Source organism: Canis lupus, chromosome 5, assembly GCF_011100685.1.
Source record: "Canis lupus familiaris isolate Mischka breed German Shepherd chromosome 5, alternate assembly UU_Cfam_GSD_1.0, whole genome shotgun sequence".
NCBI lineage: Eukaryota > Metazoa > Chordata > Mammalia > Carnivora > Canidae > Canis > Canis lupus.
Genome location: NC_049226.1, coordinates 31,052,874 through 31,185,313, shown reverse-complemented (window position 1 = coordinate 31,185,313; position 132,440 = coordinate 31,052,874). Strand labels below are relative to the sequence as shown.

The 132,440-nt window shown below is 53.0% G+C and overlaps 3 long non-coding RNA genes across 13 annotated transcripts; 2 read left to right on the top strand and 1 right to left on the bottom strand.

Annotated features, from left to right (window-relative positions):
• The first annotated feature begins 23,536 nt into the window (after positions 1-23,536).
• LOC102156440 lies at positions 23,537-30,230 on the top strand. 5 transcript variants are annotated; one of them, XR_005359428.1, is made up of 6 exons: positions 23,537-23,817; positions 25,277-25,359; positions 25,873-26,161; positions 26,866-27,005; positions 27,233-28,284; positions 28,493-30,230. It is a non-coding gene; the product is annotated as an uncharacterized LOC102156440 (long non-coding RNA). The 5 variants fall into 5 exon arrangements; XR_005359430.1 differs by adding an exon at positions 24,106-24,162 and having other exon boundaries at positions 27,233-30,230; XR_005359426.1 differs by having other exon boundaries at positions 27,233-30,230.
• Positions 30,231-34,061: 3,831 nt separating this feature from the next.
• Positions 34,062-37,357, top strand: LOC119871837. Its single transcript, XR_005359432.1, has 3 exons — positions 34,062-34,181; positions 36,639-36,991; positions 37,281-37,357. It is a non-coding gene; the product is annotated as an uncharacterized LOC119871837 (long non-coding RNA).
• Positions 36,411-103,534, bottom strand: LOC102156228. 7 transcript variants are annotated; one of them, XR_005359420.1, is made up of 7 exons: positions 103,406-103,534; positions 96,525-96,641; positions 77,520-77,656; positions 77,125-77,243; positions 76,124-76,252; positions 39,177-39,362; positions 36,411-38,851 (listed from the first exon to the last, which is right to left on the bottom strand). It is a non-coding gene; the product is annotated as an uncharacterized LOC102156228 (long non-coding RNA). The 7 variants fall into 7 exon arrangements; XR_005359424.1 differs by having other exon boundaries at positions 76,124-76,216; XR_005359421.1 differs by lacking the exons at positions 36,411-38,851; positions 39,177-39,362 and adding exons at positions 73,792-74,869; positions 78,158-78,263.
• Positions 103,535-132,440: the final 28,906 nt, after the last annotated feature.

The window sequence follows — 132,440 nt, the reverse complement described above, 5'->3', positions numbered from 1 at the left end:
CGTGATTCCCCGTGGCTGGGTCCACAGGCCCATTCTAGCTGGGGCCACACTGGCCTGTTGGAACAAGCACTGCTCTGCACACACATCTGTATACGAGCGCTTCTATGTCTGTGGGATGGACCCCCAAAGGTAAACGCGGGCTCAAGGGTAGCTGGTGTTCTAATCTTGATGGACACCGGTGGCCTCATCTCCAAAAAGCCTGTAGTAATTCACATCCTCACCAGGACATACGAAACGCCACTTTCCCCGCATCTTCGTGGACCTCGGGACTTCTTAATCTTCTCAAGTTTCCTGATCCAGTGGCCCCGATCTGAGAGGCACCTTCGTGGGTGAGTCGAGGCGTCCGGCAAGGTGACCCCCAAGCACCGTCTTGCTCGAGTGTCCCTGCTTCTCCAGGTGTCTGCTCGCAGAGCCCACCTGTTAGAGCTGTGCCTTTAGCCCCCTTCCCCAGCCGCCCGTGAACCCCCGAGATGTCAGGAGCAGCGGCAGAAACCAAGACATCCAGGGCCAGGAGGAAAGAAAGCCGAACGCCATCCAGAAGATCATCTTGCCAGCATTGCTCAGCTTGTAAAATCCGTGTGGGCCAAGTCCCTGCAATTTCATCCAGAACAAATAATAAAAAGCAGTGTGTAATATTTCCAAGATGAGCATATTCATAGTAAATATTTTAAGATCAATGGCTGCACAAAATGCATTTCCTGGGAGTTTCACTAAAACGGCTTTGTATTAAAACCACCATTTCAATAAATATTCATGGAGAGATTCATTGATGTGTTTTACCACTTACAGAGAAAATTTCAAAGGTCCTGGAAGAAACAATGTAGGATGCATGTGTTACCCTCTTGGGGGAGGAGCGGTGGAAGCCGCGTGAACCCTCCAGGGCGGGAGTCGTGCTTCCCACACCCTGTGCGGCCAGCCTGGGGCAGAGCCCACTGGTGAGAAGGGCTGCAGGGGCAGGGGTGGCAGGAGGCAGGGGCAGGTGTGCCCAGCCTCTTTGGGCTCCGAAGCCCCCCGCCCCCCAGCTCCCCTTGGTGAGCACCTGCTGCATGCCCCGCGGTGCACCCCAAACAGTCATACGGTCCCACCAACTCCTCACTGGACCAACCAGTGTGTTCCCCCACTCACAGGGATGCCGCACCTTGGGGAAGCAGGCAGTTTGTCCCCATGTCACAGGGCCTGTGGCTCCCTCCTTCCCTCTGCTTCCCCTGTGAGTCCTCGGGGTCTCTAGGAGCCACTGGAGCTGTGAGGACAGAGGAAGCCTCCCACGGGGCCAAATGCCACCTGCCCCACCTCCCCGCCTCGCCGTCCCTGCGAAGCCTGACTTGGCTGCCTGCTCTGGACATGAGGCCTCCCAAGCTCCCGTGACATCACCCCTCCTGGCCCCTTTTCCTGTGGCAGGAAGCAAACACACAGGCAGAGCATTGAAAACCTGGCCGCTTATTCCTGCCAACTTTCTTAGTCTCGGGTAAACGTATTTATTTTTATAATGGCAACTTGTACCCTTGGCACAGATTGGATCCCACTGCTCCCTTATTCAAGACGCTGGAATCACTCACCACAGCCAATAGAATGACACCCAGGTGCTCCACTTGGCTTGGCATTCGAGGCTCTCTAAGGCTATCTGTAATCTGGCCACACAACTGTCCTCTTCACGGCCGCCATCCTCAATCTGCTCGGCCACTCTAGACGGTTGGCCATGCATGCTCTTCCACCCTCCTGGGACGCCCTTCTTGCCCCTCGCTGACTCTTAACATTTTCACCATCTTAGACGGCCAGCCTAGAAGCAGCCGCCTCCCCGCTCAGCCTCCTCTGCTCTCCCAGGCAGAACCGGTAAGCGTGTCCTCCGTCCACATCAGGTGCTGCTTACCACCGCGGGCCCCCTGTACCTGCCTTTGCTGGACCGGGAGCCTCTGCGGTGCAGGTGCCTGACGCTTGGTTTAATGATGAGGATTCTAGTGCCCTAAGGGCAGCTGAGAGCTACAGGGCTTTAAGATGCGATTGCTCAGGGTTCCTTGGAGCCGCCTCCGAGGCCCATCTAACAGATGAGCAAGTGGGCTTCTGAGAGGCTGGGTGGGTGGTGGCATTGGGATTGGAACCTACTCCTGGGCCAACAGCTCTGACCCACTGGCTTCATGAGGTACTCCTTAAACGTTTGTGGAATGAATATTCAAACACATTAATGAGCAAATGAGCAACAAGAGAGAAAAATCACACAAATACAGAAAAACAATCCACTCACTGATTAAAGGAATAAAGGATGACCTAGAATCCACGCAATGAGGCCCCTCATTTCTTCCCACTCGGGAAAATCCCCAACACACTTAATGGCAGGAGCCACGCCAGCATACGTGACTCCAGGATACTGACAAGGATGACAAGGATGTCCCATCCTTCTGGGTCCAGGACCACGATGGTCCCGGGAGGACAGAAATGGGGGAGCACCTAGGCCCGTGGGATGGGGAGCTCTGATGTGTTCTCGGCCCCACAGGAGCCTCCAGGAAAAGCTGTGTCAGAGAGCAGTGCCGGCAGGAAGTGCTCAAGAGCCAAAGAAAGCCAAGCAGGATGCAGGAAATGGAGAAGGGGCAGATGGAGAACTGCCCCGGCAGAGCGGGCAGTGACCCAGTGCTCATGGGGAGCCACAGGCACTGGCAGAGCAGAGGCCACGATGGGAACGTGAGAGGCACAGCCTGTGACTCAGGCCCAGAGAAGCCCAGGGCGCTGCAGAGCTCATAGCAGACACGCGCAGCTCACGGAGACACCATGTACTCAGGGCGTGGCTGGGAGCAAACACAGACTGCGGTGGCCCACCCGCCTGCTGGCCGTCACCCAGCCCTGCCCACGCTCAGGTGGACCGGCAGGCCCTGCAGCGCGTCCCACCTCTTGTCCCGCTCCCTCCACACAGGGCACATCTGGAGACGCGGGAACACATAGATGTTTAGTCACATGTATGTGCACACACAGTGCATCCAAGCTCATGTGCAAATGCACACATCATGCACACACATGTGTTCACATATACTTGTACACATGCTCACACACGTGTATACACATGCTCATTCATATGCACACATGAGCACATGTACACTCACACATACCCACACATACATGCACACCCATGGTCACATATAAGTATGCTCACATACATATTCATGCTTATACACTCATACACACATGCACACACATACCTGCACACTCATGGTTGCATGTATACACATGCTAACATGTGTGGTTACAATGCCCACATGTTCCCATGCACACACACACACATTTTCAGACACTCACATATCACACTCATGGTCACATGTATACACATGCTCTCATCCTTGCTCACACACATGCTCAAGGCTTTCGTGCACACACATACATACACATGTGCACACATGTTCACATGAACTTGCATACAGATACATACATGATCACCTGCATACACAATCACACTCATACACACGCATACACTCATAGGCTGCCCGGCTTCACAGCACAAGCAAAAGGGTGGATCATGTCTTTGGAGAGAAGTACATCCCGAGGCTGGTGCATGGGCCCCTCCCTCCAGAGTCCAGTCTTTGTTCCTATCTGTGCTGGTGTCTGGCCTTGCACATACCACGCAATGGGAGGGTGGACGTAGGGGCCAGAGGTCAGGGAGGGGCCAGAGAATGGGGTTGATTGGCCAAGAGGAGTACAAAGAGAAGGAGAATGAATTTCACACGGAGGATCTGATTTCCGCCTGGGATGACTGAAATACTTCCCGAAGGTGGTGTTGGAAACACCTGCATGTGTCTTCCTTCCTGAACTGGGAGGGCCACCTTCCCAGCAGCCCCTGGTTGGTGTGACCTGAGATGGGACCAGGGGCAGACAGATGCATGGTCTCAGCAGGCTGTGGGAAGGCCCACCCGGTTCAACTGAATCCGTCCATCCATCTGTCTGTCTATCCATCCCTCCATCTGCCCAGGGTCATTCACTCATACACTTACCACTTATTGCTCATGTGTGTCTACCTTTGGCCCTACCCTGAGGTCCAGGTCCCCGGACAGGACCTCAAGCCTCTTCTTGGTTATCTATGGAAAGGACAGGATACCGGTTATAAGGGCCCATCCTGTCGCACAGTGGTCAGTGTTCATTCTCACCATGAGTCCTGCTGAACCGGGTGACCCATACGCCGGGGCCAGTGCCCTCCATGAACCCCACACTTTTGCCTTTGGAAGTCTTTCCTTTGGGCTTCACCATGGGAGGAAGCTGAACAATTACATGACTGGTTAGTTGTTTTTGTGTTTTTGTTTTTGTTTTGCCACAAGTTTATGGATGTATTTTGAAAGAGGCAAGCATGTGCCTATTAAGAGTGGGGGAAATTATCAGTTAATGTTTTAAAATGACCAATAAAAATGAAATTATCATTGCTCATTGTTTTTTATGGATCATAATGTGTTTCTTTTCTGATGGAAATATCCAACCAACTCCCTTCCTAGATGCTGGCCGCTAATTACATAGTTAGCACACAGCACTCCATGCAAGCGGGTGCTCGCCTATCATAATTCATCTTCATAAATGTAATTGGCCCAATGAGAGAGACCACAAGACAACTCTGCAAAGAGCAGACAGATTCAATAAAACCTGATCGCACCCCCTTCTCTTCCAAAGCCATGAGCTTGAGATGGGAGCTCTTAAGAACATACCAGGTTTCTTCCTAGACTGCCACTCTTACCCTAATTTGATGATTAGTCGACTATATATTGAGGACCTACTCCACTCGAATCATTGGCTAATTGCGGGGGGAAAGCAAAGCTTTAATTCCCCCACAGCAAGGAACCCACAGTCAGGGGGAGGTGGGTAAGTGGTAGTGCAAGCAGCACAGTAATAAACACTCCAGAAGAGAGGCACAGAGCAAGGACTGCTAGATGCTTCCTACAAGGGAATCAGCGAGGGCTGCCCGGAGGAAGGGGCATTCCAGCTGAACGGTGCATGATGAAGGGGCAGGCAGAGGGAAGGCAGGGGCTCAGACACACAGGCAGCTCGCTCAGGCTAGTGGGGGGCAGCGGGGAGCAGAAAGGCAGGTTGAAGGTCGGTGGAGTGGGAGACACAGGCCTTGGAACTTGTGGGTGAGGGCTGTGAACCTCCCCTCTGCATACCTGCCACCTGCCGGACCCTGCGTGGGCTCCATGGGAGGACCAGGTGCCCGAGCTGCAGGCCTGCCCCCAGGAGCCCAGAAGGTAGTGGAGAGGGCTAGAGGCGGGCGCGGGTCACTGCCCACACACGGCAGGTCTCCGACAAGCTCGCCAACCACCCAATCCCACGTCACGGCAGACGCTGTTAGCAGGAGGCTCCAGTCACTTCTAAGGCAAAAGAGTCTGGACCACTTACTGCCAACTGCTTCTCTCTATCCCTGCCGCCAACATTCTCCTCCTGCAGCATTTGAATGCGCCAGGAAAAGGCACTGAGAAGAAATGTTCCAGGAGGCAGGAGGGACATGCAAATGAGAATCGTGGGGAAGGGAACTCTCCAGAAGGAGTGGCTGCCGGTACCATACACTAATGGGGGAGTCTGGCGGGTGCCCACTGGGTTTGGCGTGGAGGAAGTCGTTGGTGAACCGGGGAGAGGCTTGTCAGCAAAGTGGGGCCCCAGGGGCAGAGGCCAGGGGTCAGCAGGGGAGGACTGAGCAGGCTGGTGAGGGACAGAGGCTCCAAGAGACCCACTAACTGCGGGGAGACTAGAAACCACGGCTCTTCTACAGACGAGGTGCACGCTGCAGTCACCTCCCCGCAGAGGATCTTGGAGCCAGGGGGCCATGTCCCCTGGGCACACTCTGCGTGTGCTGCATGATTCCCACCTTTCACAGGACTGAGACGACCTGGGAGACGTCCGGGGTGACCTGGGAGACACGCAGATTCTCTCCCTTCTCTCTCTACTCACACCCTACCTGCTCCCAAGCTTGCTTTCTTCCCTCCGCTTATCTGCTCCGCCCGCCCTACCCGCCGGCTTCCTCCAGGACAGACTGAACCCTTGCTTCCCACTCTTCACTGCTTGGTCATAGGTTTCACTCACTCACCCTCCCCACGGCCCACAGCCCTCCCTGGCCCTGACTTCTGGGTGGGCCATGTGCCCTGTCTGGGCCCATGAGATGTTAGTAGATATGATGCAGCCAGAGGCTTGCAAAGTCCTTGTGCAGCTCAATTTGCTGCTCTCGTTCGTATTCCTGGGACCCCCAAGGAGATTACACACCAGCTAGAGGCTGTCACTTCAGACGTGGCCCTGGGAGAAACATAAGACCCGAGTCTACTCTGCAGTCAGCCACGCCCAGCTGACCTGTGGCCTGAATTAGATTCACCTAGATGAGCCGTAGTGTCATCAACCTGCAGATCCACGGTTGGGAGAAGTACTTTCTACTTTAAGCCAGTGAGTTTTGGGGTGTTTTGTTATGCGGCACAGCTGTGGCATTCGCTGCCTGCTACAACCCTGGTCACTCAAGTCCTCTACTCTTACTCTGTAAGCCCCGACTGTCATACAGACAATTGTGTACGACAAAGACTTCCCCATCAGGGCGATTCAGTCTTTCTTCTAGAAGGTCATGCATGAAACACTCGGGACCCTGTGCTCAGCTGTAGCAGGGGTGATGGGGGGGACAAGTGCAGGGTGACTGTACATTAGAACAAGACATATCAAAAAAAAAAAAAAAAAAAGAACAAGACATATCCTACTTCTTCGAGTGAGAGAGATGGGTCTGTCAGCAAACAATCACACCCCAAGGCACCGGCCATGTTTCTGGTCCTAGAGCAGACTGCGTGGAGAGAACATCATCATTCTGCAAATGCGCATGTTTATGCTTGAGAGAAATTACCTGTGGGTGTTTTAAAAAAATAAAAATCTATAGGAATGACAAGTCTGGCTTCTTCTTTGTCACATAGCCCCCAAGCCAGTGAGGACACAGAATGCAAGACAGTCTTACCATATGTCAATATCAAATACATTTCCCTGTAAAGCGCATTCTGTGTGTCCTTCTGGAAGATGGGGGATGGAGTGCTCCTGTAAACAGACAGGGATGATTCAGGGGATCACGATGGCTTTGCATCGGCCACATCAACTCTGCAGCAATGGGACTTGTTGACATATAGTCACAACTTGTTAAAAACTCTCCTTGAAACAATTCCAACCTTGTTAGGTACACCTGGCGGTCGGCCGGCCTCATCCTCCTAGCAAACCCAGGCCGGCATGGATGCAGAGGCTTCCGGGTGTGTTTCCTCGGACATGGAGGACAAGCACAGGACCTCAATGGGCTGTCAACGACACCTTCCATTGGGCCTCACACCAGGTAGCACTGTGTCCCAAGTGACGGAGACCCAGCAACACGGGGAAAAGACACATGCGTGGTCCTGGCTCAGGCCGCCCACGGTCTCACGGGAGATACAGCTCCTCCACCTATCACATCATCTTCAAAAAAAGGAATGGCCTGGCTTGCCTGCCCCTCATCCCTCATCCATCAAACTACGCACACCGTCATCACATCACAAGGCAGCTGGGACAACAATGCAAGCGGACCCGCAGCGCGGCCGACGCAGCCAGGCACCGACCCAATATCCACCCCTCCTCCTTGCTCTGAGAGGACCTTGACTGTGGTGGGGCCGCCATGCACCTTGACGGACGCTTGCCTTCCAGGCTCTCCTGGCCCCATGCACCCCAGTTCCTGTGAGTGAGAGCAGGTGGAAATTCTGGCAAGGGTGTTCCTTCCCGAGTGGAAGGTCAGAGTTTCTAGGAGATGCTGCTTGTTGGCCTTTGCACCAGAAACACTCACATGGAATATCCACCCATCGAGGAGATGAAAACACAGAACTGCAGGGACCTTGGACCTTGGATGCGTTCCCGGGGCAGCAGTCTGAGCCCTGCTCCACCTGCTTCCAGCCAGCCCTTGCTTACTTCAGCCCCACTGGGACCTCCCCACCCCACCATGCCGCCCTCCCATCCCGTGGAGCCTCCACACTGGCCCTTTCAGCCGGTGCCAGGCAAGCCTCTGGGCTTCAGTCTTGGCCAAACCACATCCTGCATGGGGGTCCAGACAGACTGTCCCACGGTGGGTCTGCTCGCAGCATGCCCCCCCAACAACAACCTTCCAGGAGTGACCCCTCAGCTCCGAGAGCCCCTCGAAGCTCCCGCCCACAAGGCCCGAGGACCGTAGCTGCCCTCCACGGACATTTCAGCAAAGCCCTCCTTCATCAAGGAAGACACAGATGTATCTGGATTTTTCCAATTCAATCCTTTAAAAATAAAAATCACATAATGTTTGCTTTTTTACTGTGATATATTCTTGTTGGCGTCAATATAAAAATGTGTTAACTTCCCTGCTGATGGGAGGAATTAATCGTATCTTAGGAAGATGCTGTGCTCCACCGGTGGTGCTGAGCGCCCCTACAGAAGGCGTGTGGAGCTCTGTGTCCCTGCGTCCACGAGACACCTTGCTCCACATGCCATCCCCTCCTCAGCCAGCGTCCTTCCTCCCTGGCCGTCAGGCAGACTCCCACGTGTGCTGCTGTGGGAAAGCGCCCGCATGGGGCAGACCTTCATGCCCATCTCTGGTTGCACGGCCAATCGGTCCAGCGCAGGGGCGGCATTCTGCTCATCCTGGAAATTTCCATTTGCGTCTGTGCAACGCACCACCCCTGTGCCTGGAGGTCGAGAGTGGTCCTTCTGTTCATGAGGGCTCCCTCACACGGCTGGTGGTTCAAGTCCTGCAGGGCCATATCCAGCTACATCGTGTCGGCCACAAGACTCCACATCCTGACAAGGGCGCATCGCAGAAGAGCAAGCAGGTGCAAGCTGTGGGTGCCACCCACTTTGGGAAATGCCACCTACCTTGGGAAATGCTGCCCACAAGCACTTCCTCATTGGCCCAGTTTGCAGCGAGCGGGGCGGTAAGCACACGAGGACTTAGGAGACGGACTGAGGCCTGCTGTGGATGGCAGGCAACATCTCTACCCACCTTCCCAAACCGCCTCTGCTCCCCACCCGGGGTGAAGGTTGAGGCCAGAGTGGAAGGCGCAGCAGAGGCAAGGGGGCAGTCAGGGCCATCTCCCACTCCCCTCCCACCCGCCGTCTCTCACCCCTGCAGCCTCCGCTGTCCTGCCTGCCCCGAATGGGCAACATAGTGCCCGGTGTTCATTCTGAGCACACATCATAATGATAAAGGAAACAGAAACCAGGTCTGATGCCCTGGTGTCCCCCAGGAGTCACCTCTGCTCCCTGCCCCCCCGGGGACCCAGCAGGACAAGGGGGGCCTGGGCAGCTTATGTGAGCCAGTCCTGGGGGTAAGCCTGGTGGCTCAGCACCACCCGGAGGGGCCGCCTGCCGTCAGGGAGTGCTCCACCCTGCCTGAGAGCCCCCCATCTGCCATAATGAGTTCCATTATGGGAGCCCTCATAGCAGGTGTCATTAAACAGACATTAAGACCCAACAGGGCATGTTTTACGGGACCATTACCATATGGCCAATGTTTGCCGTGACAAATGGAGACCCAGCCAAGCAGGCGGGTGATAATGGGCTAGGAAACACCCCCTGGGGTGAGGTGCTGTGATCAGAGGGCGAGGCGCTCCCCGTCTGCAGGCCCGGCCCGGGCATCGGCCTTGCCCTGGCCTCCCTGGTCCAGGGGTGCCTTAGCTGGAGATGTGGGGACCCCTGTGTGCTCAGCCCAGCCAGCCCGAGCCTGCTCCACGGAGCCTGACTCATGACTTCAGGGCAAGGGGCCATGCTGCCTCAGTTTCCCCGAGCCGACTGGGCTTTGGGAGCTGAGCTCGTGTGTCCTCCAGCCATCTGGAGGATGGGCGGCCCTGTCCAGGCATGGAGACCCCACCTGTGGCTGTGCTACGCCTCGGCAGGGTGACCAGGCCTGGCCGACTGGCTGTCCTACCTGGAGCCCCGTGACCTGGAGCAGCGGGTGTGGGCTCTGGGCTCAGCGTCCCTGGTCAGAAGCACAGCGCGGCCACTTGTCATGCAGACTCCTCTTTCCTACCTCCTTTGTGGGACGTCCTGCAGAGCTAAGGCAGCAGATGCGGTTTCTCCGGCCACCTTGTTCCTCCTGCTCCAGGTCCCGCCAGGGCCTGGGGTCCACCCGAGCCTGCTGCTCCCACGGGACATACCCCACGGGCAGATCTCCCTACAGCGGGGGCAGGTAGACCCAGGTGTGGCGGGGGTGGGGTGGGTGCAGGACCCACGGAGTTGCACAGCAAGGGGGCCCATTGGGGCGAGGCGGGAAGGACAACAGGCAAGGCCCCGCAGGACCAGGGTGTCCGCTCTCCGTCCTCAGGCCTCCGTAGAGAGAGGACCCACCATGGGAATTTACGTGGGATGCTGCTGGCAACACCCCAGAACAGCCCGGCCTGCCGCCCTCAGATCCCATCCCCCCACCCCTCTCCGGGCTGCCCCTGGGACATCCAAGGTGCCAGGGAGGAGGTGCCCTGCTCCCTGTCCCCTCCACACATGGCAGCTGTGTCTGGGACTCGGCATGCTCACCCCACACCCACCACTTGTAACTCTCCAGGGGCTGTCATGTCTTGTTTCTCTGTTTTCACCTGGCATCTACGTCTCTGGTGGGCTGACCATGAGTTCGCAGAGCCAAGCCCCAACCCCAGCTGGGTCACCGTAAACCCAGCACCACCCAGGAGCTCGGCAGCCCCTCAGTCCACAGAGTGGGGCCCCAGGCGCTGCTGGGGGAGGCCTCGCCTCCTTCCCACACTTGCAGGCATGGGAAGTGGGTGACCCTGAAGGCGGCAGGGTCCTGGAGGTCCCAGCCTGACTGAGCCGCACCCTCTCCAGATGTGGGCACAGCCCCGGCTCCAGCTTCCAGGCTCCTCCAGGACAGGCCCACCCTGGCCTTGACCTTGACCTTGACTCAGGTCAGAGTCGCACACTCACCCCAGGCTAATGCCTTGCCTCTGCCTCAGGTGTGCCCAGAGTCCCCAGAGCCTCCCAGGCTGCGCCCCAAACACGACCGCTCCCCCACAGCCCCATGCATGTGAGTGAGTGGTTCAAATGGGAGGCTTGGCCGTGTTCCCCCTTTGGACCCTAGCTCCCGCATGCAGGGTGGGCAGGGCCACAGCCCAGAGGCCTGGGGTCTGCGTCCAGGCTTTGTCCCCGGCCAGCACAGCCAGGGAAACAGCTGAGAGGTGGCTTGGGCCTCAGTCTCCCCTTCTCACCCTGAAGGGATGCGGTCAGGGCTCTGCAGCTCAGCGCCTGGGGAGTGACAGGTGGTTTCACATGGTCTTTACCCTAGATTTGGGGGCTCCTGGGGCCGCCCCACATGGGGACAGGCAGCCCTCCCCACACTACAGGCGGGCGCGACCCCTCCACAAGCCCCGCACCACACTGAGCAGGCTCTGCAGATCCGGCCCAGCCACCGATCTACTTCCCTGCCACCCCACGAATGACACGCAATCCCCGTGTACTCTGTGCAGCTGACAAGTGCGCCTCTATATCGGGACGTACCCAGCCCTGGGAGGCCGCGGCCCCTCACGTGCGGGCAAGGTTGCCATGGAAATTACCCACTTTCACTGAATTGTTCATTTATGCAGTCCGGCCAGAATGTCCTCCAGGCTCACAGCTGGGACAGACCCCGCAATAGACAGGCGTGCGGCGGAGGCTGGCTGGGGCCCGACCCCGTGGTGCCTTCCCGTACAGGCCCTGGCCGCAGACCTCGGGGCACAGCCCCTCCTGCCCTCCCGGGTCACAGCCGAGAAACAGCAGCGGGGAGATGCCCCCTCTCATGGCTGCTGCTACAGTTTAGGCTTAAAATGTGTCTTAGACACACAGCACATCTTTAGCTCTTACTGTGTTCTTGCAAACCGTGTGACCATGGGACTCAGTCTCCCCTTCTGTAAAATCAAGACGGCAGACCAGTTAACCTGACGTTCTCTGCAACTGACTGTGGGCCCGAGAAGCATCCTCTCACCTGGACCAGTGACCATCTGGGGGACACAAACCCTCTCTTCCCCGGGGTGGGCTCTGCTGTCTTCCCAGCCGTGGTCCTGGCTCAGGTCAGCTCCAGCCTTGAAGCCACGGGGTGTGGGGGGCACTTCCGCAGCACCCACAGCTTGAAGGATTTTTATTATTTACTTTTATTATTTATGTATTTTTAAATTTACTCTTGACTATTTACCAGGCCTGGGGAGGCCCACGGAAACTCCTGAAGTCCCGTCCCGGTGTCTCGGCCACTCCCACGGCCAGCTGTCCAGCCTCCAGTCCCACTGGGCACAGCTCATGTTTTCTACATTCAGCCCATTGCCTTCTCCAGCTCCCAACTGGCCCAATGACCTCTGAGCACCTTCCCACCTCATGCAACACAGTGACCCAGTCGTTGTCTGCTGCCCAAGCCCCAGATCCAGACCTAGGCCACCCCACCTGTATCTAAACCTACCCGGGGGCTCAGGGCCAGTGCCCTGGGGGCCTCTCACTAAATAAAACCCATCCTTCTCGAAAGGGGGTTCACACGTCCAAAGAAAAATCCGCCCAAGTCATGCTCGCCAAAACGTTAACAGTGGGTCTTTCTGGGTAATGATAACTCAGGGTACATTTTTTTTTTTTGCCTTTTTATTCTTCATATACTTTTGTTTTATGTGAATCTCCTAAAGTAAGTACCAATTAACATCAGGGTCTGAGCAGGGGAGATGATCTTCATCGTGCACTACGACATTGTCTGTGGTGCAGAGGGGCTGATTCCCGTGCTCTCGCCGCCCATGGGGCACTCGCACCATCATTCAGCTCCCCCCGGCCTCCAGGACATCACCCAGGCCTCACCCCTGACCCTTGGTCCAGCCCGGGGCCTCAGCCATCCCCAGACCAGCTGGGGGTCCAGAAGTTTGATCAAAACTCTCTCTGCTTCCAGGCCTTCAAAGGATCGGCATTTGGGGCCCCAACGCAGTGTTTTGAGAGCACGTTGCCCACCACGGCATGGCAGCTCGTGAACTGAACACACACACTGCAGCAGGGCTTCCAGGGGCTCATCGCCACAGGACACGTGGCGAGTAGAGCCCAGGCCCTGGAGACGGTGCGGGCGAAGGATACCCTGGGGCAGCAGAGGAACTGCACCCCGAATCTCCAACAACCTCCCCTTCAGGTGCATCAGGAGCCCTCCTGTGACTAGTGTCCTGGAGATGACCACAGCAAAGCCGCTTTCATTGCCGAAAAATTGATAAAAAAGCAAGCTGACCCAGGGCCAAGGAGGGAGGACGTAGGTTCCGTTGCTGCAGTGAGGTCCAGGACATAGGGAAGGAGGTTTCAGACTCCACCTCTGCCCCGAGGCCCCGGTCTGGCCCAGAGATTGGCCCAAAGGCTGTTGGAAGGACAGAAATCCTGTAGCAGGAAGAGGACTTGAAATCCATCCTCCACGGCCTGGCCCTGAGCCAGCCAGGGTGGGCACCCGGTACCTGTGGTTGAATCCAGCTCCTACAGATGACTTCATTTTAAAATTGCCACTCCCTGAGCACATTGTGCGGACCAGGCACCATCCCTGTCTTTGCTCAAGTCATACCCAGAAACCCTCATACCAGGGCCGCAGGGCAAGGACCAGTGCCAGGTGCTCAGAGATGAGGAGACCGCATCCTACAGGGATTAACATAAGCATCCTGCCAACGCTCCTGTGGGCCATCAGCCTGTATCTGATCAGCCAAGATGATCATGCTGCGTAACAAACACTCCTCGAACTCCAGAGACGACAAGCACTGCTTCCCCCATGTGCTCGGCTCCAGGCTGGGCTGGTCTGCTCCAGGAGCCTGCTCATTCTCCCAAGTCCAGTACTTTCGGGAACACATGCCCCTCACGGCAGAAGAGCAGGTTCCAAGTCAAGACTCACAAACACAGACCTTGCCTGTTAGCAAACCTAAACCTACAGCCGACCCCACATCAGTGGGAAAGGGAGCAGCTGGGCATGGACAGCTGGGAGTGGCTGCAAGGTGCCTCCACGAGGAGCGTGAGAGCATGCTCAGCAGTGGGGGCTGGGAGATGGGAGCCACAGTTCAATCCACGGACACAGCTGGTGGCACGTGGAGCCAGGATGGAACCCAGGTCATTCTGATGTCGAAACCCACAGTGAGCCTGTTGGCCTTCTCTGTCCCTCTCCCTGGGCACAGTTCCGCCGGGGACTCCAGAGCATGGGTGGCAGGCATGGACAGTCAGAGGGGCCCGTGACAGCAGCCCTCAGGAGGAGAGCAGCCCGGGGCGCCTGGTGGGTCGTGCCACCCTGTAGGAAGCAAGCTGGAGCCCCGACCTGGCCGGTGGGAGCCAGACCCTCCCCCCATACCTCTCCCTCCCAGCCAGAGCAGACTCGACAGCGGCACCTGCTGCCTGCCCAGCTTCTGGTGAGAGCATGCCCCAACTCCTGGGGCAGGGCACAGAACCCACGTTAGAGGGTATGACTGATTAGCGGAAACCTCACTACAGAGAAGTGAGGAGCTCAGCTCTGGCCTCTCCGCCCACCCCAGCTGGGCGGAGGAGGACGCCCTGCCTGCCTAGCAACAGCCCAGCTGGTGAGAAACCACCACCCTTCCAGTCCTCGGTCTAGCCCAGCGGACTTTAAAGGAACAACAGCCCCCCATGCCCCAGAGAAGAGCTCCTGTGCTGCTCTCTGCGGACCGTCCTCTGTTCCCATCAGTGGTGCGATTCCTCTGCTATTCCTGCATAAGCCCATCTTGGCTGGCGAGACAGCGGGTTATTGTACAGGCCACAGGTACGGCCTGATGGTGCCCAGCACACTGACAGCCTTGGCACTCTTGGACCCCAATGGGGCGTGGTAGTCATGGGGCCAGCTGGGGTCCTGGGGATGGGCCTGAGGTCTGCAGAGGGGAGGGTGTGTGTGCTCTCTGTCCACTCAGGGCCTTCCTAGGATGGCCAGTCCAGGTCCAGGGGTTCCCCATGCCACGTCTGACCGCACAGTGGTTGAGCCCCATCTGCCTGGTGCTCTCTGCCCACCTCACCTCTCCCTGTCACTGGCTTCTGTCAGCATCTTGGACTCTAGAGGAGGGGTGAGACCCTGTGGAGTGGGAGGCTCTAGGCTGGAAGCCTCTGAAGCTGGACTGGGATACCTGAACCATCCAGGGCTAGCGCTTCCCCTGAACCCATGGGGCATCTGTGGACGTGGAAGGGGTGCTGAGTGGGGGGCACGCACACCCATCAGCATGTTGGGCAGGCCTCAGGCCCTGGGATCTGCTTGGTTCCTGGGTGGCTCCCGCACTCCTGACAGTTTGGGAAGCGCCGTTGGAGCAGAACCTGCCTCTGCACGGATCCACACAGACTCCTGAAACAGCCGTTTCTCATACCGGCTCCCACCTGGCTTCACTCCAGCAAGTGCAGGCCTCCATCTCTGCTGGGGGGCTTCCCTGGGTTCTTGGGGTCCCTCTGTCTGCCTCACCGAAGGCCAGAAGGGACTGGAAGTTGACAGCCCCCCAGGGGTAGCCCTTAAACCCCAGAGGTTCCAGGACGTTCACAGCTCCTGGAGACTGGGACAGCGATTTCCTCACAGCAAGCACTCCGAGGCCAAGAGAAACACCCAACAGCTCCCTTGATTAAACAAGGTCCAAACAACAGATATTTATATCCTAACTGCTTAGCAGTTGGTTGAAAATACGATATATGCAAATTAAAACAAAAAATACTATTCTTTCTTCATTCATAAATCATCACAACTTGCACTTGACCTGCTGTTCCTCAGCCCCTAATCATCATGCTGATCCCTGCATTCTCTGCATAAGGCTGTGTTCGGGGCCCAGCTCTGGGGGCGGCAAGACATGCAGACGGTGTGCCCTCCAGCCTGGCTGAGGCAGGGGCACCTGAATGGTTTAGGCACAGAGGGCAGGTGCCTGGGGGGTTACCCTCCGCCCGCCCCTGGGGCTGCAGAAGGCAACGTGTGCTCCCAGTGGCAGAGCCGCACTTGGCCACACCCCGACACCCAGCTTCTATTCTCTGGGCGCTTGTGATGGGTGGGGGGCCATCTGCCAAGTGCCCAGTGTGGGCTAGGGGCCCACTAGCTGCCTGCTCACCCGACACCCCGTGTATTCCTTCCAACGACCTCAAGAAGAGGGGATGGGCCCCACTTCACAGGCAGGACTCTGGGGAGGCTGTGCATCTTTTTCCTCATGCAGCACATGTGGGCTGATGGTTGGGAGCTCAGCTATGGGTCAAACACTCATTGTTCCGGGTGTTTCCAAGAGGGCGGTTCTGGATGGGGTGAGGGGTCAAGTGGACGGGCCTCCCACAATCCGTAAGGACCAGGATAGAACAGAGACTGAGCCCCCGACAAGCGAGGAGATCCCCCTGCCGCCTCCATGCCCTTCATCCCGCCAGGCTTGGGCCGTGCCACACAGGTGGGCTTGCCCGTCTCTGTAATCACATCGGCCGGTGCTTTGGAAAACAGCTCCTTCTAGATAGATCTGCATCCGACAGGTCCTGTTTTCCTGGAGAAGCCTGACTAACGCATATGCTGAGCACCTACTGGGTGCCAGCGTCTGGGCTAGGCCAGCTCCCGGGCAGTGGCAGACCAGGAGGACCTCCGGCCCACGTGGGGGGCAGGGCAGGTGACCGAGAGCCATGGGGGGTTAGCTTCCTGATGCCTCCCCACCTCTGGCTGAGCCAGAAGGGGCTTTGCTCCTGCCCACCGCACGTGGCTGGGGAGACCCCAGTTCTACAGGGGCTTCTAATGTGCAGGTCCGAGAGGCACTGCCTCTGGCTGGGCAGGCAGGCTGACCCTGGTCTTGGAGGCTGTCCTGCTCCCAGAAACAGCCCGGCTGAGAGGCCGTCTTCGTGTGGGCTGGAATAAGGAGACTCGCAGGGTGGGGGCACAGATGAAAAAGGGCTGCCCCTCTGGGCACAGTTCCTCAGGGGCAACACCCACCAATGTGCTAGAAACATGAGGCCCTGCTTGAACAGAGTGGGTCCCCAGGACCTCCCCGCCCCCGTGATGGGACTCTGAACGCACAGCAACTTCTGTCCTCAGGCCGCTGGCCCCCATGAGCAGCTGCAGGAGGGAGCACAGAGGGCACCCCAGAACAGAGGTGGAGCCCATCTGTGCAAACAAAGCAGGAGGAGTTTGGTGGCAGGTGGGGACAGGGTGCGGCTGACCAAAGGGACTGCTGGCACCCAGGCTCAGGGTGGGCGAGCTCAAGGAGGTCCGCAAATAGGCAGCGGACTGTGGCAGGGGCGGGGAGGGTGGGCGGGGAGGCTGCTCATCCCTATGCCTGCCGTCTTCTTCCCACGCACTGGGGTGAAGTCTGTCTGCTTCACCAGGATTAGGCTCTGGGATGAGGGCCCCACCTCCACAGGAAGGTGGGACACCCTACGCAGCCCTCGCCCCCCCCCCCGGGGAGTCAGGAACTGGGCCTGGGGACCAGCAGCCACTGACCAGCCTCAGTGCCACACACCACCCTTCCACCAGGAGCCAAACCAACACCCAGCTGCCGAAGCATCACGGAAGACGCCCAAGAAACTCCCGGCAAATCCTGGAACAGGCAGTCCCTTCCTTGGACATCAAACTGGACCACTAGAGGCAGGGGCAAGGGCCAGCTGGTCCCCTTCTCCCAAAATGCCCTTTGATGACGAGTCAGAGGCTGGAAGAATAAATAAATATAGGCACGTTTCCCCTCGAGAGCTGGGGACGACAAAAGTGTAATAAATGGGAATGTTTCCGGGTTAGGTGCTGGAAGATTAGCGCAGGCTTGCATTAATTGAAGTTCAGTTCTTTATGTGTATCAATTCCCTTTATCCTTCTGGGGTTCGCAGCCGCCACAAGACACTGTGCAGCAGATTAATCTGGGTGTTGTCAACGACAATGATAAGTTGAGGTCTAAAAGCTTACATTGAAATAAATTACTATTAAAACTCAGGCCTCCCTTCTCCTGCTACTTAGAACCAAGAATGTGTGGAAGCACTGGGCAGCCTTTCATCAGGCTCGCTCCAGAGCTTGCAACGGGCTTTCTCAGAGGCTTTTTCTTTGCTCTGCCCTCCTGCTCCTTCCAGGTGGGTCCTCCCTGCCTCCTACTCTCTGCCTCCACTGCCAGGCACACCTGCCCCCTGAGCCCCTGTGCACCTGCACCTGTGCTCTAAGCACCTGCCCCCTGAGCACCCACGTCCTTGAGCCCCTGTGAACCTGCACCCTAAGTACCCGCATCTGCCCCCTGAGCCCCTGTGCCCCTGCACCTGTGTCCTGAGCACCTGCATCTGCCTCCTGAACACTTGCCTCCTAGTTCCTCCCGCCCTGAGCACCTGTGCCTGGAGCCTCCCCAGACAGCAGACCAGCATGGCCGCATTCCCCACCATCCCCTCAGCTACCTGACACTGGAACACTGCCCTGGACACCCCTCCTCCAACCCCTGCCCAACCACTCATGTATTCCTCCATCAGTGTCCTGGTCTCACCCTCTTGTCACAGCAGGTTCAGAACCTCAGCAGAACTGCCCCCTCCCCGGGCAGTAGCTGCCAGTGCCTCTTTTGGGGCTCCCTAGCTGGAACCACCATCCAACTCTGTCCCCAACCCACAAATCCATTACTCCCTGCTGTACTATCTCCACAGATACCCACAGGTGCTAAACTCTGAGGCTGTTTGTGGTGCAGCCCTAGCTTCACGCCCAGCCATGTCCACTTGCACTCCAGAAAGATGCTCCCTGTGTCCAGGCCACACCATGCCTTCCACGGAGCATCTTCTGCCCCCTTCTCTGCCTGCTGCCCTTGTGCCAGTCCTTACTGCTACCTCTGAGCACTGGGCAGCATGCGTGGCTTATGTGCCCTCCACCCGTTTCCTACTTCCATCCCCAGTGTTGAGCCCCAGGCAGTGGGGCAACTCTGGGAGCACACAGACGAGCGTGCACAGGTCGTCTGTGCCCCGCGGGCCCACACCTGAGGCGTGAAGGTGGGCAGCCCCAGGCTCACCGTCAGCGATGTGCACGGGCTATGGAGAGGGACACTCAGGTTCTGTCCATGGCAGAAGAGAGTCCAGAACTGCAGGCCTGAGACCCCGAGCCTCATTCCCTGCTCCCAGCACCCCACTCGCACCCTCAGAAGCAGCAGGATCCCTCTTGAGCCCATCATACTAGGACCTCACGCCTGCAGCGGGAGGGAGGAGAAGAGAGGAGCACGCACATTAGCTCATTCCTGAGATGAACATACGGAAAGCCTCCTGCATCAAGGCTGCAGTCCTGCAAGCGCATCCTGGTAAACGTGGCCAACGTGCTCCTTCCCAGGGATGCACAGCTGTCTTGAGAGGAAGGTGCTATCTGGCTTGTCAGACTGGATTTTCCGAGGGGAAAAAGACTCCATTCCCATCCCGGCCTCCTGTCCGTCATCCTCCCCTCCATCCATCCATCACCATCACCATCACCGTCACCGAGGCCCAAGCTGGCTGCAATTTCCCAGGCAACAGCGAAGGACATGGCCTTCTACGTAACGAGCCAGTGCAGTCGGCGCAAGTGTTCAGTTAGATCCAGGCCGGGGCCTCCTGACCAATGTTGCCTTCTCCAGGCAAAGCAGGGAAACACGGCCTATCAGCAGGTCGGGGCGCGGGGCTGGCACTGTTACAGGCGGCTCGTCCGCACTGTGATTACCACCTGCCCCTGGCTTCCCGGGGCTGCAGCTGGCCCAGCACCGCATCCCCACACCCCTGCCTGTGAGGCCCTGGGAGCCTGGCTGTGGCATGAGGTGGCCCTGAAGTGCAAGCCCCGCCTGACCTAGCTGCTTGGTGTCCAGCCCTGGGCCTCTAGAGAACAACAGAGCTTGGGAACGGAAGGTCTCATGTGGCCCAGATTCAGGGAGGATGATATGCGCCCCCCACCCACCCACACCCACACACCCATTCCACATATCTTCCAGCTGACTGTTCACCATCGCCCTGCACGCCTTCGGTGACTGGGAGCTCACCACCTGCTGAAAGACCCCGTTTCCTCTCCGGCCAGCTACGATTGGGAGTGGGCACCTCCAGATATGACTTCTTTGTCCTTGAGGCCCCGGCCCTGCTCTCCCTTCAAGCATGCCTGCCACGCCACCCCAGAGCTTCCAATGGCTCCCCTCCACCTGTGAAGTGATCCGAGGTATTGGCCCTCTGGGGACCTCCGTGGCTACCCCAGTAACACCAACAATCATCATCTGTTGGGGGTTACGGTGGGCCAGCCCTATGTGCAGTGCTGCAAATGTGGATCCTAATCCTCATAATAGCACCATGAGGACTATGCTATTATTATTGTGTTTATAGCCAGGGAAACTGAGGCAAGGCACCGTGGACTTGGCCAAGCCACAGATCTCACAAGGCTGGTCCATTCCTCTTGAAGACTCAGGTGTCACGCCCTGGACAAGCCTTCCCCCATTCTGTGCAGACAGCACATCCACCCCACCCTGGGCTCCCACCACACCTCACATGTGTTCTGTCCCTGCCCTCACTTCTGTGTCTTTACTTAACCCTTTGCATATGCCTGCTTCATGCCCTCTGCTCTGGGAGGGGCCCACTGCACCCCATCCCTTTTGGAACACCCCACACTTAGCACAGAGCCCAGCTCCTAGGCTGTGCTTGCATCTAAGGAAGGACACAGTGACCCAAACTTCTATGGAGGCTTCTGAGGCCCAGACTGAGACACCCCCAGGTGAGGTATCAACCAAAGGAGAAGTTCTGTGGCCATCAGAGCTCTGTGAAAACAGCCCTGGATGTAAATGCAGGAGAAAGGGCAAAGTACAGTGGTAGGATGAGTCTAAGGCCACAGAAGTCAGGAGCCCTGGGTCCTTGACCCAGTCCAACCAGACTCTTTGGGGTGGTAGGGACAAGTCCCCTCCCATGCTGGGCCTCGGCTTCCCCATCCACAATCTGTGGTTTGTATGGGTGGCTTCTAGCTGCTTGGCACTCTCAGCCGGTGAGTCCTTGCAGGTGCCCAGCGGCCCCCCCAGCATGGCCTTCCCCTGAGCCCCACGACCTCCTCACATCCTGGCCGCAGCTGCCATGGAGCAGAGGAGCAGCAGTAGCCAACCCTCAGGTGGTACCTACATGCTGGCCCAGGTCTCATGGGCCCTGTCCCCAAGGAAGGACACTCAGACACAGGGACGTACCTGCCCCCAAGCTGGCCGTCCCCACTGAGGTCTGCTTCCTAGTTCACCAGGAAACAGAAGCAGCCAGCTGAGTTGGCACCCTTCCCACCCCAAGTCTCCTGGCCCACCTGTGTCTGTGCCCACCCTGAAGACACAAACTGGGTTGTATCCCAGGACAGGGGCTGTTGGCTGTGGCATGGCCCGGGTGCTATGGCGGGAATGGACACTGGACCTGAGGGTGCATCAGAGACTTAACGAGATAGTCTCTGACATATATGGTGTGACCCAGAGCAAGGGCTGGGTGGTGGGCTCGCCAGGTCGTGAGGACACTCCAGTGGTGGCAGCTGGTGCCGATCTGTCACCACACTGTGCCAGGCTTGGGGACAAGTGCTTTCCAGACACCACCTCCCAAAAGGCCTCCCAGAGGGCCTCTGCGTAGCTGACTGCCTCTGTGACCACCGGCTCGACAGTGTGTTACCTTGGAACAGAACCTCCCACCTCTGGGACAGTCTGCGGTGACCCCTGACTGGTGTGCACATGTGTACCTATGTCATGGGATGCCCTGTGCAGCCAACAGGACACGCAGAAGCAGTTGCGAGCAACTAGGTCATAAAAGATACGGCTTCCCCTTCCTGGCTTCACGCTCTCTCCACGGGGAGCAGCGGCCATGCCCCGAGGACCCTCCCACAGCCCCGGGGCAACACCCACAGGGACCGGCAGCAGGTGCCTCCTGCCAACAGTCAGGTCCAGCCTGCAAGCTGAGTGAGTACACCACCCTAGAAGCTTCCGGTGACCAGGACCCCAGCTCCAGACAGCCCAGCCGAGCCCCACGGCCACCATGACAGGTCACACCCGCTGCTGTTTTCAGCCAATCCCTCTGGGGGCGTCTGTACAGGGCAGCAGGTGGCTGTTCTGTGCCCCTCACCTCGTACCTGGGGCCCCCCGCGACACAGGGGCTGGTGCTCAGCGCTCCAGCCCCTGTGACCTCCCGGTCCTGGAGCCCACGCAAGTCTGCGGCTGCCCAACATTCCTCAGATCCCACGCTGTGTTCTGCCAAGTACAGCAAGTGTATCATTTTAAGGGGAAATTAATGCATATGTTTCTGATTCATCTTATGTGCAAACTATCAAAATATGTGTCTGAAGTGAAGCAACATACAGAAAAGGTTCTGGATAGTTTTGCCAGGTTTTTAGGTGACTCTCGATGGGACTGGGTTCTGGCCTCAGAGCCTGCAGAGTCTCACTAGTCAGTGCTAACATCGCCTCCTCCAGGAAGTCCCGCGGGGGCCCCCAGGCTTCTGGAGCTGCTTCCTCAGAGCTCAGCGCACGGTGGCTCCGAATCAGGGCCACAGCCACGGGACTGTTCTTGTCCCACAGGTCACAAGCCTCCCACACAGACCACAGCTGCCCTAGGAGAGGGGGGCCAGACACCTCCAGGCTCCCCCACTGCCTGTGGGGAGACACAGCCAAGCAGAGGGGCCGGTCTGGTGGGGGGCGAGGAGGCCGGCAGGGTGCTAACGGCTCTTCTGAGCTCTCCTCCTCCTTGGTCACAGGCACACAGGTGGCAGGTGGGCCATGGGGGCTGGGGGCCACAGCCACTACCTGGGCCTCTCCCCCGGGCTCCCGGACCTTCCTGAGGTGAGACAGGGGCGCTGACCCCCGTCTGGCCTCAGAGCAGCATGCATGCCGGTGGAGGACCCGCCACCGGCCACTCACTACAAGCCAACCGTGGCCTCAGATCAGGCCGTCTCCCCACCCTGGACACAGGCACACCCGGGGCACAGCCTGCAGGGGATCCCGAGCCACGGGGGTCTGCACCCTTGTCTCCAAGCTCTTGCGTCTATCAGCTGCTGCTGTGCTTCGGGTCCCATCTGGTCTCTGACAGCCCCCCGCACGGTCACCTCTTCCGCCCAGGGCCACATGGGAAGCAGAACCACACCTCACCAGGAGCAGACACGGTCCTTCATGGGAAGGGCGCACTACCACCACTCCCAGCATGGGCAGCCTTCCCCGGGCCCCAGGGCCGTGAGCGGGAGCCAGTAGGGTGTGCAAGAGCTCAGAGCGCCCTCAGATCCAGCAACCCCCCAGCATCTCCGTGGGGCTCTGCCTCACCACGCTGGACAGTGCCAGTCACTCGGCCCTTCCTTCCTGCTTCCGAGGCACCTTCCTGTTATTCCTTCAAAGCAGACAAACAGGATCTTTCCCTGGTGACAACTGCCAGACCACCAGCAGGGCAGCTCCCCTGCCTTGCGTGTGGCCACAGGACACTTCCACTGGGGTGCAGGTGGGCGAGACCTCAGGGCAGGTACTGGGGCCAGCTTTTTGCACTGGGACCACAGGGTCAGGAGGGTAACGTCCTTCAAGGGGACACACACACATGCAGCTTCCAAGCACAGCTGGGGGCCCTTCTTGGGAGGATCCCCGGGATAGGAGGTCAGGGGAAGAACATTCCGGAAGGAAGGCGCCTCCTCGGCCCAGGCTGGGACACGGGGAGGCGCCATCCTGTTTTGAAGCTAAGGAAGGTCCCTTCTGTAGACAGTCACGCACTTGAGCCGCACTCTGGCAATCGCGGCAAGGACCTCTGGGGCGACAGCATTTGGCCCCCTTCCTCCCAGGTGCCCGCAATGGAACAGGCATGTCTGTGGTCAGAACCTCGGGAGAAGGCTGAGGAGGGCGTGTCGCCCTCACTGGTGACACTGGTGGCCTGGTGACTGGGTTCCACTCCACGTTGTCACAGCTCCTGCTTCCCCAGGACCTCGCGCACTCTGGAAGACCGTGCACCTATAGGATGGAAGCAGGTGGGGCCTGGTCTCCCTTCCCCCCCGGGTCCCAGCTGCATATCCAGGGGAGACCTGAGCCTTGGGGACACCGGGTGTGTCTCCCTGCTCTGCTCTCAGGGGCAGTGGGCAGGGGCTGTCCAGGGGCGTAGCCAGCTGAGGAAGGGACTGAACCCATCCTTCTCAGAGCCCAAAGGGACTGCGGGGTTTGGTCTGGGGGCAGGTTTGGGGGGAAAGGGTTTGGGGTTCAGGCTATAATTCTTTTCTACGATTCTAGACTTTTATAAGTTTCAGTTGTTTATTTCTAAGTGGCACAGTGATTGAAGCCACTCGGAAGAAGCAAAACCAAAGTCGGGCCATGGCAAGGTAATTCGGAGCTGCACTTCCATACAAGTCATGCAGATGCATCTCCTTGAGGGCAGCGTGAATGACGCAGCCACCCTCTCCTGTCCGGCAGAAGCAGCAGGGGTGCTGACGCAGGGCAGTGGGGGGGGGGGTGTGCACCTGCGCCTCCAGCTCAGCCTCTGGCTCCGCCGCCTGGGGGGCCCCACTCTCCCAGCATCATTCTTTCCTCTGTGGCGTCAGCAGCCTTTTATTGTTGAAAACATCTGTATTTGGCTTTAATCAGAGCACTTGCCAAGCGCTCGCCCCCTCCTTTTGTACTTCATGGTCCTCGAGGGGGAAAAATTTATTACAAGCATCATTTTACACAAACCTCTCGGACGTGCTGGGATTCCACAATTCATGGAGCCACGACTTGGTTTCCGCTCACCACCCAGGAGTCATGAAACACAGACATCTCCTCCCAGCTACCACCAACTACTGGTCAGCCACTCACTCGCTGTGCGACCTTGAACCAGTTCCTGGCCCTCTCTGGGCCTTGGGTTCATCATCAATGCAACCAGAAAGTTAGAGATGGTCTCCAAGGGTCATCTCATCCCAGTCTGCTGTGATTTTGTGGTTCACAAGAACAACCGGAGTCACCCAGCTGTGCCTGCCACGTGGCCCCACCTCTGGCCGGCCTCACCCTGTACTGCCAACTGAGCTTCCCCACCACACAGCTGAGCACAGCATCCCCCAGCTCCAAACCTCTGGTAGCTCCCTGCTTTGTGGCCTGACCTTCAAAGCCCTTTATAGCTTGGCCTCAACTTCCCCTTCTCCCGCTTCATCTTCTGTCCCTGCCACCCACCCCCACCCTCAAAGTCTGCTTCCTGCCTCTGATTTTGCAAATGCCATTCCTTCTGCCTAGAGTGACCTTTCCCCACTTTCCTTTACTTGCCTAGCTCCTGCCCTGACTTCAGAACACAGTCCAAATACCACAGTGCCCTGGAGGTGCCCGGTGGAATCAGCCAGCCCCTCTTCTGGGTTCCCCTGTCCCCTGGACATCCCCCAAGCCCAGAGCTCTGCACTGGGCGGCCAGTAACAACTCCAGACCCTTCTAGGACAGAGGCCATGGTCATGATAGTCTCTGTGTTCCCAGTACTCATCACCTTGGAGGGCAGAAGGATGCTGGTCAGCTGCTCTGTGGGGACATACAAGGAAGTCAAGAATTCATCTGAACAGGTAACTGGCCTTAGCTCTGGTCCTGCAAGCGCTGTGGGGCACAGTGAGGAGGACAGTCTTGGAGACCCTCCTCTCAGGGTTCAAACGCTGCCTGTCTCTCTGGGAGCTTGAGCACAAGTCACTTAACTGCAGTTTTCTGTGAAAAATGAGAATAATAAAGCTGATGCAGGGTTGATGTAAGAAATAGATGAGAAAGATGCACAGTGTCTGGCACGTGGTAGGTCCTCAATAAACGGTTGCTGTGGGACCCAACCATTGCTCTGTTCCTCCATCCATCCTTCCATCCTCCTGTCTGTCCATCCATCCATCCTTCCATCCTTCCCCTTCTCTCCACCCTTCTTTCCTTCCTTCCATCCACCTACCCATCCATCCATGAAACCAGTATTTACTGAGTGCTTTGAGTGCCAGGCTGGTGACATAACACTGAGTAAGTGGGACAAGGAGCTCTGATGTAGCTCCTTCTCCCCTGTCCTGCTCCTGATGCTTGAGGCTATGGCTTTGGTTTCCTTCCAGCCACTCCCTCCCCCTCCAACTGACCTGGACACGCTGGCTTGGATCAGGCCACCTGGAGGAGGAATGCTGGCTCCCCCTGCCCCTGCCACCCTGCACTGCCCTCAGGTGGCCCTGAGAGATGCCTGAGACAGCTCAAGATGGTGCTGGGTGGGTCCAGATCCCACCCCTGCCCCAGTCGTCAAGTCCTAAACGCAGCCCATCCATTTACTCTCCCAGCCCCTCCCCAAGGGCTGTTGTGGAGATCGAATGAATCGACGTAGGTGAAGTTCTAGAAAGTTCCTGTCACGTGGTAAGTACTACAGGAACATCTGCCTTCACTGGCTTATCATTAATGCTCAAAGCAACCTGCTCAGGGTATGGTGGCCCTTAGGTAAGGGACAGGCTGAGCCACAGCCGCCTGTGGACAAAGGCTGAGAGGAGGAGGAATTGGAGGCCATGTCCCTTGGCAAGGCTGGCAGTACCACACCCCTGCTCTCCTGCGGCGAAGGATGCCATTGGGGGCGTCTCTCAGCAAAAGCCCATTATCACTGCCCAGAGCACTGAGAGCCTCACTGGGCAGGTGGCCAGGGTGGGAGCTGCAGGTGGAGGCATTGCCTCCTGCTCCAGCCACAGCACCCCCCCACAAGCACGCACACCACACGCACCCAGGCAAGGCCCTGGTAGCTCATCCCGTGCCCAGTGACAGGGCCCAGGGAGCTGCAGCCGCAGCCCTGCTATGGTAGGTCCTGGGTGAGGGGTCTTTCAGAGATGAACAGCCCCGTGGCTCACACCCCAGACACCTCGGCCCCAGGAGCGAGTCAGAGGGATACATCTTGCACCTCAGTGGCTTGGGTGGGTGTCACCTTGCCCCTTTCTCAGCAGGGTGCTGTGTCTCAGACAGAGCTTGCTCAGGGACAGTGAGGGAGTGAGCAGCCCACCAGGGGGAGAACCAAGTGCCCTGAGCCCTTTCCAGGTGCTGTCTCCTGCAAGCTCTCCATGACTCATTTGTCTTAGGACTGATCTGTGCACACGGCCCCTGGGAACAAAAGAATGAGTGAGACAAGGCAGTACCAGCTCCTCCTGCAGGACAGTCCTCCATCCCGGCCCCACGGAGCCCTCCAGGGGCCAACTGCTCTCCTGCTGCACCCTGCAAGGTGCTGAGGACCCTCGGGGAGCAGCCCTCCACACACACACCTGTCAGCACCTCGCCAGCGCCCCCACCTGGCAGCCCCCTGCGCCCCCCACCCTTCCCCGCATGCTTTTCCTTCCCTCCAAAGGGGACTGCAGGACACTGTTCAGGGGGACACACCTCCAGCTTCAGTTATTTGTGATTTAATGAGGAGCCTTTTAATTATAACATCTGTTGTTTTAATTACCAAAGGAATTATAATGAGGCTCCTGGAGGAAGCTGCTGCCAGAGCAGAAGCTGGCGAAGCCTTCCCAACATCAGAGGCCCTGCCAGGGTCCCTGGCACAGCAACTGCCACAGAGCGTGACCCGTCACGGAAAGCACTTCATCTTCATTTTAATTAAACTTCAGGGGTGAGGCAGGCAGCCGTGGGTCCCAGGGAGCTACGCAGCCCTGATCCTGCGAGGCCCAGGTTTGCCAATGGAGACAAGCCAAGCAGACCCGGCACCCACCAGCCCAGCTAGAGCCTCGGATTCCTTTCCTCACACAAAGGTGACATCTTCCTTTCCTCCCAAGGGGATGATTCATCCCTGACCGGAGATGCTGGGTCTGGAGCGGGGGAGACAGGTGCACGCGCCCCGAGAGGAGGACAAACAGCCTGCTGACAGAGGAGGACGGCGGGGGTGCCCACGACGCCAGAGCTCAAGATGGAGGTGGAGGCCACGCCAGTCGCCCCCCTGCCCTGCTTCTCAGCCCCTGACCCATGCCCTCTGCAGTCCCCTCCCTCAACGGGGGTCTATGTGCCCCACTGAGCGTGGGCCTGGAGATGCACTGTGTCCAGAAGAGGACAGGGCACGATGCACATGCCCCTTTCCCTTGCTCCTCCACCACGACTGAGAGGACGCGCCCATGCCTGCCTGCAAAGGGTGAGGGAGGAGGGCCATGTAGCCCACCAGCCCCCACGCATGAGCTTAGGTGCCAGGCCGTAAGGCGACACCAGGGCAGGCGGCAGTTCACATGAGAAACCTTAAATATATTCTTCTTCTGAAGCCTGAGTACATACAGCAAACAGGCAACAGATGCTTCTTTTGACCAGACGAGACCCTTCTCCCTGCTTGGGCAGAGGCCGGGGCAAACCACACCCCGCAGCCCTGGACGGCTGGCGCTCCTCCCTTCCTTTCCACAGCCCCGGCAGGCGTGCAGAGCTCCTCCAACTCAGCCAGGACGGGACGGTGGCCGTGGGGGTGACAGGCACGCAGGCGGTGGCAGATCTCATTCTCAGCGGCAGCCGAAGCCCCATGGCCGGTGGGTGCACAGGGAGAAGACTTGTAGGCAGACGCTGGGCACCCCCATTGGGCCTCCCCCCGCCGGGCTCCCTGCACCTCTGCCTCAGGCCACACCACCCTCTTGCCTGGGACAGCCCCTCCTGCTCCCATCTGGAAGCTGGTTCTCATCCTTTGAGATCCCATCCCCATTGCCTTTCCAGTGACATATGCTGGCTCTTCTCCCTCAGCGACCTGCTGCCCAGCCCGTGCTTGATCCCAGCTCACAGCACAGCCCCACTGGCTTCTGCTGACCTGTCCCCCCACCTCCCGTGACTACCAAGCCCCTCATGCACGCCAGCCCACTCAGGTCAGCCCTTTCCGACCCAGCGCGATGGAAAAGGAGGAGGGGGCCTGGGCCCAGGAGGGTTCCAGTGGGAACGTGGGGTAAACGCAGCCTGGAAATGTAGGTCAGCAAGCTTAGCAACCCCAAGTCATCCGACAGCCCCTATGTTTTTCTAGAAATTAGTTTTAAAGGAATGTTACTGTAACAGGAGGAAGCAGTCAGGTCTCACCGACAGGATATTAACCGGGTACAGCACATTTTATTAAGACTCATGAGGACTGCAGTTGTCTGCATCCTCAGAGGGCCTCATGCTCAGAAGGAAGGTGGCAGGGAAGGGCACTCGGCAGCAGCACCCGCCAGAGCTTTCTGGAGCAGCGAGGCCCACCGGGTGACAGCCAGCGTGGCTGGAGAAGGCCGGTTGAGAGCCGCGCGCCGAGTCCCATCTGGGTGGGGACACAGCTGTTCTGACCGGCCGACTTAGATCAACATGCCTCCAGCATGCTCTTGTTTGCAGCCACAGCATGGATTTGTGAGAAGCTGCTCCCCTGCTTCCAGCACGTACACACATCTGTACACACGCACACATGCACATGGCCCCCACGCCACACAACTGGGGAAGTAGGAGTGATTAAAGTATGGGGAAGGGGGAGACTGAGGTGGTGGGAAGACCCAGGGCACAGCGGCAGGTCAGAACTGACTTCCTTCCCCCCCCCGCCGCAGACCCACACTCGCCCCCCCCCCCACCAGATGGCACCCCCTTCATTCAGCAGGCCGCAGCCCAAGAGCCTCCCCCCGGGCTGGGCTGGGCGCATGTGACTTCTTTCCACACCGACGCCCCCTGCACTCCATGCGTCCACTCCTGATACCAACACCTGTCCCCCTGCCTCCCATTGCCTTCCGTGCTTACTGAGCACCACCTGTCCTCAGGGCTAGGCCACCTCCTGGCATCTGGGGTTCCAGGAGGTCAGCACCGAAGGTCTCCAGCTGCAGGACAGGGACATTTGGGATCAGCGGGGTAAGGGCCCTACTCTCAGGGCACAGCTGACGAGTGGCCAGCAGTCCCCTGCTGGGCTTCCTCCTGCAACTTTCCCGGAAGCACATCCTCCCATGATTTCTGAGCATCTCTCATCCGGGTGAATGCCCCTGGCGCCAGGAGTCACAACGACACAGACACCACTGGGTTGGAACCCATCTCTCAAAACCGAGTAACGAGACTGTTCCCATGAGGACAAGTCCTCATCTGTCATCTGCTGGGGAGTTATCCCACGTCTGGAAGCAGGACACAGAGGAGTGTTCACGCCCCGGATCCCTCTCTGCTCTGAACACCTCCCCTCCTTGGTCGTTCTTCAGGGTCGGCTTAGGACAGGCTTGTTCTGGGGCTCTCTTCCCCGTAACTTGCCATCCCTTCTGTTACCTGCTTGGTTGTCAATCTGCTTCTATCATCGCCTTCCCCCCTTCCTGTTTCTCTTACTGTCTTCCCAGCTCCTGCATCGCCTGCTTGGGTCACGGGTCTCGGGCAGCTGTGCTAAATTCCTAACAAACACGTCCGAGACTATAAATGACACCCCTCAGAACCAAGTATGTCAGACAAGCCTGAGTACATGGTGCCCCCTCATCTTCCAATTGAAACACTTGTTAGCATCTGTTATGATTTACTTTTCTTTTTTTTTTAATTTTTTAAAATTTATTTATGATAGTTATATATGTAGAGAGAGAGGCAGAGACACAGGCAGAGGGAGAAGCAGGCTCCATGCACTGGGAGCCCGACATGGGATTCGATCCCGGGTCTCCAGGATCGCGCCCTGGGTCAAAGGCAGGCGCCAAACCACTGCGCCACCCAGGGATCCCATGATTTACTTTTCTAACCCACGGATGATTTAAGTGTGCTTTTTGGTTTTCATCACACACCTGACCCACACTTGGCTGCTGATTACCACTTCCCTCCCGCTGGGCGAGAGCTGCAGGTAACAAAGTCTTCTTGGGACGCATGGAGACCTCCCTGGGTTCCCACATCATTCTCCATGTGCACGGTTCAAGTGTACATTTACACACGCATACAACTGCACACGTTCTGGAACACGCTCGAGGGAGACGTTCAATCGTTACACCTGCTGACTTGTCAGCTTTCCCTGTAATGTTTTAGGGTTTTGCTTGATCTATTTTGGGGCTAAGGGTTAGGATACCAGACCACAGCATCACTCACTCCACCTCCTGAACACTGCCCCACCCCCCGGAGACAGGCCTGGACCCTCTCAACGGGACACCTCGTGGTTCCTGGAAGCAGGCCCTCCCCTCCTTTGCCACAAGCGAACGCACTGCCCTGGTCAAGCTACCCGTGTTTCCGGCACTCTCTGGCGAGCATGCACAGGGTTATGGGAGGTGACCTCTGTCTGATTGCAGTCAGAGCCAGAACTACTGCTGGTTGAATGAGCTGAATTCACAAAATGGGTCCTTGGAGTATCTGCTGGAGCTGAAGAGATGGTGGGGACGCCCCCTCGGGAGCCCACACCCCGCCAGGCCTGCCCGTGAGGGCTCCTTGGATGGGGGATGCCTTAGGGCCCCGGGAAGGAGAGGGGAAGCCAGACCCAGAGCTGCATATGGGGTGGGGTGGGGCGGGAGATGCGGCTCCGGGGCCCACCTCCTCCCAGCCCCCAAAGGCGGCCGATGGAGACCCAGGCAGGGACTGCAGAGTAGTGGGCAAGCACGGAGCGGATTCGCCGCCCGTGACAGGTTCAGGTCCTTGCCCCACATCATCGCACACACCGTGGCTCTCGGCACGGCGTCTGCAAGCCCCGCACTGTGGAACCCAAGCTGCCAGCCACGGGATGAGCCCCGATGTGCCCTGCAACCATCAGAAACCGCCCAAGAGGTGCCAGGTAGACCAGGTAGGCTTCTCCCAGCCCCAAAACATTAACTTAAATGATGGCAAAATTCTGACTTTGGGCAAAAGGCGACCCGACTGAAGATAAATACCCAGCATGCTCTCTGATGAGGCACACACTCAGTCTCGGGGGTTCGCACAACCCCGTGCACACAGTCGGTCCCACCAGGGCACCTCCTGCTCTCCTAGACTTGCAGGAACACACTTGGAAACTGGCTTCTTCCCAGAACTGAAATGTCACGGAATCGCCGCTGCCTTCCCTTTTGGACTTTCTCCAGGACGGTTAGTGTGGCACTCAGTCGTGGGGGCCTTGAGGACACACCACCACGCCACAGCACGTGGGTCCCAAGTCTCCAGACAGGGAACAGGGAGCAAGGGAAGATGAGCAGCGCTTGGCCGCCAGTCTTCTACACGCAGGGTCTCATTTCTTCGGGGCCGTGGCCTTGGCACACTGTCAGCTGGGAGCTTCCCAGATGGACCACACCTGCTGTCCCGAGGGTCCCACCGTGGACATGGCCCTGGGAGGCTCATGCCCATTTACCCTGGGTATGCCACATGCCTTTGCCCTTGGCTGACTCGCTGGGCCTCCATCCGCTGGAGACATGTTGGCCTGGTGTGACTACACACTGAGCCCCTTGAAAGATTTATTGGTATCCTTCCAGGATGGAGCTTGCATCTTCACCTGACCTTCAGTGGTCCCTGTCACCCAGCTCTGGCCTCCACTCCTGCCTCCACCAGGAGCCCTGCCTGCACCTGCCCTTCGCCTGCACAACACCAGTCTAGCCCCTCCAGGAAGCCCTCCTGAGGGTCCAGTCCATCGTGTCTGTCCCATGGGGCTGGTCCCTGCTGTGCCCACAGCCCACAGGGTAGCAGATTACCGGGAGGCAGGACCTGGCCCATCTGTGTGGTGTCCCCGGGGTGATGGGCCAGGCTGCACCAACCAGGACAAGCCCAACCTGACTCGCTGCTAAGGGGGGATTTCAGAGCTTCATCCTCATTATGCGGATACTCCCACCTTGGAAATCCTGGGAAACTATCCCCCCGGCACCTGAGACGTGTGTCCTTGTACACCTATGACCTATTCACAAACATGCCCGACCCCTGGTTAGGTCTACATTCAGATTCGTACCTGACATACATAACCAAGGGCCTGGAGTGGGGGCTAAGCTGTGAGGTGCCAGATACCCACTTTGCAGACCAGACTCCCAGGCCTGCACAGCTGGTGAGGGGCAGAGTGGTCAGATCCCACAGCGCACCCTGCAGACACTCTCCCCGTGTCACTGGACACCAACTTGGCTACAGTGCCATCCCCAGAGCTGGAGGCCCTGGGTCGCTCTCATCTGCAATGCCTCCAAGGGCAAGAACACTGATGCCCCTCCTATCCCCACCCCTGCACAGGGCAGCAGAGACAGGGCCCCAGCTGTGCGGTGATGCCATGCGACCCTCCTCATCCCGTGGAAACCTGCCAGAAGGTCTGGAGCCGCTCTTCTCCAGGGGATGCCCCGACTCCTCCCCACTATAGGGAATCGACTCAGACAGGGAGCTTCAGCTGCCCTCGTGTCCCAAGAGCCAGCCTTAGCGCCCCTCCACCCCACAGATTTCAGGTGTCCTTTGGCTGAATCCTTTTGATATATTTTTTAAAGATTTTATTTATTTATTTATGAGAGACACAGAGACAGAGAGAGGCAGAGACATAGGCAGAGGGAGAAGCAGGCTCCATGCAGGGAGCCTGATGTGGGACTCGATCCTAGGACTCCAGGATCACATCCTGGGCCGAAGGCAGATGCTAAACCACTGAGCCACCCAGGGATCCCCCCTTTTGACATTTTCAATGGCAAAATAAATTTGATTTGCAGAAGCCATGAAGGCACCGGGACAATGTGATTTCCAAAACGCGCTGTGTTATTGGAAATGATAAAGAACCGAATGAGTCAGTAAACATACCAGGTTAGTGACTGTTAAAAAAAGCAAACCAGTCCCCACACGGACTGGCAGAGAAGGGGGACAGGTGGATGGAGGGGGCTTCATGCCTGCCCTCCCCACACACGCCCAGCAGGGTCTCACCTCTCCCCAGATGCACACAGACCACCCCTCCCGGGCGCACAAACAGGGCTGGAAAAGAAATGGCAGGCCCAAAGCTTTGATCATGGTCTTACTAGTTTGCACAACTACTGGAGGCGAGCAGTGTTATTCCTATTTTATAGATGGAGAAACCGAGGCACAGTGTGCTGAACTAACTTGCCCATGGTCACCCTGACAGGGGAGGAGCAAGCCAGGGTCACAAGTCTCACAGATTTCCTTACAGCTTTATTGAGTTGTAACGGGCTTGCGCTGAACCTCGCGTCTCAGTGAGCTCTGGTGCATGTGTCCCCACAGAAGTGTCACCACTACCAGGAGCTTCCCTGGGCCCCTCCATGGCCGCCCACAGCCCCGCATCCCCAGGCACCCCCTCTTCTGTTTTCTGTCCCCCTCCATTTATTTGCGTGGTCGAGAATCTTCTCTAAATGGAATCACACATGATGTTCTCGGTTTTGCCTACAGTGTTTGTGCATGGGAATTCCCCGCACCGCACGTGGCCGGTGCATGGGGATATGCAGATTCTCAGCCCGCTCCCATGCACCTGCAGCCATCCCGCCTCACCCAGTAGCAGGGGACACCAGGCGGCTTTCCAGCAGGCGATAGCATTCTTCTGCATTCTGTGCCCACGGGGCAGGTGAGTGTGCAGCCTCCCTGGGGGCGCTGCCTATCCCATGACGACCGGCAGCCACAGCCCCCACCCCAGAAGCCTGCCCAGCCAGTGTGGCCAAGCGGACTCCCGGGCCGCCCAGAGAGAGAGACCCTCCCACCAGGGCCCAGCAGGTGGGGGGAAGCCACAGCATGGGGGAGCAAGCATAGACTGAGCAAGGGACGGGTGAGAAGGGGCACAGGCCTGGCTCGGGCAGGCATGGATGGGGGCACAGAGTGGGTGGAGAGCTGCTCCAGACGCTGGGGCAGAACTGGCAGGGGGAGTGCAGGCCCGCGAGAGGCCCAAGCAGCACCTGTACCATCCACATGCTCCTGGCAGAAGGCAGCCTTCGGGACCCTCAGCCCTGAGGGGAGGCAGAGGGGACTCAGATTAGGCTCCCCTGGCCCCGACTCTGGACACACACTGGAGTCCCTTGGGAGGTTTTTTTTTTTTTTTTTTTAAGATTTCATTTATTTATTCATGAGAGACAGGCAGAGACACAGGCAGAGGGAGAAGCAGGCTCCATGCGGGGAGCCTGATGTGGGACTAAATCCCAGGACCCCAGGATCATGCCCTGGGCAGAAGGCAGGCTCTAAACTGCTGAGCCACCCAGGGATCCCCATGGGAGTTTAATATGATAACAACTCCCCACCCAGAGAGTCTGCTCTGGGGCTTTTGGGGGGGTTGGTAACAGCACATGTGGATTTTTAGAGCTCCCTGGCTGGTTCTGCTGCTGCTGTGGCTCCTGGTCACCCCAGCTTGGGGACAGATTTTTCCTGCACCCCCAGGGGAAGGGGAAGGCAGCGGTGCACGAGGTCCAGCCCCACCCCACCCCTGCAGGTGCCCTGGCAGGGGCTTAGCCTGGGGTCTGCACAGATTATGCACATGCTAACTGCAGGGGGGGGGCGGGGGGTGTCTGAGGGCCCCTGGGGAATGAAGATGGAGTCAGGGCAGGGACTACCTGCCCAGCGGGCCTGACTTCCTTATCAACATCAGATACTTGGTGCCTTTCCAGTTCCTGAGCACTGGATGTGAAGATAACTTGACACTTGTTTGGCATCCTCATCCCATGCCCCCTGGCCCTGAAGGCACCGTCACATGGGCAGCACACTCACACCCTGACACAAATGGCCACTGAGAGTGGGCACGCAGGAAGCCAGGCCAGCCAAATGCGTCCCTGAGGCCGAGCCCCACTTCTATCCTTTTAACCTTAATTATGTTTTACTTTTGGTTAATTTAATTAGTTTTTAATTACCTTGATGCCAATCATACGAACCAGATTATTTTAATCCCACTGAGCATCTATCACCTCGAAGATGTTGCAGGCAGGTAGACGCAGCTGGTGGTGCCTGTGAACTCCGTATGCAGGAGACATCCCCGATTCTGGCCACCAGGAGTGGCAGGCCTGAGTCTGAGCCAAGTCACTGTGTCCACGAGCAGGCAGGTCTGCAGGTGGGGTAGGGGGTGGGGAGGGGGTAGCGGCTCCGTCACAGGTAAGCCATGTTCTGCTGGAAAAAAATCAGTGATATTTTGAAAACTGCTAAGAATACTAAAATAGGTCACATCCCCCAAAGGCCACAGATGCGGGACTGGCTCCGCCATCAGGTGTGGTCCTCAGGGGTGGCCGGGCCTGGCTTCCAACTCTGAGCCTCAGCCCCGCGGGTGAACTGGGCACAGTGACAGTGTGCACCATGGGCTAAGGGGAGTGTTGCAAGCAGTGGCCTCCGGAGCACAAATGTGTGGCAGGTGAGTAAACCCCCCACCACAAGTACCATGCAGTCGAAGGGCTGCCCCTCCTGTGGTTGACCCTGGGTCCAGGCCTTCTGCCATCGTGTCATCACAAGCTTCTCCTGGTGGCTTCGTCCTGGTGGTGATATCCTCAGAGATGAGCAGATCTAGCGCCTCACAGAACAAGCTTCCTCTCCCACCACATCACTATTGTACGGTGTTGTCCTCGCTTCATCCAGCTTCTCCAGGGAAGGACTCATTCCTCCCCTCCCCTCACATGAGCCTCTCTGTGGCCCAACCAGGATGAGGGTTCCTTACCTCTCCTCACACACGGACACACGGGCCTGAGCCTCCCCCTCCCTCCTCCCATCTTTCCCCCTGATTTCCACCTTCGTGTATTTAGGCTGTTTTCAATACTTCCACACCTGATCTTGCAAGTTGTTATCACTATAATTCCCAACAAAGACAGTGTTCCAATTTGTGCATATATTTTGAAATTAAAAAACCACACTTTTTTTTTTTTTTTAAGTTTTAGGACGGTGTTACCTTGCTCCTGTGGGATCTCCACAGGAGCTCTTACCTATGTTCTCATTTATTTATTTTTGTTAAGTTGTCTCCTGCCTCTTGCTGGATCTTCTTCTGGAGGAGACACCTGTCCTGCACCCTCTGCTGGGTCTGCTCCCTGTGCCCGCAGTGACTTCCTCCATGTACTTGCAGGTCCACAACCACATCCACCTGGCTGTGGCAAGTGGCACAGGGCTTCTGGCCAGGCTGGAGCAGCTGAGCCCACAGAGCTCTGAGACCTAGGAGGTGCTACTCCACTCCAGGGCAGCTGGGTGCCAGACTCAACACCCACAAGCTCCTCAACCTCCGATGGGAGAGAACAAGGAAGAATGGCTGTAGCAAAACTCAAATTTAAAAAAATAATTTACAAACTGGTCGTTGGCCAGTTGGCCTGCTTCCCCACACCAGCAGAGGCCACCCATGGTGGGCAGGGGTGGGTGTCAGGTTGCATCTTCCCTGATCCTCCCTGCGTCACCATCAGGAGACTCTGCTGCTGTCCAGACAAGGTGAGTAGCACCTGCAGGTGTGGGCTAGGGGGTGGGCTGAGCCTCACCCAGGGAAGATAGGACTAGTGCCTATACCCCAGTGTCCAGGGCCGTGGGGTGCCATCCCAGGAAGAGTGGCCAGGGGCGGGGGGAGTGGCCGAGGGTGGGGTCCGAGGAAGTGGACACACTGTCAGCTGCCAGCTGGCGCTGGTGGGAAGAAGCAAATTCCCAGCTACGAAGGGCATGCAGGCCGGACCTGGGGAGCCATCGGCTGGCAATGCTAACGGGAGGCCTCCTGACTCTCATACAGGAAACGTCGCAACACCTCACAATTGCTCCCAAGAATCTTACCTTCATCATGATGAAATAAACTCTTCCTTTATTTTAGGAAAATCACCATGATGTGCTTTTTAGTTACACAAACACTCATGGTTGTTTTGGAGAAAACCATGAAATCACATCCACCCGAACGCAAACCTCTGTGTCTGGCAGCTGGGACTCTGAGCTCCCCTGCCAGAGTGTGGTGGAGCTGGGACACACGTGTATTAGCCTCTCCTCTGTGTTCCATGGCACCTGTGTTCCAGGGCACAGGCGGATCCAGGCAACATCCACTGTGGAAGGCGGGCCGAGAGAAACACAATAGGGGGCTGGAGGCAGGGCTGGGGGGCCCCCCGGATGAGGGTGGGTAAGAACCGGACCGAATGGAATCTGCTCAGGCCAGGAGGTGGCCCTGGAAGTGCTGGCTTCAAGAGAAAACAAGAGGTCTGCATGGGGCCTGCTGCCAGCTATTGGGGTGCAGTCCCAAGTCCATCTGGTCCACAGCCAAGTTCCAAACCCCACTGTCCTACACTACCCACTGATCCTTCAGTGACCCCAAAGGAAGCACCTGGTCAGCTAGACATTCCTTCTCAAGGGCAAGTGCTAGTCCCGGTCAGGTTGGTGCACAGTGCCTGGGCTGCCATGAGTCCTGGGGCCCCACGTGGGCTCTAAGGAAATGCAGAAAGAGCACGTGGATGGTGAGTGAGGCGCGAGGACCAGAAGGTGACCTGAGGACATCGTGGGTGCACAGATGGCAGGCAGGAAGAGGAATGAACGTTGCCTCCTCCATGCGCCTCAGCCCACCTGTCTCTCGGGACTGGCCACAGGTCAGTGTCCAGCACTGGACCATGAGCTGCCCAAGGGCAGAGAGAACCAGTCATGTATGGGGACAAGTGCCAGGGCCACAAGCAGGACCAACTGGTGGCAGAGGCCCAACCAGGAGGTCTGGTAATTCCAGGCTAAGAAGTCGGACTTTACCCAGGGGTGCCAGGAGCCACCAGGCAGGGTCAGGATCAGGGGTGCAGTGGAAGGTGGTGGTGGGAAGTGATCTCTGCCTGTGCCCATGGCCTGGGTGCACCATCTCATAGGGACCCAGTGGGATAGTACTCACTCCGGGCCATCCCACCAAGTGTCCCTGGACCCTGGAGAGGGGGCCGTGGGGAGAATAAGCCAATATAAATCAGGGCTAACCCATGCTGATCACCAGCTCCCTAAATCAAGAACCTGGCAGATCTTCTGGGTGAGAATCAATCTTCCTGTCCCCATAGTAAATACCATAATCCTTTTTCCAGCGTGGTTTGGAGAATGTAACTGTTGTGCTTGTGATTTATTTGAAAATATGCTGCCAGGCTATGTGAATGAATGGGGGCTTCTGAGCAGGAGGTCAGAGTGCTTTCCCAGGTGTGGGCCTCCCCCTCGAGGCAGCTCTCCTGGCTGCCTCCGACGGAGAGCCTGGACCTGCCACCCAGGTGCAGAGGGCCTGCTCCACAGCCAGCGGAAAAGAGACGAGACAGCCACAGCCTTCTTTCTGCGCAGGCCAACTCTGGATTTCTCCTTTTCTGTCTGATAGTTTGTTTTATCCACAGTTAAGGCAAGACAGCATTCTTGTTAGTGTGCTTCAGACCACACAGGGGTTTCTAGAGAGATTGCCCGCCCCCACCATCACTACCCCTCACAAACCGGGCATCCTCTGACCAGTGCGCCTGTGGACTTGGATTACTTCCACGTCCATTCTAACCCATTCTGTAGAAATACTTCATAACCTTCCCTTGTTTCAGGGCACCTGATGTGGGCTCGCGAGCTTGTGTCTACAATAGGTCTGTTGCTGGTTAGAGTTGTGACTCGTTCTCCCAAACTCTCCTCCGAACACACTTCCCCAACAGGATACAAGTGTCCCTTTTGCTCCACTGTGCTTGTAGTTCTTGCATTTAAGGTTTGCCAGACTGATGGGTGTGGAGCCCTCCTTGCTGACTTCCCTGGACCTGGTTCTCGGGAGCATGGGTCACACCAGCTGGGTGCACTGGTCTGGTTCTGTCAGGCTCTGTGTCCCGTTGTCCAGGAGGGTATCTTCTTCCTTATTACAGAATGTGGGAATTGTAACCTTTCTCCTTCACGACTCGCATAAACAGGCTTTCCCTCTCCAGGATGACAGTTTACATTTCTCCTGCTTTTCCTCTGATGGGTGTGCATCTCTGGTGCTCATCCCATGCCTGGATCCAGCACCTATGCTCTGCAGCTCTGTGTTCTGACTACGCACTCTCCCTGGGTGATGGGGTTCACACAGGACTCCAGGCCCCACCGTCAGGCTCATAAATCCTTTTCAAGCATCTCCAATCTTTCTGGGCCCTGCCCTTGTGTACCCATCTGTCTGCCTGACGTCACAAAACTGCCCCCAACTCGGCAAATCCAAAACTGCCCTCAGGATCTTTCTTCCCAAACCTCACCTTCCTCTCTGTCCTGGCAAATGCCCTGTGCTGCACACCGGCATTCCTGTCCTGCTGAAGGCGTGGATGGGGCTCCAGGAGCTGCTCCCCCAACTCACACTCGGGACTGCTGCTCTGCCCTTCATCCTCACCACCCCTGCCAGCTACACTTTTAGCAGCCTAGTGCATCCCCACACAGCAGCCAGACCTTCTCAAACAGACCCTTCTCCTCAAAACTATCAGGATCACTAAGGGAGCCTTCCTGTGGCCAACAGGACTTGCAAGGTCAGCCCTGCCTATCATCTGCTCCCAGGCTCACTCCCCGTGCACCAGGCAGGTTGCCCAGGATCCGCAGCCTGTTCTGTGCCATGGGACCAGTCAGGAACGCTGGGTCTCCCCACCTGTCTCCCTGCCTCTCACAGCTCCAGGGATACGTGCAGCAGAGTCTGCGGTGGGAGGGGGAAAGGCATGGCAGGAGGAGTTGGAGACATGCGGCTTCCATGGGGCAGCCTTGTGGCCAGAAGAAATCTGAAAGGGAATTCAATTTCTACAAGAAATAAGGGAGGACGCAGAATGGGGATGAGGTGGGGGAGAAACGAATATATCCTCCTGGTGGAGATGCTATTTAAATCCAGGAACTCCAGCTCTGGAAACTGAATGAAGAAGCAGGAAATGACCAGGAAGGAGAGGAAAGGGGTCTTAGATCCAAGTCATGAAGGAGTGAAAGGCTCTGAGGCCTGGGCCAGGAAACGCGTGGAGGTCATGAGGTTGAGGCATGAGCTGGAGAAAGAACGTGGTCAGAGATGAACAGACAGTGGAGGGTCTGCAGCCCTAGAGGCCACCCCAGGGTTCTGAATCAAGTGATGAAGTTCAGCTCAGCCTTAGAGCCATCTCCTTAGAAACCTCTGCACCATGAGAGCCAAGTGGAAGAAGAAGCAAATGCACAGGCTGAAGCAGAAAGGAAAAGAGATGAGGCAGAGGTCCAAGTGGACCACCAGCCTGTGCACTGTTGTGCCAAGATTGCGAATCCGAGAAAACCACCAAGGAGCCGACACCGATGCAAGTACGTGAGGGTTTATTAACAAGCTCAAGCTTGGGTCCAAGTATACCCGATACAGCGGAGCAGGGACTTGGACCCCGAGGTGAGTTACAGCTGGGTCTTATTAGCAAGCTCGAGCTTGGGTCCAAGTATACCTGACATAGCAGAGCAGGGATTTGGACCCCGAGGTGGGTTACAGCTGGGTTTTTAAGGGCTGGTCTAGGGGTAAGGTGGGGTTTTTCACTAAGGGTGGGGGTGTGAGAATCTCCAGTAAAGAGGTCTCACAAGCTCTTGCTTCCTTATTCCAATAAGGGCATGCTTTGTGTTTTTTTCTATAGCCGGGATAAGGTAGAGTTCAGTACCTGGTCACAGTGGCCTGGTCACAGTGGCCTGAGACGGCTGCCGAAGCTACAATGGCTGTACTTGTGCCAATGTTAAACTTGAACGGCCCTAATTTTCTCGGCCTCCACATGCACCTGTGGAAGCATCAGGGCAGAAACAGGGACGTGAGTATAGGCTGCCGGAATACATACCTATGCTCTAGAACTCTAGCGAACTTGGAAGCTCCATCACCCCCAGGCACTGACCCTCTCTGAAAGGCCCACCTGGCTCACACCCAAAGCCCCTGCTGGTCCTTTGCCCAGGACCTGTGACCAGCTGTGTTCTCAGCTGTGGCTGAAAGCAACACATGGGCATAAATCACATCTTCCCTCGTCTCAGCTGAAGACAAAGTTCATGTGGGAACAGAGCTGGGGGTCTGGGAGGAACAGCAAGAATGGACATGGAGGTGCCTTGCAGGAGACTCCGTGCAGGCAAGCAATGGCAGCCCCACCCACAGGGGTGTCAGCAGGAGCCCTGCTCACAGTGAATGGTTAGGACAGATGCTCTCTCCCCTACACCGAGCCCCAGACCCCCGCTCTTGCCAGGAGATCCTGGAGTGGCCAGTGGCATTGGCAGAGGAGCCCCCAGCACAGCAAGGGCTCCGCCAGGAAGCCTCTTTATCTCCAGGGGCCTGGCAGCACCAACAGGAGCCAGTGGAAGCCATGGTTGCTCCAGATGAACCAAGACGACCAAAGTGACGCCATAAGAGCTCTTCATACTAGGCTGTCATTAGAACCACTGCCTCCAGAAGTAACAGGGAGACTCCCTCCCAAATAAAAAAGTTAAATAGAGGCCACTGATATCTCCTAATATAAAAGACACATCTGGCACACAATCAGAAATTACTTGTCATGCTGAGAACCAATGATTTTAAAGCAGGGCTAAAGAGGAAATGTTTAAGCACTAAATACACTAGAAATGAGGACACTCTCCAGCTAGTTATCTAAGTCCCTGCTGCAAGAAACTGGAAAAGAGAGCAAAATAAACCCAGAGCAGAGAAAAGCAAGAAAACCAAAAATCAGAGTAGAAATCAAAGAAAGTAAGAAAATGATATAAAAATAATGAAACAAAAATCTGGTTCTTTCTTGTAATTTTTGTCAATTTTTTCAGAGGTTTGTAAATTTTACTGACTTTTTGTCCAGTATCAGAAATTAAATAGGGAATATTCTCTCCATAGCTTGTGTAGCCATGAAAAGGATAATAAAAGAATATTACAATTCCTAATACAACAAACAAGAAATGGACCGATTTTTAGAAAACTTAAACAAAATCTAACCAAGATTAAAGATATAGTCTAAGCAGCCCCATAATCATGAAAGAAACTGAATTCATAATTAAAAGTTCCCCTGAAAGAAATCCTCAAGGCCCAGATGGTCATTTGGGATAATTCTACCAAATGTTAAAATATATATATAAATATATATATAAAACACATCTAGATGGCTAACAGGCACATGAACAGATATTCAACATCACTTGGCATTGGGGAAAAACAGATCAGAACCACCATGAGGTATCCCCTCATACCTGTCAGGATGGCGAAAATCAACAGCACAGGAAATAGCAGGTGTTGGCAAGGATGTGGAGAAGGGGAAATCCTTGTGCACAGTTGATGGGAATGCAAGCTGGTACAGCTGTTCTGGAGAACAGTATGGAGGCTTCTCAAAAAAAAGAAAAATTGAACTGCCATATAATCCAGCAACCTCACTTCTGGGTATTTACCCAAAGGAGTGGTATCTTCAAGATACCTGCACCCACATGTCCACTGCAGCATTATGCACAACAGCCAAGATGTGGGATCATCCACAAGTGTCCACCAACAGATGAATAGATAAGGAAAATGTGGTGTATACACATAGTGGAATATTACTCAGCCTTCAAAAAGAGGGAAATCCTGACATTTCGGACAACATGTGACCCTGTAGGAAATTATGACAAATGAAACCAGCAGGCACAGAACGATAAATACAGCATGATCTCACCTACATGTGGAATCTAAAAGTTAACTCACAGAAGCAGAGAGCAGAAGCGTGGCCACCAGGGACTAGGGGTAAATAGGCAGATGCTGGGTAAGAGGACAAAGCTTTAGTTATGTGAGATGGCGTTCTGGAAATCTAACCTACAGCATGGTGATGTTAGCGAACAATGATATAATGCACACTTGGAATCCGCCAGGAGAGAACGTTCTCACCACATAAACAACTGTCAGTGATGGACACAATGATGGCCTGACTTGGTGAGCATTTCACAGCACGTACATTCAGCAAAACACCACACTGTTCATAGTCAATACATACATTTTTCATCAATTATTCATCAGTAAAGCTGGAGAAAAAGCTAACTCTGATTTTCCACAATCTCTTTTGGAAAACAGAAAAGGAGGAAGCATTTCCAGCTTATTTCATAAGGGCAGTATTTCCCTGATACCAAAGCCACACAGAACACAAAGAAAGAAAACTACAGACTAATATCGCTCATTAATTAAGATGAAAAAATGCTCAACAAAACATTATCAAGGTGAATTCAATGGAGTATAAGAGATATTCTATGACATGACCAAGAGGAATTTATTCCAGGTATGCAGGGTTAGTTGAATATTCAGAACAATCAATGTGATCCACTGTATCAACAAATTGAAGAAAAATCCGATGATCCTATCAATGAATGCAGAGAAAGCACTTGACAAAATTCAAGTCATTCGTGATTTAAAAAAACAAAACAAAACAAAACAGGCAGTTAGACATAGGAAGGAATTACCTCATTGATAAAAAGCAGCTATAAAAAAAGCAACAGCTCACATTATATTTAATGGTTAAAAATATGACACTTTCTCCCTACGACGAGGAACAAGGCAAGAGCATCCCCATGGCTTGTTTGATGGAGTCCTGGAAGTTCCAGCTACTGCACTAGGCAGGAAAATACATATATATATATAAATGGCAAATGGGCTGAAAATGAAGAATAGACTGTCTCTGTTTGCAGATGACACAATTATCTATGCATAAGATCTCAGGAAATCAACAAAATACTCCTAGAACTAATACATGAGCTCAGCGCATTCTCAGGATATAAGATCAACTCACAAAAATCTATTTCATTTCTATACACTAATGATGAATATGCCAGAACTGAAATTAAAAACACAAAGCCATTTACAACCACCTCGGAGACCATGAAACCCTTAGTTACACGTTTAACAAAACATGCACAGGATCGGCATGCTAAAAATCACAAAATGCCGATGGAAGGCATTGGAAAGGCCCAAATAAGTGGAGAGATGAGCTGTATTCATGGGTTGGAAGATCTAACGTAGTTAAATGAGCCCCAAATTGATCTATGGGTTTAATGAAATTTCTGTCAAAACACCAGTAAGGTTTTTATGGACGTAGACAAGCTTATTCTAAAATTTATATGGAGAGTCACAGACCCCAGTGTAATTAAAGCAATCTTGGCAGAGAGGAACCGAGTGGGAGGATCACTACTGTTCCATACCACTGCCACAGTAATTAAGGCCATGACTATGGTGCCTGCGATGGGGAGAGACACACAGATCAATGGAACAGAACGGAGAACACAGAAACAAGCCCACAAAAGTGCACCACCAATATCTGACAGGGGCATGCGGACAATTCAGTGGAGGAAGGATGTTCACAGGCAGAAACTGAACCTCTCCTGACACTTCATGCCTCATACAAAAATTAACTTGAAATGCACCAGAGAATCAATTAAAATTCAAAACCATAAAGTTTTTAGGAAAAAAAAAAGGGAGAAAACCATATAGCCAAAAGCCAATAGCCCAAATCAATGAGTAATCCCATCAGAAAATAAGCAAAATATGTAACTAGACATTTCACCAAAGACAATGTATACGTGGGAAGTAAGCACATAAAAAAAAAAAAAAAAAAAAAAGGAAGTAAGCACATGAAAACATGCTCGGCGTCATCAGTCGCCAGGATGGTGCAAAGTAAAATCACCGCGAGACTCCACTGCATGGTGTCAGCTTGGCAGAAACAGAACACAGGGACGGCACCACATGCTGGTGCGGAGGTAGGGAGTCCAGATCACGCACGAGTTGCAGTGGGAATGTAAAGTGGGGAGCACCTCTAGGAAAAGGCAACATGAAGGTGTTATACTACTCAGCAACTGCGTGCCTGGACTTGCGTCACAGAGAAACCAAAGCTACGTCCAACAGAAAAAACTGTGCAGACTTGTTTGTGGAAGCATGATTCCTTTTTTTTTTTTTAATTTTTATTTATTTATGATAGTCACACAGAGAGAGAGAGAGAGAAAGAGAGAGAGGCAGAGACACAGGCAGAGGGAGAAGCAGACTCCATGCACCGGGAGCCCGACGTGGGATTCGATCCCGGGTCTCCAGGATCGCGCCCTGGGCCAAAGGCAGGCGCTAAACCACTGCACCACCCAGGGGTCCCCAGAAGCATGATTCCTAAGAGTCAAACGCTGGATCAAGCCGGATGTCCTGGACAGATACACGGTTAGGCACAGCCGGCACAGGACACCACTCAGCCATAAGCCGGAGCTGAGCACGGACACATGCACAGCACCTGGAAGGCTCTCCAGGGAGCCGAGGGAGGGAGCCCGGGCCAGGAGGGAACAGACTGTACAGAACCACTTGAATAACATTCTGAAATGACAAAATTTTAGAAATTGAAACAAATGAGTGATTGCTTGGGGTTATGAAAGGGGCAGGGACAGCAGGGAGGTATGTGTGCTTGGAACCATGCAGACACAGCTATGGGGAGAGTCTACACATGTGATACACTGTGTATCATAACTGAAGACCCACATACATATTAGTAACAGTTACATGAGTCACCCCGGGGAGGACTGGAACAGGATGCGTGGGTTGTATCAATGTCACTACCCCCATTGTGATGTTACAAAATGTTATCGCTGCAGGAAAATGGGGAAAGACGCACAGGATCTCTGTTATTTTTTAAAGCTGCAGGTGAGCTAATAATTATCTCAATAAAAATTTCAGTCCAACTGAAAGCTAAACACATACCTGCCATAAAAATCGGGAGGCTCTACCTCTCAGTACATACCCAAGAAAAATGCAAAACCATGTCTTTACAATGACTTGCGAGCACATGTTCACAGCAGCTTCATCTGTAATTGCCCAGAACTGGAAATACACCAAGTGTGCTACCACAGGGGAGTGCATAGGACAGGAGGGAAGCACTAGTGACCCTGCAGCACGGAGAGTGTTCACACCAGACCGAAGAAGCCAGAGGGGGAAAGGAGGAGGATTCCGCTTACAAAACTCTCGGAAACGCTAACTGGTCTGCAGCAGACGAAAGCAGGTCCGTAGGTGGCTCAGGGTGGAGAGGAGGCAGGAGGAAGCTTCCAGGGTGACAGGTGTGTTCACCATCCCAACTGTGCTGATGGCTTCGTGGGCGTGTGTACGTCAGGCCGACCAAACTGTACACTGCCAAAGTGTGGGGTGTACTGTGCCTCAATACAGCTGGGCATGAAAGGACCATGTGAGTGAGAGGTGGGGACCAGATGTGCACGTGTTTATATGGGCAGACGAGGAATAAGATGTAACGTGAGCAGAGCACGGAAGGAGGGGTCCAACCAAGGAGGAGCAGGTGGGGAGTCTCTATGCCAAGGCAAGACCCCACGTCCACTCTTGGCCCAGGTCCCAAGTTCTAACACAGTCGCTCTCCTGGGTTTCTGGGGTTCCTAAACACCTGACCCATGCTGGTCTGGAGCCCAGGACCTTCAATTCCCCTTCCCTGGGCCCCAGGTTCCTGGGACTTCCTGAGAAATACGGCAGTAGTCACCCCACCTCCCCTAGTACAGGACACAGCTCCAAGGAGTGGTGGTCCCTGAACGGGGCCATGATCCTCCCCAGGAAGGGCCGGCCCACCCCACACCACCTGTGCTAGGGCAGGGACCTCAGCCAGTGCAACTGCTGAGGATGCAGGGCTGTGATGCAGGAAGGCTCCACAACTAGAGAAACAGGAGGGGGAGTATCTGATGGGGAAGCCACATAGGTGATGCCTGGGGGCGGAAACTGCTGGGAAGGCCTAACTGCAGAGCTCAGGGGGCTTTCCAGATGGGGTGACCAGGGCAGAAGGGGCACAGCCTTCCCCAGAGCTGTGCCACCCAGAGGCACCTGCCAGGCCAGAGGCAGGGTGGTGCCTGCCCAGAGGGGACAGCTGCCCAGTCATCTGGAAGATTCTCCTGCCTCCCCACCAGGTGCTGCAGACCCTCAGGAGGCCCAGGAACATGCGTACTTGTGGTCTGAGTCCCCATGTCCCCATCCCCGCCCCCATCCTGCAAGGGGGAAATGCAGCTGTTTGGCGTCACAGGGCAGGCCAGTTTCCACTCAGGCCAGTTTCCACTCAGGCCCCCAAGAGAGAACTCCCCCAGCAAGGAGGCTCCCACCCACACCCAGGCTAAGGAGGTCCACCGCCAGGAGACCGGCTCCCACGGCGTGGCCAGCAAAGTGCCACCATGCCCTGCTCTGTGCAGTCTCTCCCTGAGTTCCTGGAATCTTCAGGAACCCTACAAAATTCACGACATCATCAGTGGTGTTATATTTTCTGTGGAAAGCAGGGAGGGGGTCAGTCTCAGCATTAAGATCAGCTGGGAGCAGAGACTGTCCTGTGGGAATAAAGGGCACAGACAAGTATGCATGGAAGCATCCTGTACACTGTAAAGTGCTGTCCACCTGGTGGTTATTCCTTTATCCATATGATTCATACCAAGAGGCTCTCAGGCCCTAGACACAGTCTTGGAGAGGGAGGGGCGGGGACCACAAGCTCTGGGTTAATGGTTGAGGCCTATGGGCAGGCCCCACAGAAGCCAGGACAGAGGAGACAAGCAATGTGGCATGAAAAGGAGAAGGGGACACCGGTTCATGCACGCACACACTCAGGCGGCTCTTGGAATGGTAGGGGCATGGAGGTCTCAGAGCCCAGCCTGGAGCCCCTGGCACCTGCAGGCCTGGGGCTGGCGGCCTGGTGCTCTTCTCAGGTAGGGCCCCGCTCTCAGGGCTGGCCTAACCCACAGGACAGCCGTGGGTGGTCGGCTCCTGGCTCCCAGGGGGCTCCTTGCTGGTTCTAGGGTTGACCACTCTGGCCCTGTGGCTGAGCTGGCCACACTGGGAACTGCAGCAATGACTCGGGGGATAGTGAGATCCTACAGAGGTGGTGGGATCTGCAGGCCTCGCAGCTGCTGGGAGCACAGGGGACTCTGGGGCTCCCAGGAAGCTGCTGGCCTGGCTGTGCACATCCGGGGTGGGGTGTAGACACACACTTGTGTTAGAGAAAGAAGGCAGGGCCCATCCTTGAGGAACTGGTGCCCGGGGGGCCTGGGGAAGGGCCTGTGGGTGGGAAGACCCCACCAGCCTTGGGGGATATCCACCAGTGCTTAAAAGGGAAACAACAGTAACACCCTAACAAAGCTACTCTCATTTGTATCCACTTCCTTCTGCCCTTGTCCATAGAGATGCATTTTTTTTCCTCATTGCAAGTGTAGTATGTGTGTAATTTTGCATGGGGGGGGGGGGTCTGTCCATTTAACAACACTTAATAAACATTTTTTATGTTTCCACATAGGTTTTATAATCAAACTTTTTAAAAGATTTACTTACTTGAGACAGAGAGCGCATGTACACACGAGGGGGGGTGCAGAGGGAGAGGAAGCAGCAGACTCCCTGCTGAGCAGGGAGCCCAACACAGGGCTTGATCCCAGAACCCTGAGATCACGACCTGAGTGGAAACCAAGAGTCAGAAGCTCAACCGATTGAGCCACTCAAGCACCCCTATAATCAAGTTTAATAGCTGCACAAGATAACACACAGAGATGCCCCTAATACTAAACAATCCCCCATTACTGGGTGTATCAGTTACCGCCAAGTTGTCAGTATGACGAATGCCACACTGCACATCTCCGGGGGGATAATTTTTTCCTTGCAGAGGTACACTGATTAGGCCAGAGGACGGGTATTTCTGCCCAAACTGCATAGCAATTGCTTACAGAGTGGTGACATTGACCCCTGAGAGGAACTGAGTTCACCAGAGCCCCACATCCCATGCCCTGACCCCAACCTTGCCGTGGTGGCCTGTGACATGCGCAAGTCCTGGGGGGTGCTTTCTGCCGGTTTAGCAGGGAGCACGCAGCACCCCGAGACCACCCTGATCAGCAGCAGGGTTACTGGCTCTCCCAGTGCTGTGTACCCTGGAGTTCCCCTGAGGGAGCAGCCCCTGTGAGCAGGGTGCCTACCTGCTACGGGATGATCATTTTCTCCCTCGTGAACTATAATGCATGCCTGTTTGGCCTGGTTATTAACACCACCCCACACACACACACCCCAGCTAGTGCCACCACCTTCCTCTCCACAGCGTTTCAAGTCCCTACTTTCTCTGCATACAGGAATGTTTGCTTTGTTCTTGCTGTCAACTGTCCCTGTTTCCCTCTGTGGTTTCTTGTATTGCTTCAAAGCAGAGAGAGGTCTTTCTTCATAAGAATGATAAATATTTCATTATGTGCTAACTTTTCTATTTTTTAAAAAAGAGGTTTGTCTCTTTGAGGCATCAGCTGTCTGTTTTGGCATGGGGGCTGTCTAAATTAAAATTCCTCCATGCTATCCAGTTTCTCCACATCATTCATTTTTAATTTATTTTTTAATTATTATTTTATAAAGTGTTCTAATGTCGAAAAGGTGAGGCCTTCTAACTTACTCTTTTTATTTTTCAAATATTCTTTGAAATCCTCATCTGTTTGCTTCTCCAGAATCCACAGAGTTCAGAAAAATATGCTTGGGATTGATTCGAGGGAGGCTGTGTTTGCAAATGAAGCTACTGACACACTTTCCCCATAGGACATGCACTCATTGTGGGATATATTGTTTCTCACCTTGTCCCCACCCTGCAGGATCTGCAATTTTCTTTACAGAGGTCAGGCGTATATTATGTTTATTCCTAAGTAAGTCGATCACCTGTTTCTGCTACAAATGGACTTTTTCATTATACTTGCCAGCTATTGCTCGTGCTCAGGAAGATCAACATGTATAGTACACTTTGCATTCATCTTCCCTCTTAAACTCTCAATTTTTGCTTATTCTTCTGTTTCCACTAACCACACCAAGATTCGTGTATTGTCTTTCCCCCCCAGTTTATCTATCTTCTCTGACTGAATTAACTAGAATGTCCAAACAAGATCAAGCTGAACTATCTTAAATCTTTTTAGGAGCCCGACAGGATGTTCATTCATTATCATTCATTAATCATCAGTGCAGCGATAACAGGAATTTATTTTTGGTCCTAATTCTGAAGCTATATTACCAGTGCTGATTTTCTACTTTTGCTTTATCCTAGTGAAGAGTCCTTTCATTCTTAAGTTTTACTTCATGGTTAAATGTTACCACCTTATTTTTCAGGTAGCTATGGGGATGATTTTACAACTACTTTGTTCTTGGTGTTGACTGAATCATGCAAATTTCTCACCAGGTACAGAGCTTGGGCCCCAACCCAGGTCTCCCACTTCCCACTCCTATGTTGTTGGATCGAGTCCTCCCTTTCGTAAGGTGGGTTTTGGTTCACAAAAGCTGAAGGCTCATGGTTGTGTGAAGACCAGTGCAGGGGAGCAAACTCTGCCTCCCCAGAGGATATCTCTCTGGAATATTATTTTAAGCCAGTGATTTGTAAGAAAATGCAGACCCAAGAGGAGTTCTGAAAGAGGAATTGTCCTTCTGTAAGACACATTTCCATGCATAAGGGAATCTCCATTTGTTAGGGTGTCCCTCTCACTGTGCTGGGAAGAGGGGGTGACTATAAACCCTAAGACCCCTTATCGGTGGAGGAGGCACAGACTTAAATCTGCATGATGGCCTCAACCTTGTTAACTATGCTTTCCTGGCAACCTCCCATAGCTGACTCCTCACTCCCTACTCTTTCATTTTTAGCTGAAGATGGTATTTAAGGTGACAGCTTCAGCCATTTCAAGGAGTTACCCCATCTTTCTGGGTCTCTCCCATGTATTCAGGAGGTATGTGTGTATGTAAACTTTTGTCTGACTTTCTCCGGTCTATCTCATGTCAACCTGATGCTCAGGGCAGCTGGAAGAACTCTGAAGGGCACTGAAAATTTCCTCCACAATGCCAGCAAACACAGGCAGATGAAAGGTGTTTCCAGATAGAATTCCTTCTGCCTCTAAGCACTTCAGGACACCTGGTTCCAATGGCAGTGGTGAAACAGGGAGTACCAGGCATCTCTGAGAGTGACCTTTAAATTAAAAAAAAAAAAAAGAGAAAAAGAAAAAAAAAACACACTTGCAAAGACCAGAGAATTAACTGCAAATGATCTCTCTTTGAAAGGAGAACTAGGCACTTAGGACTAAAATTTGACCGAGGCCCAAGTACAAGTGGCAAAGGAAAATGTCACTCTCTGCACCCAGATAACCCCTCATCTTAGCAATATCCCAGCTCCTATATTGGAGACTCCCTATTGGCTTCCTATTGGCTCCCCCACCAACAGCCACCAACCCTCCTCAGGAATCTGCAGCACCCACCCCCATCCTCTCCAGCTGCTTTCTTTTTGCTGCACTGGGGGAGACTTTTGTTCTGCTCCAATTAGCCAGAACATTCAGTGCTCCCTGGGACCCAAGCAGAGCACAGGATGGATCCCAGGAAGTGCCATTCCTGCAGCTATGAGGGCAGCCTGGGGTGAGCTGAGTCACCTCCCTGTCCTACCATCCCTAGGATGCAGGTTTCCAAAACGTCCCTGCAGATACCTTGCTTGAAATCATGTCTGACCTATGGGGCAGGCTGACAGGCTACTGCTAATGCCCCCATTTTACAGATGGATGAATGGACACGTTGCCTACAACACATGCAGCTAAGAAACGGCAGGGCAGGGATCCCAGGGTGGCGCAGCGGTTTGGCGCCTGCCTTTGGCCCAGGGCGCGATCCTGGAGTCCCGGGATCGAATCCCACATCGGGCTCCCGGTGCATGGAGCCTGCTTCTCCCTCTGCCTGTGTCTCTGCCTCTCCCCCCGCCCCCCCCCCCCCTCTGTGTGTGACTATCATAAATAAATAAAATTAAAAAAAAAAAAAAGAAACGGCAGGGCAAAAATTCCATAGTGAACTCCAGTATGTTTCTAGACCCCAAGTTCTTTTCACCACATCACGCTGTCTTCCTGCAAGAAATCTCCTCTCCTTTCAAGCTTGAACTAGAGAATTCAAACACCTACAACCGCAGGAAGTAAGTGTGCATTTGCTTTAAGTAATTTGAAGCTTCTGGGTGAGTAAACGATGTGGGGCTGTCAGGCTGGGTAGGGGGCTGGGAATCCCTCACTGCCCCCACCCTCTTTGTTTTAATTCTCACAAAGCAAATCAACACCATCCTCTCCATGACCCAAATGCTGAGCAGAGCGATGGGTGGGTGGGCACAGAAGGTAAGGGACATGCCATTGTAGAGGCATGGTGCAAAGTCTGGTGGCACTGCCCATGGGTGCTCAGGAGCAGCCAAGAGGGCCTGGGACTCTGACTGCCTGGAGGCCCCAGGGGTTCAAAGAGACCGCCCTTGAGGGGAGGGGCTGAGTCTGCCCTGCGAGGTGAGGGAGCTGCCAGTGGGAGAGAAGGCCAGCTGACCCCACTCTGAGTAGGGGGAGGCTGCAGGGGATAGGATTAAGAGGGAGGAACAGAGGGAGCCCTGGAGAATGAAGGGAAAGAGCAGGAACATCAGCCCAGAAGGTGGGGCTGTGGACAAAGCTGAGAGGCTAGTTCACAAAACACCTGGTGCAGAGATGCTCCTCCCTGAGGGGAAGTGGGCACGCTGCCAGAGTCTGAGAAGTGAGTAGCCCAGGGTCCCACAGCCAGCAAGTGCAGAAGCGGGGGGAACCCGGTACTTCCATCCCCCTTGCCAGTGCTCCTCCGATGGGCCCCCAGTGGCTGGAGTAGCTATACCTGCAGCTTCCCCACCCCCAGCAGATGGGGCTCCAAGCTGCCCACCCAGGGAGTCCCACAGGCAACCCCATCCCAGGATGAGTGCTGACCAGAGCAGTGAGAGGTCCCAACACCCTGAAAGCAGAAGAAATGCAACCTGTGGAAAGGAGCCAGCTAGTGCACCTGCCCACCAAGGTCTCACGCCCTAGAAAATCTCTGCCAATACCATAAACACGCCCCATGATTCCTGTTCTCAAACATCCTGTCATTCCCTGACCCTACCTCCCTCCAACCACCCTGCTATCTCTGGCCCTGGGCCCCCCAACAAAGTTTATGAGCACTCTCTGCACTCAGTGTCCTCACTTCCCATCCAGTTAATGCACCCTGGCCAGGCTCCCATCCCACCACCACTGGAGCCAGCTCCGTCCTTGACTCAGTGTCCTCTACCCTCTGCTTTGTCTGGATCACCACTGGGATTCAGAATGAATTGCCCCAAGATAGGCTACTTTGGCATGTAGATAATTTTGAGTTGAAAGCAATCAAAGCTCATAAAACTCAGAATGAAACTTTGACCTTCCTCAAACTGCCTAAAATTTTAGAAAAATTCAGGAAGAGCTCTATTCTGATAGCTACATCATGCCGTGAATGAGGAATGAGGGGTGAGAAGAGCCCAGAAGGCCTGTTTGATCAGAGTCCCCTGCATCTCATCATTTCTGGACGGCCCAGGAAACACCTGTTAGCAAACATTTGATCTGTGCCTCTTCCTGTAAACTGTATTCCTTCCCTCTGAAATCCCAGAGCCCTGCCCCTTCTGTTCTGTCCCAACAACAATGTACCTCATTTCCCTGTGTTTGGAATCTCACATTTATGTGACAGAGTGGGGCAGGATCTCCTGTTTCCTCACCCTGCCCTGCCCTGCCCAGGCTCCCTGAAGACTCCATCCGCTCTGTGCAGATTTGCAAATGAGGACACAGAGCGGGAGACTCCACGGAAGAGCCTCCTCCTCCGAGGGAGCCCCCATCCCTTGTCCGACCCACCCCCCATACCTACTTAATTCTGCATTTAGCCATTCTAATTAATGAGCAAACATTCTTTGCAAAACAATGTTTAAACACCTTAGGATTAATTTAATCAGATATTTAATTGCCTTGTAATTAATCATCTAGGCTTAATGAATTGAACCCAGATCTCTGGGAGTTGGATTTATCTCAATGACTTCTGAAAATAAATATGTGTTAGAGCCTCAGGCTTCCTGCTCCCACTCGGAGCCTGGGAATAAAGGGCCCCTGGGGCCCCTGGGGCCCTGCTACCCCTGCCCCCAGAAGGTGGCCTGGGCTCAGCTATCTGAGGCTGGGGAGGCACAGCCTTTGCTGAGAGAGGCTGCTAGGCTAAGGGTCAGCGCTGGGAGCATGTCACTCTAGGGCCAGGGAGGCTGAATAAGCTGGGCAGCCACAGGAAGGTTCCACTGCCCTGTGTGCCTTTGTGCAAACTGCCTCCCCTTTGCAAACTGCCACAGCTTCCTCTGTGACATGGGGAGGGCTCCGACCAGCTGGTCTCCCTGGGCTCTGGACAGGCCCAGAGGGTCTCACAGAGGGGTAGCAGGGCTTGTAGACTGTGGTGTCTAATGCACTAGTGAGGAAGTCCTGCACCCCTTGGCACTTAGACCCTCTCTCCACGGTCTCCAAAGTCCCTAGTGCAGAGGGCTCAGCAGGCAGCTTGAGAGATGACCCAGCCTAACAGGTTTGGTCCACTGCCTGCAGCAATGCAGGAAGGCAGTGGCCTACCATCTGAGAGTGTCTGAGGAGCTGAGGGTTGAACCCTGCCTATGCTGGGATCTGGAGAACCCCTAGCGGAACTGGCAGACCGGATGATTCTAAAGCCCCTCCTGGCATACTGGGTGGAAGGCCAGGGCACCATGGGGCTCCCCAAGCACGAGGACAGATAAAGTCCCCACAGATGGGAGCACTTTCAATGGGCCAGGCCCTGGTCTAAGGCTAACTCATGGTTATGCCTTGAGTCCTATACTGGGCCATACAGGATCATCATCTTCCCCCTTCCCATCCCCAATCCTATAAATGAGGAAACCAAGAATCAGAGCAAGCAAGAGATAGGGGTCAGGAGTAGGCCGCACAGGTGAGAGATGGGAGGTGAGCCGCTGCTGGGGACATGCGCAGGTGGCCCACAGACAGGACTCCTGCCCTTACCCCAGCGTCTCCCAGGACACCCCTGGGGCCCCAGAGGAAGGGTTGGGGCTGCCCAGCTCACTCTGGGAGCTGGGTGAACTTCCATCTATCTGTGGGCCAATGGGGACATCAGGTCAGAGCCCTAAACTCCCAGGGCTGCCTTCCTCTGACCAGAGGGCACTAGGCTCTCTGCAGCAGCCGGTGTGTGGAGGTAATTAGCCCCAGATGGGCATAACCCTTGACCCGACCCCAGAGCCTCCAGCAATGCATCAGCAGAGGACTGATTAACTCCAGCCTGACGTGGGGGCTGCCAGGCCAAGTGCTTACCCTGGAGTTATTTATGCCACCCCATTAGCTCAGGAAAGGCAGGATTCATAGAGCATCATGGCCTAAGAACCCAGTGCAATTAATATTTTTGTGAGTGAAATACACACCAAACCCAAGCCTCCGCCAGTGGGTGGGGAAAGAAGCAGAATAACAGGCTCCCTGGGTCGAGAAGAGAGGCTTTTAATCAACAAGAAGGCGCTTCCAGAGCCCATTCCTCTGTCTGCTCACACAGCCCGAGTCTGTCCTGTGCTTGTCATCCTGAGCAGTCCCAGCCCTGGGGCTCACCCGTCCAGGCAGGTCCAGGACAAGGCACCCAACAGCGAGCAGCAGGGGCTCCTGCAAGGTAGGGATCACCGGGCTGTTGTGTCAGCAGAGCCTCAAAAACCCTTTCCCACCAAGTGTCTTCAAGAGCAGAGCAAACTACCCTGGCCTGGATCCAGAGCCCAGCTGTAACCACAGGTCACTGAGTTCGATTCCAACGGAAGGTCTGCAAGGAGGAGCAGTCTCACTACACGCGGCACAGCCAGGAGGGGCCTGCCTGTCGGCTGAGGCAGCATGGTGTCTGGGAGAGTGGAGGGGTTAAGCTAAAAACTAAAAACATGGGCAGAACAAGTATACACGGCTTACATAAGGGAGGGGATGACTATATAACTGCTTGCTCTTTCCAACGGAAGGATAAGCCACAGAACAGCTGAACACGCACCCGAGGTGGCGGGTCAGTTTCCTCGAATAAACCTGGCTTTATTGTTTTTGTGTTGGCACCATGTGAATATTTTAAGTAATTATACAGAAAATGATAAAACAAAGTAAAATCTTACAAAGTAACCCCTAAAAATAGAAAACAGATGGAAACACGTGTCTGGCCATGGGTCCTGTGAGCGACATGGACGCCAGGAGAGAACACTGCCCCATGACAGCCGCAGTGTGACTGCGCAGCCCGAGCCAAGCAGGGTGTCCCACATGGACAGGCAGCAGGCAAACACAGCCTTTCTCGGCAATCAGCTTTGGGTGGCCAGGTCGGCATCATCACCCAGAGCCTGCTGCATGCGAGGGGCTGAAGTCCAGGTGTTCATTTTTTTTTTTTTTAACTAATGTATATCTAAGCAGCCACATGCCATGTTGGACAGTTTGTATCACACCGCCCAACCCAAAAGAAAGGGAATGGGGAGCAGGAGGGAAAGGAGACACCATCTGGGTCCTGGCCCAGGCGATGGCCCTGACTTTGCGGGCTCCACAGCAGGTAAAGGATGCTGGCAGCTGTGTTGCTGCTTCAAAACCCAGGGCCCTGCAGGAGTTTGCTGAGGCTGCATGACAACATCACAGACTGGCTGGCACAGGCAGCAGGAGGGCATCTCTGTGTCTCTGGTATGCAGGATGGAGGGGAAGAGTCTGCTCCAGGCCCCTCCCTAGGCTGGCACACAGCTGTTGTATGGAGACTGGTCATATTGGATTAGGCCCCACCCTGATGGCCTCATTTTAACTGGATTCCCTCTGTCAAGATCCTCTTAACAAATCAGGTCATGTGCTGAAATACTGGGGGTTGGGATTCCAGTACACATACTACTTGGAGGACACAATCGAACCCATGTAGGCTATAATTCCCATTCTAGTTGTGTTCCTTGGCTGTGCGGCTCCTTCTAGAAGCACTGGGATGGGGGTGGGTGGGTGTCAGGCCAGGATCCATCTCCTAGTCCCTGGCCATGATGCGTCAAGATGCAGTGGAGCCTCAACTGCCCTCCACACCCTGGGGAGCAGGTGCTTTGGGTGGAGGAGCTTTCGGCCAGCAGACCTGCTAATTTTACATCCCCTGGTGTCCCCTCTGCACCAGTGCCCCCCTAGACTCCTAATACCCCCAGCCAGAACTCCCTAATCCATTTGTTCACTCTTTCATCCATGTACTCAACAACCGTTTACTGGGCATGGATGCTGTAGGGGCCCGAGTGGGGTTCAGGGACACAGCATCAGACAGGCATGGATTCTGTCTTCAAGGACTCCCAGCCCAGCAGTGCAGACAAACAGGAAAATGGGACAGTCCCAGAGAGCGTGATGACATCTCAGAGGAGAAGCACAGAGGCTCTGGGAGCACCAAGGGGACCCTGTGTGCAGAAAGGGGAGCCACATCCTGCGGTTCCTCACACCAAATCTCTTCTCACCGGCCACAGGTATTCACAGAAGTAATGTGTTGGAGGTTCTCTCCATAAAGGAAACATCCAGGGGCACAGCCAGGCACTTCACAGATGGATTCTGGTCTCCGTGACAGAGACCCCCTTACCCTGACAATCATGTTGGCGGTTTTTGGCAAAAGGAGGACTTTTCAGATGCCCCGTGGACAATAGGCCAGATCCTGGACAAATCTAATCTTTACCTGAGGGGTAGGCAAACCATGGCCCACAGAACAAATCTGGCCCACCACCTGTCTTTGTAAATAGTTTTATTGAAAAAAGCCATGCCCATTTATTTATATTCTCTGTGGCTTCTTTTGGACTTCAAGAGTAGAGATGAGCAGTGGCAGCACAGACCTTACAGCCAGCAAAGCCTATGTTATTCACTCTGGCCCTTTACAGAAAATGTGTGCCCACCCCGCCTTAAACCATGAGGACTGCAGAGCAGAAGTCACAGCTCCAGGGATTTTACACCATGATCCTGATCAAAGATTCCCAGATAACCATCCAGTGACAAGGTGGCCATTTATGCTGGGCAAGTTCTGGTCTGACCTCTGTGGCTGGTGACTTTAGATAAGCCACTGCCTGCTCGGAGCCTCAGTGTCCCCACATGAAAGGGGAAATGAGTGGACCAGGCTGTTGTGTGCTTTCCACCAGCTCTGAGCCACCGTGTCTAAGCAGCCCTTCATCCTGCTGGAGGCTCTATGACCCCGAAGCTGAACTCTGTGGTCTCAGGGAGGCCCTGTAATTACTCTGGTGAGCCCAAAGAAAGGAGGCCACGAAAATTATTAAGGCATCCAAGGCCCAGGGAGGCTAAATTATTTCCCTAAGATGTTGCCCTTTGGCATGGAATTCAGCACTGGGAATGAAGATGGCATGTAGCCAGCAGCAAACCATCTGCATGAAAAAACGAGAAGCTAGGAAGTGCCTAATGCCCAGGGGTTTCCAGACAAGCAGCTGCTTATCTCCATTCCTTGGGAGAGAAGCTCGTGGCCCAGGGAGGGCAGTCCACAACCCTGGAGACAGGGCTTTGAGGCTCTGCGGTGGGCCTTGGTCACACCCTCAACCTTGATGGGTCCTGGTTTGTTCCCCTGGCAGGGACATTACAATATTGTCCGAGATCACTGGAAGGTCTCCATGAGATGACAGTGAAACAGATATGACCTTGTGCAGCACATGCAAACTCCCCAGAATATTACCACCAGCTCGCCTGTCTCCCTGCACAAAGACTCATCAAGTGCGTGGTTTTCACAAGACTGACTCAGTGGGCCAAAGTAAGGGCCTGGAGAGGTTCACTGACTCACCCAGGGATACACAGATGTTAAGTGACCACGCTGGAACTCAAACCCAGGGCTTGTCCCCCTCAGCGCACTGCACCTCATCGGCTGGTTCTGTGTCTGCACATCCCCGCCATCCTCAGCGACTGGACACAATGGTGTCAGTTAGCCCATGTAGAGGGAGGCATGAGTCATAGTCTTCTTGGTGCTCCCTGGGGAGAGTCCTCCTCCACCGGCCTGCCCCCTACCCAGAGCCTGACTCACACCGCAGAGCCTGGGATCACCCTGGGCACAGCCAGCACCATGCGTTCAGAAACACAGGGAGACTGCGGGGTCTAGGAGCAACGTTCCCATGTTCCACCCCCATCCTTTCGTCCCAAGGGCTGAAGATTCATAGGAGAGCAAGACCAAGTCCCACAGCCCACGGGGAAGCAGACATGAAACCAGAGCTGACCTTTTACAGGGTGAGTACTGTAAATCAGGCCTTTGAAGAGCAGAGCTGCTTGCAAATGGGGCCCCAGAAATCTTGACCTCCTTGAGTCTTCCCTGAGAATGTTACTTGAGGGTATGACTCAGTAAAAGGAGAGAAGAATGAAAATAGCGAAACAGATAAAGGGAAGATACAAAGAAATAATTGAGACCTGACCCAACTCGGAGAGGAAATCGGGTGCCAAGGAGAGAGTCCCAGGAAGAGAGAAGGCATCGTAAGACACAGCATTTGCAGACATGTGGCCAATAAAGACCGCAGAACCAGGAACACATGAGGATCTGCTACAAATTGCAGAGGTTGTGAAAGGCAGTTTCTCCTGGTATGAGACCTCTAGCTGCCCAATCCTGCTGCAATCAAAGAAAGCAGCCACTGGCACAACAGAGCCCCTGGCCTCCTGCGCAGGGTTCAGACACAAAGCTCCAGGCAGGTGTGGAGACAGGGCCCAACTCTCTGAACCTGTGGCCACATGTCCACGGGCACAGGCCTCCCGGGGGCAGCCCACCAACAACTTACGAAACCATAGATGCCCCAGCCATGGTCCACTCAGCAGGATGCCAAGTGCCGGGAAGCCAGGGTGGCCCCAACACACTGAGCAGGACAAGCTCGGGGCCCAGGTGCTACGGCGCACGCCAAGGGACAGGCCTGTTGTTTCCACTTGAGTTTTGGGTTCACTGTGTGGCCGGCTATTGAACACCAGATCTAGTGGGTTTACCCTCTTCCTGTGACAGCACGTGCTTGCATGACCCGTGGCCCACATACATTCCTCTCCAGAACAGATACCTAGAGCAGACTTCCAGCTGGAGAAGTCAGAAGGTGAGAGAAAGGAAGAAAAAGGTGCTTCTGCTTGGGCTCTGCTATGGGTGGGATCTGCTCCGGGGCTTTGCCTTGGGCCCATGGGTGGCCCTAGCTCTTGGACTCTGGCAACCAGCACCATCGTGGGTCCCTGCCACCGCTACTCTTGGGTTACCTTACCTCCCCGCTGCCCTTCAGTGATTCAGGCTCCCCGCACACTCCTTGCATGAAAGTCTTGTTAACATCCCTCCAGCACAGTCTATTTCCCCGGCTGAGCTCCATTCATACACAGGCCGGGGGGGCAGGAGTTTGGACTTTAGTCTAAGTGCCAACAACTGAACGTAGAGGAGGGTCATGACCCTTAGTTTCTGACCTAAGTACTCTAAGTTGGCCCCTGTGCAGAGGTCAACATGGAGGAGGCAGGAGAAACATGTGTTCCGTAGGGTACTGGTCCATGGGTGCAGACAGTGCACCTTAGTGGCTGATACGCAGGTCAGGAAGCAGAGGGGTTGGGGCGAGGCCCACATTTCTGGTTTTACCAAACATGTGATGCTGCCACTCCCAGCACCCACTGGAAGGTTCCTCCACTAAGCACCAGCTCAGTACCAGGGTTCCTCCTACCTTATCTGCAGGAAGTGGGAGCACTGCATTGGAAGATGCCTCTGTACACTCCACAGGGCTTTTGTTCAAGAGACAGCAATGACAAAGCAGCAGAAAGCCCGGGGAGGGCATTGTTCTGGCCAGCACCCCTGCTTGGCTGCTCTAGGGGCAAGATGTCTGACACGGCTGGCTCAGCCCCATGACAATGAAGGACAAGTCATACCAGACGCCCCGTGGCATGCCCACCGTGTGTCTTATACGCACTCCCTCCCATTTTCTGAAGTGGGCATCAACAATCCTGAGATTCCAGAGTCAGAATCAGTGGAAGACCCCTCTGGCCTTGCGCAAGTTGGATCTGGTATTTCTGAAGGCCCATGCCCGCTGGGATATGACATCATTTCAACAAGATGAATTACACTGATTAGGAGCTGACGACACTGTCAGGAGTGATGCCCCATTTAGTTGCTGGCACTACTGCCTGTTAAATGTGTACACAACAAACTGCCTTCTGCCTCTGCCCAGCGACATTCTGGCACAAACCCAGATCACAGGAAACGCCATGGTGCGAGCCACAGGCCAATCATGGGCTGCTCCCAGGGAGGCCACTGAGCTGGGCCAGCCCTGCTGATGGATTGGCTTTGGTGAAAATGGGAGGTGAAGAAACGCCTCTCCCTACCCTTGGAATCCAGGGCTCCCCACCCCCAGGGCTCCCAAGAGAAGCTACTGACTTACAGAGAAGAGAGCATGTGACCTTGCACTGAGCTCTCTCTCTCTCTCTGACCAGCTTATAACCTTGAGAAGTCATTTCTTCTCCCCGACCCTTAGTTTTCTCATGTGGAAGAGAGAAGTACAATCACTTAAACTATCCATATCATGGAGCTTTTTCTGCAGACTGGATGAGCCGGTGGCTATGAGAGCACCCTGTACCAGTCAGTTCTTGCTGTGTAACAACTGGCCACAAAGATCTCAGCCATTCTGTCCACCTACCCGCAGGTAAGCTGGGGCTGCCTGGGCTGGGCCCGACCACTCTGCCTCAGACTGGGGGTTTCCCTAGAATGAGTTCCTTGCCACCAAGCTGGCTGGTCCACTCCGTTTGTCTCTGACCTGGGACAGAAGGGAAGCATGTCAGGGTGAGGGCACAGCAGCCAGCTGCACAGTCGCACATTGAGTCCTTGCTTGCGTGGATCTGTCCACATCCCAAGGAAGGCACGTGGCAGACCCAGAGCTCAGGGATGAAGGAAGCGTCCATGAATGTGGGGAGGGTGGATGCTCCTCATCAGGTCTTGTCTAGCGCACAGGTGCAGCTCACAGGTCAGAAAACACTGTTTCTTATCACTGCTTCCTCAATCTCACCAAGGGCAGAGCTGCCAAATGTTCTGTTTCCATCTATGGCTTTAGCGTCACAGCAACTGGTTGGCTGTCATTCACCAGCCCAACTGACCACTAACCCACTGGATTAAGTAGCTATTTGGCTGAGTCCAGGGGAGCGTATTTCCAGAGGTGCGCTGGAGTCGAGTGCAGTCTGTGTCATGCAGCGGGCTCCATCTCCAGCCCTGGCGAGGAGTAGGGCATCAGAGGACAGCTTCCTTTCTTATTTCTCATCTATTATAATTACTGTTCTTTCTGGCTTGTTCTCACTCCACTTCCTCAGGCAGGGGCTGCAGAGCGGCTGACACCCACACAGACTGAGGCAGTAACCAGATGTTTCACAGACTCCATCCACTGCTCATCAGTGAATGGCCCCAGTCATGCCCATTTTACAGATGGGGAAACTGAGGCCAGGTAGGCTATAGGTGACGCGTCCTCGACAGAGAGAGGAAAGGCTGGGGGTCAAGCAGCAGCCTTCCTGATCCAGAGCCGGGGTCTCCAGATTCCCATGTGTGGACGGTTTTCTCCAGTGCGCGGCAGGCACCTTGGCTCTGCCTGACCCTGCGGCACAGCCCTGGAAGTATCAGCCCAACCACACCCCCCTACCACAGGCACAGAGGTTTAATCTTTGCCATTTATATGAACAGAAATCACTCACTAAAATTTAATTTGGTAAATTCCAGTCCTTGTCAGCAGTTAATTCAATGAAGACGGGATCCCTGGGTGGCGCAGCGGTTTGGCGCCTGCCTTTGGCCCAGGGCGTGATCCTGGAGACCCGGGATCGAATCCCACATCGGGCTCCCGGTGCATGGAGCCTGCTTCTCCCTCTGCCTGTGTCTCTGCCTCTCTCTCTCTGTGACTACCATAAATAAATAAAAATTAAAAAAAAAAAATTCAATGAAGACACGGCCCAGCCAGTCCACAGTGAGTCCCGCTATTCCTGTGCGGCCACCCCCCAGACAACAACGGTTTCTCTGCATCCCAGGCTGCTTTATTTTTTTTTAAAGATGCCATTTATTTATTCATGAGAGAGAGAGAGAGAGAGGCAGAGAGAGAGGCAGAGGGAGAAGCAGGCTCCATGCAGGGAGCCCGACATGGGATTCCATCCCAGGTCTCCAGGATCCCACCCTGGGCTGAAGGCAGCACTAAACTGCTGGGCCACCAGGGCTGCCCCCCAGGTTGCTTTAAATTTGCATTCCCTCATTATTATGTCAAGGACAGTCACTATGTGACTGAAGAACACGTTTCCTGTCTAGAAAAATAAAACACAATCTCATGTGGTGGATCAGCATTTTCTGGGTTGCTACACAGGGAGCCTTTAAGGAGCAGGATTTCTGAATGACGTGGTCTGGTGACTATGTAGCCACACTGGCTGGGCATAAGTGTTTCCCAGCTCAGAGCTGTGCCTTCCAGCAGACCCACCCCTACGTCCCCTCAAAGGCTTCTGCCAGGACCGGGAAGCTGGCCTCCAAATGCTCTGGGGATGGGCAGGGTCTGGGGGTAACAGGGGCACGTGTCAGGTCAGCACTGAGACTCGGATCATGCACACACGTCCCCTCGAGGACCAGAGGTCTGTGGACTTCCTACAAATTGATGTGTGACAGACAGCCTCCGTGCACACCTGGTGGCCAGCGGGGCCAAGAGAGTGCCTACAGCAGACAGCAGGCCAAAGCACATGACCTCTAGGGTCTGCAAGAGTCTGTGACTCAACACCCACATTGGACTGATCTGCTTCTATGGTTCAGAGAAAGCAGAGCCAGGTCTTTTAATCAAGGAAAGAGGATAAATTGGAGCCTGGAGACCCCGAGATGAGAGTCACTGCAGACAAGACAGGTAAGAGGGACTGTCACAAGCAGAGCACTTGGCAGACTAATGTGCTCAAAGGCACATGGTGGTTCAGGGAGGCTGCAATCAGGGAGGCCTCCCTAGAAAGGGGCAGGTGGAAAGGCAGAGCATGCAGGGAGCACCCAGGGGAGCCCAGAGCTGTGAATCTGGCAGGCAGAACTAGAGGGTCAGGTTCTGGCCAGGAGAAGGGGCTGAGGGCAGCAGGGGTGTAGGAAAGAGTGGAGCATGCTGGCTCATCAGCAAGAGCACAGCATCCACAGCAGGGGAGCCGAGGCTGGGGGCAAGCATCCATGGCCGGTGGTGGGGACGGCGCGATCTGGACAGGTCAGAGGGTTGTGGCTTTGGCAGCAAGGTCCTGCCTCCACTCTGCCCCAGCAATCCAGCATGGAGCTGTTTCCCTGGCCATGGAATCGGTTGCAGACGTCTCTGGCCCTCCAAGGGCACGTGTGAGGACTGGATGGGTCAGGGCCTGGCACGACCTGTAACCCTGAAGTGCCCTGCACTTGCAGGGCAGCCATGAACACAGGGCTGTGGAGTCGCCGTGTTGGAGAGCACCGAGCTTCTAAAGTCCAGGGCTGAGTCAGAACTTGAACCCGCTATCCACCAGGCATGGACTCCATTCCTCAACTCAGGGGTCCTTGCCATGGGCCTGGTGGTGGTCCCACAGAGCAGTTACTTCTGGGGACAGGTACATGCCAGGGTGTCCGTGTTCTCCTCCCATCCTGCAAGGTGCTATCTGATGGGTGTTCACAAGTAATGGCCTGCAGCCTGTCGCCAGCCCATGTGGACAGTGCTCACCAACCCCAGACCCTGGTCCCCACCCCAGCATCTCAATCCGAGGTCACACATCACAGGTAACGCTGGTGGCTTCCAGATTTGTACCATGGCCCTGACCCCACCCCTACACTGCAAGCTGGTGTGTTCACCAGCCTGCTGGACGTCGTTCTGTGGGGTGAGAGCCTCCTGCATCCTGACATCCCCACTTATTGACTGTAGGACCAGGGATCACAGGCTTTAGTGCACTCAAATCATGGGACAGTTTGTTGAAACTCACATTCCATCTCCTTCTGTCCTCTGCCTCTTCCTGTGTCCTCCCTGCACGTTCAGAATGCAGGGTGGCAGGGACCAGGGGCCAGGAGCGGTAACACTGCCACACACAGGGTGTCCCCCTGGCAGGGAGCAGAGTGACATGGTGTCAGTGCCCGAGCAGGATGAGGAGGATGCCACCCCAGAGGCCGTCCCCATCCGAGCCCGAGTAGAGCACATGGCATCTACTCGTGGTGTAGAATCCAGAGCCAGGAGAGTTAAGAGAGTCCCGTGGGGGGGACAAGGTGGCAGCTGAGACAGAAGGTCGGTACTGTTCAGGAGGACTGATCAAACAGGAAGAGCAGCAGAAGCCAGGTGTTATGGTTCTATGTGTCACCCCCAAATTGATATGCTGAAGCCCTGAACCCTAGCCCTTCCGAACATGACCTTACTTGGAAAGAGGATTGCTGCAGAGCGGGTAGGTCCCTGGGTCGGTGTGACTGATGTCCTTGGGAGGAGACACCTGAACACAGAGAGCTTGAAGGCAGACACTGGCTGAGCATCTACATGCCAAGGGGGGCTGAACACTGCTGGCCTGTCCCTGCTAGCCTGTCCTTCCCAGCCTGTCCCTCCCAGCCTCAGCCACAACCTGCCCTGCTGCCCTGGCCTTAGGCTCCAGAAGCAGGGGATGCTAATGACTGCTTCTGCTGCTCACACCCCATGCACAGGACTCTGTCACAGCAGCCCTAGGAGACAAATGCACCAAGTGTGTCATCAGTGGAACCCCATGTTGAACCTGAACAGATGTGTCAATGTGAATGTGTGGCCTCTGGTATCTAGAGACAGACACAAGAGTGTAAGCATAGTTTGTGTCTACATGTGTGTGCATGTATAAGCGTGATTTACAATATCTAGAACACACCACATATGCTCACACATGACACACATGCTTATACAGAGATGACGATAATACGTAATATAACGTGATATGATATCCTCCATACATTTCTCAGCTCTGTCCTTTCAGAAAACCTGAAGGCAGTGACACCCTAACAGCCGTGAACACATCTAGTACCTCCACATTGGCTTCTAAATACCACTTCCACTATGAGAAGAAAGGGCCCTGCGGAGAAAGGTTTGATCCCAGGCCTGGCGAGGTTAGGTGAATCTGAAGCAAGGAAGTGTTGGTAGGATGATGGGGACAAGTCAGGAGGGGCCACGGGACACAGAGCTCCCCCCCGCCCCATCAAATACAATAATGTAAGTATGAAATTGAATGCTGGCAATGACGGGTTAGAATCTATCGAATAAGACGGGAAAGCATGAGTTCGTATAGATATACAAATAAAAATGAAAATGTGATGAGGAATGAAATAGTTGCACCCTTTGAAGCATGGCCTCACCACAGAAGCGTGACAGATGCCATCCTAATGGGGACCGGAGCCACCACCTCCAGCAGTGGGACAAATGGAAGCATGTGCACTACTCCTGCCAACAATGCATAAACGGACCTTCGTCTTGGGGTGGCACAGATGGACCCCAGCACACGTCCTATAACCTTTGGCAACCTCAGGGGAAGGCTGAAGAGTTGTCGGACTGAGGGAGCTGTGGGGATGGGGAGAGCTCCATGCAGCACACAGCGCTGGAGCAAAGCATGTTGTGGACACAGTGAGGGGCACTGGCTCCCGGGATCAGGCGCACCGTCCCTAACCCCCCAGTATTGTGGCTGTGTCCTGGTTGTGCGGACACACACATCGAAGCCAGGGAGGGTGACGAGGCAGTTCAGAAACCTGAAACTTTTACACTACATGTTTGCTTTTCTGTGTGATTACTGTGAGAACAAGTGTTTGCCGAGAGCAGATCCCTGGACTCACCACTGGGGCTCTGACTGAGCAAGTCTAGATGAGACAAGGGTATGTGTGTTGAACTGTCCCCCAGCCAATGCTGATGGGGGTGGCATCTGGACCACACTGTGAGGAGCCAGCCTCTGCACACTGACCCTATCTGGTCCTGGGGCCATCCTTCCAGGTCCTTCCTTCACTGTTCTCCGGATGGCTCCTCCCTCAGACCCTGCAGAGCTAGCTCCTGGGTGCCATTCAGGGCTCAACCCCAGTGCCATGACCTCAGGGAGGCCTGCCATCTGGAAGCTTCCTTGCCCTTTCCAGGCTCCATAGGCTGTGAAATCTGCCCTGTGCCTTCCCTGTCTAGCTCAAAGGCAGCACTGAAGCATCTGTCGTCACAGTGACATCTTTCTCTGGGGCTCTCCGCCTCCCCCTTTTGCCTGTGACCTGGGCCCACGGACAATCAAGGACAATCTCCCTATCCTCAGGTCAGCGAGTTCACAGCTTTAAGTCCATGAAAACCTGATTCCCCTTCACCATGTACCCTAAAATAGTCATGACCTCGGGGGTCAGCATGTGGACCCCTGTGGGAACCATCATTCTGCCTACCACCCCGCCTAGAGGTCTATCACCACCTGGGCCTGTTACTTGCAAACCTGTTTGCTGACCAAGCCTCTGGATGAACTATCTGGCAGCTCCTGGAGGTTCAGCACATCCCAGGTCAGATCCTGGCTTTTATCCTGGCAGAGGCGCGGCTTTGGACCACTTCCCTCCACTGGGCCTGTTCCCTCCACGATTAACCAGTATGTTCCCGACCTGGCTGAAGCCACTCTGGTGGTGACCGAGCACGGGCAGCTGCCTCCCTCTTTACTGAAATGAGGTTTCCTTCTAGAGAAAGCTTCCCGCCCCTGACCACTTCTGTGCTGGTCTCCCTGGGCTGCTGTGACAAAGGGCCACCAACTCAGCAGCTTAAAGCAGTGCACATTCATTCTCTCTCAGCTCTGGAGGTCAGAAGTCCAAAATGAGGTTTCAGAAGCTAAACTCAAGGTGCCAGCAGGGCCGAGTCCTTCCTCGCAGGGACATCTGTCCCTTGCCTCTTCTGCCATATATGGGGCTCCTGACCACCTCCCCATGCTGCTTCCCCCACCGCCTCCCCTTGCAGCCACTCTGACTCCTGCATGTCCTTGGTCTCTGGCTGATAGAGTGGTGTCTCTGGGACGGAGAGTGATGCAGGCCAGGCAGTCACCGCATAGGGACCGCCCACAAGGAGAGCACACAGTGTGTCTGCACTCCTCCCTCCTCCCAGGGACCCAGGGGCCCCCAGCAGCACACTCCAGCTGCAGCTCTTTGGGGACATCCTGCCCTAGGGAGCTTAGCAGAGCCAGGGTAATGCTCGCTGTCACCACCTCCCATGCGGCCCCATCCCTCAGAGACACACCTGCCTGCCTGCCTCATCCACTCGGGTGCCCACAGAGTGGGGAAAGGACATGTGGAGGAGGTGCTTCCCTGGAGCTCCAGGAAAGAGCTGACCTCAAGAGGAAAGACCTACGACATATCACTGGTCAGCACCCCCACAATGGCCTCTTACTTGTCCTTCTAGATCCATCCCGGGGCCTGGCTTTCTCCCACAGTCTGAGAAGATCTGTGGGAGTGTTTGTGTGGTAGGGCCCCCAGGGGGCCCAGCTCACCATCACCATTGTTATGTGATCAAAGCAGGCCTGGCACCTCCGGAGCAGGAGCACAGCCCACCCACCATCCCCGAAATCTACTCCCTCGCCACCACCTGAACCTTCGGGCCCACTTGGTCACTCAAGGACGCTCTACAAGCCAAGCACGGTTCTGGGTACAGAACAGTGGGCACCATACACAGGCCTCCCTCACCCGGCTCAGGCCAGCCCACCTCACAGCTGACTATGGCTTTCCAGCAGACGAGGGAAGGGATGTGGGCAGGATCTATTCCAGGGATGGCTGGGTTCCACATCTGTTCTCTGCTCCCCATCCCAAAGCACCACAGGCCCTCAGACCCTCTGAAGAAAGCTGTGAGCTTGCACCCTTGAAACAGGAACACGCCCCCCACACCCCCCATTTTGCAAATAACTTTGGACACCCAACAGCCTGTGAAGCGTTTGTGGGCTCCTGGTCGGAAACTACTCCTCTCCAGAGGTCTTCCCAATCCCAGCAAACCTCGCCCTCCCAGAGGCCACAGAGCTGGTGACTCACATCTAGGGACCATCGAGGGATGGCCCCACTGGGCACCCGTCCTGCAGGTGTGACGGGTGCAAGTGAACAAGATGGATGCTAAGGCAGGAGCCCTGGACACTTGCCGGAGACAAGGGGCTGGAGACTACTGTGGCTTCTACCTCGTGTGAAAACTACAGTCACGTTCAGATGGATGGGAACCTCAGTGAACGGAGGATTTTCCATCATGTGCTCTGACTTTTAGACCACACTGCGTGGCTGCCATGGAACATCAGCTCCAGGGGGCACTTAGGACTCTGGCTATGGAGCCGGTGATCGAAGCACACCCACACAGCACATCCTCACATTGCGGCCTGATGGGGGCTTGGGGTCGGTGTCTGTGCTCCTGCCTTGACTCTGGGTCTGAAGCCATGGCTCAGGGGCTCCCTCTGTGTAACCCGCGTAGAACTACACACACAGCTCCAGGCATCGGCTCACAGGCCCCCGCCTTCCCACCCTCAGTCCCCCAGGGGCTCAGGACAGCCCCAGGTCACAAACAAGGCCCAGGCCTTCAGGTCCATGGTGGTCCTGCCTGCCTTCTCGGCAACGGCCGGGGGTACCTCAGGTCGCACTGGGTGCCATATTTCCTGCAGATGGAATTTCCCAGCATGTTCCCTGGACTACCACCTGACGGGATCCCCTCGTACCTTGCCAACCCCTCTGCAGCTGCCCTCCAGCAAGCATCTCAGGCTCCACAGCAGGACACGTAAGTTCTCCACACACCACACTGCCTCAAAATCTGCAGGTAAGCTATTTCTTCAAATATCACACCCACACCACCTCCTCCCTTCGCATAACTCTCACTGACTATGGATTCTTTGAGACTCTGCTTTAGGGTCACCTCTCCAGGAAGCCCTCCCTGATGACTCGAGTTGAGCTTCCTTGACCGGGAAGATCTCCACCCTCTATACTTCAAATGAACCTCCTCGGCCCCAACTGCGTGTCTCTACAGGGGCCTCTGTTTCCCTCCATCGCATCATGAACCACTCACCATGGTCATCTTCTCATCCCCCACAGCCTTCTCCACCAGGCTCTGACCCTCTCCAAGTCATGGACGCTGTCATCTGCAAGGACTGGTCCACTTGAGAAAACCATTCCTCTTAGGCAGGCAATCCCAAGGTCTGGCCTAGAGGGGAGCAGGGACTTGCCAGCCCCCAACTCTGTTGAGTCCACCATCAGGGACGTCGGAGGTTCCCCATCCCACCCTGTCCCCCTCTTCTAATTCTGAGCTTGGGGAGGGGAGAATCCACCAAGCATCCCTGTGCCAGAACAGAGCATGTGAGAACGAGACGGGAGGGATCAGGGCATCGAGGGATGGCTACAAGGTAAATTCCTGGATGCGACGCGTTCTCACTGGGGACAGACAAGCAGCGCTAAGACAGACTGGCCCTGGGGACAGCGCTGGCAGAGAATCATTAGGGGTTTCCTGTGCAAATTAAAGTTTGGGGGCTGTTCCAAGCAGGGCACACGTGGAGCAGCTCTACAGCACACAGCTCTTGGGGGACACCCCAGGGTGCAGGAATAGGGTGGTCAGCAGGGAACATGGAGAAGAGGTTGTCCCAGAAGAAAGGGGTCTTCACTGTGAAGACAAAGGACCTAGAATTTGCCCTGCATGCAACAGGGGCTGGGACAGCTCTGTGTGTTATAAAGATGCCACCTGAGAAGGACTTGATCCAGCACCCCCACCATCCACGATGTGTAGCCTCCCTGCTCCTCCTGCACAGGAAGGTCCCAGGAGTCTGGAGACCATGGGAAGTTAGCCCTCTGACCATGATGCTCTCAGGAGTGTTTGTTCAGCTGTGACATGATGAGTGTTCCTGCAGCCTCAATGCAGGAGCTCACCAACATGCAGACAGAGCGACAGGGCCATGTACACCTCCTGGACCCCAGGAACATGCTCAGGTCAGGGAGGGATGGCATGGAAACCAGAGAGAATGTGGCCTCATTGGCTCAAGGATTCAGCCCTGCCAAGGTGAGCAGCGTCCACAAATGCCACAGCCCTCCCCACAGCAATGATCTGACGGGCATCCTGGTTGTGTGGGGGGACACTGGCCCCAAGCAGGGAGGGAAATGAGGGAAGGCACTCAGTGCTGCCAGGCGTCTGCCCCAGCACCGTGCTGGTGTCCACAGTCCCCAGGGCCTACCCCGGAGCCCCAGACCGACCTCTTGGTCTTGGTCCTGCCAGCCTGCGGGTCATCCTCTCAGGAGCAGAAGACTCAGGGTCCACATGGCGGGAAAGGCCCACAGCAGCATCCCAGCCTGTGCCACGGAAGCCACTGGAATGTCACAGTGTCCAGCTCCTCCCTGTCCTCCCCAAGAATCACAGTGTCAGGAACCAGGCTCCCTTCTCTGTGGCCCCACAGTCCTATGTAAGCCGGTCCCACAGCCTGGCTTGTTCAAGGTCAGCTTTTTTCTCTAGTCAAGGAAGCCCTTGAAGGCAATGCCTAGGTCAAGCATGCAGGAGGTGCTCAATAATGACCCCTGAGCCATGGGACTGCAGGCACCCTGCACAAGTCCTGGATCAGGCCTATGCAGGAGCTCATGCAGTGGATGCTCATGCAGTGGGTGCTCCCGCCCTCTCTCCCTGGCTCACCATCAGCCCAAGATCATCTTCCACACCCCTTCTGAACACACAGAACCTCTGCTGCCCGGACGAACCAGAGAACAGCAATCCCAGGAATATCACTGAGAGCATCTACTCCTCAACAAAGGAAGGCACTCCTGTCTCCAGGAAAATATATGTCGTTCCTGGCCGGTCGGATCCACTGGCTGAGGCACTGTGACACCACCAGACACCCTTTCCAGAGCATGCACTGAGCATGGGTGACACACCACCCACTGCGCCGGGTACCATGGTGAGTAAGCGTGGACTCCCACACTGGAGGCGAGGCGAGGCGAGGCGAGGCTTCCATCAGGTCTAGGCCTGGGCAGATCTCAAGAACACATCCCTCCATGCTCACGGAAATTCTGTCCACGATGGAAAGAACCGCACCAGGTCTGCCTGTGATGACGAGCCAGCGAGAGCTGTCAAATGCCAAGGAAGGCAGTTGTTTGTTTAATTTTGTTATCTGGTTTTCCTTCCAAGAGACTGAAACTGGATACGAACAGTGGAAGGATATTTTTAAATATTCAGACCAAACGGTGGCATTTGAATGAAAACTTTTGCTTGGAGATTTTACAAGTTCCATTTTGTGCCAAAAGATACACTTAATTTTTTTTTTCTTTAGCTGTTTTTATTCTTTAACTTATTGATTGATTTGGATACCCAAAAAAGTGCATGAGCCTGTCTTCCAAGCACCAGGAAAAGCACCGTGTGTGGCGGCAGCCTGAAGACGCAGCCCCCATCCTCACCACCACCCTGTCAGCCTGAGGCCACTGTCAGCACCGTGACCCATGGGGACTGACTTCCTGCAGCTGCAGAAACAAGTCACCACACGCTCAGCACCTGGAAGCAGAACCAACTTATTCTCTCTCAGCTCTGGAGACACGGGTTCTAAAATGCAGGTGTCAGGGGCCGCATCCCTTCTGGACGGCCTGGGCAAGATCAAGGGTCCAGCAGCACCTTGCCCTTGGCTCTAGGGCCCTTCTCCACCTTCAAAGCAGCAGAGGAGAAGCTCCACCTCTGCTTCCCTCCCTCCTGCTCTCATACACACAGGGACGTGTGTGAGCACACCTGTATACATAGGCACATGTGAGCACACAGGCACACATGAGCAAACACATGCAAGCATATATATGCAAACGCACACATGCACATGTGAGCACACACCTCCGCTTCCCTCATCACACCTCCTCTGACACAAACCCTCCTGCCCACTCACCCGCTTAGGAGGGTCCTCAGGAGCACCTGTTGCCCATCCGAACAATCCAGGACAATCTCCCCACAGAACCTAATTCAATCACACCCACAAAGTCCCTTCTGCAGAGTGAGGAGGTCACAGTTTGGGGCATTAGGATGCGGCGTGTTTGGTAGGCTATGACTCCATCTGGCACAGGCCCCATCCAGCTCCAGAGGGGTGGTGCTGTTACAGTCTCTGGGGCCTTGGGCTGACCCCCTGGGTCTTGTGGTAGCCGGCAGAGGCTCATTCACCAAGTCCCAAGATGCCCCGTGTATGTGGCTCCCAGCAGTGTGCTGCCCCTCTCTGGCCCTCAGTCTCCCTTTTGTGCCAGGACAGACACGGGATTCCAGTTCTGCCCTCCAACTCCAAGACCGCTCAGCCAACAGGCTGACCAGGGAAGGCCCAGTCTGCTGCTTGTCGGCCGGCAGTGAGGACAGCCGTGTCCAGAGAGAAGCCATTTGCTCAGGACCCAGTAGTGGGAATGATGAAGTCATTATGTGTTCTAATTAAATCAGCACAAATTTAATTTGGATGTAAAACATCCAAGAGGGGCAGTCTGAGTGGCTCAGCAGTTTAGTGCCTGCCTTCAGCCCAGGCCCTGATCCTGGAGACCCGGCATCAAGTCCCACGTCAGGCTTGATTCATGGAATATGATTCTCCCTTTGCCTGTGTCTCTGCCTCTCTCTCTCTCTCTCTCTCTCTTTCTGTGTGTGTGTGTGTGTGTGTGTGTGTATGTCTCACTAGTGAATAAATAAAATCTTAAAAAAAAAAAAAATCCAGGAGCACTGCTCTCCAAGGCCTCCAGGAGGGAAGGTGCCCTTGGGGACCCAGGAAAGGGCCACTGTGCACTGTGACCACCGGCCCCTCCATGGGGCAGGGAAGGGTCAGTGACAGCCCAGCAGAGGACCCCAGCTCCCCACCTGGACATCCCAACACAGTAGAAGGAAAGGGAGAGCCTGGGGGTGTAGGGATGGTGACCAAGCAGGCCATGGCTCCAAGACGGGAATGCAAGCCACCTGGCAGGGTGGCTCTGAGATGCTGCCAGAGGAATGCCCCTCGCCATGCTCCACCGGAGACAAACTCCAGTGACACATCTCCCCTCGATCTCCTGACCTCAGGGTTCACCAATCTCAGAAAACACTCCTGCTGGTGCCTACTTTGCTACGGGGGAAAATCCTCATAATAAAGATTCCTGGCTAATAACAAGCACCCTGTATCATGGAAATTTTGCAGACATTTTTCCACAATAAAAATGAAAAAAAGTTCTCTACGAAGGTTTCTGTTCTGCTGCATTTACCACCCCTGGGAAGAAGATGTGATAGAACTTGACTCCGTTTTAAGGCCATCCTGGGGAACGGAGATGCTGTCAATGCAAGCATGAAGGAGTCATGGGGACAGAAGTCAGAGATGGAGACCATGATATTCAAATAAATGTTATTATTTGAAATTGGATTTGTGGCAGCAGCTAGAACAGTCAATGCGGGGACCATGAAGGTCACACCTGCAAACAGCGAGGACACCTTGAGCCCTGCTGCCTGAAACTGCAGCTTCCACGGGCCTGGTCCTCCCAGATTCCTCTCAAGGTGGCTTTTACCTGAGAATACCTTCATCCTCAAGGGAAGGATCAGTGACCACACAGGGACAGACAGGACAAGGCTGACACGCAGGGGCAAGCAGAGATGGGAGAGGAGGTGCAACCCATCGGCTAAACACAGAACGCAGCCACCAGGCAAGCCTGTGAGTAGTGTCAGGAGGTCCCAGCAGACGTCCTGGGAGAGAAGGTTGGAGAAACAGTCTCCTCTGGGGGCACAGACAGTGGGCAGGAGACCAGGCAGCCTGTTTATTGAAGGAACAGATGAATTATGAATGAATGAATTCCCAAGCACATCACTCTGGGCCAGCTCAGGGCTGAGCCCTCCAGCCTGTCGTGGGCTCTCCAGAAGGAGGTCGCCCAAACCTGCCCTCCTCCAGAAGCCTCCAGACACCCTCCATGCAGACTCTTCTGACAGCCCCAGGCATCCCTTACTAACCCGTCCTGATGCCCGGCTGCCCTCGGGGTGAGCGGCACTTCACCCGACAGCTACTTCTGGAGTTCCCTGGTCAGCTTCCTCTCAGCCCCGCAGCCCAGCAGCTGCCATGCCCTCTTCATCCCACCTTCCTGCTTCCTTCTTCCACCTTAGAGCAAACTCGCCCATCTCGGCTGGCTGCCTCCAGACCTGCCCTCTGTAGCAGGCAGGTCCCACCCATCATGCTGCAGTAACAAGCAGCCCCAATTTTAGGATCTGACAGCAGCCACTCCCCACCACAGGGTCCAGCGTGCACAAATGTGTGGACGCCTCATCCTCTGCGAGGTGGGGCTGGCCCTGGCACCCGCTCCAACCAGCCCACATCCGACCTCCCAGCGTGTGGCTGCAGGGCATTCATGGGCTGTGCCTGCCTCCATCTGTGCCTGGAGGCCTCAGTTACAACTGCCCGGAGTAGGGCTGGAAAGCCAGGTGCCCTCTGGGTGACCTGGACGTCCACTCTGGGACAACGAGGTGCAGGGGAGGTACCTGAACCATCCTTCTGTAATGAACCCAGAAATGTGTACAGAGAGAGAGGCGGGACACCCAGCCCCGCTCCCAGCAGACTGCAGACCCACTGGAATTTAACCAAATGCCAGTGTCCCCAGCAGTGGGGACTGCTGTCACTCTGCCCTCACAGCACCCACTCCCTGCCCCTGCCTCTTTCCTCAGGACATGCTATGAACCTTTCAGGTCACTCACAGAAAACTGAACAGTGACAAGTGGTTTCGATGACAGCATCCCCTCCTCTAAAACCTGCTGTGGCTCCCCATAGTTGAGGAGGTGAACAAGCAGCCCAAATGGCTTTGTTAACCAGACCCCATGGCATTTCGGGCGCTGACACAGGCTTCCTGTAACCCCATGGCAATCACAGGTAAGAGGGAAGACATTCTCAAGTTGTGGATGGGGAAAGTCAGGCCCCACAAGGTGAGGAGTCACAAAGCCTCACCAGCAAAGCCAGAGTGGAACCCTGGTCTTATGATATCAAATACTCACAATGAGATCAGCCTCACCAGGAGCTACTCACCAACAGCTTCCTCGAGTGCACATGGTTCCATGCACCCGTCCCAGGGAATGCGGCGTGAACAAGGGATGCTCCCTCCTTCCAGCTCCTGCTGTCCTGCTTCCAGCAGAGGCCCTGGTTCAGTGCCCACTGCTAGAACCCAGGGGTCAAAACCAGGGTAACATGTCATTTCCCACCAGTGTGGGGTGACCAGGCAGGGACACATGAACAGATGCACTCAGCTAGCTGTGGGGGACGGGTAAGAACTGCTCTCCCACACGCTGGGCAGATGGCCAGCAGGCCAGGTGGCACCTCATCTCTATCAGCATGGCCAGGACCTCTTGTAGTTTGGTGGCAGGATTCCAGGAAAGTGAGATGGACTCTCAGGGGCCAGCCCAGAACTGCCAAGGTGTCACTCCCAGCACATTCTGTGTCAGAGTGGACAGCAGGGCCAGCCCAACATTACAGGAGGGGATGAGCTCCAACCGTGTGACCCGAGGCAAGTTTCACAGCCTCCCCACCTCAACCATAGAACTGAGGCTATGCAATGGAATCAGGGTTACTGCAGCAGCTGAAGTAAGGAGGGGGGTGTTTACAGTAAGGCTCTCAGAGTGAGCGATGGATGCTGTTATCGATCCCAGACAATCCCGTAAGACACAGCTATGCCCCGGCCAAGGCTCACACAGCTAGTGATGGAGGGGATGGTCAATCCACCCACACAGCCTTCTGCCCTTTACAGTCAGGCTCTGCTCCCTTCTGTGTCATCTTGAAAAGACCTGATGTCTCTGAGACTCAATATTCCCATCTATAAGTGAGGACAGGAATAATTCATGCTTCATGAGGTTATGTGACACTGAGGGAGTTATCATACAGAGGCACATAGAACCACCCCAAATAATAAAAAATAAAATCTAGAGCCAGTATCTTGAGGTTCAAATTCCAGCTCTGCTGGCTGTGTGAGCCTGTGTACATTACTTAACTTCTCTTTGCTTCATTTCTCTCTAAAACAGAATAACAGCACCTACCTCGTACGGTTGATACAGACGCTGAATGTGTTAGAAAGAAAGCACTTAGACTGGTGTCCTGCACGTGGTAAATGCTGAGAAACAGCTCAGACGTGCCGGGCTTGGGCCCAATGTCATATCTGTGGAATTCCAGAATCTACATTCAACTGCACCTCAAGAAATGCAACTCAGTAACACCCACACATCAGGACCAAGGAATACCCACTGGGCGGTAAGAGGAACCCAGAAACACACAGCCAAGTGCAATGTGGCACAGCCGCCAGTAGGTGTGTACTGAGATCAGCCTGTTCCACCCTGAACCGCAGAAAGTGGGGCTGCCCACCAGCTGACGGCTTGGTGCTTGGTTCCCTGGCCTGCGCCCAGGGATGGGAGAAAGACCAATGGGCGCTGCTTACCTTCATAGTGAGAACACAGGGCTCCTTTGTTCTGCCTGTGAGTTGTGATTTCATGATGCAACTTGCTTCCAAAGCTGCCATGGCCCAAGTCTGGCCAGAAACAGGATCCCAGGCTCCTGCTGAGAACTCCAGGTCCCCTTGGGAGAGGAGAGGGAAACACAGGACCCAGACTGGAAGATGGGGTGTGGGGTCACCCGGCCGTCCCTGTGCCCATGGCCAACGGTGTGTGCCAGGGTGAAGGCTGAGCCCCTCTGCAGCCCTACTTAATGCTTACTGAGCACCTGCTATATGCCCACCTTCCTCCAGGCCTGTTTAAGTCAACATCTATGATCCTGAGAATCCCATGGAGCAGGTGCCACTACTCTCCCCATTTCAGGAACCTGGACACAGAGGCTCAAAGGTCAGCAGACAGGCCAGAGGTCATTTTTAGACCAGTAAGTGGTGGGCAGAGGCTAGACCCAGGCCAGCATTGATTCCACACCAGAGGCAGAGTGAGGTTGTAGGTCAGGGTGGACTCTGGAGCCACACCACCTGGGCACCAAGCCCGAGTCTGCTGTCTATAGGGTGTGTGACCCTGTGCACTTTCCCTCTGTGCCCACAGCTCCTCGTCTACAATATGGGCCAAAGAGAACTCTTACTTCTTAGAGCTGCTGCATCCTGCAGGTCCCTACAAGTCCCCTTTCTGAATACAGGGAAGGGTTTCTGGGCTGGGGGCTCTCAAAGGTATCGGCATCACCTGGAAACCTGTCAGAAAAGCAGATTCTTGGTCCCTTCCCAGGCCTGCTGACTCAGAGACCACTGTGGGCCCAGCCATCCATGTTTCCTGTGCCCTCCAGGGATTCTGGGAGCGTGACCCTGTCTGAGAACCACCCATCTGGGCAGTTACATTGGCGTGGGTTTTTGAACTGGGCTTATCTCAGTTCAAACCTTGGCTAAGCCCTTCTGCAGGGAAAGTTGGGTAAGTTCTGGAACTTTCTGCCCTATGGTGGTCTTAGAGATAAAATAAGGATCATCATCTTACCCTGGAGATCTTAGTCAGGGTCAAAGAGGAGAAAGCAGTGGTAAAGGGCTTATTAAACTGTGGAGTGCCACCCAAGGTCACCAAGTCACACTCTCCTCTGTGTGTCCCCTGCAGAGCCTCCCTCCCTGATGCCCTTGGGTCTGGGGTGACATGGGAGGTGAAGACATGGAAACACATTCACATCTCTGCCCTGCCCCCATCACCCAGCCGCCAGCAGAGCCTGGAGCTGCATGCTGGAGCTGCAGTTTGAGCAGGAGCCTCCGGACACAGGCGGCCCAGCACCTGTTCCCATCCCCGGCCAGGTTTCACAGCCACCCTCCAACCCTGGGCTGGCCCGAGCCTGGCTGTGGCTCCAGGTCGAGCTCCTGAAACCGGCTGCTCTTGAAGACAGCACAGCATCTGAGTCCTGAGTCCCTAAAGAGTGTACTGGGGATGGTGGGAGTGGAAAGGCCAGGCTTCTGACAGCCTGGGCCCCATGCAGAGCTCTCCCAGAGCCAGAGCAGGTCTGGAGTTTGCTATCCACTGGCCAGCGGCCACACGTTCCCCTGCCCTCCGCAGCCATCTGTCTGCAGGCAGATCAGTCCCACAAGACTCCGCCAGGTCAGGAAGCCACCACAGGCCCCCCAAGTGAACCTTCCTACTCCTGGGCTCCTGGGAGGGTTTGGCAAGACCTGCTCACTGCCCCTGAAAGGCTCTGACCACTGAGGCTCCAAGGAAGATGGAGCCTCACTCTCCCACAGCAGGCAAAGCTGTCCCCTGCTTTATGCTGCTGTGCAGAAGGGCCCAGAACAAGGGGCTCCCCAGGGCCGGCCCAACAGCCGGAATGCCACAGGGTAGAAGGTTCTCAGGTCACTCCCTCCCGAGAAGCAGGGCTTCAACCCTCACATAGCTGCTTCTGGTGTTCCATGCTCCAGGCCCTGGGCCTCATTCCATCGTGGGGAGGTGGCACCTCACAAAGCCAGCCACTGCCCCACCAGCGGGTCTGCCTGAGGCCGGCTCATGCTCAGGGGCCTATGTTGGTGAACAGCCATCCTGAAGCTCTTAATCATTGGGGGCCCAGCCCTGCGGAGGGGAGGGAAGTATAGCCAGGGGGCGAGGAAAGAAGCTGAGCTGCAGAAGCGCTCACACAGCTCTGGAGCCGGGACCACGTTGTGCAGCTCCACTGAGCTGGGGCACGATCACGGGATGCAGATCGCCCCGGGAGGGGGGCAGGCCCCTGGGGGAGGTGTCCTTCTGCAGGGGGCAATCCTCTAGAAGAGGAGCAACAGGTGAGCGACCAGCCTACAGACCCCCAGCAGCAGGGGACTTGCCCTCCATGTCCCACAGCATCTACCCTAGGCCCCTGAGAACACAGAGTGAAGTGGGGCCAGCATTGTCCTGCTGCTCCTGGGCCAGCAAGGCGGCTGGAGGAGACGTGGGGGAGATCTCCCAGACCCCACCATGGAGGCAATGACACATACCACAACCACCCAGGGAAGGATTCTGAAGGCACCCAAGGCAAAGCTGCTCCAAGTGCTTGTGACCTACCAGTGACATCTCTAGGGGGAAACCAACTCAAAGTTGTGCCCACTGTTTACCCATCATGAATCACTCCTGGGCTGGGGTGCAATGTCCCAGACCCGACTGGTCATCTGGTACCAGTGACTTGGAATCCAGCAGCCTCAGGCACAGGACCAAGAGACACTGGCAAAGTGTCTCTTGGTACACAGAAGATGCATGGGCTTTGAAGCAACGGTCTCAATTTCAAGTCCTGGCTCTGCCACTTGCCTGCTATGTGACTCTGAACAAGTTACTTGACCTCTCTGAACTTCCACTTCCTGCCCTGTAAAAGGGGGGCCATGATAGCCACTTAGGGGGCTGTAGATAGGGTTAAATGAGACATGAGCTGTCCAGTTACTACATCTCACAGAAAGAGTTAACTGTCATGAAAGAGAGCACACACACAAACTCCCCTTGCTCTGTGTTTGCTGAGCCTCATGGTGCTCCAGGGCCTGTGCTAAGGCTTCTGCTGGGGAGTGCAGAGAAGAGAGAATCCTGGGCATGCCCTCAGGGAACTCTCAGCCTGGTCCAGACCACGTAGCACCCTCATGAAGGGGTAAGGACAGCAAAGTCCCCTTTCCCATTTCAGACTGAATCCCATAGCAACCTCACACAGGAGATAGTTTTAATCCCTGTTACAGTTTACAGACGGGAGAACCAAGGCTTCAAGAAGACAGGGACTTGCCTGTGCTCGGAGGAAGAACAATCCAGCCCTGAGGAAAGGAGGGCAGAAAAGCGTGTGTCTACAGGAAATCCGGGGGCCAGATGCTGGCATGTCCTCATCCTCCTCCCAGTCCAAGGTTCCCAGCTCTGCTCCTTGGGACTCCAGGGCTCTGACAGAACCCTGACGTGATGGAGGGGCTGCAGAGCCCGCTGTGGGGCTGGTGAGGGCCACACTTCAGCTCACCCCTCGCCCTGCCATGGGCAGAAGCCCTACAACTAACAACACGTGTTTTCCTGGGCAGGCTACTTCCTGGGCAGGCCAAAACAAGGGGGCTACAGGTGTGGCCCGAGGCAGGCACACACCCCACCTCCTGTGGCACTTGCTTGAGCTTAGCACCCGGCAGCTCTGGAGCTGGGTGAGCACTGGGCATGAGCTGGCAGCTGTGTGGCCCAGGTGGTCTACACCTGCTGCAGCCTCCCCACCACCCCCAGGGCTCCACCAGCATCTGAGTAGGAAAGCAACAAACACCTTGTGGCTGGGAAAGGTGGAGCCTGTGGGAAAGGCGTTGAAATCAAGAAGCACAAGCTGGGATCCCTGGGTGGTGCAGCGGTTTGGCGCCTGCCTTTGGCCCAGGGCGCGATCCTGGAGACCCGGGATCGAATCCCACGTCGGGCTCCCGGTGCATGGAGCCTGCTTCTCGCTCTGCCTGTGTCTCTGCCTCATTCTCTCTCTCTCTCTCTCTCTCTCTCTCTCTGTGACTATCACAAATAAATAAAAATTAAAAAAAAAAAAAAAAAAAAAGAAGCACAAGCTGCTCCTCCTCTGCGTCCACTTCCTTCCCCGTCCCCGCTGGCCAGAAGCCCACACACCTATCCCTGCAAACCCAGCGCCTGGCAAAGCCCACTCCCAGGGGGGGTAGCCGGGCTCTCAAATGAGCAGAGGCTGTTGTGTTAACCTGTTATCACCAGGTTCAGGGCTCCTGGCAGCACCCCCTCTGCCCTGGACGTGGACCCCAGCCGGGCCACAGCCCATCCCACAGGAGGTCCCTGCTCAGAGGGAGCCAAGGTTTGGCTTCTCTTATCCCTGTTTTTGGAGACGCACTTGTTCCCTGGGGCGACTCATGGGTCACTACAAACCTGGCAGCTTAACACCCAGTAAGCTGCCCCCTCACAGCTCTGGGGTTCACAATCAAGGTGTCACCAGTGCCATGCTCTCTGGGGGCTCTTGGCCAACCAGTCTCTTGCCTCTTCCAGCTTCTGGAGGCTGCCCAGGGTCCTGGCCCCATGGTCACACTGCCTTCTCCAGGCCCAAACAAAGGCCCTCATGCCTTCCATAACGATTCTGTGGTGGCATTGGGGCCTACCAACAGCCCAGCATAGACTCCTCCTCCCGAGAAGCTTACTTCAGCTTCCTCTCTACCACAGCACTCCTGGGGCCCCCACCGAGGCTGTTAGGACTCCCGCACAGAGGCTCTCAGCCAGCCCAGCTGAGAGTTCAGGGAGGTGGAGTTCAGGCCAATGAAGGCTTGCATCCTCTGGGGTCAAGCGGTCCACTAATCTGAGCTGAGCAGCATGTCCCCAGCCAAGGAGCCACACACGCTGTGCCCTCCACTTGAACACTACATCCCTTGGTCTGGTCAACTGCCGCTCATCCCACAGGCTCATCTTACACTGTCCTACAGGGGAGGCCCCCCCACAACACGAAGTTAGACTCCCCTACACCTTGTCGGCCCCTATCGTGTTTGCACCAAAGATGTATGTGCACGGTCACATGTGTAAGCACACCGTGTCCCCACTAGACTCAGACACTGAGGAAAGACCACTCAGTCCTGCATGAAGAAACAAAAGATGGTCTTCTGGGGTCTCTTGCATCCCTCTAGAAATAAAGAATTCAGCAGCTCCTGAAAAGCCTACCCGTCCCTCCTTGGCTCTGATGTGCAGAAGGCGACCCCAATTCCACTTCTGTAAGTGGCCCTTCTCTGTACGACAGCCCCATCCTATCGTCTGTGCATGGGGGACAGCACCAAGAGCCCCCGCGTGGCTTGGAGAATGATCTAGAATACACTCAGTCTTCTCCACGCTCTCTGACCTTCTGAAAGGTCTTCACGTTTTGGCTTTATCTATGACCCAACCCACAGGCAACATCAACACAAGACAGCAGAGTAGAGTTTAGGAGGAAAGCAAAAGCTCATTAATTTTCAGGAAAATGCAAGTGAAACCAAAAATGTGATCCTACTTTTTAGCTTCCAAATGTAACAAGATTGATAAGACACAGTACCAGCCAGGGTGTGCAGAAAGGGGCACTCACAAAGCCTGTCGGTGGAGCCGTGATTTATTTCAACCATTCTGGAAAACCATCTAGTGGGAGTTATTCAAGTTGAAGACATGGAGTCCCTCTGACCTAAGAGCAGTGCTGCTTCTGGGAATCTCTCCAACTGAAATAAAAGCGCCAGCCCAAAAGATGCATGAGCAAGAATGTTCATGGTAGAAGTGTCTGTAGCAGAAACACAGAACTGACAGCCCCACGTTCTCTGGACTACAAAACATCCATTACAGTGCAGGTTCATCTATGTAACCTGACTTGCAGAGAGGTGCACAAAATATTGAGTGGGGAAAAACAACAAGAAGTACTATGAACAGTACGGTTTTGTTTTTTAAAAAAGCAGTAGTAAATGGAGCATCTGGGTCCTGCTGTATCTGGAGGCAGCAGGACAGCAGGGACAGCAGGGGCCTCGGCATGCCAGCCCCACGTTTGGGTATGGGGCACACAGGCGATGGTGGCCAGGAAGGTCCAGGGCCCGGCTCCCAGAGCAGGCAGGACAGAACTACCCACCGGGGACCATGCTTGCAGCTCACACCCTCAGAAGAGCCCCTCTGGGGCCTGGCTCTCCCTGCAGGACAGGTTCTGCCCCTCTCCAGGCAGCTGTGTCAGCATCATCACAGGCCAGAAGACACAGACACGGAGACAGCACACGTGCTCATACACACATACACAGAGGCTCACACACAAGCACACACGTGTGTCCACCCACCCACATCAACATGGTAAGGACCCGTGTGAACAGGCACAGTTGTGGGCAGACAGCATGCCGTGGACAGCAGACTGCCAGCGCCCAAGGCCACCCTAAGCCTGGAAGCTAAACAACTGCTAGGCAGGCAGCGCCTCCAGCCCATCGGCCAGTGAGTCCAGCCCCGTGGAGAGATGTGGCAGGCACTTCCCCAGCACAACTCCTGACTGCCGCTCTACCTGAGCCCACCACCACTCGGAACCAGGAGGCCAGGAGGCCGAGGTAGGTGTTCAGGCGAAGAGCAGTCAGAAGCCTCAACTCTGAGTCAATCCCGTCCTATATTAGTTAAACCTGCAGTCCTTCCATCGGTAAACCTCACAGCTTAACAGATACTCCAATAGAGATAGTTACGACAACGTCCCCAAACTGTTAGCTGTTGCCGCCTCTGGGACAGGATTGGGGAGAAGGGACTCCACTCTGCAGACTTCTGTGTCCATTGCATGTTTACAATGAGCACCTAATCCTTCTGGAATTTACAACTGTTACAGAGACTAGCTGTTCTCTGGATGTCATGACCGGGGCCACGTCCTTTACCTTAGAGGATCCTGACAGTGGAGACCCGAGGGAACAGAGAAGCCCCTGTGGCCTCATGCCCTCAGGGCTCTAGAAAGGCCCAGACAGGGGATCCCTGGGTGGCTCAGCGGTTTAGTGCCTGCCTTTGGCCCAGGGCGCGAACCTGGAGTCCCGGGATCGGGTCACGCATCGGGCTCCCGGCGTGAAGCCTGCTTCTCCCTCCTCCTGTGTCTCTGCCTCTCTCTCTCTCTCTCTCTATCATAAAATAGACAAATAAATCTTTAAAAAAAAAAAAAAAAAGAATGAAAGAAAGGCCCAGACAGGAGAGGGCACGGAGGCATTTCTGAGCAGCCTCAAAGCACTTACTGGCAGAGCCAGGGAGGACTGCCCTGGGCTCCTGGCACCCAGCCCCTGCTCCTGCCCGCATGAGCCGCAGTCCTCTGCACACTGACGGATGGAGGGGGCCCAGCTGGACCTCCCCTGGGGTCGGCAATGGTTCAGAGCTGCATCTTAGCTGCCCATGGCCCCTAGCGGCCACCCAGGGCTGTCTTCTCTGGGACAGAAGCCATCACTGCAGGGAGGTGGTTGCTGTCATCTCTCCTCAGAAACAGATAAGACCTGGATGAGGTGTGGCACATGGAGGGGGCACCTGTCCACAACCAGTGTCTCTGGGTCTGCAGGATACCAGGCCCCCCTGATGTGGTGACCACCATTAGCCTCAGCTCCCCCTCCTGGCTAAGCATCTGGCATTTCAGGCACGTGGCATGAGCGCCGGGACCAACACCCACCCTCACAGCTGTCACGGGGCTTCTCAACCAGGGTTCAAAAGGCACAGGCATGTGGGCTCAGGCCCCAGATCCTCGGCTGGTTCTGATGTGTGATCCACGGACAGCCCGTTCTTGGTGGTGTATATGCTGGACCTTCTGTTTGCCCCTTCCCTCACTGTGACCCTGCGGTAGGGCCTTGTCTGCAGGTCGCACTTGTATATTATTTCAGATGAACCTCCTTTGGACTAAAGTGCCCCAAAGCGGCAGGCCTGGGAGGTGGTTGGGGGCTCACTTCCTTCTGGCATCCCTCTGCATTGGATGTGGGCGGGAAACCAGTCTCTGTGGAAGGAGCAAACCTGCATTGCCTCACCTAAGTCCCTCAAGCCAACAGTCAGTTCCAGCAGTGAGCCACCGACCTTACAAGGATCAAAGGCAAGGACTTCAAGCTGCTTGACATTCCCTGGGAATGTTAAAACACCAGTCCATGTCAACCAGACTTTCCCACTCTCAAGGCTTCCAGAACACTCCACTGGGTGAACTTCCAGTTGAGTCATCATGAGTGGAACATAGCCACGTCTAGCCTCTCACCATCCAGGACACGACTCACCCCTGGTAGCTGCTCACTGCTGCATGTTGCCCTCCAGCAACAAGAGCTTAGTCCTGGCTTCCCTAGCTGCACCCATGGGCCACCCAGCTCACCCAGAAACCAGGGCCAGAATTGCAGAAGGAGCATCCCCCAACACCACGTGTGGCTCTGGACACTCATCCAGAGCTGTGTCGCCGAGGCCCTATAATCAGAGCAGGCTCAGGGCAGTGCCAGTCAGCTCCCCCAGGCAGGAGGGGCCCTAACCCAGATGGGTGTGGAGTGCAAGCAGACTCAGCTACGCTGTCCTCACCACCTGCAGACACAGCTGGGAAAAGGATTCAAAGTCAACAATCTTTCACATTACGCTTATCCACTTGGCTGTCTTTTAATGACAAAAATGACATATGCCAAAAGCAAACAATGAGGCACAAAAAGAAGCCAATCTCCCTCCCTGTCAGCAGCACTCTGTTGCCCGGGTCACTGTCCCAGGGTGATGGCCAGTGGCATGCCGTGTCCCTCCCACTTCCTCTGTGCCTGTAAACATGCAAACACATATGTTTCCGTGTTCTTTTCCACTGAAAATGAAGTCATGCACTTAGGAAACTGAAATGTCTTTTAACAAGTATCTTTCTAGATCAGAAGATACAGATGTGAGTTGTTCTTTTTAACAAGTGTCTGCTAGTCCATATAGGTAAACCACACATTATTAAAACATCCTCCTCCTCGTCGGCGTTTTAGTCAGGATCCTCCAGAGAAAAAGAACAAACAGGAAGCATACAGAGAGAGAAATTTATTTCAAGGAACAGACTCATGTGACTGTGACGGCTGGCAAGTCTAAAATCTGGCAAGTGAGGCCGGCAGGCTGCAGGCCCATGGGAGTTTCAGCTTGAGCCAGAAACAGTCAGTGAGCAGAATTCCTCCCCCTTCTGGGCAGGGGAGTCTTTCCTATAAGGGTCTTCAACTGATTGGATAAGGCTCACCCACTTCATGGAGGATAATCAATGTTTCAAAGTCTACTGATTTAAGTCTTAATTTCATCTAAAACATACATACACACACCCTCCACAGAAATATTCAGAATAATGTTTGGCAAAGTATCTGGGTACCAGGGCCTAGTCAGGTTGACATAAAAAATTAACCATCTCGGCAAGCATTCAAACATTTACTGAATCATCACTAATTGGGAAATTCTAGACTGTAATATTTTTGTCCACATAATTTTCTTTAATCTTCTCAATAAACCATGAGGTACACAGAACTGCCCTACCACACCCACCACGAATGAGGCTCAGAATTCAGGTTTGTCTAACAACATGATCTGAGCGCTTACCAGCTCCTCCCTGTAAGGTGGGTTCGACAGCAGCGCCGGCCGACAGGGTTGCTGTGTTGTAAATACACATGCAGACAAAGTGCCTGGCACTCTGTAAATGTCCAACAGAGACAGAGACTACTTCTGCTCCCAGCAGAGTGCAGGGGCCTGGACAGCCCTTGCTCAAAGTGCAGGAGCACTCCCACAGCACGTGGGTGGGCGCAGCAGGTGCGCAAACTATTTACAAACCACACCCGGTGCCTGCAAGCTGGGAGGCTCCTTAATTAAGAAGCAGCCTGGCCCACCACCTGGCAGTGTGTTTCCATTTCCTGGCCTGAGCTTCGGTGTTGCCACAGTTGGCTCTTTGCAGAGGAGATCTGAGAAACATTAGCGCTCTCCGAAGCCCACGCTCCAGACCTACTGGGGAGCCCACCTCGCCATCTGCCACGGGCCCCACACTGAGCATGTACCAACAGCCCGAGTGCAGGGTAACTGAGGACCATGTGTGCCACACACTTTCGAAGGCTGAGGGGGAGGCTGTGCAGCTCTGTGCTGGGCGTGCTCCCCACCAACACCCGAGCCAGGGCCCCAGGCCAGCTCTGCACAGTAGGACATGGTTCTCACTGCACATTCCCCAGGTGCTACTCTGACCCTGTGCTCTTTGTACTGGACTCACCTCAGGGGCATGAGATGCAGAGAAGTCACTGCCAACTGCTAGTGTCTGCTGCTTTCAAGCCACCCAGAGCTGGAAGGTGACTCCTGGGACCACAGGCAGGGCACACTGCTCTGCTGTCCACCACCCCGCTGCACATACACAGACATACCTCCACGCCCATTTAGGCATGAGAACTGGGGTCACTGCATGACCACTGAGGCAGTTTTTCTCTGGGCTTCTGAGGTGGAGACAGGAGTGTGAGCACTAAAGGGTGATAAATGTGGGCAGCACTGACCCACCGGCCACCATCCTCACCCTGATCCATGTGGGAAGGCCCCCACTGCTGGGAGAGGGCAGTGGAGGGACAAGGTGATGCTGACCAAGTGTAGCTGAGCCCCTGCTCCAGGAGTGACAAGGAACAGGAGGGTCTGGGGTTGGTACCCACAACCTGGGGAAGCCAGCTTCTCAGGGGTACAGATGATGGGGGTGAACACCTCAGGATCTCCAAGACGGGGACTCAGAGAGGGGCTGAGATCAGGCCAGCAGTCCCAGTAAGCAGACAGGTAAAGGAAACTTGCCCTGGAAGAAATGAAGTCACTCTCTGGGCACTTGGGAGTCAGGAAATAAAGCCAGCTTCAGAAATCAAGATCATCACACTTTCCCCCCAACCAACTTTGTGACCACTAAAATTCCATTCCCAGGACACAGACAAATGCCAGGTGTGTGGCTCCTCGGGAGGTTCTTCTCCGTGGAGCACCGAGCGCAGCACTCGACCTCTGCTGGGAAAGACAGCTGCCGACTCTAGAATGGGCAGAAGCATGGGGCTGTCAGGTGGAGATTTCTGAGTTGGAAGTGGTAGGACTGCCTGCAGGGAAATTTAACTTAGTTCATATTCTTGCTTGTCATAAGAGGGTTTATTTCCCCCAAGTCCCCTGTTCTATCATAGTCTGAGTCCCCTAGAAGCACATTTTGAGATTAAGGTTTGAGAGCAGGTGGTTTACTGGGTGGTTATCATCAGGAGCTCTGTAGGAAGTGGGAAAGGAAGGGGGCCAGTGCCAGGTGCTTTCACCAGCAGGATGTCACTGTGGGCAGTAGGTCTGGAGCGCTCCCCATCGCTACTACCAGAGCCAGGAAACTGGGTTCCTTATTCACCCACTTCCCTTTGTCGTTGGCCAAGGGCTGCTCCTGGAGGCGCTTAACATCAGGGCACTGAAGCCTGGCCTGCACCTTGGGGTGCTGAGCCTGCACCTGGGGGCGCCGAGCCTGGCTGGTGTTTGCAGGGGGTGCAGGACGCACAGAGATGTTACTCTGGGCATTATTGTGTCTCATCCTGTCATGAGACAAGCCTTTTCTAATCTCAATCATGAACCAAGTAAAATGATACACCCACTCTGTAGAGAAGTAACCGTCTTAAAATTGGGAACATCTCTACCATTGGCTTTGACATCCCACCCAATGCAGAAAATCCTGCTGAACCAGCATTCTGAGCAAAGTCATCTGCACTTGAGTGACCCCAGGACAGCAGGACCTTTTCTCTTCCTGATCCCACCTCCCCTGCTGTACAAAGTCCAGACTGTGAGACACAGGGCTTCATCTCACTTCAAAACATCTCTCCCTGTGATTTACACCTATTAGACCAGCACTTGCTCAAAGACAGAGTATATAACCAAGGGTATCTCTGTAGCCACAAACAGGAAAACAAAACCAAACCAGACATTCTGTTGTTTGTGGGAGACAGAACAATGACCCCCAAAGATGCCCAGGGCCTAATCCCTCAGAACTTGAGAGTGTTGCCCTCAATAGCAAAAGGGACTTTGCAGGTGTGATTAAATTAAGGGCCTTGAGGTGGGGATATTGTTCTGGATTGTCCAGGAGGGTCCGTGTCATCACAAGGGACCTTACAAGGGCAGAGGGAAGCTAGTAAGTGAGAGGAGATGTGAACATGCAGGCAGAGGTCAGAGGGTTAAGGATGCTGCTTTCCAGACAGAATAGGACCAGAAGCCGATGAAAGCCCCTGGAAGCCAGAAAAGACAAGGAACAGAACTCACCCCTGAGGCCTCAGAAGCAACACAGCTCTGCTGACACCCTGATTTTGCCCTAGTGACACTCTGACCTCTAGAAATATAAGACAAGTTTATGTGGTTACAAGCCACTAGATTTTCAGTCACCTGTTACAGCAGCAATAGGAAATTAGTGGTCCATCTTCATGGCGGCCCTTGACATAGTGAAGTCAAAGACCACAGCCCTGCCTCCCAGTTTTTTCAGCCACCTCTCACAAAACTGATCTCTAGGCCTTCAGGGTCCCTGTCACCCTGCTCAGTAAACTCTAGTGCCCACGACTATGTACCTCATCACGTGGTGGCCCCACACGATGGACATGCGACTCCATTTGAGACAGCCCTTGATCTAAACAGCCCTTATCTCCATCCTGTTTATGTTGAGATGGCCCTTGTCACACTGACAGCCATACACAAGTCCCCTTCCTGTGAGACATTTCAGCCTGTTCCCTATGTCCTGCATGTGCACTCTTTTCAAATCAAATGTATGAGTCTATATTTCTTCTGCTCACCCCTTAAACTTAGTTTTCTTCCTAATTCTGACCCATTGTTCCAACCCAGCTAAGTCACCTGGGAGTCTGACTTCCAGTGATAAGGAACCAGAGCGCGCTCCCCTGCAGGGCTCCACACCTGCTGCACCCTTTCAGAATCTGCCCTGCCCCTGGCCTGCAGAGGCTGGAGCCATGGCCTATGCCCACAGCTATCCCTTTCCTGATCCCCCAGAGAGAAGCACAGCCCAAGGACAAAAACTGGAGGTTTTTCTAAGGACAACTGAGAAAAAATGCAGAGGGAGTAGCAATCTAATCAATTTGAGAACATTAAAGTGGTCCCAGAACTGCACAGATTCATGCTGTATGGGCCCCTGTCCAGAGGCAGGGCCCCCAGGACCATCACAAGATGCCCACAGATGTCTCCTTGACTTTATTCCCTGAAGACAGGCTTCATAGACCCCCCACTTCCGATGCTCCCACACACGTGCCCCCTTGCAGAAGAGCAGGGGTCTCCCCACTACCTGGAGGGCAGCACACGTCCACGTCCCCTGGACCATGAAAGCCTTAAGTCATGAGGTTCTGTTGAGTAAGAACAAACCCTCTCTGCTAATTTCTTCATAGGCTCCCACCTATTCCCCAGCTGAGAAGCAGACATTTAGCTGTAATCACCCTCAGTGAATTAATAAAGATACTCAGTGAAACAGCCAAAGGCAGAGAGCTGGAGGACACACTGCAAACCTTCGTCTGGCTTCACCCCAGTTCAGCCTGACCATTGGGCTCCAGATAAGCCCAGGATAAGCTCATCCTTCCCATATACAGCTGGGCAGGGACCTAGACCAAGACAGAGTATATAACCAATTCTATATAAAGAACTCTTACAACTCAACAACAAAAAGATGACTCTTTTTTTTTTAAATGGGCTGAGCACTTCAGTAAACATTTCTCCAAAGGAGATGTCCAGATGGCCAACAGACACATGAAAAGATGCTCAACCTCACTCGGCATCAGGGAAATGCAGATCAAAACCACCACGAGGTATCCCCTCACATCTGTCAGGATAGCTAAAATCAACAACATAGGAAGCAACGGTGTTGGTAACGATGTGGAGAAGGGGAGCCCTCATACACTGCTAGTGGGAATGGAAGCTGGTGCAGCCAATCTAGAGAACAGTATGGAGGGTCCTCAAAAAGTTACAAATAGAGCTACTCCAGAACCAGCAACTGTACTACTATGGATTTACACCTCCCAAAAAATGAAAACACTAATTTGAAAATATACATGCACTCCTATGTTTATTGCAGCATTATCAACAATAGCCAAATTATGGAAACAGCTCAAGTGTCCATGGACTGATGAATGGGTAAAGATGTGTGTGTGGGAGGGGGTGTATAAAAGAATACTATTCAGCCACAAAAAAAGAACAAGATCTTGCCATTTGCAAGGATATGGATAGAGCTAGAGATTATTCTGAGTGAAATAAGTCAGTTGGAGAAAGACAAATATCCTATGATTTCAATCATATGTGGAATTTAAGAAACAAATGAGTAAAGGGAAAGAGAGAGACAAACCAAGAACCAGACTACAGACTCTAGGGAAGAAACTGATGGTCACAGAAGGGAGGTGGTGGCAGGACAGGGGACAGGTGATGGGGATTCAGGAGGGCATTTGTGATGAGTGTCAAGTGATCTGTGAAAGTACTGAATCACTATGCTATACAGCTGAAACTAGTATTACACTTTATTTAAATATACTGGAATAAATATAAAAGTTCCTCTGAATTTAATCATGCAAAAGTCAAATTTGCACATGATTTTTATTTATTTTTTTCATGACATATTTATTTTTTATTTTTTTAAGATTTTATTTATTTATTCATGAGAGACACAGAGAGAGAGAGAGAGGCAGAGACATAGGCAGAGAGAGAAGCAGGCTCCACACAGGGAGCCCAATGTGGGACTCGATCCCGGGATTCCAGAATCACACCCTGGGCTGAAGGCGGCGCTAAACTGCTGAGCCACCTGGGCTGCCCTGCACATGATTTTTAAAGTATCTCCACCATTGATTTAAAAAGTAGGGGCATCTGGGTGTCTCAGTAAATGAAGCATCTGCCTTTGGCTCAGGTCATGATCTCAGGGTCCTAGAATCAAGTCCTGTGTCAGGCTTCCTGCTCAGCAGGGAGTCTTCTTCTCCTTCTACTCCTTTCCCTGCTCGTGTGTGTGCTCTCTCTCAAATAAATAAATAAAATCTTAAAAAACACACACACAAACAAAAAGCATGCTAAGTGAAGGAAGCCAGACACAGAAAGTCACACATTGTATGATTCCATTTCCATGAAATATTCGTAATAGCTAGATTCCTAGACACAAAAAGCAGATTCATGGTGGCTGGAGGCTGGAGGAGGGAAGAACTGCCTAATGGGTCCAGGATCTCCGTCCAGTGGGATGAAAAAGTTTTGAAACCAGAGAGAGGTGATGGTTGCACAACACTGTAAATTCACTAAATGCCACTGAATTATTCACTTTAAAATGGTTAATTTTACGTAATGTGACTTTTAACTTAATTTTTAAAAGTCTAGTCTCCACTTTCAACCCAAGAATTTACCTTCATCCTCCCAAAACTGCACTGAGATGACCAAAGCAACAGGGAGCTGAGCACGTGTCCCGGCCTGGCTGCTGTGACATGCCTGCACTGGGAGCTCACCAATGGCAGAAATTCACCTCTCAGCTCTGGAGGCTACAAGACCACGATCAAGGTCGCAGGTTTGCAGTCTCACAGTTGGTCAAGCCGCTATGTCCTCTCATGGCAGGAGGCAGGAGGGAGCTCTCTGGAGTCTCTTTCATACGGGCACAGTCCCATCACGGGGCCTCCACCTTCGTGAACTAATCACCTCTCAAAGGTCCCGCCTCTAATACTGGGGGTCAGACCTGAGCAGAGGAAGCCAGTGGGGGCACAAACCTTCAGTCCGTAACAAGGCTCTACAGCAAAGACGTGTGTAAAGCCTCCTCTTGGAACAGATGGAGGGAACGTGGTCAGCAAAATGAAGGAATGAATGAATGAATGCATACATACATACATATGTAAAACAGGCTTGTGATCTATACAAGGAAATGATGGATCCACCTGGGAAATAGGTAGAAAGGTCTCCAAGCTCAAGGCAATGGGGACCTGGAGCAAGAGAGGGAGGAGCCTGCGCAGGAGGTGGCATGCCAGCATGCCCATGAGCTGTGGGCAGGACTGGCCTCCACATGGTCCCATCTGGGTAAGTGGACACAGATGCATTGTAACACGCTAAAGACATGGCCATAAGGCCACAGAGAGGAGGGCCAACTGCAGGTCACCCCAACAAGCATGAATGAGACCCCAAACCCTTAGCCCAATGCCAGTGCCCTAACTCACTGGACTGCAAGCATTTGTCTAGAACCCAAAGTCAGATACATTTACAGCAGGACTCAGCATATGCGTAGATCCATCTCTCACTGAAATAATACTTACTACTAGTGTTGCATTCTGATGTTTTCTGTTCTGGTGTAGTTGGTTTCATTAAAAAAAAAAGAAAGAAAGAAAGAAAAAGATGCTGGCCACAACCCACTAACATGATTCAATGCAGCTTAGGTCTCCATGGTAACTCCACCACTCACCATAAACAGGTGCCCCTAAGGTACCCCAAAGAGGATGGGAGAGGAGGTGGAGGCACGGAAGTGTCAGAAAGAGGACAATTTCTAGGTTTCAGGGACTCTTTCAGAGCCCTAAGAATTGCTGGCATCCCTGAGGAGAGGATGCAGGCTCAAGACATGGGGCTCTGTCATTCATCTGCCACAAGGGATGCCCCTACTTCATCTGCTCCCAGCAGATACGTGAGAGCTTTGTGCAAATCAAAGAGAAAAATACAAATGTCACAATGGGGAAAAGGGCCGAAGGCATGAAGTGGCAATTCACAGAAAAAGGAAAAATGTGACAAGGACACAGCTTATTAACTTGAGGATGCACCCACCCCCAGCACTCTAGAGCCTCTTCTGTCTGCAAGGGGGTAGGGAGGATGAGGGATGAAGAGAAATAGCTTCTGAGAAGAGCCTTTTTGTAAGTTATGAATTAGGGCCCTTTAATATTCTTGGAGAGACAAAAGGAAGGCCTGATTCCTTTTTAATTACTTTGGGTAGCTTGTCTGCTTCTCTGATTAAGCTCCCGTGCTGAGCCAGGGCCTGGGCTTTCATGGGGTCATGCAGATGAAGAGATGTGTAACCTCCCTGGAAATCAGATGGATGCAGAATAACGTGACCATGCAGAGTCACTGGAACCTGCCAGCCTGGAAAAAGTAATAATGCCAGTGTTGGTAGGATGGGAAGAGGCACTGACTTTCCACAGTGCAACCTGCACTTTCTGTCAAGATTTAAATTGCACATGCTCTCTGATTCAGCACTTCCATGCGCACACATTTATTGAAGGAAATAATTGGAAAAGCTTGCACATATATTTACCAGAAGGTGAAATGCTGAAAACAAGCTAAATGGCCATCAGGATCATGTACCCACATGCGCGGAGTACCAAACGAAGATAGGGCCCCTGTATGGGATGTGCCTTATGGTTCCTACTGCAGAGAGGAAGACATGAAGACTCGGGGCCTCTCCACAGCATGGTCGAAGCATAGCTGCATGACCATAAACCTATTTTCTGGACAGAATATGACCCTACAACAACCTACTGTAGACATGCTTAAAAGCAACGAGTATCTGCTGAGTTTCTCCTATGTGCCAGGCACTGTTCCAGATGCTGAGAACACATCACTGATTAAAATAGACAAAAGCTTTTGTCATTCAGATGCCACAGCAGTCTGTACACACCTGGGAGGAAGGACCGCAGGACAAGCGGATGAGCAGGCTCAGTTGCAGCATTGTTCTGCATAATGTGATCTATTCATCCATTCAACCAACAGTTACTAAGCAGCCACTCTTTGCAGGGCATCTCCAGGGCCTCCCTCTGGCCTGCCAGGCTCACAAGGCACAGGCCTGGATCTTCTAGTCTCCTGGGTCACAATCCGGCCCAGGGCAGATGCAGAGCCCATCCCTCAGAAACCCTGAAATCTGCCAAACCCAATGAATGAGCACAAGAAAATATGAAGACAAGGCTTTGGAATAAGATCCTTCCTTTTCCCCTAAAATAGAATTATTACTTTAAATTCTTATGTCAGGGACACCTGGGGGGCTCAGGGGTTGGGCATCTGCCTTTGGCTCGGGGCATGGTCCCAGTCCAGGGGTCGAGAGTCCCACATCGGGCTCCCTACAGGGAGCCTGCTTCTCCCTCTGCCTTGTGTGTCTGCCTCTCTCTGTATGTCTCTCATGAATAAATAAATAAAATATTTTAAAAATAAAAAAATAAATTCTTATGACAAAAGTAACATTCTTGAAAGAAAAACTGAAGCAATTTAGAAATATCAATGGTGAAACTCCCCCTACCATAGCCTCACTTCTAAGAATGAATTCTGATCCCCTTCTCAAGCTCTTTTCAGATTCCCAACCATGTCCCCTCTCAGAAAGGTCTCCCTGATCACTCTGCCACAGTACCTAACCTGTTCACTTTACATGCTTATCAAAAATAGAACTGCTTTATTTTTATCTGATTACTGCTCACTGACTGTGTCATCCACACCAAGGACAGAACCTTCACACATAAGCTGAAGACTACAGAAAAGGAGCTTCCATCCACAGAGCTAACAGCTAAGTCTGGAGACTGAGATACAGAATTCTTCCAAGGAGTAATAAAAGATACTTCTAGTTCTCCCTCATTGAGTCCATCTTCCCAGCTTCCTCTCTCAAGTCAGCTCCTTGAAAGCTCTGGATCTTGTGTGTCCTTGGCTTTTTAGAGTTCTCATCCAGAAGACCCTGTGTCTGTAAGTATCTTATGAGTCTGTGGATCAGTTTTCCTGTCCATGGCCCAGGGCTAGCAAGAGGACCAGGCAAAGCCTAGGGTCCCTGCCCTGCAGTATCCCCATCCAAGACTGGGGCCTCTGGGTCCCCAGAGGGGTGTCAGAGTTACTATGATTCCATGAGACACAGGGTATGCGTTTGCTAAAACATGAGAGCAAAAGCAATTAAAAAGGCATTAGTTGTGCTTTTGTGTCGACTTATGTTCTTAAAACTAATTATTGGTTCATTAAGACTCCCAGCCTTCATCAAAGGTTTTGTCACATGGCAACAGCTGAGGCACCTGAATTATGAGTATGAAATAGAAGGTTTAGCAAAAGAAATCAGGCCTCACAATCATGAGCCACTTGGGCTCTGGGGTCATCAGGACAAACTCTTACTGAGACCTGTGAACTTGGGGGAAGCAATGAAAACATACCTGATTCATGGTGTGCTTCTCAGCTCCCCATGCTATAAAAGTGAGCCAGAAACTTTATCATCTTGACTTTTGCATAGATCTTCCTGATATGCTTCCAGTCATAGACCTTTGGCTCTTCTAGAAAAACAGGAGCAAAAAATTGTTGATCAATCACAGGAAATAATGTCCTCTTTCACTGAGACCCCACTGTGATGAAAGTGGACGGCCCGTGCCAGGTACAAATGCATATCCACCAAGACCGGAGGAGGAGAGTCATCAGCAGAACAGAGGAGCAAATCAATCTGTGGGCATGGGTGGATGTGGGGGTGGGGGGAGGCCATCTGGAGGTCACTGCACCTGAGGCTAACCTGGAGACAGATGTGGTCCAGGAAGCAGTGAGCCCTTCGCAGCTCTAAGGCTGGGACTAAGGCATTTCACACAGAAATGGAAATGAGATATGGAGCTGGAAGCAGGGTGGCTAAGGTGATCATATACAGAACACCTCTGCTGGACCACAACTTAGCAGTCAGGTACCTATATCTAGGTCAGACATCAGAGAGTCAATCTCAAGGAGGATCGATAGCCTATTAGTTAGTTACATGGGTACACGTTACCCCAAAGCTGAGTCACTCACAACAACAGACATGTATTATCTTTCTGCCTCTCCAGATCAGGAATTCAAGAGTAGGTGAGCCAGGTGGTTCAGGCTTAGCTCTCCTCAAGGCACAGTCAAGACACAACCCAGAGCTAAGTCATCTGAAGACTTGTCTGGGGCCGGGCGGTCTGCGTCCAGGATGGCTCCCTCACCACCTGGACTCTCCAGAGGCTGCCTGGGCATCTGCATGACATGGCAGCTGATCTCCCCAAACAGTGAGAACAGAGAGGAAACTGCAGTGCCTCTTGGACCTAACAGTGGAAGTCGCACATGGTCATGTTTGCCATATTCTATTTGTTAGAATAAAGTCACTAAGCCTGATGCTCAATCAGGGAAGTAGACTTAAGCTCTACCTCGTACAAGATGGCATACCCAAAAATCTGTAGCAAACTGAAAAAGCCACACCATCCCAGAAAAACAGACCTCCACACATGGGGTTCAGGGGTCCTCCAGCTCTAAAGACAATTTCTTCTGACCATTCTAAAGCCCATCCCACCATTTAATAAGCCCCCTCATATTCATGAAGCACCTATGCACTTGTGTGTAGCTTATTCTAAAAACAAATACAAATTATCTAAATATAATTGCCAACCAGAATCCTGGATACTTAAGTGGGGGTGGGGATTGTAACATACAAGGAATCAAACTATAAAAGAGAAAAACTGACCCCTAAGAGATCAGAAATAATTCTGAAGACGGGAGATGAAAAACCACAACCCTAATTGTGGTATCTTCAGGGAGAATCCAGAAGACATTACATTTATTATAAAATAAAATGATTTTTACAAAATTTAAACACTCAGAGAACACAAAGGAACTCTTAGAGATTAAAAATATATGGCCAAAGTATTCTTAAAACATGTAAAAAGACTGTTTTTAAAAAGTCAAATTCAATAGCCCAAAAAACATAATGAAAAGAGACAGAATAGATGAGAGGGAAAAAAAGAAGAGGCAAACTAAAAGTCTGGGAGGCCCACCAGATATGGGATAACTAGTAGGGCTCCTAGAAGATGGAGGGAGAAAATACCTCCTAGGAAAACTAGGGAATTTAATGGATTTGGAAGACACAACTATCAGTACCAAGAAGCTCACCAGGCTTGAAGGTTTTGAAAACAGTCTCAAGGATGAAAACAAGACCATTCTATCAACAGTCCATGGGGAAATCTCAAACCGTCAAGGATAAAAAGAATGCCCTTTAACCTAAAGCACAAGTTGGCAATCCATCTGTTTTTATAAATAAAGATGTTTTTAATTTGGAATGCCTCATGAGTCCGCACATGATCCTTGTGCAGAAGCCACTGGCCTCCGGTTTTCTGGATATTCTGTAAAAGCAGCACTGGAGAAGCCCAGGTTGCCCCGAGTTCTGGAACTCCTCCTCACCCACCCACCAGCAGCCTCCTCCCCTGAGCCTGCTCCTTCTGGAAAATCTACCATTCCATCTCCCTCTTTAGTTGGCCAATGTCCAGCCACATCCTCAAGACTGTTTTCAAACCTAAGGCTCCGTCAACATTTGGTAGCCAAGGTCCATTCACCCTAGAGAGAAATTTCACAACCAGCAAGAGAGGCTTTGTGACAGTTGTTTCAAATAACAATTTTCTCTCTCTTTATCAAATTTCCATTTTCAGATGAGGAAACTGAAGTCAAAGAGGTAAAGTCACATGCTCAAGGTTATGAGACTGGGATCAGACCCAAGACACAGAGCCAGGATCGGAACCCAGCTTCAAAGCCTGGCTCCAAGTTTCTGCTTCTCCCCCTTCTTTTCCAGGGAGGAGGGGCCGGTTACCAGCACTGTGTCCACCAAGTGAGCCAAGACTCTCAGCTTCCGCATGGTTCCCAAGTCCCAGCTGCTGGTGGAAAGAATGTGACTGGCCTGGCTCAGGTCAACTGTGCCTTCGTGGACCAAGCAGTTCTTGGTCCAGGGACAGCAGAGGCTGCAGGGTGCCATTGAGTTGGGGGCCAGATCCTGGGGCGACAGCGGTGCATGACACAGAAGGCCATCCTGAGAGGGATACAATTTCATGAGACAGAACCGACTGATTTCATATCACTGTGTTCACTAGCAGCAACGAAAGGCCAAGCGGAATTGTCATGATCTTTCGCTAGATAGACTTTGCTTCCCCACCCTGAGCAAGGCCCCTCTGGCTCCAGAGCAGAAAATGGAAACGCATTTGCTTCTTCCCCAGGCTCAGGCGTGGGGTGATTACTTGGCAAACAGCCCTGTCACATTTGGTCATCTCAGACATTTTTCCTACCCGGGAGCTCCCCTTCCCAAACGGACCCAGAGACATTTCTCAAAATGTTCTGCTCAAACAAGCATGTGACAAAACAGCTTGTCAGTTTGCCTCTTTCTTGCTGAAATGAGACCACGATGTTAAGATCCGATTCTTTATTCATTTAGAAATGATGTGATAATGGCGCGCTGGTTTAATTTGCCGGGGAAAATAAGATGCTTCTTGACTAGTGAAGCTCCCTGTAACCCCACGAAAAGGCATAATTATCTCCTTCAGAGTCAGTCCCTTGTGGGTCCCCTAATTAATTTAAAATATAGATGAGGGCTGTTCAAAAAGTGAGTTTACAAGGTTAATTACTGGCGTGTTAGGCACAGCACAGTCATTGCGCTCGGGCAGTTTTGCTGGGCATGTCCCATAGAGGAAGTGAAGTCGGCTGCCAACTCCCTTCGTCGAGGACATGAGGGGCGAGCAGACCAGCAGGCTGGTTTGCAAGATGCACTGCTGTTATCAAGGGAAATCAGCTCTCTCTGCGATTGCCTGGACCCTTGGCTAAAATGACTAACTCTACACTTCAACACAAGTCCACACACACGCACTCACACATGCATGTATACATACACATGTGCACGCATGCATGCCTGCATGTGGGCATGTGCACATTCATGTGCATGCACCTGCATCTCTCGCTCACATGCATGCACGCACACACACACAGCAAGTGGTACACAAAGGGCACCATGCAAAGGACACATTCTTAGCTAACTGTCAGATGTTAAACCTCCAAAATGCCAGAAGCCTACCAGAATGGAGGAGCACCAGACAGAAAGCAACCTTTCTTTTCCTTCCTTTCCTGAGACAGACCCTCAGAGCTCTGCAGGAATGGGGTCGCTACAGGGATGGGCTCTGGCTAAATCAGGTGGATAGGGTGAGGGTATGCAATGGGAGAGAAAACGGAAAGTTTGCTTCTTGCCTTGGGGTTGAAGTATGAGACCACTGATAAGGAGGAGGGGCATCCCATGTCCTTTCCCCAGATTCTTTCCTCCGTGTGCCCACTCCAAGCTGTCCCCAAGTGGAGGTGTTGGCCTAGCTGGTCAGAGCCCGGGTTTCACTAGACAACAGGGCTGCTGCACCATGAGAGCAGGGCTATAGGCTCCATGGCCCCCTTCCCCCCTCCCCGTCTCAGACTATAGGACTAACAGGAGGGTAACTGTGCCTTGCAGGACCTGTGGGGAGCCACAGACGTAAGCATAGGACACTGTGAGAGGGACTTAGCAGAGAATCATTGCTATGTCCATGACATCTGGAAGGACACCCTGGAGCTGCACCCCGCAGGGTGAGCTAACATCCCACAGAAAAGAGAGGCCACTGCAGAAAGACCAGAGTACAAGCAGGTGTGGGAGCACGGAAGATGGAATGTGTCAGGGTTGCTGGGCCAGAGAAGTGAGGGCCTCTGTTGTCAGGTGAGGAATCAGACTTCACCCTCCAGGCAATGGGAGGTTATCGAGCAGAGGAACAGCTTTCATCTTGGGAGAAGCTCGAACTGGTGGCAAACATGGGAACACTGGGGCAGAGGTCAGAAGCAATGGTGTCCTGACCTGAGGCAGTAACAGCGAGAGTGGAGACAAGAGGAGGTGGGGGACTCAAGGAACAGGACGTTGATGCTCCAGGGCTCATGGGGGACTTGGTTCTTCTCAAAGAAGAGCATGGGGCTGAGATGGCTCCGGACTTGGACCACTGAGGCCCTGGGCGATAGCGGTGCATTTCCAGAAGAGGGGCGCAGATGGGGTGTGTGAGTGCGTGCACATAGGCACACGCGCAGGCATACGCGCTCCTCAGCCAGTGGACACCAGTCCCCATTCTCTGGTCCACCCTTTACACCCCGCCCATAACTTGAACAATAACAGTAGTAACAGCATTCGATGAGGTTCCAAGTATTTGTGAGCAGTGCTCTGTGCTGGGTGAAAAATTTCCATACCCAGAGAGCGGTAGGTATTAGCCCATGGAAGCTCGAGAGACAGCAAGCAACTTGGCTAATGCCACGCAGCCAAGAGGTGAGAGTGTGGCCTGCGCCCCTCATCTGTGCCTGGCGGGCTGGAAAGAAGCCCAGAGACCAGCCTGTCCAGCCCCTCATTACCCTCAGTTCTGACAGCCCGTGCCGAAGCCACCACCGTATTTCTTCCCTCCAGAAAGCAGCACAGCCAGAGAGATTATTTTGACATATTTCCTGAAGACGCTATTTCTAGAGCACTTGCCTGATAAAAATGATATATTTATTTGGGACCGCCAAGAGCTTGCTGAAATGAGGAATTTATCTGCATAGCTTTTGTTATTAAAGTGATTCTTCTTGTTTATTTCCTCCTAAGCTACTGATTCCATCTATAATACATGAGTTTCAGGTAATAGAAATTTTTCATGCAAGTAAATATTTTAATAACAACATTATGGTCTTGATTCAGAGTGTTACAGGCAATAGCCCGGCGCAATGAATGAGCACCACACTGGGAGGCAAGGGACCTGGGTCCTTGTGTCCTCCCTGCATCTGTGACCTTGGACAAAACTCAGCCCTCTCTGGGTCTCCGTTTCCTTATCTGCAAAGTGTGGCAGCTGCCACGAGCCCCCCGACTCAAGAAGCCACCATTAAGATCAGATGTGAGGACGGCCCCCAAGAGAGACACGGGCCGGGGTGGGGGCTGAGGTGTTAGCTAAAGGGACTCAGAGACTTAAATAAAATAATGTGTCCTCTCACAAAAGCAGCGGGAGTCTGGGAAGGACAGACGGCCCCACCGGCCAAGGCCATCAGGGACCCAGGCAGGGTGGCCAGTGCTGCCATCCCCAATGTGGAGCCACCGCTCTGCCCCTAGAGGGGCACACGGCACTTCCACTCACACCCTACTGTCCCCAATCTAGTCCGGGGGCTCCTCGCTTCCCGGGCCACAGGAAGGCCGGGAAGGGTGGTTTCTAGCCGGGGGCCACCTGCCCAGCCAGTGCCTGGGGCAGGGGAGTATGGATCCTAAGGGACCCTCAGCGCCACGGGGCAGACCACCGCTCCAGATAACAGCCACAGAAACGGAAGGGCACTCGAGGTCTTCGGGAAAAGGCCTGAACCCACGTGCCGGCCTCATGACCTTCACGCCTGCACACCCATGAACAGACCAGCTCAGCAAAGCCAAAAGTAACACAGCACAAGCCCTAACTGGCAAGGTGGGCACAGAGCCAGGAAGGAGCAGGTAGTAACGCCCCCTACGGTGCAGCAGGCGGTGGGAGGCGGGCGGGTTCAGTGTCCACTCTGCTGCCCCAGCTCTGAAGGGACGGGTGGCAGGGACAGCCCGAGGCCCACGAGGTGGAGCCGTGGGGCAGGCTGGGCCTGGAGGTGCCGCACCCAAGGGCAGCCTCCTGTCAGACTCGCGCAGGTTTGCGCTGCTCCGCAAGTGGCAGCCATGCCCCTAACTGGCTGCCTCCCCTCCGTGCCCCAGCCACGGCCACCCCCTCCCGCAACACGAGTTCCCAGTGGCCCGCGCCTGACCTCATGAGCAGCGACCTCAGACCACGCTGAGCCCGGCTGCCCCTCGCCCCCCACGTGCCTTCCAGACGCGCCCCAGTGCGGGGGTCCCGGGGGAGCGAGCGGCGGCAGCGCACCCCACCCCCCACAGAGGGGCGAGGCCCCCGGGCAGCCGGAACCCCAGCCTGAGGGGGCCGCGGGGGGCGGGTGCAGCCCCTCCACGCTCCAGCGGGCTGAGCCCCAACCCAGGACAGCTCCGCGGCCCAGAACCCCGCCCGCTGGGCGGCTCCACCCCGCCGCCCCCGGCCATCCGCACAGCGAGCGCCCGCCGCGACCGGGGATCCTCGCCACGGAGACCCCCCGTCAGGGCCGGGCCCCACCACCGGACGCCCCCCGGGCCACGCGTCGGGAACCACGGCCGGGAGCGAGCGGCCCTCACGAACCTCCCGGCGCAGCGGCCACGGTCCAGGTGCGCCCGCGTGGAGGCGCCTCCGGACACCTCCTGCGCCAGGCTCACCTCCTCCCAGAGACAAAAGACACGGACACTCCGGACCACCGCCCGCTCCAGAGTCCACAAAAGCCCAGGACAGGCCTCGCGCGCGCCGGCCACGTCAGGCGTCCACACTTCTCTGGTCTCTGAGGCACGGGGCTCGGAGCACTCGGATTGGCGGGCTTGGGTCACGTGTCTCCGGCTGCCCAATCACTGAGGCACCTGGCACGGAGTACTCGGATTGGCCAGCCTGGGTCACATGCTCCGCCCACCTGGACAGACGGGCCTCCGAGAGGCGTCAGGCGGTGGTCGAAGGCTGCACAGGTGCTGCGGACTCAGGTGCGGCCCTGGGGGACGGCAGCCCTCCCAAGCGGATGCCTGGAGCCAGGGACAGGGTGCTGGGGGCGTCCCGGGTCCCCGTCCTGCACCTGCACCTGTTGCCCCCCCGCGGCGTGTATGCCTGCTGCCTGCCCCTGCCGCGTCCCCCTGCAGCCCGCAGCCCGAGTCACTCCCGGGCAGGGCGCACGCAGGACAGCCGTGACCCCCACAGCACATCGGCAATTAGCTCCTGTGGAGCGTTTTCCGTAGAAGATGAAGCGTGCAACGTGTAGGCATAATGAGCCCTTCCCTGCAATTCCAGGGGCGGCTGCAGAGTAACGGGTGTGAGCAGCACTTGCAATTCCCAGGGAGGAAACCCATTAACGAGGACACGGTGAGATCTTTACGTATGGACCCCAGAACTCATTCAATAGTTAATCCGGTTGAGAAACACGCTATTAATCCTCCCACGGCGTGTTACTTAAATGAGGCTTTTATTGAAATATCGGGTCTGGTTTCAGATTCTGCAGCTAAAGTGGGGCGGGGGGGCCTTCCCCAGAGCCGGGCAGGATGACAGTCACAGGGGAGCAAGCCTTCCTGTGCCTCAGAGAGGACCCCCCACCATTGTTCCCGCTACACTGTCTCCCACCATCAGGGCCCTGGATGGGACACTGACTTGGATGCTCTGCTCCAGATGTGTGCCCCGCTTCCAGTGGTTCCTAGAGCTCACAGAGCTAAGGCCTGATCTTCCCAACCCTGCCAGTGGGCAGGTAATGGCCGTGCCCCCACCTGCTTGCAGAGCTCACCCCCTCTCTCCGCTCCAGAGTCCAGGACCTTCCTGGGACAGTGAAAGACATTGAAAGCACCAGCATTGGTGTTAGTCACCCCCAAATCTGGGCTGAGTCACCGCCAGCAATTTCTGACCCTCTGTTTACAGAGGTCCTTTTTCTAGCTGTTAATATTTTTTTCCTTAGAAATTTTATTTAATTATCCATGAGAGAGAGGCAGAGACACAGAGGGAGAAGCAGGCTATCCCCAGGGAGCCCGATGTGGGACTCGATCCCACCCTGGGATCATGACCTGAGCCAAAGGCAGACACTCAACCGCTGAGCCACCTCGGCATCCCTCTAGCCTGTACATTATAAAAGCACCTACCTTGTAGAATTTTAAAAGAGTAAATAGCCATGTGTTAGAATGTTATTTAGCCCTGGGACTAGCTCAGAATGGGAGCACGCTACACAGGACCTACAATTCTGTTTCTTTCATCAAGCCTGGACCTTCTGGTCCTCAGAGAGAGGTCTCCTGTGCAGATAACCAGTTGTTCTGCACAGAAATCGGTGTCTCGTGCATTCTTCAACATGGGAGCTGGGGTTTTCTCTGCTATTGAGTGGGAGGCCTGGATCCCAGAATTATCAAGCTCACGAGACCCATACCCATGCATTCAGATCACTTAGAGATCCTCCTAATGCGATACTGCCCTTGTGTTGACTACTGCTGAAGACGAGCGAGGGTACACACAGGTCCATTGCTCCATTCTCTTTGTTTTTGTATGTTTTCATTGGTTTGTGTTTTTTTTTTTTAAGACCTATACGAAACTAGTTGAATTAGGTTTCTAGATTCCACAGCTAGGAACAATACTGTCAGGCTCACAGACTGGTGTTCTTGTGCCCTTCTACTTTCTTGGTGAAGCCCAGGTCCCCCTTGTGACTGGCAGTAAGATGAAAGGTGGGTACACTTTAGGAGACCCAGACACCTTCATTGGTTTAAAGAGCACTGAGGAACATAAGTCATCCGAGGATACCATCTTGATTGAAAGAAACAAATTATTAGACGTGACAGCTGAAACATAATGAGATTCTAATTGATACCTTTCCTAAATGTTCCTTACCCCAGATCATATGCAGAGTAAGTGTTAACCTTAGGAGCAGAGCTCAAGTTTTCTGCTTCTAAACCTGTACTTTTTCTGAGAACCCTGCAGCTGTCAATTGTCATAACAGTAAGAACCACAAAAACAATAGCAGCTAGCCATCTGTTAGGGCTTCCTTTCTGCCAGGACCTCCACTAAGATTTCCGATGCTCTGTCTCATATGTATGTGCACATGTGTGACCCGTGCACACATATGTATGTGCATGTGTATGTATGCATATGTACATGTATGTGCACATGTGTGCCTATGTATGCATGCATATGCTTGTGTGTGCATGTGTATATGAATGAATGACTAAATAAATAAATAAATAAGAATATCTTGAGGAAGGTAATATTACTATCCATACTTTACAGATGAGGAGACTTAGGATCAGAGTCATCAAGTGACTTGCCTAAGGACACATTGCCCAGGAGCGGTGGGGCTGGGAGTCATGCCACTCAATACCATCTGCTTCTGCAGAAGCCTGCTTGCTGAACAGGAGACAGTGATTCAACTATCTTTCCTGTCAGGTATTGCAGTTCTTTCTAGTTTTTCTTTTAAAAAAAAAGATTTTATTTATTTATTCATGAAAGACACAGAGAGAGAGGCAGAGACATAGGCAGAGGGAGAAGTAGGCTCCCTACAGGGAGCCCGATGTGGGACTCGATCCCAGGACCCCAGGATCATGCCCTGAGCTGAGGGCAGACATTCAACTGCTGAGCCACCCAGGCATCTCCTTTTTAGTTTTTCCACTCTGCATTAGACATCCCCACACAGGACTTTGCTTTCATATCTGTCTTACCCTGTTCAAATACAAAAGCTTCTTAAGATCCAGGGGTTCCCCCATTTTGTTTACTTCTGTATCTCCAGTGCCTAAGACAGACACTTGCTCAAGTAGGCTCCATAAATATTTGTTGACAGGATAAGTGGGTGGATGGATAGATGGATGCATGGATGGATAGATGCATGGATGGTTGGATGAGTAGAAGGAAGGAAGGAAGGAAGGAAGGAAGGAAGGAAGGAAGGAAGGAAGGAAGGAAGGAAGGAAGGAAGGAAGGGGTAGGTATGGGAATATTTTCCTAGCGTAGATACCCAGAAGTCTCTAGCTCTTGCACCTACTGACCACACAGGTTATAAGACAATGTTCTCAAGTTTGGTTGCATATTGGAATCTCTTGGAGACCTTTTGAAGAATACAGACACCTGAATTCCACCAGCAGATACTCAGGTTTAACTGGCCCGCAGTGTGACCTAGGCATTGAAATATTTAAAAACTCTCCAGCTAATTCAAATGTGCAGAACCACTACTTTAGGCAGTCTGAGGACCACCCTCATTAGAATTGCAGACGGCACTTGTTAAAAATGCCAACTATTGTGTCCCAACCACCAAGGCTTACCAATCAAGAAGAGCTGATTTGTGTTGATTTATGCCCAAGGAAAATTTTTTCCTCCTCCACTTAGTACCAAATTTAAAGGTAGGTGGTTTTCCTTACAGTGAGAATCGAGGGTTATTTTTGGCTCCCTAATGATGAGAATGAGGGTTTCCTAGTAGATTCCCCACCTGGTCCGGGTCTTTGCCTGTTATTCTAAATCAAATTTCAAGTTCAGTAAATGCCCTTGGGGCAAAAATCCAAAGACTAGGAGGGGTGCCTGCCTTCACTAAATTGTTGACCTCATTGTTCCTCTCTTTCCAATATGAGTGCATTTAAGGGAAAAAAAATAAATTTTGTCCAGCACTGTTTCAGAGGGAGGGGTGGTCACAGTATGTAGAGTGCCTCACTGGACTGGCAAAAGTCTGAGCTGTATAATATCTACTTATTACAATTTGCTGAGATTTCTGCTATAACCCAATACATGCCAATTTGTGCAAAAGTTTGTTTCACATGTGCTTGAACATAATGTGTATTGTTTATTAACAAAAACTTTATATTATGTATCTATATGCAGAAGTATGTAAGATTAGCTAATAATTATGTTATTAAAATCTTCGCTATAACTTATCTTTTATCTCCTTGATTGGTTGACCTCAGAGATAAAGAGCTCCATGCTGATCATAGATCCACTTCTTGTACATTCACCCTTAAACCTTGCATACTGTATTTTGAAGCCACAGTATTAGGTAACAGATGGTTTATAATCGCTGCATCCTTGTCCATTGATTGGACCTTCTATCAATGCCAATCATTGCTCTTTATCCCTTTAATAGTTTCATCTTGAAATATACGTTATTGAATATCAGCAGAGCCAACTTCTGCTTTTCTGCTAGTACTAGATTAGCATGGCTTGTAATTATCAATCGTCCACATCCCTGTGGGATTCCCATTCTAGATGTGCTTCTCGGAAATAGCATAGAGATAAACTTCTAAACCCAAACTGAGATTTATCTTCGTCGGTGTATTTGAGTTATAGTTACTTTGGACTGACTCTCGCCACTTTATGTTGTGTTTCCTATTTCTTCTGCTTTTTTTTTTCTTCCTCCATCCACACCTCGCTTCCTACCCATCACTGAATGGGCCAACGATCTGTATCATATTTCTCTTCTCTCATATTTCCCTTTGATACTCTTTCTCCATCGTTCCAGAGAATACCCTCAAACACTCCATGTCTGTGCTTGGACCTACAATTATCTATCAACATCTGGAAGAAATCAATCTCTACATCCTTCCCTCCAACAGAACAAAACTCTGAATATCCTTTTTGTTTTAAGATTTTCTTTATTTACTCACGAGAGACACACAGAGAGTGAGGCAGAGACACAGGCGAGGGAGAAGCAGGCTCCATGCAGGGAGCCCGACGTGGAACTCGATCCCGGGTCTCCAGGATCACTCCCTGGACTGAAGGTGGCACTAAATGCCTGAGCCACCAGGGCTTCCCAAAACTCTGAATATCCTTTGCTTCCATCTCCCCTTCCCACTCCTTCCTCAGCTCTCCCACACTCATGTTCTGTGGGATCCTGATTCTAGATCACCGTTATTTTTAGCAATCATGCCTAACTTATCTTTTAAGTCATACTCATGTTTTGCAGACCACCTCTTCTGGGATTCATCTCTCATGTCTCTGTTCATTTTTTCATATGGATTATGAGAAGGGTGGGGGGGATGGGCAGAAAGCATGGAGGGCAGTGGGAGATCCAGGCTTGCAGGGATGGGAGGAATAAGTCACGGGGATGGAAGGGTCAGCACAAGGAATGCAATCAGTGGTACTGTGATAATGTCATATGATGGCAGATGGCAGCCACATTTGTGGTGAACGTAACACGATGTGTAGACGTGTCCAATCACTATGTTGCACACCTGACACTCATGTAACATTGTGTGTCCACTATATTCAAATTTTTCTTTAAAAAATCATTTAAGGAAGGCCTGGGTGGCTCAGTGGTTGAGCATCTGCCTTTGGCTCAGGTTGTGATCCTGGGGTCCTGGTATCGAGTCCCACATCAGGCTTCCTGCATGGAACCTGCTTCTCCCTCTGCCTGTGTCTCTGCCTCTGTCTCTGTGTTCCTCATGAATAAATAAATAAAATCTTTAAAAAATAATTTAAAAAATAAAAATTACTTTAAAAGACAAAAAAAGTATGACTTGAATACACGTAATCCAAACTACGAGAGAGAGAGAGGGAGATATTCACCCAGCATGACTTCTTCTGATTTGAATCCAGGGGAGAGAGCGATCTCCTCAATCAGTGTGCAGTCACTGACTCACTGGTCATGAGTCAGTTAAAAGATTGCCGATTTTAATTCTGCCAAAGCACCGATTGCTCTTCAAATGATATAATAATTTTTGAGTTTTATTCTTGGAAGGAAAAAGTAAGCTGATCACAGGCAGATGGATTACGAGAAGTAAGTGTTCTAAGTTTTTTGCCCATTTGAAAATATCTTTACCCTCTAGGGCATTTTAGGCAAACATAGGAAACCGTTGGTTTAAATTGTTTTCCCTCAGAGCTTGGAACACGTAGCTCCTCGGATTCTTGCATCCAGTGCTGCTCAGACTTGCTATTTTGTAGAGAACAGTTTTTCACTTTCTCCGTTGACCTTTTGCACTTTCTGAAAGGTTTTAAGGATATTTCTTTTTATCCCTGGTGTTAGGAAATCTTCCTACGATTGTCTGGGGCTTTGTGCATTTTTTACCCAACACACTTGGCTCTTTGGCACCTTGCAATAATCGTGATTATTAGAATGTTAATTCCTGGCATTGAGCTTTACCGCATGGCCAGCCTAGCTATACTTTCCACAACCCTGTGCTAGATGCTGTCATTACACTCCTTGTACAGAAGAGGAAATGGAGCCACTCACCCACAGCAAAGCCTTCCCTTAGCCCTGGGAAGCATTTTGCTGTTATTTCTTTGAGAATTTCCTACATTTCATTCTCTGCTGAGTCCTATTTGTCAGATATGGGATCTGGAGGTCAGTCTTTGGACACAAGGTTTGGGAGAGTCCCTCGGTTGCCTGGTTGGGTTCATGCACTGCAACCTCAACTGCCGCCTTCCTACCGTGGGACACAGCTACAGAGGCCCTGCCTCTTGGTTCAAACAGCCACGCCATCGCTCCCGCCTGGAGACAGGGATCAAGCAAGGGGCCAGACCACCCCCTATTCCTCCACACCTGATGTGCACAATGACCGCTATAACCAGCTCTCTCCTGATCCTGTCGACTCGTCCTGAGTTTGGCATCCCTAGATGTGGTGCACCCAACCATTGCTTACTTTATTTTTTTCCTAAAGATTGTATTTATTTATTCATGAGAGACACACAGAGAGAGGCAGAAACACAGGCAGAGGGAGAAGCAGGCTCCCTGCAGGGAGCCCAATGTGAGACTCCATCCTAGGGCTCCAGGGTTACGGCCTGAGCCAAAGGCAAACGCTCAACGACTGAGTTGTTTTAATTCTACTCCACTTGCTTTCCAGCTTCTGTAGATTTCTTTAAATACTGTCTGGTCCAAGAGCATGCTTTATGCTTCCCACAGTTTGGCTGTCGTGTATTGTGAGGCCTTTTCTGTCACGTCTGGGCTCTGGAGAAGAAAGATAAGCAGATGCTTTGTTTGTCCATGACCAGTCTCCTTCCCCAGGCACCCTGAGCAGAAAGACCCGTGTGGCAACAAGGTGGACAGTGTCTCTGATGTACAGCCCCCAGCAAGAACAGACAGCACGCCAGGCTACAGCCCAAAGAGCCTGAGACGCTCTGTAAGAACGGGGCAGGACCCTCAAGCATATCACCTCCAGGCCTCTGCTGCAGAGGAGAAGATGGCCCCTGTGGCCCTCTCCCATGAGCCCTGGCTTCTGTCCTACTGGTTGAAGCCCTCTGTATCTGGAATTTAAATTTCTGAGGGAAAAGACCTGGCTGACCTGGTTCATCGTTGTGACTGCTGATGCTCTGACAGCTGGGCCACCACCACCAGCCGTGGATCAACCACCCCGAGGTCAGAGGTCACTGGGCTCAGGTGGCCCCCATGCAGTCAGTCCCTTGACCTGGACTGTGGTTGTGGGCGGGCCCTCTAAGACCCATCCTTCCCACACCAGCTCTAGGGTCAGCTCAGATCTGAACATCTGGGGCCTGTGGGCGTGTGAGCATGCTAAGCAGTAAGCCACCAGCCTCTGGACAGACCACCACTCTGGACGGAAGAAGCAGCACCCTGCAAACCCAGGCCATTGGCTTCAGGGTGAGGGTGGGTTTAGGTGCAAAAACACCAGGAGGAGCACCCCAGGGAGGATGTCCTAGTGCTTCCGAAAATGCACACAAATGGAAGGCCAGCCTGGCTCACCATGGGGGCCCCTTCCCTGGGAGTTACCCCACACATGTTGGCAGTCCCTTTGGCCTGGAGAGACCCCAGACCTCCCATTGACCACTGATTATTGACTAATGGAGGGTGGATACCTCCCTCGGGGTGACCCAAGTTGGGCCCATCTAACCCCCTCTCCCCTCCCAGAAATCTGATACCTGAAATAATACACTTGAGTAAGATAGGCTCCATCCAGCACAAGGCAGGAGCTGCATGGCTCAGCCTCTGCTGTGTCAGGCAGTCCATGAGGATGTATTCCAGTATTTGCAATTCTAGCACAGCCACCTCCTTGGCCCATGGCCCCAGCACCCACAGAGCTTGACCCTGGCCCCAGATTGAGCCTCATCCAGGCCAGATGTTGACCTTGGAGCCTGGCCTCAGGACGAAGCCCTGACCCCAGCTGGTCATCTTGGGCATAGGCCTGTCAGTGCAATTGAGGGGGGCTGATGCCTGGAACCGTTGCTTCCACACCCGAGCCTGGGCACACTCTCTTGCTGGGAACCCACCACCCAGAAGGACCACCAGGCCCGTCTGTGACCTGGAGGCGCCCGGCAGGAGCAGGCCCGGCTCCAGCTCATCTCTATGCAAGAACGTCAAAGCAGGGCACCCAGGTGGCTCAGTTGGTGAAGCTTCTGCCTTCGGCTTAGGCCATGGTCCTGGAGCCCTGGGATTAAGTCCAGCATCAGGCTCCCTACTTGGTGGAGAGTCACCTTCTCCTTCTCCCTCTGCCGCTCCCCCTGCTTGTGATCTCTCTCTCTCTCTGTCTCTCTCAAATAAAATCTTAAAAAAAAAAAAATCTAAGCAGATGCTGCCAACCAGAACCCCGAGGAAGACCTGAGTGTTAACGGGGCAGCTGGAAGCCCTCGGACCGTCCTTGGAGCTCCCACACCAGGGTGCCATCCAGACCTGCTGACCCACCCCCAGTGTGCCCCCTGGGACCTCCCTCTGCACCCCCCTCCTCCCTTCAGATGAGCCTGCACCCACGGCCCCTCCCGGGCTGGGGTCCTCACCTGCATCCTCACACCTCCCACCCAGCCCCGTGGGATCAAATACAACCACATCCCCCCCCACCCACGCCAACTCACAAGTCATCCCTGCCCCCAGATGAAGGCTCCCTCCTGGGTGTGACACTGCAGATCCTGCAAGATCCACAGCTGGTTCCCTGCAAATCCTCACGGGCCTCCACACCTCTCCTCAGTGGCTTTACTTTCTTCAGAGCCTGTCACTCCATATGGTGGAGAGTAGGGTGTTATAATTACATATTGCAAATTGAAGCTGTTATTAATCAAAGCACCCCTGAAAATATCAAACATGTCATGTGACATCTCTGCACTCCCCTCCTGCTGGCTCCACCGCGCATCGGAAGGAAAGCTGACCTTTTCCACAGCTAAATTATAAATGTCAGAATCGCGTGGCTTCCATCCTTCAATTACTGTCACCTTGAAAGGAGAGAGCGCTAGAGGCCTCACACTTAAGTCTTTTCCATCACAGATATGTTTCAAACGCGCCGTTCCTTGAGAGAGGAGTGCCGGGTTTGGAGAGGCCAAGGCGGCCCCACCGCACTTACTGTGCGCCTCATGCAATGACCCAGAAAGCCAGCGACTTAAAAGATGGTTTGGGGACTGATCGCGACCACCCGTCTGATCTCCTCTGTTCCAACGAACTAAAAGTTTAATTTCTCCTCAACTGCTATTTCCAGAAGTGCCACAGGATAAAGGGGCCCCCGTGGCCCATCTTCTAAATACAGATAATTGTAGATTTGCTTTTCGTGTTTTTGGGTAGATTTGCTAAGTTGTGCTTTTATTCTGCGGCTTTAAAAAAAAGAGAGAAAAAAAAAACCCTTCTGGTCATATTTCTGTTCTTGATTCAAAGTCTCCAATCAACAAGAAAGCAGAATGGGTTGAGTCCAATAAGCTGGGAAAAGCAATTGCTCATTCTGGGCTGATGTGATGCTGTGGTATTTATAGCACGGATGTATCGAATTAGCACCCTCACATGTGTTACAATGTAATTTCTTCCCCTGTCTCCTGTAACCTATATTTGCAGTGTGGGCTTTTTTTTCCCCCTTCTGCACTAAATTAACAAGGTATATTATTGGATTTTCGTTATCACCCAACTTGAGCAATCAATATTCTCTGTTTCTACTTTTCACGGAACACCCTGCGTCTGATTTGAGCAGAGAAATCTGGCCCCAGCACGGAGAGGAGTGCTATAAATTCAGCAGGCCTCATGGGGGAGCCTGACATCCCTGGGGCCATTCTCCGCAAGCTGACCCACACCGTCTGCTTCCAGGTTCGATGGTTCCAGAGCCCCGTGGCCATGAGAGCGCTCAGAGCCGAGGGCAGCGGGGCCCACATGCCTCCCCGGCTGGAGGCTGGCCCGCACGCTGGTGTGTGCACCCGGGCTCACGGCAAAGCTCACCCCTGCCCACATTCTTCACCGTCCTCCCAAGAGTGAGGAGCAACATAGCTGGGAAGGAGATGTTTTGTAGGGGAAGCCGGTCACTCATCCTGAACCAGCATGTCCGAGGTCGTGAACCTCCGATGTGGCAGGTATGCAGGGTGCTGAGTGGACGGTGCGGAAGCCGTGCATAAACCAGACTGTGAGCGATGCCTGGAAGGTGGGCAGAGGGTCAGGTGACCAACCCTCCCAGTCTACCTGGGCCTGAGGAGTTTCCCAAGATGTGCGGGTTTCCCTGTTGAAGCCAGGACAGGACCGTCCCCAGCTAACCAGAATGGTGGGTCACCCTTGACACAAGAAGACTTCACAATGTACCGTCCCCAGTCCCACACCCCCAGACGTTAGAACCCCACCATGCCTTTGAGCAGATGACCCAGGGAAGGCCCCAAACCTGTTGGTGACAGCGGCAAACCTCTGATGTGAAGCTCACTGCCCTCCAAGGGAGGGACAATGCACACAATAGAGTTCTCTCCAAAACTCAGCATGGGAGCCAGGCCAGGCATGTCCTTGAAGATAGCACAGCCCGGATCTGGCAGGCAGGCTGGTCCCGTGTCTTCCTCTGGGACTCTGGGTGTGTGGCTCTGGACGGCCTCCTCCTCATGCACGCACACACACATACACACATGTGCACACACTGTCCCTCCCCCATAGTCCACTAACAGCACTGGTGCCCTTTCTCCCCATGACCTGCTCCCCAGACTCCCCAATCTCCCCATCTCAGGAAACAGGATCTCTTTTGGGCTGGTCACTCAACCCACCCCTCCTACCCCGACCTTGGCTCCTTGTCCTCTCCCTCCTCACCTACACCCTACCAGCAAATCCCATTGGTGCTACTTGGAAAGTGCCAACAATCCAGCCAACTCTGGGCTTCCCCAGGGCTGCCACCCTAGCCCTGGCCCAAGTCACCTGGCACCTGGCCCTCGGCCATGGCCTCAGGGCCCCTCTGGCCTCTGCCGTGACCCAGCGTCACCCTGCCTTCATCAGAGAAGCCACAGTGTGTTCTTCAAACATAAGTCTGATTCGTTCTTGGGCTCAAAGCCCTTGAGGAGCTCCCATCTCACCGGGGCCTCCTCACTGGGCCTTGCATGCTACACACCTGCTCTGAGACCTCTCTGGAACACCAGGTGCCCACGTGGCCAGCTCCCTCGCCACCCCCAGGAATCCCTGACCATCCACTTGGGACAGCACATGCCCCAGGCAGCACTCCCCAGCCAGCCCTATCACCACCCAGCACCCTACCTCCCACTGGGATGCAGAACTCAGACTTTCTGTGCTCAGATTTATTTCCTTTTGATTCTTTTTTTTTTAAAGATTTTATTTATTTATTCATGAGAGATACAGAGAGAGAGAGAGACGGAGACACAGGCAGATGGAGAAGCAGGCTCCATCCAGGGAGCCCGATGCAGGACACAACCCTGGGTCCCCACGATCAGGCCCTGGGCTGAAGGTGACGCTAAACCGCTGAGCCACTCAGGCTGCCCTCCTTTCAATTTTCATTTGTTATACCATTTTACTATGAAAATTTCAAACATAAGGAGTTGAAAGAGTGCTTATGTGTGAGTGAGTGTGTGTGTGTGTGTGTGTGTGTGTGTGTTTGGGGATGAGGCTTAAAAACAACAGTTTTCCAGGGGCACCTGGCTGGCTCAGTCAGGAGAGCCTGTGAGTCTTGATCTCAGGGTTGGGAGTTCGAGCCCCATGTTAGGTACAAAGATTACTTTAAAAAATAAAATCTTAAAAAAATATATTTCATGGGGTTCCTGGGTGGCTGAGTCGGTGAAGTGTCTGCCTTCAGCTCAGGTCATGATCTGAGGGTCCTGAGATCAAGTCCTGCATCAGGCTCCCTGCTCAGCAGGGAGTCTGCTTCTCCCTCTCCCTCTGCTCCTCCCCCTGCTCGTGCTCTCTAATAAATAAATAAAATCTTAAAAATAAATAAATAATTCAAAAAAAATACAGCTTTCCAGCTTTCAGGAACCTCACTGGATTTTATTTTCACTAACTGTGGTGGGCTAAGAACAGAACAGAGAGGCATGTTCTGCAGGGAGGCGCTGGGCCGGGTGAACCACAGGAAACTTCCCCGGAGCTGTGACAGGCAGGTGGAGCCCACGCTCCAGGGGACTGTGGTGATTTAGGTCTGCTGAAACAGCATCCCATTAAATTAATGCCGTTAATTTGAATTTTATTGATTTCATAGTTTGCCATTCTATAATTTGCTCATTTGTTTTGCTTTTGTAGTGAAATGAGCGCCATAATCAGAATTTTAATTCAGCTTTCATATTGGTACATATTCAAGTGACATTATAGTGGGAATTACTTGAGTCAACAGAAGTGGGGAGACTTCTCTGAAAATAGTTTCATTTTAGGGACACCTGGGTGGCTCAGTGGTTGAGCATTCACCTTCGGCCCAGGGCATGATCCTAGAGTCCCAGGATCAAGTCCTGCATCAGATTCCCTGCATGGACCCTGCTTCTCCCCCTGCCCGTGTCTCTGCCTCTCTCTTCATGTCTCTCATGAATAAATAAAATATTTTTTAAAAAAGAAAATAGTTTCATTTTAAAAAGAGATCCCAGCATTGATTGGGTTTGAGAAATATTTTATTTGGCATTAGATTTTCCTGCCAAGATCATGCTCTCCAAGCCCTGTGACCACTGGTGACTTCTTTAAGTGAAATCTGTGTGGTTTTTTCCCAGAGGCACCCCTGCCCCATGGGCAGCTCAGAGTTCGCAAAGGGACATGCAGGTGGGTTCCTTAAACCCACTCGAAACACTCCCAGCTTCCACCTGGTACAAATGGAGGGGACAAAGCCATGGGAGCCAAAAGCCCAAGGGGGAGACTCAGTCATCACTGTGGGAACCCCGCCCGGAGATGCTGCCCCCGGATAGCAGGTCCCAAAGAGCACCTGACGGCAGCCCTCACAGCCTTGCAGGAGATGCCAGGCTTGTCTTCCTCTGTCTCCCACAACGAGAAGATACTGAGGAATTAGAGCTGTCGACAGAGCGGCCAGCTGGCAAGCAAACACCCCGCCACCTGCTTACTCCTCATGTTGCCAGATTTCCTAGTCTGACTGTCATGTGGGGCAGAGTAAAGGCCACCAGAGTTACCAAGGTGGCTGTCCCTGCCGGCCCACGACATCCAAGAAGGCACAGCCAGGACCATGCTCCCCACACACGCCTGTCCCTTCAGCTTTCTGTGTGGCTATTCCCTGTCTACACCCAGCACCCTCAGCCCACCTCGAGCTGCCTTTCCTGCTGGGAACCCCCACCCGCGGTAGACAGGCTGAGCCCTGCTTGTCCTCTTGCTCCCAGCTGAGATGTCATGTCCTCCGGGAAGCCTTCCCTGACCCACATGGAGACAGGAACCTGTGCCCCTCCCCACACCCCAAGCACCCTGCGTGCGCTCTACTCAGCAGCCACCGCACGATGATGCTGCCGTGTGATTGGAGTGTCTGTCCCCTCCCCTGACCCTAAGCTCCTTGAGGGCAGGATCTCTGCTCCTTCATATTCCACGGGCCTGGCAAAATGTGGGGTGCATACCTTGTTCATGTTTTTGAATAAACAGACAGATGAAGTGTGTCTGTCCCTGGAGAGCAAGTGACCCGATGGTGGCAGCTGTCCCCTCCCTCCTCTGTCCCTTCTGTTCCCTGATCCCCGATGGCTGGGCATGCTCCATGTGTGCTGTGCCCTTCAGCTATCCGCTCCCTAAGGCAACAGGCCCTGCAGCAGGCTCACTCTCCCAATCCAGCAATGCCCTCTGTCACGGACCCCAGGTCTTCCCCACTGGCCAGATCCGGGACCCAGAGAAAATCGCGTCACCCCCACCACCGCCGCCGCCGTCACCACCACCACGCCGCGGGCTCTCACTGGGTCTGGATAGCCGGTGTAGGGAGGAGTTGCTGGGGCTCAGACCCTCCCAAGAGCCATCATGCCTGTACAGGTGGACTTTGTGGTCGCTGCTCGAATCGCCGGCAGCTTGTCAGGAACAGGGCCTGCATGTGGCTCTGCATGCCCAGCTCTGCCAGAACCCTGCCCGGAGTACTGGCCAGCCTGCAGGTGGCCACTGGAACCCCCAGCCCTGCTGGCCCCATATTCCACATCACCTGCCCACTGTGTCCACCACCTGCTGCATCTCAGAGTCTTATCTGGTGAGAAGAAATCCCCCCATCCTTCCACTCCACGCCATCCGAACCCCAAAGATCAAACCCTAAGGCTAGCTGTTGGTCAGGAAACCTGCTCTGCCCCAGGGGTAGGTGGAAGCCAGGTCAGGCATCTCCTCCCTGCAGCTCCTCAGGTGAGCACAGCCCCGTCTCCCCAGTCCCATTCTGTGACAGTACAGACAACCCCCAATTCAAACCATAAAAACTGGCTTCTCTCTGCCTCTAACATCCTACCAGAAAATGAGCTGCAATTTGAAACACACGGTAAATTGTAATCTTTCCTTTTTAGCACTCAAGCTCCTTCATTTTCAGAGAAAGCCAGCGGCTGGAGGATTGGATTTTGTTTTTTGCCAATTATACATTTTGCCTCAAAAGCAGCCCAGAGAACAGAACAGAAGTGAGGACATTCACTCTCTGAAGATGGACGTTCTTCAAAGCTGGCATCAGAGCCACCCGCGCCCACCACCCAGGTCTGGAGACAAACGCGCTCATCATTAGCAAGAGCGCATGTGACAGGCCAGAGTTATGACTAGCGTTTGCTCGCCACAGTAAAGAATGTCCTCTATTAATGACAACAGCTGTCGGTTTAATCACCCCAGAAAAGATCATTAAATTCCTTCACATTTCCCAGAAACAGATGGAAGAATTGCAGAAAGGTTCAGGCATATGGGGGAACATATGGGATTATGGCAGCTCCAAAGAAGGGCCGAGTCTGCTGCGCTGATGGAGGGTCCGCACAGCATTGCCCGGGGCACCAGTGGGGGTCCAGCACTCTGTGCCCCATGGGGGCATCCAGACCACAAGCCCTTGGTGTACAAGGCCGGCGGGAAAGGTGGCCACCTGATGGAGGGTTTGGTGAAGGTGGAGAAGGCAGATGACACATGTTCCCACGCACGCTTCCTCGGGTCACCATGTGCTCATCACGTGTGCATAGACGCATCCAGGTGAGTGCCCACGGGTGAACTCCTGATACCTGCACTGGCAGACACAGCACCCAGGGCCCACATCAGAGCCCATCAGCTCCATCCCTGTCCCCCCACTGCACCCTTAGTTCAGCACATCCATGTGCAGGAGGGCATTCCAAGAGCACTGGGGCTGGTGTTCTAAGGATTCGGATCTGACCCTGTCGACATAGAGGGAGAGAGCACCAGCCACAGGGGAAATGCACGGTTAAAAAATTATGTCCTGGGATGCCTGGGTGGCGCAGCGGTTGAGCGTCTGCTTTCGGATCAGGGCGTGATCCCGGGGTCCCCTCAGGGAGCCTGCTTCTCCCTCTGCCTGTGTCTCTGCCTCTCTCTGTGTGTCTCTCGTGAATAAATAAATAAAATCTTTAAAAAATAAAATTATGTGCCGCAAAAAAGGGCACAGGACCCTTTACTCACAAATTACTCACAAATTAACTCCTACACTATATAAATTCCCACTCCCACGTGCTGACAAACATGGAAAGCTAAGCTGTCCCTTCTGCAAAGGAAGCTTGGTCTCTGTAACACCTACCCAAGCACCAATGGAGAGAAAACCTAAGACGGAGCTTGCTGGGGAATGTGGATATAAATTGCTACATAAGCAGCAGCAGGACAAACATAAAATTACTCTGATGAATAAACACGGACTAACCTGGTTTGCAGGATTAACCTGGTTTGCAAGTATGGTTTAATGTCACAAAATTAATTAACATAGAATATATATGATACCTTAGGGTGGAAAGGTTAAATATTGTCAAGATATCTTTTGCTGATCTCTTCCATTTGGATTCTTCTCAAACATATTTGCTGCTGTCATGGGTTGAATTGCATACCACCAAGAACAGTATGGTACAGCCCTAACCGCATGCCTGAGAGTGGGACGTGCACAGGGAATCACTTACGGTGAGGTGGCACTGGACTCAGGTGGGCCCTCCACCCAGACTGGCATCCGAAAGAAGAGGCCCGAGTGAAGACAGAGCTGCAGGGAGAAGCTGGACCACAGAAGCCAAGACTGGAGGGTCGTGACCGCCTGCCGAACACACCAAGGACAGCCAGTGGCATCAGATGCCAGACACACGTAAAGAGCTTGCTCGCAGGTTTGAGAGGGAGCATGGTCCTGCCGACACCTTAACTTTGGGTCACTAGCATCCAGAACTGTGAGACAACGAACTCCTGCGATACCAGGTCAGCCCATGCGTGGTCTTCACTTACCGCCCAGGAAACCAAAACATTTGGTTTAGATCAGGGGCCGGTGAGCCACAGCCTGCAGGCCAAGTACAGCCTGTGAACTCCACAGGCCTTGAACTAAGACTGGCTTTTATTGCTTACGTTTATGGGAGAAGAAGAAGGAAGGGAGGAAAAGGGAGGAAGAGGAGGAGAGCATATAGGGCATGTGTGTCCCACAAAGCCTAAATATTTAGTATTGACCCATTACAAAAAAAAAAAAAAAAAAAGCTTGCTGACTCTTGGTTTAATACAACCCTGATGAAAATTCCCAACAGATAAACCTAGGAGAAGAAGAAACAGGATAAAGTTTTGGCTAAGAAAGCTTTGGGTATGGGATCCCTGGGTGGCGCAGCGGTTTAGCGCCTGCATTTAGCCCAGGGCGCGATCCTGGAGACCCGGGATCGAATCCCACATCGGGCTCCCAGTGCATGGAGCCTGTTTCTCTCTCTGCCTGTGTCTCTGCCCCTCTCTCTCTCTCTGTATCTCTCATGAATAAATAAATAAAATCTTTAAAAAAAAAAAAAAAAAAAAAGAAAGCTTTGGGTAAAAAAAGAGCAACTAGGGGTTGTAGGTGAGATACTTATGAATATAAACCATACAAATCCCAGTATAAGGAAATCAGGGGAAATATTGGCAAACAGATCAATGAAACAGGACACATTACCCTTAAATGAGCCTAGTTTATAATAACAAGAGTAAAAATGCTGATTCCTACAGCGGCAGCTTGTGGGAATACAATGTTTTAAATATTGGAGAAATTGGAATATAGGAAAAAATAAATTGTTAGATCATCATATTATACTATTTGTTAAAATAAGTTCTAGATTAATTTTTTAATTAAATGTAAAAAAAAAAAGAAAAGAAACTTAAAAAAACCTGGAAGAAGATATTACTCTTTAAAAAAAAAAAAAAAAAAAGAAGATATCATTCTTTGACCGGCTGAGGAACAGCAGAGGATTTTCCAAGCACAGAGCCGCAAGGATGTAGCACAGATGTGATTATCAACTTCCAAACTTCTGTGCCCTAGAAGAATCCTAAACCAAACCAAAAAGCAAATGACAAGCTAAGAGAGGATCTGACCTCATTATGACAGAGGAAGGATTAATAGCCTTCATAAATAAAGAAAACCAGGCAGCCCAGGCAGCGGTTTAGCTCCACCTTCAGCCCAGGGGGTGATCCCAGGGTCCTGGGATTGAGTCCCACATCAGGCTCCCTGCATGGAGCCTGCTTCTCCCTCTGCCTGTGTCTCTGCTGCTCTCTCTCTCTCTGTGTCTCTCATGAATAAATATAAAATCAGAAGAAAGAAAGAAAGAAAGAAAGAAAGAAAGAAAGAAAGAAAGAAAGAAAGAAAGAAAGAAAGAGAGAGAGAAAAGAAAGAAAGAGAGAGAGAAAAGAAAGAAAGAGAGAGAGAAAAGAAAGAAAGAAAATCATGAATGCCCCAATGGAAGAACAGGCAACACGTAGACCCCAACAGGTGACACAGGACACAGAATTGGCTAAGGAACACAAGAAAAATAGCCATTCCCTGGTAATTAAAAACAAAAACAAAAACACACAAAAACACACATATTTAAAACCGAGATGCCATATCTATCTAATTGGCAGCTTTCTGTGTTGGGTAGAATCCAGTTAAGGATGCGAATACATGTGTGATGGCAGGAGCATTGCTGGAGCCCAGGGGTCACATCCTTTGGGCTGTGTTCACACCACCATCAGCTGAGCCAGGGATCCGCAAGCTGCCCTCCCGCCAAAGGGCCCACTGGCCACGCTCTGCCCAGGATACACTGTCTGCACCCCGACTCGTCTCCCTCGCTCAGCATGTCATCCCCAGACCCTCTCCATGCCCCCCGGTCCAGCAGGCAGCTTCTACCAGTAAGGCAGTTCCTGCTGTTTGTTAGAAACGTAATTAATTTTTAAATAGCATTTTTATTAAGATGGTTTGTTTTTTGTTAGTGTTGTAGTTAAAACGTAACATAATTTTCAGTGATCTGCCTTAAACATCTTTTTTTTCCTCCTGTAAGTTCTGTCATTTTTACTGCATGATTTTACAGATCACAACATTTTCTGGCATTTTATACAATATGCATACATAGGTAGATATCATATTGTTGTAGGACAGCTCCGTATGATAATCAAAACCTTAAAAAAATCCCACTCCCAGGAATATGCACTTAGGGAAGAAAAAAAAAATGGAGATACACACAAAAATTTATGCAAGGGTGTGCTTATCAAGGACTTATTTATAAAACTAAAAAAAAATTAGAATCATCCAAATGCATAATACTCGATGGAATGCCTGATATTCTATGTGTACAACAGAATGTACGAGCCGTTAGAAATCATCTTTCCAAAGAACTCTTGGAGCAATGGAAATGTTGATAATAGCTCATTAAGTAGGAAGAAAGCAGTCTATAAAGTAATGCAAATTTCATAACATGCATTATTAAGTTACATACTTATTGTTTATATGTGGCAAATATATAAATGCCTACAGCAGAGTATAAATAATAGTCCCGAGGAATTGGAGGAGGGGGTGGGGCACGCGTTAAAGAGCTCCTGGCGCTCTTCCTGCGACGCTTTGCACTTGTTCCGAAGGGGACACGTATTCCTTTTTTTTTTTTTAATAAAATAATTTTTATTGGTGTTCAATTTACCAACATACAGAATAACACCCAGTGCTCATCCCGTCAAGTGTCCCCCTCAGTGCCCGTCACCCACTCACCCCCACCCCCCGCCCTCCTCCCCTTCCACCACCCCCAGTTCATTTCCCAGAGTTAGGAGTCTTTATGTTCTGTCTCCCTTTCTGATATTTCCCACACATTTCTTCTCCCTTCCCCTATATTCCCTTTCACTATTATTTATATTCCCCAAACGAATGAGAACATACACTGTCCTTCTCCAATTGACTTACTTCACTCAGCATAATACATATTCCTGTTACAAAGAAAGGAAAGATGAACATTATTTTGTAAGTGAATAAAAGTCTAATGGGTTTTTTACAATAGGGAAGGGCAAGGCGGAGGTGGGGTGGGGGGTGTGGGGAAGGGCGGAGTGGGGGGATCCGGGGAGGACGAGACCATCCTAAATTGAAATCCTGCCTCCTCCTCCTGCCCAGAGACCCGGGGCCTGCTCCCACTGCCTACGGAAACCCTCAATCCTGAAACCTCCTGCCTTTTTCCCAAGCCAGCAGTGCCTGCACCCCAGGACGAAGCTCCGGAGCGCGGACGCTGGTGTGAGGGTGTCTCCCCAGGGCGCCTGGCTGCAGAGAAGGCAGCTCAAAGCATCAGTGATGTGGAGGGAGCTGTGGGACGTTCCGGTGCTATAGAAAGAGGGCTGTAAAATTATATATGCCGCTGGGGCTCGTGAACGCAGAAGATCTGTGCAAAAACTGCGAAGGAAGCGTCCAGATGCTAACAGAGTTGCTTCTGGACAGTGGGATAACGGGTTACTAATTTCTACTTCTTTTTTATTATTTATTTATTGGAGAGAGAGTGAGCAAGAGAGCACAAGCAGGGGGAGAGGGAGGAGCAGACTCCACACTGAGCAGGGAGCCGGACTCGGGACTTGATCCCAGGACCCTGAGATCATGACCTGAGCCGCAGGCAGATGCTCCATGGATAGAACCACCCAGGAGCCCCTAATTTCTACTTCTTTATATGCTTCTGGAACTTCAGTATTTTCTAGAAGAGTACTACTTTTATAATCCAAAATGTAAAAATTTGCATTTTTACATGAGGAAATTTACCCTGAGGAAAGAAACACAGATCCCCAGATCTCTGCATGCAAATCCTCTAAGATGGGGCTCTGATCTAAGGCTCAGAGATTCCCTGTGCACCCCACACCCAGCGATCTGCCCTGGATGCTTCTGCCTGCACACGGGCTCAGCCCAGCCACCATCTGGCCCTAGCTATGGGGTTTCCGAGGTGTCACGTTCCCATTGGCCCAGGAGGATGTCCTCCTAGGATCCCCCTACCCACTCACTGGGAAGTGACACATCTGCATCCCAGAGGCCAAGGGACACCTGCAGTCTCGGGCAGGACCCGTCCTCCAGAAACCATGCTGCTCTGATGCAACAGGAAGACCAGGACTGGAAGGCCCTGAGCCCCCTGACAGGCCCAGCAGCGGCTCCTCGGGATGGCTGCCCATACAGCAGGGGCCTGGCTCCCCTCCCTGGACACTCACCTACAGGTGCTCGTCATTTCTTTGGGCACCATGAGGGCTCAGAGACGGACCCTGGGCTGGCCAACACTGCTTCCAGCTGTCATGCTCAGACACAGCTCACGCAATGTCCCTGGGCAAGGCAGCTCGTCCCTGTTGACATCTGTCCCTGTGCTGGACTGTGTCTGAATCACTCGCCACCCAGAGCCTGGCACTGAGTGCCCATCACAGACCCGATGGACAATTAGATAAAATGCCCCTGGCAGGACCGGCCACAGCTACCCATCTGCCATGGCCACCACATCCTGCTGCCTCCTCCGGGAGTCAGGCCCGCTCTTGTCTGGGCCCACTGTCCTGGGGGACTGGAGGTGGTGTCCCCACCAACAAGCTGGGAACAACAGACTGGGTCCAGGGCGGCCAGGAATGATGTAGCCCTTCCAGGACGGGAGAGTGACCACTCCTGCCCACAGGGGACCCACCGAGAGGTTCTCTGGGGAGAACCTCAAGGGATGAACAGAGGTTCTCAGGCCAGAAAAGGGGAACGGTGCCACGTGGAGCCAGGCAGAAAGGACGAGAAGAGAAGCAATCACCTCACTGGAAACAGAGGAGGGAGGCACCCGTGGGCACTTTCTGGCCCCAAATGGAGGACACGGTCCCAGCTCCAGGGGACACAGTAAGCTAAGGTCCAGAGGGGAGGCCACCCTGTTTCAGTGTCTGGTGTCGAGGCCATCCCTCCCGGGGCTACACAGCATGACCAAGCGCGGCTGAGTGCACCCGCCCACCCTGCCGGCTCCTCTGCCCCCAGGGGCTCCACCTCCCCCAGAGGGGATGGGGGAAAGCACTAGCCCCCAGAGTCTCCTGCTGCGTGATGCCGGCAGGGGCCTCCGCCTCTGAGCCCTGGTTTCCTGGTCTGCGAGGAGGTGATCACAATACCCACCTCCGGGGCCACAGGTGAAGCCGCGATCGTGTAACAGAAAGCCCTTCGTGTGGTGCTGGGCATAGAGAAGGTGCTGGAGAATCGGTATCCGCAGTTGTGCTTCCCACACCCTTCTTATCTCCGTGGCAGGTGCCTCCTCCAGGAAGCATCCCTGGCATGTCCAATGTCTCCCTTCTCGGCTGACGGTCCTTGGAGTCCGACGTCTGACTCCTCACCGACTCGTGCTGGGCACTGACTCCTCTCTGTGGACTGTTCCTCTCTCCTCAGATACACAGAAAATCCTCCAAGAGCAAGGTCCCCTGCTCTGGCCTCGCCCTCAGTATGGGGCTCGCACACAGTAGGCGCTCTGGCGGGGAGGTCACCGAGGTTTACAATGAAGGCAAGGAGCTAAGGAGCTGGCAAAGACTCTGGAGGATGGGAGGTGAGGGAAGGGGCCGTGGGACAAGGCTCTGGGTAGCAGCTCTGCCAGGTTCCCACCTGTATCCTCCCTCCTCTGCCAGCTGGGGCTCCGGCAGAGTGATGGATGCACCAGGGGCTGCGCATTATTAATCACCTTAACGGCACACATTCATCTTGAGACGGGATTTTTACTTTTCTCTTCTAATAATGGATTAAAATGCCCGGATATTAATGGGCCAGATAATTTATGTTTTGCTTAAGCAGAAAAAACAAACCATCAGGCCTTCACAGCAAAAGCACTTTACCACAGATTGAGAGATGGGCCAAATAAATTGCTGTAAGTGGAGGACATGCTGCCCCACGCTCACCTGCCGATGCTCGATGATGGTTTGCAACAGGTGCAATGTGACCTCTGCACCCAATTAACCCTCTCCCACCAGAGGACTTCCCCTCCTCCTCTTCCTCTTCTTCCTCCTCCTCCTCCTCGCCTTCCCAACTGCTTGGGGCAATTAAGCCACCAACCTCTGGACCACGTGCCCCTGTGCCCTGGTCACAGACTGTGACCTCAGCCCTGAACAAATCAGTCCTGGGAGCAAATGCTTCATGGAGGTTCCTGCGCCACTCCAAGAGAGCAAAATGGGTCAAAGCCACACATCTCTCCTGACAGGGATCTTGGGAAGAGATGTTTCCTGAAAGAAGAAGCCAGGGGGAAGCAATTCATCCTAACTGTGGTTTGCACACCATGGAGCATCAGTCACAGTGGGCTGTCTTGGATTCCAGCCTGGAGCCAAAGTTCTGTAATGCCCCCAAGTCGTGGCAGGGGACAGGAGAGCCAGCACGTGTGTTCTGCATGGCACCACTCCCAGTATGATCTTGATCAACCCCCTACCACCCTCTGGCTTTCATCCCCCTGTCTGAACAACTAACGCTTGGTTTTGATAACCTCCAGACCCTGCCACAAGTGGTTTAAGCATCCCTGGGCTGCAGCAGTCACGCAGGACAGGAGCCCCAAGGGTTGGAGCCGAGCATTCCAAAGCACCATGTGTGCTTGGTGCTCACGCAAACTGCCCACTGAGCATGCTCAGTGCCATGGCAGGCAGGTGCCTCATCCAAAGTGCCAGAGCAGACCTTGTCTCACTGGGCATGCTCAGTTCTAAAGGCAGGGGGCACTAGGTATGCTTCATCACAGGCAACATCCGGTCTCCTGATGGAAGCTTACCCTCTCTCCTGGAGCTTCCCAGAGACGGATAGACACACTGGAGGCCCTTAGCAAGTAGTTGACTTAAACGAATCAAGCCATCTTTACCTGCTGGTTTAGATACTCTACGTGTGAGATACGTGGGTCCTAAGTAAGAGTGTTACACCAAAGCTTGATCCCCTGCAAATAAATCCTCATCCACCAACCCCTCCCCAACACGGAGCATGTCCTCCTAGCCCATCCTCACTCTCATCATACTTGTGAGAATACAGAAGACTTGAACAATATCGTCCACCGACTTGACCTGATTCACATGGAGAGGTCACCCCATCAAAGAGAAGAATTCACATTATTCTCAGGAGCACAAGGAATGTTCACAAGGTCGGGCCATATGCTCTGCCATAAAGCATGTCTCAAAACATTTAAAGGATTGAAGTCATACAAGTTACATTCTCTAATAGAATGGAGTTAAATTTAAAAGTAATAACAGTAAGCTATCCAGAAAATCACCAAATATGAGGAAGTTAAGTAACACCCTTAACCCATAAATCAGTGAAAAAAAATAACAAAGGGAATAGGGAAATATTTCAAACTAAGTGATAATTAAAGTAAAACATATCAAAAACTGTAGGCGACAGCTAATATGGGGGCTAAGAGAAAAGTTAGAGCCTTAGATACCTGTATCAATGAAGAAAAAAACAAGAAATCAATGATCTTAGCTTCCACCTATGGATGCAAAAAGAAAAGCAAAATTAAACCAGTGTAAGCAGGAGACAGGAAACAACAAAAAGAGAGAAAATCAATTATATAAAAATGGAACAAACTAATGAAAATCAGCAAAGTCAAAGTTGTCTCTTTGGAAAGGTAATAAAATTGATAGTCTCTGTGAGGAGATTAATGAAGAAAAAAGGAGATAAAACACACATTACTAGTATCAGAAACAAAACAGGGGATTTCACTACATATTCTAAATCTATTAAAAGAAAATAGAGAATATAGTGAACAACTTTATGGCAATAAATTGACAACTTAGGTGAAATAGACAAACCCTTTAAAAAGATAACTCGCTCAAACTAACATCATGTGAAAGCACAAATTTAAGTAGTGTTTTATATAAAATAATTATTAATTCAAATAAAAAACTTTCTCAGACACAATAAAAATTCCAAGTCCAGATGGATTTACTGATGAATTTTATCAAACATTTAGGAAGAAATAATAACAATATTAAACAAAGTCTTTCAGAAAATCAGGAAGAAAGAATCCTTTCCTAAATCATTTAATGAAGCCAGAATACTTCTGGTACCAAAAGCTGGCAAAGATATTATAAGAAAAGAAAATTACAAACCAGTATTCCTCACGATTAGAGAGAGAGAAATTTTTATCCAACTATCAACAAATTAAACATACTGGTATGTAAAAATGTAAAACATTGTAACCAAATGATATTTATCACAAGAAGACAATCTTAATTTAACATCGGGAAAATACTTGAAAAAAATCAAGTTGAAAAATTTGAAAAAGTCAGTGAAATTTTCTAAATTAACACAGCAAAGGAGAAAAAATCAGTGTAATTTGCAACACTTGTCCCATAAAGGAGAAAAATCACATGATTTAGATGAAGCATTGGACAAAATTCAACATCTACTATGGTCATAAAAAAAAGGAAACTATGAAATACTTTTTCTATAATCTGAGAAAGGTGTCTATTTAATACTGAGAGCTAACAATATCTTAATAGTAAAACACTGAGGAGCACCTGGGGGGCTCAGTGGTTGAGCACTTGCCTTTGGCTCAGGCTGTGACCCTGGGGTTCTTGGATCGAGTCCCACATCAGGCTCCCTGCAGGGAGCCTGCTTTTCCTCTGCCTGTGTCTCTGCCTCTCTGTGTGTCTCTCATGAATAAATAAAATCTTTTTTTAAAAAAAATAAAACGTTGCATGTTTTTCTCATAAGATCAATAGCGGAGGAGCAAGATGGCGGAAGAGTAGGGTCCCCAAATCACCTGTCTCCACCAAATTACCTAGAAAACCTTCAAATTATCCTGAAAATCTATCAATTCGGCCTGAGATTTAAAGAGAGACCAGCTGGAATGCTACAGTGAGAAGAGTTCGTGCATCTATCAAGGTAGGAAGACGGGGAAAAAGAAATAAAGAAACAAAGGCCTCCAAGGGGGAGGGGCCCCGCGAGGAGCCGGGCTGAGGCCGGGGCGAGTGTCCCCAGGACAGGAGAGCCCCGTCCCGGAGGAGCAGGAGCTGCACCGACCTTCCCGGGCGGAAAGGGGCTCGCAGGGAGTTGGAGCAGGACCCCAGGAGGGCGGGGATGCCCTCGGGCTCCCCGGGACAGTAACAGACACCTGCGCCCCTGGAGAGTGCGCCGAGCTCCCTAAGGGCTGCAGCGCGCACGGCGGGACCCGGAGCAGCTGGAGGGGCTCGGGCAGAGGAAGAGGCTCCGTGCGGAGGGGGCTGCGCGGTTCCAGGAGCAGCTCGGAGGGGCTCGGGCGGCAGCTCCGCGGAGGGGGTTGCGCGGCCCGGGATTCAGCGCAGACCGGGAGCACAGTGCGCCGGGACACAGCCCAGGATCCGGCCTCCCCCCGGGACAGGCAGAGGCCGGGAGGGCCCAGGACAGCAAGGACGCTCCTGCCCCAGCTGAGCAGATCAGCGGCCCCGCCCCGGAGCCTCCAGGCCCTGCAGACGGAGTTCCTGCCGGAGCTGAATCCAGGTTTCCAGAGCTGCCCTGCCACTGGGGCTGTTCCTCCTGTGGCCTCACGTGGTAAACAACCCCCACTGAGCCCTGCACCAGGCAGGGGGCAGAGCAGCTCCCCCAACTGCTAACACCTGAAAACCAGCACAACAGGCCCCTCCCCCAGAACACCAGCCAGACTGACAACTTCCAGGAGAAGCCAAGGGACTTAAAGTACACAGAATCAGAAGATACTCCCCCGTGGTTCTTTTTTTTGTTTGTTTGTTTGTTTTGTTTTGTTTTGCTTTTTGATTTGTTTCCTTCCCCCACCCCCTTTTTTTCTCCTTTCTTTTTCTTTCTCTTTTTCTTCTTTTTTCTTTTTTCGTTTTTTTTTTCTTCCCTTTTTTTTTCTCTTTCTCTTTTCTTTCCTTCTTTCTCTCCTCTCTTTTTCTCCTTTTCCCAATACAACTTGCTTTTGGCCACTCTGCACTGAGCAAAATGACTAGAAGGAAAACCTCACCTCAAAAGAAAGAATCAGAAACAGTCCTCTCTCCCACAGAGTTACAAAATCTGGATTACAATTCAATGTCAGAAAGCCAATTCAGAAGCACTATTATACAGCAACTGGTGGCTCTAGAAAAAAGTATAAAGGACTCAAGAGACTTCATGACTGCAGAATTTAGAGCTAATCAGGCAGAAATTAAAAATCAATTGAATGAGATGCAATCCAAACTAGAAGTCCTAACGACGAGGGTTAACGAGGTGGAAGAATGAGTGAGTGACATAGAAGACAAGTTGATAGCAAAGAGGGAAACTGAGGAAAAAAGAGATAAACAATTAAAAGACCATGAAGATAGATTAAGGGAAATAAACGACAGCCTGAGAAAGAAAAACCTACGTTTAATTGGGGTTCCCGAGGGCGCCGAAAGGGCCAGAGGGCCAGAATATGTATTTGAACAAATTCTAGCTGAAAACTTTCCTAATCTGGGAAGGGAAACAGGCATTCAGATCCAGGAAATAGAGAGATCCCCCCCTAAAATCAATAAAAACCGTTCAACACCTCGACATTTAATAGTGAAGCTTGCAAATTCCAAAGATAAAGAGAAGATCCTTAAAGCAGCAAGAGACAAGAAATCCCTGACTTTTATGGGGAGGAGTATTAGGGTAACAGCAGACCTCTCCACAGAGACCTGGCAGGCCAGAAAGGGCTGGCAGGATATATTCAGGGTCCTAAATGAGAAGAACATGCAACCAAGAATACTTTATCCAGCAAGGCTCTCATTCAAAATGGAAGGAGAGATAAAGAGCTTCCAAGACAGGCAGCAACTAAAAGAATATGTGACCTCCAAACCAGCTCTGCAAGAAATTTTAAGGGGGACTCTTAAAATTCCCCTTTAAGAAGAAGTTCAGTGGAACATTCCACAAAAACAAGGACTGAACAGTTATGATGACACTAAATTCATATCTCTCAATAGTAACTCTGAATGTGAACGGGCTTAATGACCCCATCAAAAGGCGCAGGGTTTCAGACTGGATAAAAAAGCAGGACCCATCTATTTGCTGTCTACAAGAGACTCATTTTAGACAGAAGGACACCTACAGCCTGAAAATAAAAGGTTGGAGAACCATTTACCATTCGAATGGTCCTCAAAAGAAAGCAGGGGTAGCCATCCTTATATCAGATAAACTAAAATTTACCCCAAAGACTGTAGTGAGAGATGAAGAGGGACACTATATCATACTTAAAGGATCTATTCAACAAGAGGACTTAACAATCCTCAATATATATGCCCTGAATGTGGGAGCTGCCAAATATATAAATCAATTATTAACCAAAGTGAAGAAATACTTAGATAATAATACACTTATACTTGGTGACTTCAATCTAGCTCTTTCTATACTCGATAGGTCTTCTAAGCACAACATCTCCAAAGAAACGAGAGCTTTAAATGATACACTGGACCAGATGGATTTCACAGATATCTACAGAACTTTACATCCAAACTCAACTGAATACACATTCTTCTCAAGCGCACATGGAACTTTCTCCAGAATAGACCACATATTGGGTCACAAATCGGGTCTGAACCGATACCAAAAGATTGGGATTGTCCCCTGCATATTCTCAGACCATAATGCCTTGAAATTAGATCTAAATCACAACAAGAAGTTTGGAAGGACCTCAAACACGTGGAGGTTAAGGACCATCCTGCTAAAAGATAAAAGGGTCAACCAGGAAATTAAGGAAGAATTAAAAAGATTCATGGAAACTAATGAGAATGAAGATACAACCGTTCAAAATCTTTGGGATGCAGCAAAAGCAGTCCTAAGGGGGAAATACATCGCAATACAAGCATCCATTCAAAAACTGGAAAGAACTCAAATACAAAAGCTAACCTTACACATAAAGGAGCTAGAGAAAAAACAGCAAATAGATCCTACACCCAAGAGAAGAAGGGAGTTAATAAAGATTCAAGCAGAACTCAACGAAATCGAGACCAGAAGAACTGTGGAACAGATCAACAGAACCAGGAGTTGGTTCTTTGAAAGAATTAATAAGATAGATAAACCATTAGCCAGCCTTATTAAAAAGAAGAGAGAGAAGACTCAAATTAATAAAATCATGAATGAGAAAGGAGAGATCACTACCAACACCAAGGAAATACAAACGATTTTAAAAACATATTATGAACAGCTATACGCCAATAAATTAGGCAATCTAGAAGAAATGGATGCATTCCTGGAAAGCCACAAACTACCAAAACTGGAACAGGAAGAAATAGAAAACCTGAACAGGCCAATAACCAGGGAGGAAATTGAAGCAGTCATCAAAAACCTCCCAAGACACAAGAGTCCAGGGCCAGATGGCTTCCCAGGGGAATTTTAT